The 144,179-nt window shown below is 44.9% G+C and overlaps 5 protein-coding genes, 1 long non-coding RNA gene, 1 other non-coding gene and 1 pseudogene across 7 annotated transcripts; 3 read left to right on the top strand and 5 right to left on the bottom strand.

The window, feature by feature from the left end:
- Nucleotides 1-31,741: 31,741 nt before the first annotated feature.
- LOC8038424 (spliceosome-associated protein CWC27 homolog) lies at nt 31,742-74,877 on the bottom strand. Its single transcript, XM_040222627.2, has 11 exons — nt 74,705-74,877; nt 68,358-68,567; nt 57,977-58,120; nt 53,890-53,988; nt 52,853-52,974; nt 51,846-51,915; nt 49,480-49,772; nt 37,046-37,134; nt 35,735-35,868; nt 34,650-34,756; nt 31,742-31,928 (listed from the first exon to the last, which is right to left on the bottom strand). Exons 1-11 carry the CDS (start codon nt 74,744-74,746, stop codon nt 31,763-31,765), a joined length of 1,476 nt encoding a protein of 491 aa, XP_040078561.2. The 5' UTR covers nt 74,747-74,877; the 3' UTR covers nt 31,742-31,762.
- Nucleotides 74,878-79,269: 4,392 nt separating this feature from the next.
- Nucleotides 79,270-80,850, bottom strand: LOC120850197 (5-demethoxyubiquinone hydroxylase, mitochondrial). The gene has a single exon (XM_040222636.3). It carries the CDS (start codon nt 80,755-80,757, stop codon nt 80,095-80,097), a length of 663 nt encoding a protein of 220 aa, XP_040078570.2. The 5' UTR covers nt 80,758-80,850; the 3' UTR covers nt 79,270-80,094.
- A 3,926-nt stretch (nt 80,851-84,776) lies between these two features.
- On the top strand, nt 84,777-86,522 carry LOC121837815 (zinc finger BED domain-containing protein 4-like). The gene has a single exon (XM_042293638.1). The coding sequence runs from the start codon at nt 84,777-84,779 to the stop codon at nt 86,520-86,522; it is 1,746 nt and encodes a 581-aa protein (XP_042149572.1).
- A 7,576-nt stretch (nt 86,523-94,098) lies between these two features.
- On the top strand, nt 94,099-97,207 carry LOC121832947 (zinc finger protein 90-like). Its single transcript, XM_042293637.1, has 2 exons — nt 94,099-94,222; nt 96,337-97,207. The coding sequence occupies exons 1-2, from the start codon at nt 94,099-94,101 to the stop codon at nt 96,873-96,875; spliced, it is 663 nt and encodes a 220-aa protein (XP_042149571.1). The 3' UTR covers nt 96,876-97,207.
- A 7,141-nt stretch (nt 97,208-104,348) lies between these two features.
- LOC120850200 lies at nt 104,349-117,785 on the bottom strand. The gene is made up of 3 exons (XR_006078202.1): nt 117,655-117,785; nt 111,021-111,075; nt 104,349-108,001 (listed from the first exon to the last, which is right to left on the bottom strand). It is a non-coding gene; the product is annotated as an uncharacterized LOC120850200 (transcript).
- On the top strand, nt 111,327-113,966 carry LOC120850196 (annotated as a pseudogene).
- Nucleotides 117,786-131,168: 13,383 nt separating the features above from the next.
- LOC121045562 lies at nt 131,169-134,549 on the bottom strand. Its single transcript, XR_006078205.1, has 2 exons — nt 133,189-134,549; nt 131,169-131,967 (listed from the first exon to the last, which is right to left on the bottom strand). It is a non-coding gene; the product is annotated as an uncharacterized LOC121045562 (long non-coding RNA).
- An 8,407-nt stretch (nt 134,550-142,956) lies between these two features.
- LOC120850184 (gastrula zinc finger protein XlCGF71.1-like) lies at nt 142,957-143,538 on the bottom strand (the record flags this gene model as incomplete). The annotated part of the gene is made up of 1 exon (XM_040222616.2): nt 142,957-143,538. A coding segment is annotated over one exon (582 nt), but the record flags the coding sequence as incomplete, so codon positions are not given.
- Between the last annotated feature and the right edge of the window lie 641 nt (nt 143,539-144,179).

Below are 144,179 nucleotides of genomic sequence, written 5' to 3'. Positions count from 1 at the left end.
GAAGCAAGTGATGTAGTGCCTTTCATTAGTGTCTTTTAATGTGAATCACGCATAATCCCTAAATTTTTGGAATTGAGCGGAGTTGTCTTTTAAGGAATGTAATTTTAGTTTGAATGTGCTTTTAAAATGTTGAAGATGTTGGAAATTTGCATATAAGTATGACCAACCGTGTCACGACTTCTGGTATTCTATTACGACATATATATTGCGGACTTCGTTGTCCATATCGATCCGTAGTAGCCGCTCATCGTAAGAGCTCCATAAGCGGTCATAACGCAGCTGGCGAGGCTAACATGCAAATGTATGGACCAGCCTTGAACCCGTGCTATGTGGCACGACTATGAGCCAGACACTCCCCTTGCCCTCCGAAGTGTGTGTATGATTTGCGAATAATAGCAAAGCTTACGAATTTCGGAAGTGTTTTTGTTTGAGAGAAAGTTGTTTTGATGGGCCTCGGGTGGGCTTGGGAAGTAATTCATTACTAGTAACGGATTACTTTTAATTTATTATTTTTCATTTCATTTCGAATTTGCTATATGCTGCCAAAATACTGCATTACATACCTTCCTGCGGTTGAACACTTATGGCCAAATTGACAGCGGCATACACAGCCGAGCTAGAGAACGGGACAAAAGCTACAGTTGCGCAGTGCCATACCTCCTTAATTAGGGGTCATTAAACCCCCCAAAATTTTCACATATCTTAGGGTCAGTTTCAAAGAACTCTCTTTCAATATATACTTACTTTTGCAGTTTGTTGACACAGCTTTTGAAATCAGATATCCTTGACTCCTGTGGCACGTTTTTTTTTTAATCCCTGCATGATCTTTGTGCGACATCATGGCAGTATGTTGTACAGTTGGGGCTAGTGAAGAGTTTTACGCGAGTTCCTGGTCAGCAGAAATTTAGTATTTGTGATCCCTCTTTTTTAAGATGTATGATGATCTCAGCTGGAGTGAAGCACACTGGCAATATTTGTGTCTGTTGTTTAGCGTGCCGGAATTCATTTCCTCATCTAGTGGATAGACATATTACTATGCTCATTTTCACCTCACGAAAAAAGAAAAGTTTTGCGCGTTGTTCATACGCCGCGCGAAATAGTTCTTACAAGATTTGATTGTCGGAAAAAGAAGAGAAGCTTTTGGCGTTCACAATTTTTACATCTTGATTAGGTAAATATATAATCTAAAATTCACCTACATATATCTTAATTCTCTTTGTAAAGGGGGAAATTAGTATTGCTCAGTGAGGGGCCAGACTTCTTGAGGTGAAAACGAGTATGGTCATCATATTTATTTTGCTCCTTGAACAAATTTGCCTTATCATGACATTACTAGGAAAATGTAGTTTTCTCCACTATTCACATAAAGCATCAACATTCCCACCTTGTTTTGGTAACTAACAAATGCTCCTAAGTTCATGAAATGTATACATTCTGGAATGTTCTTTCTTAAAAGCCAGGTACTGTGATGTTCAGTGCAGTCAGGGCAGTGCTTGTTATGCTTTAAGGTGTTCTGTGGGTTTCGTTTTTGTCAATAAATGTCAGACGAATGTAATTGATTCTTTGATTTCCTCGATATTTCTGTAAGGTTTCGTTGAATGCATATTTTGTGCAGGAATTGTCGTCGCCCTGCTGAGTTTCGTTATACAAGTGACCTGTTGCTGCTCATGACCTACCGTAAAATCCCGAGAAATGCCCCATCCCCGAAAGATAGCCCACTCCTAGTAATAGTAGCGTTGGGATCAATGATGGCCTCAGCGTAAATACGGCTAGTTAGCTGTGGCGGGATATAAGCAAACATTGCTGACTGGGAAGTAGTCATTTTTGCTTCGTTGCCCCTCGCCACCGTAACAAGCTTGGAAGGTACACAACCTAAAAATAGCAATTTTTTAAAAACTTTCCTTGATTGTACATTGAAAATAAAGGCCCGTTAAGGCCCGTTCACACTCTTGCAACCGAGTACGACCGAGAGAAACCAAGACTTGTTAAAACCTCTAAAAATTTCTTAGCACGAGAGAACACACTGGCATGCTGGCACCATCTATGCGGTGACCCTGGAACTGCATTTCACAAGAGCGAAGGTTTTGTGGGATTTCCGAGGTCAAATGTGCATAATACCTATAACAAAGGCTCGTTTATAACGTTGACAAAAGTTTTTCGAGCCAAGAAAGAAAGGATAATGCTCGAGAGAAATAGAAAATATGCTGAACCGTCAAGTTTACACTGCTAATCAATAGATGGCGCCAGTGTATCCTCTTGCAAGAGGTTTTAAGGAACCCAGTTTTAAGAGGTCACAAGAGTGTGAACGGGCCTTTAGCCCACCCCATATTTTCACCCGATTTGCTCTTGATATTAAGTGGGCTATCTCAGGATTTTATATTAGTTTTTTTTACTTTTCAAGAGCCTTGTTATTCAAAATGTGTAAATACAGCCTTGGCTTGAATACTGCTACACTGTGCACAGATACAGAGTCACAGTTTCCAAATCTTGTTTAGGCACATTGTCTACCATTTTCTCATTGGGGGTTGTGTCAGGCACCATGAGTTACCGCTCAAGCTGGTGCCTTGCATGTCCATGCTCCGTGTGAGTTGTCACACAAAAATTTGTGAGACAGCTCAATGTGGCACTTTAATATGGCGTCGGCTAAATCTGGTGTGTTTAGCCGACTATTTTTGCATTCTGCACGGCGTAACAAGGGGTGCAGACAGTTGCACGCATAGAACATTGTTTGCCAGTGAGACGTAATGAGAGATGTAACTGTTTGCGGTGGTGATCTGTTTTTCTACAGTACTACTATTTGTTGCGCATTCTGTGCCATAAGGCATCAAAATCGTCAAGCTCAGACGGGATACTCAACGACCCCTTAAGTTTTCAGAAGCATTTTTGACCAGGTAAAAATTGGGAAGTTGTTTTATAAAACCTAGCATAAGTGATGACAAAATTCTTAAAAGCTGCATTTGTATGTGGCAGAAGTGATGCAAAATAGAAATGCTGCTTCCATTTATTTTCAATCGCTATTTATTGCATTATAAGGGAACATTTGCAGTACATGGTTATTTGCTGACCCTCCACCAAATTAAAGTGGCTTTGTCTGTGTAATAATTATTTGAATGATATTAAACAATTGGCTCATTTTATTTACCTGCACCTCCAACACCAGCTGCGCTAGGCGCATGCTGTCATATTTGATGTATCAGTGCAGCCTATCTTAAAATACATACAGAAAGTGTGCTTTCCCGCATTTTTCTGCACCGGTGTAAGGCTGGCGCGGTTAAATTGAACGAGCCCAGTGACACTGACTCCTCATTTCACCCGTAAATTGCAAACTAACTTTAGTAAATCCTTTTATACGACTACTTTATCAAGTGATTCTAAATGACTATCTACCGTAATATCCCGAGTCATCGCCCATCCCAATTTTTGGACGAATATCGATTTAAAAAAAAGAAGACACAGAGTGATTACTTACACATACAAATGCCCGAACGCGGACTTCGCCATCTGCGAACATTCACCCTACCCGAAAGACGCGGCCACGGACCTTACGGTTGGAGGACGTCGGTGGCAAAGTAAAACGAAGGAGGGAAAGACACTTCTCTTTGTGTATGCATTTCCTTCCCGATTTCCCTGGCCCCGAAGTCGTAGTGGTTGTGTGCAAAAGGAAAACGATGGAGATAGCAAAATAAACTTTGTTTTGCTTAGAAAAGAAATTGTTCGGACAAAAAAAAACAACATTGGAAGGATAACACAAGCAATATTCAGCTTGTGTTAGAAAGAGCAAGCATTCAGGGATCGCGAGGTCAGTGAACGCCTCATATTCTGGAATGGTACTGCAGAGTGTAAGGTCAAAGTCCGTCTCCACCGAAGTAAGGACGCCGCGAACCACCCCAATGCAGCAACGCCGCCTCGACCCGCACTGATAGCATGCCGCGCGCAGAAGCACGCATGTATGGACCAAACAAGGAAAGTTTTGCCCCTGACCTGGGCCCCCCATAAAAGAAACAAGGAGAGAATTATCTTTTGGTCACGGGTCACCGAAATACGGGCGTAAGCCTTTAAAGTAGCAGAACAGGAATAGGCGCCGCTTCGGAACATGGTGCATCGATGGGAACCCAGTACCATTCTAACAGGATAACTGCACTTTGCTCCGGCTTCTCTTTAGATATCCCTTTTACAAATGCCTTGCTTGCCTTTCTTCTCATTTCTGCTAGAGAGAATTAGGTTTATGTGGAAACTTTTAGGATGAAGGCGACTTCGAACGCAGTTATAGAAAAAATGTTTTTATCATAATAAATCGAGGCATCATTGCTAAGTGTAAATCAGCCTAAAATTCTTTTTGTTTTAGTTTCTTCGCTTTTTTAATTGGTAAGTGAATGTTTGTGCAATCTTTATGAAACATGTTTCGGTTTCTTTGTTAGCACAGTGTGCCAAGCTCTAATAAACTGCCAATAAAAGTGAGTAACTTCCACGAAAACTGATTCGATTGTGTGAAACATGCCTTGTCCGATTTTGTTTCGCTTGTAAATTTGTTGTGGCTTTTTCATGGTTCTTAATTTGTTCATTGTGGCTCCAGTTGGATGGGGAAGCACGCTTGTGGAAAGGTCAGAAATTGAAGCTCCAAGTGCGAAAAGTTGTGAACACAGCCTTGCTCTCTCTTTCAGCTGCAGGCGTGCAGGTGCCAAGATGACTGCGTGGTTGCCACTGCATCGTCTTTGAGCACTTCCATTGCCGGTTTACTCGCAGAAGTGGCTGTCTCTGTCATTTGCCATATTTGTGACTTGATTGCAGTGATGTCATCTCTTAGTAATCATTGTCTTTCTCACCGTTGTCTCGTGGAAAATTCTGCAACTGCAACGGGTCATGTTGCAGTTGCAGAATTGCAGGTCAGACGAGTTAAAGAATTTTTCAAAGTTTTATTAATTTTTGAAATATATCGGGTTTTTCAGCCCAAATAAAAATGGCATGCAGAAAGCACGACGTAAGCCCTATTTAGATCAACACTCAAAAGAGTGACTAGATCATTCTCCTGAGTGTCAAACATTGCACGCAAAAAGCCCTGCTCACAATGATGCTCAGAAAAGTGACTACGTCTCTTTTGAGCGTCATTGTGGGCGAAGCTTCCAGAACGATTTTTGTATGTAATTTCGAAATCTGGCTTTAAAAGTGAAATTTTATTTAATACCTATAAAACTAATAATATTTTGTAAATTCTTCTAATTGGTCTGGGCTCTAAGAGCAATTGTCAATCCTGCAATTGCAACAAGACCCGCAAAACCAATATTTCAAAAGTTAATTCAGAGAGTTTAGCTAATTAGCACACTTACCGTGATAGTTACTCTCTCGGCTAATGTCCGTCGAACTCGAGAAACACCTAGGGAAGATGGCATTCAGCTAGCAGTTTGCACTACTTCTTGAAAAGTTTGTGTCCGTTAAAAAATATTGCCCTGTATATATAAAGTGAGTGTTTGTCTATGGCCTCCTTGGGATTGTTACGGTGTGCTTCATCTTTGTTTTGTTGTGTTATGTCCTATTGTGTGACTTTGCTATTACCTCGTACGAGTAAAATAATTTCCCTCTTTTTTTTTTTATGGGGCTTGTACAGTGATGCACCCTACTGTTGTGTCCCTAGCCTTTGATTTCTTTTGTCTCATTTCCTTGTTAAAGATGGGACGTTGCTCTCTACTTCAGATGTTTCGTCATTTTTGTCAAGCATTTCTGGGTAACAAAATATGAGGATAAAAAACAATCCACGTAGGCTAATTGTACATCGAGCAAACTCGTGAGACTGAGTATAGGCAAGATAACACGCACGTGCAACGGTCGCAAATCTAAGGCCCCATACTTTTCCTCAGCAGTGTCAGAGATGCTGCCTGCTGCAGCTGGCAAGAGCTTCCACCTCAAATGTAGCCGCGGCCTGGTCCCCCCTCTGGTGGTTACGGAAGGCAAGTTCGACTTTTGTATATTTTACGTGCCACACGTATTGTCTGCAGTCACACCCTGCTTATCTGGCACTTTTGGAATTAACTACATACAGCTAAAGTAGGATGCTCTGTTGCCAATTTAGCATATCTTTTCTGTAGTCTAGTTAAAGAAATTTTCATTTTGCAGGCGGCGGGAGTTTTGGTGCTTTTGAAGCCATGCTAGCATTTTTCTTTGGCGGTCTAAGTTGTTCTCGAGGTTAGAGTTATCATTCCTAAGTGTAGCTTAATTTCTGTGGTAAGTTAGAGTCATTGAGTCATCATCTTAGCTTACCCTCGGAAAAATTGTTGTCTGCTTGCGATGCCACCGAGATAATACAGTGGCAAACTTTGAAACATTCTAATTGGCCCAGTGAACTACTTTGGTTCGTCATCAAGCTCCAAGCTTTGGCCGTCACCCCGTGAAGGCGCGTCCGGCTCGTCGGGCCTACGAAGCTTCTTGGGGTGGTGCATAGTGCCCTCCTCGTCCACAAATTCAGAGTACACAGAGGCTATTAGATTTTAGACTCGGAGACTGGTTACTGGAAGTTCCAAGCAACATAAGAGGGGTCGCGTACCTCTACTGGAAAATGTTTTAGGAAGCATGCTAATGTGGTCACTGAAGCTTTGAACTGTCATCAAAAGTTTCACTAAAGATCTAAACAATGGAGAGGTATATTGGCAGGTACGGCAAGACAAAACATCTGCTAACAGTAAGCTTATATAGTGGACGTTGCCTGCGCATAGAAACAACAAACAAGCTCGATATGGCAAATCTCTTGACTTGTGCAAGGTTTGCCCTAAATTAATTCTCGAAAATGTGGATGTCGTTTGAGTATTTCTGTAAAGAGGCAAACCTGACTTCCAATGTTTTGTTGCAAACGCATAATACCAAATGAAACCTTTTTCTTGGTAGAGCGGTGTGGTTTGTTTCTTACACCAGAAAAAAAATACGTAGTCTATGAAAAAGCTGCAAGAGTGAGTAGCTTTAAACGGGCTTGTTATGCGGTAGCACTCGTGAGGTGAAGGTGTCACTCAAAACATCGTTCTAGTGCTTTTGGCATTGGCTTTGGTTGCCGAAGGGCTCAAACTTCCAACTCAAAATCTTTCTCATCCATTTGTGTCGAGTAAATGTATTTTTTTCATTGTTTACTTTTTTGTACAGTTATGTCCTGTTAATATGGATGCCTCACTACATGGACACCATTTCTGGAAACAAACTGAAAGAATACATGCGCTTTCGTCCAATTATTATGGACATCTCTCATTGTGGATGATTTTTTGAGGGAACAGATGTGTCCAAATTATTGAGCCATCACTGTATAACGCCCCTGGGCCCTCAAGGAAAAATAAATGATGATGGTCTTAAAGAATGCATCATCACCACAAGTTCCCCCTTCATTTGTAATTTTACATAATATCAGTCGTGCCAAGTCGCACACCCAATCAGGATCAGAGATATTATGAAGGTGGTTCCCACGGAAAGCAACCGCAGTATCTTCAGATGGCGAAAATGCCTCAATACTTCCGCTTTCGTTTTCCTTGGCCTAGAAGGGGTGTCTCCATTGTAAGCCTCCGCACGCGTCAAGAACTGTTAAAATTCACGACAGGTACAAGTTGCAGACTCTGAATGTAACTTGTACTAGAAGCAACAACCTTACTTACCGATTCCCAACAGATTGCCTTGGTGCACAGGAATTGCCGATGAATTATTCATTGAAAGGAATAGGAACACTAACGCACGGGTGCGACACTTTAAACACTTCAAAGTTAATACGTCCGACTACGTGTGGGAGCGGCCGGTTGCTAACCCCTGCCTTACTGATTTTAATTTTTTTGTGCAAGGCCATGGAAACAATGAGTTGTGATCATTAAATAACACACAGTAATCTCTTGTTATATCGAAATTGCTTTTTTCGAATTATCTCTTTTAACGAAGTTCAAAACGTGGTCCCGACCAAAATGTATGCTTTCTTAACCGGATTCATTAAAGTGTGTCGGCGGCCGACCACGCTTATTACGAAGGCCGAGGTGCTGAAAGCATGCAAGCCTCCACGGAGGCGCACCGAGACCCTTGCATTCCCTCCCCCTTCTCCACCGAGGCAAACGGCAAACAAGAAAACAGAGTAAACGGGTGACGGAGGATAGAGCGCGCAGAGTGCCACTTCCGATGCCGATGCTCAGAGGCGGGGAGCAGCGTCCACATCCTGACGCTACTCATGGTGCCTGCGGCCGACGCTGCTTGACTCGCGGTAGAGATCATCCCTTTGGGAGCCCCTGACACGCGCATCTGCGGCGTACTACGCACACACGCTTTGTATGGGAGATTGGGAGTGTTTACCGAAAGTTGCTTAGATCTGCGAGCGTGAAGAATGTGGCCGGCTTAAGTTTGAAATCATTAAAGAATTCTACATTCTGACATCGACTGTTTGACACTGTCCACCATTTTGCAGAACAAGCAAGGCATATTGGAGAGGTTCGTGATGCTTCTCATGCAAGAGAAAGCGTAACCCAAAGGTGAAAGATCGCCAACTGCTTTGTGCACGTCAGATTTTCTCTCGCAAGCACGCTTACCGAGCCGGCGCATAATTCCCAGAGCTTCAGCGATCTCTACAGGAGTGTGTGAAAACATGTTGGCAAAGCCATCGAGGATAACGTTGATTCATTCGCGCTTATCGATGCGGACCTTCCCGTTGTTGCTCCTGCCACGTATGCTGCGATCGACCTTGCGTGTGGCCAGGGTAAACATGAAGCGACATCGGAGAGGCACTTCGAGAAACACGACAACTGCGGAGACACGAAACACCTTTACAGTTACTTAGAAACAAAGTGCAGTGCAGCGGCGGCGACTGTCTTCTTGCGATGTCTGGAACAGTTCGAAAAGAACTGATGCATGGATGAAATTATGGGCAAACCCCAGTGAGGTCAAGGGGACAACAAAAAACTTTGATATAAGCAGTAATTTTATAAAAGCGAAGAGCCCCCAAAAAAACAAAAAACAGTGCCAGCAGCCTTGAAGGTGGACGGGAACACTGCGGAAAACTCCGACCGTACAATACCGAGTAAAAAAGTTATTAAAACGAGAGAACTGTATGTGCATATCAAAATTCATGAGTATTGAGTATGAGTATGAGTATGTATGCATGTATGTATGTATGTATGTATGTATGTATGCATGAGTATGAGTATTTATTATCATGCAACTCCATAGCTAGTACCAGCTGTACTCACGAAGTAACCTACATGAATATGAAATTTTTTAGGGGAAAAAAGAATATATATTTCGGCAAGAATTAACAGAAAACAAAGGTGAAGGTGTCTCAGCTTGCCTTCATTCTTTTTGTTCTTTTTTGGTTTATTCTTATAACATTAGCAGCACGCTCTAATTCGTTGAGTAAATCTGAGCGAATTCCACGTGATCATTCCACTCGCATTACAAATAGTAATTTGTTATGATGAAGTAGCTTTTTTCGAATTATCGCTTTTATTGAAGTCCAACGTGCTCCCGACCAAAATGCACGCATTTTGAACCGAATTATTCGGAGTGTATCGGTTGCCAACCATACTTATTACCGAGGCCAAGGCGTCGAAAGCTTGCAAACCTACACGGAGGTGCACAGAGACCCTAGCGTTCCCTCCCTTTCCTCGACTGAGGCAAACGGATGGCAAATGGGAAAACAGCAAACAAGAAAACGGAGCAAACGGGTGACCATGCAGAGCGCTGCTTCCAATGTCCCGCTGAGGCAGTCAGGAAGCAGCGTCCACGTTCCGACGACACGCAAGGAGGCCGCAGCAACGCGACCTGGCTGGCCCGGCTCTCTCCCAAATCGGGTCAAGAAGGTGAGGAGACTGGAGGAGATCATATTTTGAAAACCTGCAACGCTCGCTGCAGCGCACGATGGCCAGAGATGCAACATTCACTACATTAGTGTGTGCAAACATGTTGGTGACGCCACCGATGATAACTTCAATTCGTTCGCACTTGTCGACGCGGACATTCCCGTTGTTGCTCCTGCCGTGGATCCAGCCATCGTAGACCTTGTGTGCAGCCGAGGTAAACACAAAGTGACATCAGAGAGGCACCTCAGGAAATGCTGACTGCAGAGGGGCGGAACATCTTACGGCTGCTTCGGAACAAAGTGGAGTGCAGCGGCAGTGACAGTGTCCTTGCGATGCCTGAAGCACTTTGAGACGAACCGATGCCCAAATAAAATCATCGCCAAACTCCCCTTTATTATTTTTTTACTCCTCAGTAAAGCTGCCATGAGTTGTTGATAACCAACATTTGATTGATTAAATAAATAGTTTGAGTATTCTGCAGCATTGCCATCCACCTTCAAGGCTGCTGTCGCTGTTTTTTTGGCTCTCACTTTAATCAAATTACCGCATTTATCAAATTTTTTTTACCATCCTGGTAACGAATTTGTTATAACGAGGGACTGCTGTATTTAATATTTCTGGATTAGGCCTCATGTTTTTCTTTCACTCTTTTAACACACGAATTAAGAGTTGCTAAAAAGTCCTAAGCCTTGTCACTTCTGTCCTGCAGAACGGGTCGACGCAAGCCCAGATTCCAGGGGAGGCGGTGAAGGTCCCGACGAGGCAGCGAGCTTTGGGACCATTGGGTGGAGCTACTCTTTGCAAGACTGGGTCGACCAGTGCCAACGAACGACGGCGAACCAAGTCCGAAAAGAGAGCACCATGTGCCGCCCCATCACAAACCCCCAAGTTACGCCGCGCGGGCGGACACACGCGGGAGAGAAGCCCTTCAACTGCCGCCTCTGCGGGAAGACGTTTGCGCGGAAGGGTCACGTAAAGTTCCACGAGAGGATCCATGCGGGCGAGAAACCCTTTCAGTGCCGCCATTGTCTCAAGGCGTTCACGCAAAAGGGCAACTGCGATGCCCACGAAAGGATCCACGTGGGGGAGAGGCCCTATCGGTGCGCACTGTGCGGGAGAGCGTTCACCCAGCAGGGTACTCTGAGAAGGCACGAAAGAAGTCACAGTAGCAGGAAGCAGTATAGGCCTAGGGAAAACTGTGCCACATAGGTGTCTAAGAACTCTGATTGTATCGTAGGAATGGGTGTGAACAGCTGTCTATAGCTAGGGTTCCGAGTTTATTTTCCTTAAATCAGGGGAGTTTTTCGGAGTTCATTGTTCACCTCAAGGCGGGTTCACACACTTGATGTTGCTTGCAACCGAGTGCCTTAAGACCTCGTAAACCTTTTATGACTGAGTGCACACCGGCTCCACCTGTTGCATAGTCGTGGGACCTTTGGCATTTCCGTATATTTGTTTCTTTCTTTGTGCACCCCTCATTCTTTTTTTGCTCGGAAAACTTTTGACAATGTTCTAAACAACCATTTCTTATGGATAGTATGCGCATTTGACGTCGCAAATACTGCAAAACCTTTGCTCTAGTGAAATGCACTTGTAGGATTATGTCATAGATGGCGCTAGTGTGTTTCCTTGTCGTAAGCAAGCGCAAGTATGTGAACAGGCCTTCAGATTCAGGGTATTTTGAAGCTTCGTTCGTCGTCCACAATAAATCAGAGTTTTTGGATGTCTAGGAGGCTGGAGAAAGGTTAATGGCCATCTAAGAACAAGACTTGTCGAAGAGAAAGGTCTGAAGTTAAAAGGCTAAAATGCCAGATGTGTTTAGCTATTGTAGGAACATCACCCCCTTTGATGAGGGTTTGAAAGAGGATATTTTGCAACAGGAACAAGGGTGGAAGTAAGAAAAAGAAGTCTTGAAAGTTGTCTCATGGTTCGAGATAAAAGATAAAGGCCGGTCTGGGTTTGTACAAATGGCTTCCCCAAAGTAAGTAAAGTAAAGTAACTGAGTAAAGTAAGTAAGTAAAGTAAGTTCCGAGTAAATATGAATCCGAAAAAATTTTTACTGGTGAGTTTTTTTGTCTATATCCTATTGACATAGCTGTTCATAGGGTTACTTCGAGTATAACCAGTCCCATGACCCGTATTCAACACTTCTACAATACCCTCAGGGGAGCAGATATTGATGTTTTTAACCCAAATTTCGTAGCTTTTAAGACTTTTGTAACTAACCTGTGAACATTTTGTTGTGGATCATTACCAAGGCGTCAAGCTGTTCATATGCACAGAAAATAAACAAATGAATGCATGAAATGAATGAATGAATAACTTCCAACAGTACCACTTGCAACATCCCAAGCATTGCAAAGTGGGCAACATCTTTGCCTGCTACTTAGAGTGCTTAGCTAAGGGCAACTCCGCTTCATTTTTGGTTTTGAAAAAACAATGCAGTCCTCTTCAGTATCACCTAGGGAGACCACACGGGAAATGTTACGACGCAGTTCTGTCTAAATGTTTCTTAAACGGTCCGGCAAACTTTGCAACTTGCCAAGTTGCCAGAATCGGCTGACTTGAGCGGGCGAATTCAGGCGCAACCAACAGCGCAGTCAAGGCTACGGCATGGGTGGAGCCAAAATTGAGCTAAACGTCATTATCATGGCCCCCTTTTGCTTGTTTTCACTTCTCCGGACGAGCGTAGCGCATGACGTCAGCAACGTTGCCTCTCGGCGCTCAGCGGTGTCCACGTGATTGGTGTAACGCGCCTGCGCAGGGCGTTTCTTGGGAGTCGTCCGGCCGCCCGCCGTGGTCCCACCGTTACCGCCCTCTTCTGCGTCACAACCGCCATCGTCGTCTCACCGATTGTGATTATTGTCTCTCGGAGTTTCGTTTACACTACGGACACCACGTGCGCACACTTATGCCGCAGTTGTGCAGACGTCGAATGCCGTAGATACCAAAACGTGGCGAAGAGTGCGGTGCAGACGACACTCGCGCCTTCCACACGCCCGCCCCAATCCCACCCGTCGTTGGGCCGAGGATCATGTGACATCTCGTACCACATGATGGCCATGTACTTGGCGACCCGAGGCCAATGTTGCCGGGCGGAGCCAAGGTTTCGGTTTCCATTTCCGCTCGTGTTTAAAATTAAGATTTAAAAATATATATCCCATTTTTCGCAAAGCAAACCACATAGTGTGTTTTACTAGGGCTTTTTAATTCAAAATCAATCATTATCCCGAAATCTTCGGAATTGAGCGCAGTTGCCCTTTAGCTAGACCATGTCAGGGATATGAGGCTTCTGGAAGGAAACATGAATGTGAACACGGTATAGTCTACAATATGAATAGCATGGAGGTGTATATTGCAAGAAGTGTGAGCTTCCCATCTTATAAAAGTTTGATTTTTTTCTATCAAACAAAAATTGTGTCGTGGTGATGTCCTCCATGCAGTGGCTTAGTAGTCTGAAGGATGCTCCTTTCATTGTGGTTATAATATGTATTAACTTTTTTTGTTTTAAAAATAAAAAAGGAAGGTTTTCATTACCTGATTTTGTGGCCCAACAAGTTTGTCTTTCCACTGACCAGGAAATGTTGCTTTGCAACCAAGGCATAGTGCTGGTCACAACTATGGATTTCTATGGATTTCTGGCCTAAAAAGTTGCAGCTGTGGTGACAGATTAGTGTTCTGATTTTTCTTTCTCACTTTTGCTTGCTTGTTTACAACTGATGTTGCACTCTGTCTAAAGGATGCTAATGCATCTTTAGACCCATGCTTTTTGACCAAGTTTGTGGAGATGCCAGATCAGGTTGCTAGGTGCCAGCTCTACTTATGCGTCTTGCCGTAGCACTTCTACCCTACCTACAGTTGCATGCTCCCCTTATTAAAGTGTCCTGTCTTGTATTCTCAATTTTTTGCAGATTGAACTCTTTTGGTAGCAGTTTTGGCAGAAGCTCACAAGGCGATCCTCTGAGGGCTGCTGACCGTTGCTAGTTTTTTGCAGAGTGTTCACATTGTAGTGACAAGTGCTTAATTTGTACTCCAAACGAAAGCCGCTGTTATGTATCCGGTCGCTCAAAAAAGTTCCCCAAATGTAAGTTATATGCCGGTCATACTGATTGACCAATGAGCAACAAAGGTTCCCAGGGAACCCGCCCTACACTGTCATTGGTTGCTGTGTTCATCTACCATGTAGGTACACTGTTTTATTGGTGGTAGTAGGAGGATGTGTCCCGAAGTTTCTCCGAGTTACGAATGCAGAGAGAATTTGGCATAGATCTAGGAACTGTCGCATTTCTGTTTTTTCTCGCCATATTACTTTTGCAACCTACCGTAAAATACCTAACCATGTGCACATCTTCCAATAAACACCCACCACCCACTTTTGAAACATTTCAAATGCATATACCGTAAAATACCGAGCAAGCGCCCACCCAAAACTTGGGGATAAATCTAGTGATGGGCGCTTCTTAGGCCAACAATATATTATTTTTTTTTTTTTATTAATGTTACAAAATTGAGAGGTGGGCACTTATTGTGGAATGGGCGAACGCTCAATATTTCACGGTAGTCAAAGGACATGTCAAGCACCACCTCCAGCAAACTACTGAGCCGATTGAGATAACCGTGGTGCTTCTCCACGTCAGCTGCTTCGCCGAGAAGTCTGTGCAGCGCAGCGAAGCTTTACGTGCCTGCACTGGTGCAAAGCGGGCTCGGTAAGAGTGGCGCGACTGTTTTGAAAACTACTGGTTCTGCCGGGTCCCCGTACCGCTACTATACCATTTCATCGGATCATACAAGAGCCTGCCTACCATGTGCTTCTGCTTCTCTGCTGTGGGGCCTAACGAGCACCGATTCTAATTATTTTTTGCAATCGTCCCACCATTTGCGTGAGTGCTTGCTCGGCACTTTATGGTAAATGAAGAAAAGCGTATGTCTGACATTGTCTCTCTGCACTTGTGTGCACCATTGTTTTGGCATAGTCTATCTGGTTGTGATGCACGTCTCGTTTTACTGCGGACCACTTCCATGTGTGCTGCGGCTCATTTCGTATTATTGTTGTTGCGCGCTTATGGTTATTTCGCACTTGCTTTCGGACAGTGTGCTGGAAGATTGCTTTACACTTCATTTTAAATCGAGACTTTTCCACTCTTTTCTTGCACAGTGTCGGAAAGGACTGCCCCAACTTCAACATGCGAGCGTCTCCAGTCGGGGGACTGCGACAACCAATCCTCTCCTGTGCTGGTTAAGGAAGGCAAGCTATACCTTCTGCTACTGTCAATATTACTCAACTGGAATGGTTGGATGTAACCAGACGTGTTGGGTCTGCCCAACAGAAGCATGCGTAGCTTTCGGCACTTTACATATGATGTTCCAGGTATCGTAGATAGCTCTATTTATTAAGGCAAAAGCCTTTTATGTCTTATCGTTCAGTCCTTGAGGAAAAACACGTCGACGACACAAAAGGTACCAAAACCCATGGTTTGTCACTAGACCACGAGATGGCGTTACTTGTGCCTCCCCTCCCACTGGGTGTGCACGCGGCGCAAACCCAGTGGGAGGGGAGGACACTCTAGCTCGGGCAGCGGTGAAGAGCGGGCATGCGACATGCCATGAGGTTAACGGCGCCAAAAGTGCGTAGTCGAAGAGCACGCTGTCTTCGGGGGTTCGCTATCACCGGGATCGGCGTTGGGGCTTTTGCCTTCAAGTCATCTTAGTGATAACATAAGAGACCCTGTGAATTTTTTAATATATTTTTTATTTATAAAAATACCTACATGTCCCTTACTGTAGTCCGTTGCAACTCTAGAAGGTAAGGCGAGGGTAAGGATGGCTGTGGAGGAGGAAGCAGACAGAACACTAAAGAGAGAAGGAGGTTCCCCCTCTCTTCTCCAGCGTTCGGTCTGCTTCCTCCTCCCGAGCCATCCTTACCCTCGCCCTGGACCACCGTATTTACTCGCAGAATGAACGCACTTTTTTTTCCGAAAAATCGACGCAAAGTTGGGGGGTGCGTTCATTATGCGAAGTAAAAGTTTTGTGTCTGTATTTACTCGCATAATGAACGGACCTTTTATCCTGAAAAATCGAACTTCTTATCTCTTTGCGCGCGGCGCCCGACCCGTAACCTAAGCTGTGCAAAAAAGAAATCCTCTTTGTTTTCTTTTTCTCTTAGTTCCTTGGGTTTTTTTTTTTGTCCGCCTTTCGCAAGCTGTTTTGTTTGCTTAGGCGAGGGCTCTCCGCTTATCTTTCTTATCTCCTTGCTCGCGGCGCGCGACGCACGACCCCCGTAACCAAACTGCGCTGTGGAAAAAAGAAGAAAAAAAACTTTTTTTATTTTTTCTCAGTTCCGTGTTTTTTTGTTTTTTTTTTTTCTTTTTGCCGCCTTTCGCAATCTGTTTCGTTTGCTTAGAGGGCTTCTCCGCTCCTCTTTCTTACCTCATTGCGCGCGGCGCGCGACCCCCCGTAACCAAACTGCGCTGTGCCAAAAAAAAAAAAAAAAAAAGGAAACGTTCCTCTGGTTTTGTTTTCTCTTAGTTCCGTGTTTTCTTTTTGCCGCCTTTCGCAAGTTGTTTTGTTCGCTTAGAGCGCTTCTCCGCTTGTCTTTCTTACCTCCTGTCGCGCGGCGGCGCACGAACCCAAAATCCAAACAGCGCTGTGGAAAAAAAGAAAAAAAAAAGCTCCTCTCCATGTTTTTCTTTTTTGCTTCCGTTGGATCTTTGCGAATTTTTTTAACGCCTTTTGCAAGGCGTTTTGTTCGCCCACGCTGCCCATGCATTCGCGACCTCGCTGCACCAGGATAAAAAAGTCCGTTCATTTCGCGCGCGTGGGGGGGGGGGGGGGGGGGTCAAAATTTTGACGTCCGAGTTGGGGGTGCGTTTATTACGCGAGTGAAAAAAAAAGTCGAAATTTTGAGAGCCGACTTGGGGGGTGCGTTCATTACGCGAGTGCGTTCATTGTGCGAGTAAATACGGTATAGTGTGTTATTGTAGGGGGGGTAGACAGACTTTTTAACGAGATACAAAGTGCAAATAAGTGGAAAAAGATTTGATGATGCAATAGATTTTGTAATGAAAATGACGTCACAGCAACTTCGCAGTATAAGTAAACAGAGATAGATATGATCACAAAAATATTAAAGAGGTCAAACTGGCAAGCAATAGCTAGTTGAATAGTAGGCTTTGCAGTGTTGTAAAAAACGAAGGGGAAACAGACGCAATTTCATCTGGGAGGTTATTCCATTCATGGACTGTTCTGGGAAAAAGGGTGCGCTTTATGTGTTTATTCTGGACATGTATTCACAAACTTCAAGATTGTGGTCTGTATGGGGAGACACACAGGTTGGTTCTTTCATGTATTTTATCGATGTTATTTCTCTCATTAAATATCTCATAAAACAAGGACAGTCAATATTTCTGCCAGTTTGCTAGCAAGGGCCAACCTAACTTGGTGCATACTGTAACAACAGAGCTTTTAGAGAAATCATAGTTGCCCCGAGACAAACCTTGCAGCTCGTTTCTGTATGCGTTCAAGCTCATCTATACTTGATTTTGTATGAAGGTTTCGGGCAGTACAGGCGTATTCTAAGATCGGACGCACATTTGTCATATATAAGGTTTTTCTAAGCTGTATAGGTGCCTGCGTAAAATTATGTTTCAGAAAGTTTAAAGAGCGGCTAGCCTTAGTAGAGAAATATCTAATATGAACGTTCCAAGATAACTGCACACATGAATAGCACTCATTAAAGTCATCTTTCATGTTTGACACCAAAATGAGATAAAGTCAAGATCATTTTGCAAAACCTCACTCGTGCAGGCAAATTTTGCCTGCACGTTACACTAGCATTAATGAATGTGAAAGTTCAAGCCCTTCACGACGGTGAATGTCAAAAGAGGTAAAATATCCAGACTTGTTCCAAGGAACTTGGGAATCTGAAGATCTGATACAAAGCAATGGCCTTTCCCACTTTTTGACATTGGGGGCTTTCTAGCCCATTTGATTCCCAGTAAAGATAATAATTACAATGATAATCTTTATTTAAAGTGCCCAAAAGCAACCACAATAATCTTTTGGTTGGTGCACCCCATCAAGTACACTACGAATAAGAAATAAAAATATACATGATCCTGGTTGGGGGACGGATGTTGAGATCCATCCAGAGTGACGGCACTGTTGTAAAGCGACTGGATCCAAGAAAAGGGTGAAGTATCGCGTAGTGCAGGAATATCAAAAAAGATAAAGCGTCTGGGAGAGCAAATATTGACATGAAAATGGACTTTATGGAGGAGCTGGCCCAGGTCGATAGTGCTATTTGTAACCTGAGGGTAGAAAAGGAAAAAGATTCCAAAGATGTTTGGTGCCTTGGGACTCGAAATCGACTCGGAGCCACTCTAACTCTGGCCTAGTGTTCGACGAGGTTCTAGCTTTTTAACTTGTTGATTAGAGAGAATCGACTACAACTTCCAATTTTCCAATCTGCAGGGAGGACGGAATTTACGAACCTAAAACGTTCTGTGAATACTTGGCAACAGAAAGATTTTTCGCAACTGCGTTTCTGGACTCCCAGCACAACATGAGACGACGGGACCCGTCCTCGGCTTCGCAGCTACGTTGCGTTGCTCCGTGTAGCGATATTTTCATCGGGAACTAAAATGACACTGCTAATCTTGAAAAAAATCCAAAAGGGTGTAACAAAGAGCGTGGTTCCGTAACCTTCACTTACTGAAAGAGAATGCTTCTTTGTGAGTAGTATGCCTAATTCAGATTTCTGAAGCAAATGCTCCATTTTTTGTTTCACACAGATGGGTGCCACTTCAAAAGTTGGTCATCAGGCCATATTCTTATTCAGAACCTTGTCTAAAATATGTATGGTAATTCAGAAAGGTCCATCATGTGTATCTAAAGCTAGCAGAATGTCTATAAGGCTGGTTTATTTATTTTAAGCAAATCTACTTAATGGGGGGGAAAATTGATATACATAACCTCAGGTTATGGCTAATTTCTTTTTATTTATCGGTTTAGTATACAGTCCATTCATAGAGGGAAACGAGAATATGAGTTTTATTGAAATTCTTTGCTGAGAACAATTTCAAAACACCTCTTTGAAGCAACGGTACCTGATACAAATATGAAGCTGAGAAAATTGCACTTGAAGTTCTTCCTTTGCTTCCGATTGGGCTCTTGTCAGTAATCATTTAGTGTTTTTCTTAGTTTCTCGAGATTGAATTCACTATATACATATTTTTTGAAGAGGTACTCTGGACCGTAAGGCTTCACACTGTTGATTTTTAAAACTTCGACTTTTCTGCAGATTTTTGTGCCATTGTATGCCTCGTGTTGCACCTTACTTGGGGTTAGCAGTCAAAACAATGTCAAGTCTGGCTGGCACCTTCTTTCAGATAGCACCATTAAACCAATGTTGCAAAATCTGTAAAAATATTAGCATCTAATCTTTATTTTCCCAGCGCTTGCATACAAAATTGAAGGATAACCAACAGAACCAGTTGGTTATCTTGTAGAATGTGAATTCCTAATAATGTCTGGAATCTTTGAAACTCGAACCATCAGATACATGGGCGAATTCCGCATGCCAAATGCTAGGGGGTGACCATACTCGAAAACGCATCCTTTTTTAGCTAAAACTGGTATCAACAATCAATGCACTATACTCCGTGACAACTTTTCTTGGCAATGCAGTGGAAGGCACAGGCCCACGTCCCCTCTCCCATTTTGAGTGTGCGCGGGCTCTCCTCCTCTCCCCGGAAATGGGGAGAGGAGGAGAGCCTGCGTACACTCAAAATGGAAGAGGGAACGCAGGCCTGTACCTTCCACTGCATTGCCAAGAAAAGTTGTTGCGGAGTATAGGGACAATTCATTTAACCCTTTCAAACGCTATGTACACAAATGAGTACATCTAAGTTCTCGCTTTTTTTCTGGAATATATTGTATATCGAGTCATTTGAATAAGTTTAGCGGACTTCTATACTGTAATATCCCGAGTCATCGCCCATCCCACCTTTTTGGCGAATATCAATTTCCGAAAAAAAAAACACAATAAATCGTTCACACCTACAAATGACCCAACGCGGAATCAGCGATCCACAAACATTCATCCTACACAAATGGTGCAACCGCAGACCTTACAGTTGGAGGACATCCTTGACAAAGTAAAATGAAGGAGGGAAAGACACTTCTTTTTGTTTACGCAATTTCTCCCCAATCTCTGCGACCCAAACTACATGCGTACATGCGTGCGAAAGGAAGACATAAGGAATAACAGAATGAAACATGTTTTTTTTTTTTTTGCTTACAAAAAAGTTTGTTTGGACAAAAAGTAATCAAAAAGATAACTCAAGCAGTAACCCATTCAGGGACCGCGAGTTCAGCAAACCCCCCATATCCTTAAGTGTAACCACAGAGTGTAACATCAGTCCGTCTCCACCGAAGTAAGGTCACCGCGAACCCGCTCCTTCTCCCGAAACATAGCGACCACGGTCGATAAGGTTGTGCAATGTTTAAGACGAAGCCAATGGGTAAACAAAGATTTGTTGGAATACCACACACAACGTTTCTAAAGCGTCCCATCTCGAGCTTCGTGTTCGTGGTGCCGTCCACCCCGTGCAACGCCGCCGCCTCAACCCGCATTGATAGCACGCCGTGCACGGATGCACGCATGTGTGCAGCAAACAAGGAAGTTGAGCAAGAGCCTGCTTCTTGCGATTCCCAAAACGCCCGACTTGGCGCCAAACTATTTGCCAACGCGATCACCCGCCTTCCTGCTTCCCCGAGCATCGCTCTTCATCACTTCTTTCGTTCGCTCACTTGCTCGTTGCACTTCGTTGGTTTTTCTATTTTCTTGTTAATTTTTTTTTTTTTTTTTTTTTTTTATTGACGAGGGGAACATAGCGGTGTTAGAAACATGCTTTTACGGAACAAACGTTTGTGCTGTATGCCGATCGGCGATGTTCATCGTGCATATGCAAGCAACATACTTTGCGATAGTAAGACGTTCTTGCATGTGCATTTCTTGCATAAAACAATAAAACCGATTCAAGTTTAATGTTTGTCTAGTGCAGCTACGCTAGATACGTACAAAAGAATGTGTTTTTTTTGCTTTTTGTGCTTACCGCAGAGACATGGCCCACTTCTTTTTGTATTTTAGGCGGCAGTGGGATGGGCGATGACTCAGGATATTACGATACCCTAGGTCTGGCAACCAAAGTTTGTGAAGAGAATGTTTTTCCCCGATAAACGGCGAGCAGCGTTTGGAAGAGTGAAAGTGTCCCAGCTGTTTCCCAAACATAATTTAGTTTTACAGTGACAGAAAATTGCATGGTCGTACTCCGCGAATACTCCCAGTGACGTCATCAATCACATGATCGCTGCCAGCCGCCACCGAGTTTACCGTAGGAAAACAAAAATTTCCATCTATCGAGCGGGGTTCGAACCAGTGGCTGATTAGGAAAAAGATTACTGTAATCCTTATGGCCCATAAGGATTACAGTAATTTTTCTTCTAGTCAGCCACTCTACCAATTAAGCTATCGATGGGACAAATTTGAGTGAATTAAAGGCGGTGATCCTCGAGCGTGTACACAACACCAGAGCACAACAAAGGGTAGCAAGCGTATGCCCGAGTCTGAGCATTCAAAAGACACGCCCTGCCATTCTCTGTTGGCTGTAGTCGACATCCCTTTGCGCCAGTGCGTGTGCACGACCATTTGAGCAGACAAATTTGCACAATGTATGGCTGGACTTCGGAAAGTTTGTAGCAAATTTGAAGAAAGCGAATTTCAGTTACTGTGTACTGAGGAGGCTCGTCGTAGACAAAGCACTGATGAAATACGGGAGAGGAATTTACTGCGGATGCGAAAATGGCCTGAAAATCCTCAAAATCGTGCTCAGGGGGCGGCACAGAAACGACAATGGCACTACGATAATCGCGAATCACACAAGCGCTGAGCTGCTGTCGCTGCAACAAACATTAATCTAATTTTAGAGCGCATGCTCGTTTCCGGCTTGAGCGGTGTCGCTGTCGGCGTAACCGTGAGCCTCCCCCCCCCCCCAAAATTTCGGAAGGAACTCGGGTACCTTCGGTGACCTCGGGGAGGGGGGGATCACGTGACCCCCCCCCCCCCCTCAGTACCCTTCCCTCCTCCTCCTCCTCCTCAAGAGCTACGCTCTAATTCAACGTTACAGGGAGTTGTAAACGGCTTTTTATTAACAAAGATGTGCCACAGAGACAAGTTATGACTTTTCAAACATTCCGAGCTGAGGGCCAGGGGGGGAAGTCCTAATGAAACGGATTTTAAGTCACAAATAGTTCTCTTGATTGCTGGGCACTTAAGGGTTGTGTTTCCATAAATTTTCAGGTGCACAGAACGTTTCTCGTCCTAGGCGAAAAACTAACTTTTACAGCGAACATCTGCATACTCCTTCAGACCATGATCTTTGAGACAGGATATTTATGAAAGGGGACGTTTCTTCCTAACAGTGTGCATCGAGACAACCTCCAGCATAGAAGGCTGTGCTGACCCCAAGAGTGAGATGGTCTTTACAATGTGGCTGCATGACAGAGAGGAGAGAACCAATCAGGTCCGGGAAGGCGCGCACCGGTGCCGCTTTTGCCCCTACTCCAGCCGCAACAAGAGCGACGTCACCAAACACGAAAGGAAGCACACTGGGGAGAAGCCCTATGCTTGCGACCTCTGCAACAAGGCGTTTGCATGGAGGAACAGCATGGAAAAACACAAAAAGATCCACATGGGGAAGAGGCCGTTCAAGTGCGACCTGTGCGGCAAGGCGTTTACAAGGAGGAGCTATCTGAGGTTTCATAGAAGGGTGCATGGCAGGGAAAAACCTTCAAATGCGCCTTCTGCGGAAAATGTTGCGGAAGCGCCATCTACTGGCACATTTGATGGCTCAAAGCTCTAAATTCGTACCTTATGTTCGTCAGGTGTAGGTAGAAGTTCATGAAAGAGTGTCACTACTATATGTTAGTACAATTAGTTTTTGTTCAGTGTATAGAATAAAAATCCCTACCTCGTAACTTTCTAAAAATAATTTTACTAACTGCCTCTTAAAATGTTTTCATATAGTAGTAATATGTTGACACGTATTTGCCATTTTTTCATAATGTACATGCACTTGGCTGACCTCGAGAGTAATTTTTTTTTCTGCAAAGTATTGCAACATGCTTGGGACTGACCATTATGTTGGTGACATACAATATAAAGTATGTCCATGTTTCTCACGTTTTGAATGTGTCTAAATAAAATGTCGAGATTTTCTGTGGTAAATTTATGAACCAAACTCTACTACCGGAGATAACATGTGGCAAAAATTGTGGCTCGTATATTATCGGAATTAGTAGGGTCAAGTGACTTGTGAACAATTTTGTAAATGAGTGAAAGGAGATGGCTTTCTGCAGATATGCAAATTCATTATAATAGATAGTTGGTGCTTTCTACTAAAGAAGGAAATGGAGAGGCTTGTTTTAATGTGCTCAGAAGAGTGTGCCACAAAATGTACTCCATTGATATTTCACATTTAATTTTCAATAGAGATGCTTTAAAGGAGCTGTGCAACGATTTCAACGTTGAAAGAATTCTCATCTTCTACTTTTGACATTGTTTATCTTGTCACGAAGGACAGAAAACACACCTCCCTTCAAAATGTTGCGATTTCGCTGTGTAATCGCGAGGCGAAAATTAGAATATTCCCCGATTTGCAGACGCAAGCGGCGGCCATGAGAACCACGCGGCATGACGTCAATTGGGGACTTGTAGAAAGATAGCAAGCTGTGCGAATACCTGCTCGATAAAAGGTAACTTTTCTATAAATCTTGTCGTTCCAACATTAACATAAATGTGCCAAAAACCTCATATCATCGACAAAACTTCTATTATGCGGAGTTTTAGTGGCGCCATCTATCCTAGGTCCACAAAACCGTCAGCTCTATCTGTTACCGCGAACAGCTGCCAGAAGCCGGAGGGGGAGGGGGGCAGAGAGAGAGAGCCCTTGCTCGGGGGGCAGAGCCGGACAAGGATGGCCGGACCCGGATGAAACTTTCCTTTTTTCACCATATTGTTCGCACTGCGCCAGCATGTGGTCATGCGGTTGCAAGCGGATGAGTTCGTGCTGCTCACTGATGGCTCTAGAGAGAGAGCTTCACCGGAACCCTGCGCGACCCCCATTGACGTCACAGCGCACGCGACTCGGAAGATGGTGAAGGAGTTGAGAGGGGCCGAAAACCTCAATCTTTGTCCATTTTTAAAATAAAAACTAGGACATGCAGGCAAACGCGGTTTATTGTTTTTTACTTCAGAAAGGTCGAGACACCAACTCCCAAAATATTTAAGCAAAGCACTGAAATTGTTGCAATTTGCTAAAATATAAATATTTGCAAAAAATAGTCCACTACACGCTAGTCTATACACATCGAAAAGAACCCAAGGCTAGACAACAAAGGCAAGTAAAATTGGGGGTAACAGAAACACTGCTTCTTGCCATCACTCTTGTTCTGCGAAGTCTGTCGATGTTGCAAGCCACCATGGTGGGACGGTTCCGACATATTAGTAACTTAAATATGGCGCCCCCAAGTTACTTTATCTTTTATACTTTTAGGGGGAATTTCCTATCTTAGATACTTCTAAAGGATCTAGTACTCCAACTTAAATGCATTTTGTTCCGACATATTAGTAACTTAAATATGGCGCCCAAGTTACTTTCTCTTTTATACTTTTAGGGGGAATTTCATATCTTACAGATACTTCTAAAGGATCTAGTACTCCAACTTAAATGCATTTTGTTCCGACATATTAGTAACTTGAATACGGCGCCCCAAGTTACTTTATCTTTTATACTTTTGTGGGAATTTCATATCCTAAATACTTCTAAAGGATCTAGTACTCCAACTTAAATGCATTGTGTTCCGACATATTAGTAACTTAAATACGGCACCCAAGTTACTTTATCTCTTATACTTTTAGGGGGAATTTCATATCTTACAGATACTTCTAAAGGATCTAGTACTCCAACTTATATGCATTTTGTTCCGACATATTAGTAACTTGAATACGGCGCCCCAAGTTACTTTATCTTTTATACTTTTGTGGGAATTTCATATCCTAAATACTTCTAAAGGATCTAGTACTCCAACTTAAATGCATTGTGTTCCGACATATTAGTAACTTAAATACGGCACCCAAGTTACTTTATCTCATACTTTAAGGGGGAATTTCATATCTTACAGATACTTCTAAAGGATCTAGTACTCCAACTTAAATGCATTGTGTTCCGACATATTAGTAACTTAAATATGGCACCCAAGTTACTTTATCTCTTATACTTTTAGGGGGAATTTCATATCTTAGATACTTCTAAAGGATCTAGTACTCCAACTTAAATGCATTTTGTTCCGACATATTAGTAACTTAAATATGGCGCCCAAGTTACTTTCTCTTTTATACCTTTAGGGGGAATTTCATATCTTACAGATACTTCTAAAGGATCTAGTACTCCAACTTAAATGCATTTTGTTCCGACATATTAGTAAGTTGAATACGGCGCCCCAAGTTACTTTTTCTTTTATACTTTTGTGGGAATTTCATATCCTAAATACTTCTAAAGGATCTAGTACTCCAACTTAAATGCATTGTGTTCCGACATATTAGTAACTTAAATACGGCACCCAAGTTACTTTATCTCTTATACTTTTAGGGGGAATTTCATATCTTACAGATACTTCTAAAGGATCTAGTACTCCAACTTAAATGCATTGTGTTCCGACATATTAGTAACTTAAATATGGCACCCAAGCTACTTTATCTCTTATACTTTTAGGGGGAATTTCATATCTTACAGATACTTCTAAAGGATCTAGTACTCCAACTTAAATGCATTGTGTTCCGACATATTAGTAACTTAAATATGGCACCCAAGTTACTTTATCTCTTATACTTTTAGGGGGAATTTCATATCTTACAGATACTTCTAAAGGATCTAGTACTCCAACTTAAATGCATTGTGTTCCGACATATTAGTAACTTAAATATGGCACCCAAGTTACTTTATCTCTTATACTTTTAGGGGGAATTTCATATCTTACAGATACTTCTAAAGGATCTAGTACTCCAACTTAAATGCATTTTGTTCCGACATATTAGTAACTTAAATATGGCGCCCAAGTTACTTTCTCTTTTATACTTTTAGGGGGAATTTCATATCTTACAGATACTTCTAAAGGATCTAGTACTCCAACTTAAATGCATTTTGTTCCGACATATTAGTAACTTGAATACGGCGCCCCAAGTTACTTTATCTTTTATACTTTTGTGGGAATTTCATATCCTAAATACTTCTAAAGGATCTAGTACTCCAACTTAAATGCATTGTGTTCCGACATATTAGTAACTTAAATACGGCACCCAAGTTACTTTATCTCTTATACTTTTAGGGGGAATTTCATATCTTACAGATACTTCTAAAGGATCTAGTACTCCAACTTAAATGCATTGTGTTCCGACATATTAGTAACTTGAATACGGCGCCCCAAGTTACTTTATCTTTTATACTTTTGTGGGAATTTCATATCCTAAATACTTCTAAAGGATCTAGTACTCCAACTTAAATGCATTTTGTTCCGACATATTAGTAACTTAAATATGGCGCCCAAGTTACTTTCTCTTTTATACTTTTAGGGGGAATTTCATATCTTACAGATACTTCTAAAGGATCTAGTACTCCAACTTAAATGCATTTTGTTCCGACATATTAGTAACTTGAATACGGCGCCCCAAGTTACTTTATCTTTTATACTTTTGTGGGAATTTCATATCCTAAATACTTCTAAAGTATCTAGTACTCCAACTTAAATGCATTGTGTTCCGACATATTAGTAACTTAAATACGGCACCCAAGTTACTTTATCTCTTATACTTTTAGGGGGAATTTCATATCTTACAGATACTTCTAAAGGATCTAGTACTCCAACTTAAATGCATTGTGTTCCGACATATTAGTAACTTAAATACGGCACCCAAGTTACTTTATCTCTTATACTTTTAGGGGGAATTTCATATCTTACAGATACTTCTAAAGGATCTAGTACTCCAACTTAAATGCATTGTGTTCCGACATATTAGTAACTTAAATACGGCACCCAAGTTACTTTATCTCTTATACTTTTAGGGGGAATTTCATATCTTACAGATACTTCTAAAGAATCTAGTACTCCAACTTAAATGCATTGTGTTCCGACATATTAGTAACTTAAATACGGCACCCAAGTTACTTTATCTCTTATACTTTTAGGGGGAATTTCATATCTTACAGATACTTCTAAAGGATATAGTACTCCAACTTAAATGCATTTTGTTCCGACATATTAGTAACTTAAATACGGCGCCAAAGTTACTTTATCTCTTATACTTTTAGGGGGAATTTCATATCTTACAGATACTTCTAAAGGATCTAGTACTCCAACTTAAATGCATTTTGTTCTGACATATTAGTAACTTAAATACGGCACCCAAGTTACTTTATCTCTTATACTTTTAGGGGGAATTTCATATCTTACAGATACTTCTAAAGGATCTAGTACTCCAACTTAAATGCATTGTGTTCCGACATATTAGTAACTTAAATATGGCACCCAAGTTACTTTATCTCTTATACTTTTAGGGGGAATTTCATATCTTACAGATACTTCTAAAGTATCTAGTACTCCAACTTAAATGCATTGTGTTCCGACATATTAGTAACTTAAATACGGCACCCAAGTTACTTTATCTCTTATACTTTTAGGGGGAATTTCATATCTTACAGATACTTCTAAAGGATCTAGTACTCCAACTTAAATGCATTGTGTTCCGACATATTAGTAACTTAAATATGGCACCCAAGTTACTTTATCTCTTATACTTTTAGGGGGAATTTCTTATCTTACAGATACTTCTAAAGGATCTAGTACTCCAACTTAAATGCATTTTGTTCCGACATATTAGTAACTTGAATACGGCGCCCCAAGTTACTTTATCTTTTATACTTTTGTGGGAATTTCATATCCTAAATACTTCTAAAGGATCTAGTACTCCAACTTAAATGCATTGTGTTCCGACATATTAGTAACTTAAATACGGCACCCAAATTACTTTATCTCTTATACTTTTAGGGGGAATTTCATATCTTACAGATACTTCTAAAGGATCTAGTACTCCAACTTAAATGCATTGTGTTCCGACATATTAGTAACTTAAATACGGCACCCAAATTACTTTATCTCTTATACTTTTAGGGGGAATTTCATATCTTACAGATACTTCTAAAGGATCTAGTACTCCAACTTAAATGCATTGTGTTCCGACATATTAGTAACTTAAATACGGCACCCAAGTTACTTTATCTCTTATACTTTTAGGGGGAATTTCATATCTTACAGATACTTCTAAAGGATCTAGTACTCCAACTTAAATGCATTGTGTTCCGACATATTAGTAACTTAAATACGGCACCCAAGTTACTTTATCTCTTATACTTTTAGGGGGAATTTCATATCTTACAGATACTTCTAAAGGATATAGTACTCCAACTTAAATGCATTTTGTTCCGACATATTAGTAACTTAAATACGGCGCCAAAGTTACTTTATCTTTTATACTTTTAGGGGGAATTTCATATCTTACAGATACTTCTAAAGGATCTAGTACTCCAACTTAAATGCATTGTGTTCCGACATATTAGTAACTTAAATACGGCACCCAAGTTACTTTATCTCTTATACTTTTAGGGGGAATTTCATATCTTACAGATACTTCTAAAGGATCCAGTACTCCAACTTAAATGCATTGTGTTCCGACATATTAGTAACTTAAATACGGCACCCAAGTTACTTTATCTCTTATACTTTTAGGGGGAATTTCATATCTTACAGATACTTCTAAAGGATCTAGTACTCCAACTTAAATGCATTGTGTTCCGACATATTAGTAACTTGAATACGGCGCCCCAAGTTACTTTATCTTTTATACTTTTGTGGGAATTTCATATCCTAAATACTTCTAAAGGATCTAGTACTCCAACTTAAATGCATTTTGTTCCGACATATTAGTAACTTAAATATGGCGCCCAAGTTACTTTCTCTTTTATACTTTTAGGGGGAATTTCATATCTTACAGATACTTCTAAAGGATCTAGTACTCCAACTTAAATGCATTTTGTTCCGATCTATTAGTAACTTGAATACGGCGCCCCAAGTTACTTTATCTTTTATACTTTTGTGGGAATTTCATATCCTAAATACTTTTAAAGGATCTAGTACTCCAACTTAAATGCATTGTGTTCCGACATATTAGTAACTTAAATACGGCACCCAAGTTACTTTATCTCTTATACTTTTAGGGGGAATTTCATATCTTACAGATACTTCTAAAGGATCTAGTACTCAACTTAAATGCATTGTGTTCCGACATATTAGTAACTTAAATACGGCACCCAAGTTACTTTATCTCTTATACTTTTAGGGGGAATTTCATATCTTACAGATACTTCTAAAGGATCTAGTACTCCAACTTAAATGCATTGTGTTCCAACATATTAGTAACTTAAATACGGCACCCAAGTTACTTTATCTCTTATACTTTTAGGGGGAATTTCATATCTTACAGATACTTCTAAAGGATATAGTACTCCAACTTAAATGCATTTTGTTCCGACATATTAGTAACTTAAATACGGCGCCAAAGTTACTTTATCTTTTATACTTTTAGGGGGAAGTTCATATCTTACAGATATTTCTAAAGGATCTAGTACTCCAACTTAAATGCATTTTAAAAGTGCTGTATTTTCGGGTCTATAAGTTGCTGTATAAGTCCCATCTTTGCATGTTTGATGCGTTGCTGCGGCCACAGATCTATGCCTCCATGCTTCGGACTGCCAGAAGAGCCGGCCATCCGGGGGGTGGTCTGCCGTTCCTCTTTCGTTATAAATGTTGATACAGCCTTCATATTGCAAAGTCAAGGTCCATGCTTTAAAAAAAGATGCGCTTAAAGGGTTGCTGAGCCGAAAATCGAATTTTAGAAAACAATGCAGAATCAATACGCAGACACTACAAATTCGAAAACGTCGCTCATAAAACGGTATCTCCAACGGATCGTCATTTTTAAGGGCGGAAAAGACGTGACCTCGCGATTTTCATTTCCTCCTCTTTTCGCTTTGACTCCGCGAGGGCAGGAAGAGGAACGGGAGCGAGGCCATTTCTCCTCCTTCTCAACTCTTCTGCGATGACGCCAACATTCTCCTTCATTCGCTCCTTTATTTTCCAGAAATATGGCCATCCACTTGAGATATGGCTATGAGTGATTTTTCGTGGTTTATGGTGCCCTGTTGAACACTGTGAAGGCTACAGCCCCTGCGACCGAATAAGAGCGTCAGAGCGAGGCATGTGACCCAACATCGCGGGAGCATGTGTGTGTGTCGCTGCGCGAAATGCAAGGCTCGGAGGAACCGGCTGTCGTCTGCTGCAAAACCAACCAACTTCAGATGAACGTCCACCGCTGCAACATTGACGTCCACTAGAATAGCGAGCACTTCGTCAACAGTTCATGCGACAACCGTATGTTCAATTTACCCGCGCATTTGTGGCGGGTGCTAATGCCAGGGCGACGTTTTGAGCGGAAGCAATCGATTAAAGAGCTGCAATCGTTCAAAAATCCTTCAAAAGTCGCATTCTCAGAGAAGGGTTGGTCCGAATTAAATATCATGAAAAAGTAACATGTCTTTGTCTTTCTTCCAAGCCGTGTAGCCTAGTGTCGATAGACATGGAATCGCGCAAGTTCAAGTGCCGTCAAAAGAAAAAAGGAGCCTAGAACTACTTGCTGTAGTGGTAACGAGGTCTCTGTGGCCTCGAGCATGCAGTGGTCAAGTGCCTTGCTCCGACACCGCTATTGGGTCCCGGGGGTCGCAGTCTTCACAGCTCGCCAAGTTATAGCTCAATCCCAAGCACTTCTGCTAGCCCTCTGAAGTAGGTGTCATGGTTGCTCACCTTGAGGGGACACAGTTCAGGCTCAGCAGACACGACATCTACTACGGACATTGCCTCCACTGCTGGCAGCACTGAAGCAGCAGCATAGAAGCGCATCTCCTGGCAAGGAAAGACTTCTAGAAACAGGCTTTTTGTGGCAAGGTGCGGGAAAACTTGCGTGCTTCTCAACTTAATTCCAAAGCGAGAGGGCACATGAGTGAATATAGGGGGTAACTGCAAGCCAGGATAGATGAAGACATGTTCTGAATCCCGGAGAAAAGCTCACCTACTTTTGTGCAGGTCCGGAGAAAAGCTACCGGTCTTTAGATAAACAGCTGGAGAAAAGCTCACCTGGAATTTAATTTTTACGCAAGGTGGTCTTTATCCCTTCAATGTTGATTTCATGAAGTGAACAATTTTTTCTTGTATTCTTGGACTGGGTTGAAAATTTTAGGAGCAGTATTGGAACTAAATCTACAGGCGGTATACATTTCAAAGCAAGGTGCTTTGCCGCAGCCCTCCGTTCACCTTTATGTCGACCCTTTTCGCACGAGTGTTGTGATATTTAATTGTGACGTAGCCACAAGGTGTCGAACCAGAACTGGAACTGAACCGTTTGTCGTTCCCGAACCGGAACAGAACCCGAAATAAAATGGTTGCCGCCATCTTGGAGCTGAACCTGAACCGAAGCAAAATGAAGGAACCATTCCAAACCGGTTTGCGACAAGTCGCAATTCATAAACAAACAATGGGCAAGAAAGTGCTGGGCATGGGAATACTTAGCGCTGTGACCTATGTCACGGAAGCACAGCTAGAAAACTGACCACCAAATGCAATGTAAAGAGCACCAGGCAGCACAATAGATGAAAGGGACTTGCGCATCCAGCTACGTCGATAATCGGCCACCGACGGTTTGTATGGCGAGAGACGCGCGCATAGAGAGAATGAAAAGAGTAAGTTTAATGCCGCCGCTCAGAGTGGTGACTCTTTCGCTTGCGGTCCCTGCGCCTCTGGTTCATGGCGTTCCTTGGATCGCTGATGTCGTATGCTTCCTCGGGGTTGACGTTGGCCGCATCTCGGGCCAGCACCGGACCTTGCTCCTCAAAGTGCAACGCGTGTGCCAACCTGCGCAAATCCCAACGCCATCGAGCCTTTTGAACAAGTTTTCGTAGGAATGACAGACTAGGATATAATGGGGAACTTTGGAGCCACAACGTTTTTTCATAATTCTTAAAGGTGTCAAATTACTCACGGCTTCTGCGACATTATGAATGGACTGTTTTGAACTCGACCTTTATACATTCCGGTCTTTGTTTGAACTTAAGACGAGCTGGTGATCTAGAAGTCGACTTGTCGACTGGCAGAGGGCACCAGGGTGACTCCACAAACAAACAAATTGGAATAAGCTTGAGTTCATGCGGCCCAAATACATCCCAGATTGTACATACTGAGTCTGGTCATCGACGGAGCCACTCGTCATACTGCAGCGTCTCACCAACACCCAATACGACACCATTAACTAAGTGTCTGCATGTGAACAAATGGCATAGGTGGCGGACCCTATTCGTCAACATGTCTTATTGGAAGTGAAAAAGCTAGGCATGTGCGTATAGTGGATTTTGAATTCAAAGCGAGTTTAAAGCAAATAGTGGCTTGTAACGTAACGGTGCACCCCAAAAGACAACCACTCTAAGAACACAAGCACACAATAAAAAAAACCTCGCTCAACAATTTTTTTTTTTTTTTGTGGATTGCAGTTTTATGAAGTCCAATGGCTTAGATTAGGATGGCAAGTAAATGAGACATCAGCCCTAAAAATAAAGTTACTATAGAAGTGCCCAGATATACCTAGTCGAGGGAATGCATAGGTCTTGCTATTTGCAAATATCTTCTCCAAATTTGAGAGGATAAAAAGAATCATGAATTATGGTAATGCAATTAAATGCAACGGTGCAAGCTAGCTGGACAAGAATGACGAAAATAATCCCTGGAGAAGAGGAACAAGGGTAACAAGAAGAGTGGTTGTTTGGGCGAGTTGGTTTGACATCTTATACAATCTTGTGCGCAACTTGAGCACAATAACAACGTGCAAAAAAAGAATGGTGGCTTTCTTGACTTGCATTGCAGGACATGCGGGTGTACCCCACTGTTGGATGAATGCGTAAAAATTGGGAAATGCAAGTCAGCGGTAACACGCGAAATCATAGAAGCCGAGCACATTGATTATTTAGGAGACATGTGTGTTGCTATGCCGTCGATCGCATTATCGGAGAAGGAATTGTTTTTCCTGAGAACGAGATAGTGTTGTTTCCCAGTTATGCTCTGTCATGGTGTTTATTTTTCCTTTACTTTTGTCTTTTTTTGTTGTTGTCATTGTAACGATGGTTGAGACTATATATATACCGGAACACGTTTTCAATAAAATTCAGTTGAAAGTTGCGCCTTGTTGTGTCCTCTTCTCTCCTTTTGTCCTCGTCTTTGTTGCGCACAAGATTGTATAAGAAGGGTAACAAAGGACAAACACAAATCACCAAACACAGCTAGTTGACTGGTGCGCGACCCTGGTTCTATACCAGGACCAGGTGGATTTTTTCAGTTGCACACCAGTCGCCTTGTTGTGTTTGGAGATTTGCGTTTGTCCTTTGTCTCCTTTGTTCCCCTTCTTCAGGGATTATTTTCGTCATTCTTGTCCAGCTCGCTTGCCCCTTTGCATTAATTGCGTTTTCACCTTAAATTGCAGGCCATTCACCGTTGTTGGTGTTAGACTTGTGGCAGCTGATAAAACCTGTTTGCTCTACTGACGTCTGACTCCTAGTTAGCTCAGTTAGCAGGGCGCTCCACCGGAAATATAGAGGTCCCTGGTTCGATACCAGGACCAGGCAGATTTTTTTCAGTCGCACACCAGTCACCTAGCTGTGCTTGTAGATCTGTGTTTGTCCTTTGCCCCCTTGTACCCCTCTCCAGGAATTATTTTCGTCAATCACGAATGATAAATTAAGGTTGTCAGGACATCTCTGCCTAAAACATACTCTTGCATAATAACCACAGTTCAATCCTGAAAATTTTATTCTAGTGTAGATATCGAAATCCACACTAGTGTAAATACCGAAATCCACAAAGTTTCCGCTTCGAAAGTCTACTTTCCTCTCAAGTTGCTGACTGGCCCATATGTAGTCTTTGAGATGACGATCGCAGCGGGTTAGCCTCTTTGAGCGCACTTCCTACCGAGCGGCGGTGCACTGCGGAGAAGCAACACCCGTGAAAGCGAGATCCGCACGTGCGTCTTCTCTGCAGTGCAACGCTGCTTGGTAAGAAGCGTGCTCAAAGGGGCTAACCCTCCACAATCGACACTCGAAAAAATACGAGCATCACACTCAGTGCACGCATCACCCTCCTTATGCATAAACGAAGTAAGTACGTAACAGCCGCGTGTCGCCTGCTACGTTGGTTACAAGCCGAGCTGGGCACGCTTAAGTTTGTCGGGTTCGCTTGTCCTTGCCATCGCATTGAAGGCAGAGCACAAGGACAAAGCCACGGTAAAGGAACACGCGAGACGCACGCAAGCGTCTGTGTCTTTGTCCTTATGCGATAGTTCTTATTATGTCTACTATCTACCTGCTCATTATATAGCCACCAGCAGAGGGAAAACGGCAAGGCGTTTCTTCTGAACGCCCGACCTGTGGCACGCACTCCGTGCCTTCCGCCGCGCTTTGGCCGCGTGTGCGCACTCGGTGTGCACGAGACGTTGAAGCGTCGTCATAGGTAGGGAGCTCGTGCTGGAGGCGGGACGACTGAATCCCCTCCCAACCGTTCTCTCCTTCTTCAAATCGAATTGTGTCGGCTCACCACCGGTCGGAGCCCTCCTCCTCTTCCCCCTCCTTTTCCGGACTTGCAGGTTCCCGTTCCTGGACCTCCTTCAGCTTTGCTTGGAACTTGGCTAGGGCCGCCAACGTCTGCACGGAGACAAGCGAGCCGTGAACCCCCGGATCCAGAGTCCGGAACGGCAAACCATGTCGCTGAAAACTTTTCGCACCATTTCAATCCGTTCGACTGAACCGTCGTACGCAGGGTCGCGTTTTAGGCGAAATGTCGGCCGACGGTCAAGTTCGGCATCCGTCCCCCTGGCACGGACCGACACGTCTTTTCCGAAACGTCGCCTCGTCATCCTTTCGTGAGCGCGAAACCGAAACTAGCTTTTATTTCGAGACATCAAGTATGAAACAAAATTTTTAAAATTACTTTCGGTTAAAATGTATTTTTGAGTTTTCTACAAGGTGGATCTAAGAGGTGGTTCATGCAGCACCATTTTCTTACATTACAACGCTTATGAAGGCTTATGTTGAGATAGACAGCAAGTTGCCGGCACATCTGTGCTAGGTGTTTTGCATGCCAAGCTATTAACCGGTTGCGAAGCTTCGTACTAAGCACGGATGTTCTCATGCAAGCGTACGTGAGTTTCGTAACGCAAGACAACAGTGCTGCGTGAAGCAGCCTTTAATCTGTAGAAATGAGCTGGAAAAATCGGTGCGTGCACGCAGAAAGCACAACCTTTCACAGAAGGTGCATCGAGATGATCAATTTTACTTTGTGAAATGTCAAGGCATAGTTCTCCTTGGGTAAACGAGACCAACAAACTTGCCAAAGTCGATGCCGTTTATGTTCACAGACGACCGAAATAGCAATTAATGTAACTTGTGGTGCCATTTCCCAATAGGTGCAGTGAGCAGACAACGCAATTGTTGTCGGCTACCTGTGCCTAGCTTGAGCTTTCTATGTGCAAATGCCAACTTTCCTAACTCGCTTTTTTTTTTTTTTTTTTTTTTGAGCTTGGTGTTTTTTTTAATTTTGCGAGAAATCATTAGTCACCTGAAATACAGTCAGAAGCCGATGTGCGGTGTTTCGCGCAGTCCTCAAAAGAACAAATTGCTCACCTGCTGTTCCCTCTGCGATCCTTTCTTCAGCTGCGTTTTCTTCTTCTCCGTATAGAGCCGCTGCTCATCCCGATATGCCTTGAACAGCGCGTTCCTCCGCTCTTCCTCCGTCTCGCTGTTCTCGTCTTCTTGCCCTGCATGCACAGCCGAACTGCATTAGCGAGGGCAAAACTAGGAGAAGCCCTGCATCACTCGGTAACTGAAGGATAGCGAAACAATCATACTGCTGTATGGTCTCAAATTGCTGTGTGTGCTAGTCTGGGACTGTCACGTGCTATCTTCGACGTCAGTTTGCTCACTTCTTGACACTTAGAGACACACAGTCCTCCTGACATGCTCATCAAAAGACATGTTTTCCAAATAAAACGGGGTGAAAGACATATCAAATAAAACCATATAAACGGCATTTTGCTGCATCGCTTGCTGCTCTCTGTTCTATGCTGTAGTAAAATAAAAACAAGAAAATTAAATCCTTTCAAGCACTACACAGGCAAAGGCAGCAGTAATGCAGAATGTATGCTGCATTGCTCTGCAAGGACCCCAAAGCGGGGATGTTGCAAAGGAGAATTCGGTATGCGCATTTTACGCCTCGACGGTGTGCACATCGTCGCGTGTGGAGTCTCCGAAAGAAAGCTCCCTGCCAGCAGTCCACAAAGTGGAAAGCGTAGTTCGCATTCCATTTTGCAGTTGTCTGCAGTCACGCGCTTCAGCTTCGACCCTACTATTTCGTGTCTTCCCGTTTCTTCCAAAGCCCATGCTCTTGCCCCCTTCACTCCTGCACACGCCCTCATCGCATGTGGGCTTGCTGTCTTGTGATGACATTTCAAACTCGCATTTCCCGCACGTGCCGTTGAAGCAGTTGGTTTAGCATTGGATTTACAACCAGAGAAACCCTGGTTCAAAACTGAACGCTTCCACATTTTCTCCGGTGCTTTCCTTACACTGGTGGAGTACTGTACAATGCTCCAGCATCAAGGACTGGGTTACAGGACTGCATTACAGGAATGTGCATTACAGAAATATACATTACAGGAATGTGCATTAGAGGAATGTGCATTATAGAAATGTGCGTTACGCAAATCTCTGTTACAGGGCACTGCTACGAGCCAGCCCTATAACGCATTCCATGTTAAAACTAAAGAAAAACCATCCGAGGGGGACAGACAACACTGAGTATGTTGTCTGTTCTCTTTTTTTAGCATTTCAGTTGTAAGTGGATGCCAAAACTTTTTTTCCAAATGGTTTTAAACATTTCCCATTGCAAAGATAGCCAGTGCTCAAGTCTCCGAAGAGGTAGCGCCCCTCTCTCACCATCTCCTTCAGCAGCCTTTTCCTGGCGAGCCTCTTCCTGTGCCCGCATCTCCCGCTTGAGTTGCCGGAACTCCTTTCGAATCTCTCCGCTGAAACCAGACAGAAGGACTGTGAGGCCTCTGGTAATCATGGGTCTCATACTAGCCAGAGGGTAGCCTGCTAAACAGAAACAAGGCAAGGCCGCACAATGTGGCCAAGTATTCAATCGCGATCCACATAGACATACCCTTCCTACTCACCTCTGCGCAAACACAGCTGGAGTTAGGCTTTGGAGACAGTCGCTGTCATATCACAGAGTAATAACGAAAGAGTTTGCCTTTGCATGGAAGCACGCCACCTGTTTCGAAATACATACATTGCCTAGAGAAAAAAACTTAGGTTCCATTTTTCTACGCTAAAAAAATATGTATGGCATCCCAAATTGTGAAACACAATGCAAGATGTGCCAAGAGCCTGTAAATAATTTATCGGCACACAACGAAGCCTCCACCGCACTGCAGTATTTTCAGCAAATGCGACCACTGCCATAGTTGCACTCCCTTGTCCATGACCTCACACCAGCAATCGAACCCAAAATACTAAGCGGAACAAACGCAACGTTGAAGTATTTACCACAACTCGGCGTATTTCACATTGTATTCAAAAGATTAATTGTGCATCGTTCAATTTTCCCTAGAGTAAGTTTTACCAATCTCCTAATCGCCTCTTTGTGACTGTAATCCTTCTTTCTTCCGTCTTTCCATCCCCATCAGCAAAAGCCAGGGCTCCGGCCCAATCCATTGCCCTCTTAGGGAGGGCAGGCCAAAGCCCCGTGTACTTCACAACCAAGTGCTCTAGTGTCTCGCTTTCATTATGGCATGTGGCATATAATGTATCTGTCCCTTGAAATGTAGCCCTATGCATCCTCGTCCTCAAAACTCCCGTTCTTGCCTCAAACAGTAAAGAACTTCTGAGTGAATTGTCAAACACATTTTCTTTTCTTAAGTCCTGCTTTTGTAACCCATACATTGTTAGAGCTAATTTTTCCTGAGTTCTTCCCTCCCAGATTTTTCTTTCTGCCCCTTTCACCCCCTTTTCTGCTGAAGTAGTAGTCTGTTCAGCCCTATCACTAGTGTGTAGGTATTTAAATGTAAGCTTTCGGGTTCAGTTTGTCTACTTTGCATTTAAACTTTTCCATGTATAAATCCTTGAATACCTTCCGTGTCCACCACTTATCATCCATTTTGGTCCACCACTGTTTTTACCAATTGCCTCCCTACTCTCAAAAGACAACCAGCCCATGTCCCCCTATACTCCCTCATTTGGTGTTTTTCCATGTGCTCCCAGTGCCAATCTGCCTACGCTTCTTTGTCGAATTTCTAATCCTGATTGAACCTCTAATTTCATGGACAGTACTCTATTGCCAAAAGACAGTCCTGGTACCATCACTCCTTTCCATATACCTCTGACCACTTCATATCTATTATAGTTCCATAGTGCCCTGAGCTTGAAACATTGAAACTGCTCTCTTTCCGTCCACAACGATTGGGGGAAAACCATAGGAAAAAGCTGGTTTTCACAGCTTGACCAGTCCTTGGTACCCCTATAAAGCAAGCAACACATACTTAGGTGGAAAACAAGATATAAGAAAAAATCCATCAATAAATAAAACAAATAAGCACACAAATATATCCAATATGAGGTACTGTCGAGACCGGTTGCACTGAAGTTGGTTATAATGAAATAGCGGCTACAGTGAAGCGATCACCATTTCCAATTCCCTATTGCATTTTTTCAATGCATTTGTGTCTGTTTTTAACGAAGGAAATTGAGCGGCTCCTGCGGATATAGAAAAGAGAAATTTTGTGATAAGTTAAAAAAAGAATAAAATGCTGATCTAAGTTTCAGACTGCCGCACTTTGCTGCCGCAGCCGAAAAGCCACCCAGAACAGGAAGCAAAAGATGCTGGAAAGGCCGGCGGTGGCAGTCTCTGCAACGTCGTCTGCTCCCCGCTCCTTATCTGGGAAGCCGCTTTAGCGCATCGCAAGCGGAGAAGCTGTTGTGGCATGCCGATAGGGGCGTTCGGAGCGCTGGCAACAATGTACCGGCAGAGATGACAGACGAGCCAAGACTTGAGAGAGGGAGCACTAAGTATGCCTGCATTTGATTGTCGCGTGGCCAGTGTGGCGAGGAAACTGCGCGGGGAGGCGGACACATTTGCAGAAGGTGAACACTTTTGAGTTTTGACTCCTTGCATGTTGCAACTCATTTTGCAAACGCGGCCCACAAACCACAGGACCCCAATCCAGCAGTTGCCCCATCTACACCGACGACAGACAGGCTTGAGTGCAAACTCGGTGCCGTGCACACTTCTTTGTTTGCTTCCTGATCCGTGTCAACATATGGACGGTGAGGTCGCTCTTGCACAAAAGTCTACTTCACTCAAGCACCGATTCGGCGAATCATCGCCACTCAACGATAGAGAATCCCGGCACCGCCGGCACCTTGGCGGGAAAGACGAAGGCAATCTGCTCGAATTAAAAGCGTGCCATCCTTGACGGTGTGCGCATAAACGTAAAGAATGGCATCCATTACCGGCATCCTCCGCGGGGCCGTCGCAGCTGTCGACACGGTTTGTATGTATTAAGATCTCTTTTCGATCGGAGCCTCTCGCAGTTGGGGAGAAGCGGCTCAGATCTAGCAGAGGACGCGTGCAGGGAAACCTCGACCGCTTTCTGCAGGCTCGATAAACATGTGCCCGTGACAACCCGTGTTATCTTTGTTTTTTCATGTTTATTTGTACGAGTTCATATATAATGAAGAAGCGGATATAGCGAAGCGATTTCCGATTCCCGTTGACTTCGTTATAACCGGTCTCGACAGTATGTTTCAGTAGCAAATATTATACAATGTTAGGTATATTGTTTTTGCTCAATGACATAAAATCAATTTCTAGTGACGCGGCATGATTTAGTAGTTTGAGAAAGTATGTTTATTTCTTTGACGTCCAAAGTTTGTTCGTGATTGTGGCATATGCCATGGATGTATCTAATGAGTTTGACAAATTGAATTCAACAAATGAAGGTCAGCGGTGGTGAGAAATGTTTCAAACTTTCCTTTCATGGCAGACTGGAATATTAATATTAATTGTTGAGAATAAATTTTTGATACATCAAGTATGGAGTATTTATCAAAAAGAGGCAAGGATAGAAAGTTAAAAGGGTCGTTTGCTACGGCTCGCACAGCATTTTTTTTTTTTTTGCAATATCCAGAGTAGTTTAAATTTGCTATGCCAGTAGACCCCCATAGTAGATTCACATAGCATAAGATGGGATAGAATAGTGATTCAGAAAGTTGAATTTTGACACCTGTGGGTAAGATGTTTCTATATTTATTTATCAGACCAACTATTCAGGAAAGTTTAGTGCGAACATGTCTACTATGGTCGTTCCAAGACAAGTTATAAAAAATCGGTACACACAGAGTTTTTAGATTTTCAACATAATATATAATATCAGTGCCATATTTCAGAGAGGATGAGTTGAGCTCTTGAGTGCAGTTAAAATATTATAGCCTTGCTCTTGCTAGCATTTATATGACGGGAGTTATTTTCACAACAGATTTTTAACTTTTAAAGGACATTATTTGCTTTGCTAGTACGATGTTCCCTATCTGAATCGGAAATAATCATACTTGTGTCATCCCATAAATACTAAAATATACAGCAGACTCAATGGTGATAATATCATTTATATAAAAAAGAAATAAAAGGGGACCTAGGATGCTTTCTTGGGGAACACTGCAATTAATATATAAATGGAAAGGGCCTATGCTCGTTTATAGAAACATATTGGCAACGGTTTTCAAAATATGACTTTAACAAGGAAAATTAAACACCCCAAAAGCCATAAGAAAATAGCTTATCAAAAAGTATACCATGGTTGATGCAATCGAACGCTTTATTGAAGTCAAGGAAAGTACCAATCATTGATAACTGTTTTTTCTAAATTGTCTAAAATTTGCTTTTTAGTGCAAAAGTGCAAACGTAAATTTTCTAAATCCAAATTGAGATTCTAATATTAGATTATGGTGAACTGAGAAATCTGTAATCCTCGAGTGCATAAGCTTTTCTAGGGCTTTTGAAAAAATTGGAAGAATGGATGTTGGACGATCATTCCCCATACTATTTCTTCGGAATGACGCAGGACGGGAAGGACGTGTCCGCCTGCGCTCCGCAAAAAGACGTATGTGGCTCGTGCGAGGCTCGCTTCTACGCGAAGCAGCAGTTTCTTGTCTGCTCGGCAGGTTGCAATCGCCGTTTTCATTGTAAGTGCTTGAACGTCACCCATGAAGAGTACAATTTCTACATGAAGAGTGGCACGAGCGCTTTCAAGTGCTCGGGCTGCACCCGAAGGAGTAGTGCGTCACCGAGGAATGACGCCGCTGCTGGTATCGGAGGTGTGGTTCCCGCTCCTGTGGCGTTCGTCGAACCATCGAATGTGACGCTCGATGACGGCTCCGTTCCGCCCGCTCTGCTACGCCTCATCGAAAGCCTGTCAAGCAAATTGGACATCGTTACGGCAGAACTCAAGTGCCTTAGGGCGGACAACAACAGCCTTCGCTCCGAAGTGCTTCATCTCCGTAAAAGTGTCCATGAACGAATGCCTCTTCCGTCTTCTTCATCAACCATGTACGCGTCCGTCGCAGCGCTGCCGCCTGCTGCACCAACGTCAGTGTTGAGACCTCGAGCTGCAGATTCGCTTCTCAACACAGTTCCAGGGACGAATCTGGTTGGGGCTGGCTTGGAATCGAGTCCCTCAAAGGGTGCGAGAGCTGCGGGTGAGAAGGACGCTGTGGACGACGGCTACACAACGGTGGGGCCCCGGCGGCGAACCAAGCCGTCAGCTGGAACGGCTAAACCAAGTAAGGTGACCGCTGTCCCTCGGAAGAATCGTCGTTTGGCACTTTTTGTATCTAGGCTAGATCCGGATACGAGCGTGGACGATGTTCTTGCACTTATCGAACCTCTTGTAGCGGGGAGGCAGGTCCTGTGTTCAAAAATGTTTACACGATTTGACACATACTCTTCGTTCCACATCTCGGGTGACGAGTCAGTTTTTGACGCAATTAACAAAACCGAGGTGTGGCCTGAAGGTAGCATTTTTCATCAGTTCTTTGGTCGACTGGACAAGTCTCGTGTTCATACTGATGACGGAGTAGAAAACGTTCATGACGCACAAACTTAGCGTGTTTTACCAAAATGTACGAGGCCTGAGGTCTAAGGCCGACGAGTTTTTGTACAATTCAACTAATTCAAGTCATGATATTATATGTATTACTGAAACCTGGCTTTGTGATGGTATATCAGTCTCTAGTTACTTTAACCCCAGCTACACGGTCTATCGGAGGGATAGAGACTACTTGTGTACGGGGCAAACGATGGGAGTGGGCGTTTTAATTGCAACTAAAGTTTCCGTGGCATCGCATAGGCGGTTTGATCTTGAAACTTATTCAGAATGTGTGTGGATCGAGATTAAGGCAAGTGACGGATTTAATTACCTGATAGGAACGTACTATTTTCCCCCGTTATTTGATGAAACCACTTTTATTGAACATTTTGAATCTCTCGGAAAGCAGATCGATTTTGACAAGTTTCGTGTTCAGATATACGGAGATTTTAACCTTCCGGGTGTAGAGTGGTCATTGCAAGCTTTAAGCAATAATACGTTAACAGCTAGAAAGGCCTTTTCTTTGTTGTCTTTTATTAACTTGAGTGGTCTAGAACAATTAAATTCAATACCGAATTGCGCAGGTAATATCTTAGATCTCGTTCTTTCAAATGTCCACATTCTAAGCTTATGTCTGGCTTCCGATCCTTTGGTACAAGTTGATAAGTTTCATCCACCTTTAATAGTCCAGTTATCTCTTCCGTGGAAGTCGCGGATATCGTCAAAGCCATTAGCTTACAGTTTTTTAAAAGGAGATTACCTTGGCTTGTATAAATATATTGAAACTTTCGACTGGTCTAACGTTCTCGCCATGTCTGATGTCGATCGTGCTACCGAGACTCTAACGACAATTGTAAAAGATGCCATCGACACTTTTGTACCGAAGCGTTCAACAAAGCCATCCAAATATCCTGAATGGTTTTCCAGGGATTTAAAATGTTATTTGGTCAAGAAAGAACATTTCCACCGTCTTTATAAAAAATGCGGCTCTTCACTTATGTACACCAAATTCAGTTTATTTCGGGCCTTGGCGAAGAAACTGTTCAAGCGCGATAAACGCATGCATCTTGACAGCGTAGAAAATAGCTTGTTTCGCCGCCCGAAGACTTTCTGGAAGTTCACGAAGCAACATACACGTGACGTTAGTCCTATCATCTGCTTACGTGCCTGCTCAGATAACGCCCCGGGTTATGTTTCATCACCTCATGAAGTTGCAGATGTTTTTGCTGATTATTTTGCCAAATGTTTCTCTGACAATCAGCAATCCGTTCTACCGGAGGATAAGGAGCTGATTTGTCACGATTTTTTGAGTTCTATAAGAGTGGACTCTCTTGATATTGCCGAGGCGATAAGGAAGTTAAAACCGAAGTTTTCTTCTGGTGTAGATGGTGTACCAGGTTTTGTTATCAAAGGTTGCAGTCAGCTGTTCATTCCTATTTTGAAGCACATTTTTAATATGTCACTCAGTTCAGGCGTTTTCCCTTCGCTCTGGAAAAAAGCAGTTGTTGTTCCTATCTTAAAAGGCGGTGACGCATCTGTAGTTGCGAACTACCGTCCAGTTTCTCTGCTTTGTGCTTTTTCCAAGGTTTTTGAGATTGTTGTGCATAGCAGGATGACTTTTTATTTCCGTCAAAAAATAACGCCCTTGCAGCACGGTTTTTTAAAGGGTAGGTCTGTGGAAACAAATTTGTGTACCTTTTTAGATTACTGTGTGCCGTTTGTTTTAAACAGAGAACAAGTAGATGCAATATACTTTGATTTGTCAAAAGCCTTCGATAAAGTGAGTCACGTGTTGCTTTTGTCCAAGTTGCATCTGTATGGTGTCTGTACAGAATTGTGTAACTGGTTTAAGAGTTATTTGTCTTTTCGATCAAATAGTGTTCGGGTCGCTGACAGTTATTCCAAAGAGTTTTTTTCAATATCAGGCGTGCCCCAGGGTTCAATTTTGGGTTTTCTACTGTTTTCAATTTTTATAAATGATATAGCGTCATGTGTAAAGAACGTTGAACTGCTTTTGTTTGCTGACGATATCAAGTTGTTTAAGAGTGTTCACTGTCATTTAGATTGTGATCTGATACAACATGATGTGTCTAATATAGCACAGTGGTGTAAACAAAATCAGTTATTTCTTAATCCTTTAAAAACAAAAGTGATATCTTTGTGCAGACGCCGCGCGATCATAAATAACACTTATCATCTTGAGGGAAATCCGATTGAACGAGTGTCAATTGTAAGGGATCTTGGTGTGTTCATTGACTGCGGATTAACTTTTAAAAATCATGTCTCTTTTGTTGTCAGCTCTGCAATGAAAGTTCTAGGAGTTATATCGCGTTTGACCAAGCATTTTAAAAAGCCCCATTGTGCAATACATCTTTTTCAATCCTTAGTGGTTTCAAGGCTCGAGTTTGCTTCTGTGATTTGGAATTCAATTTCTGTAACACAGGCTTTGATCATAGAACGTGTGCAAAAAAGATTTGTTCGAATTGTTTATGATAGATGGATTGGACGACGCGTGTATTATGACTATGAATGCTTACTGAATAGATTTTCGCTGAAGCTTTTATCACACAGAAGAACAGTCCTTGACTTGGTATTCCTGCATAAGATCATTAATGGTGCCATTGATTCTTCATGGCTTATTAGTAAAATCCATTTCCATGTTCCTTTCCGTGCGACGAGACAGCTCACCTGTTTTGATATCTGCTCACCATGCCGTGTGTCACCTCTTTCTCGTTTACAGACATTGTATAACAGCATTGTGCCACCTCAAGTTGACATCACCACACCCCTGCCTACATTTCGCTGTCAGTTGGACGAACTTTTCGTCACTTCATAGCGCGTCAGTGTATATGCATATCTATTTCTTTTTAATGAGTAGGATTTTTGTTTAAGAGTTTTTATTGTACGAGTTGGTGTACCTAAGAGAAGGCCGCTCGGCCGTTTTAGGGCACCCGAAAAATAAAGATTATTATTATTATTATTATTATTTCTACCTCCTGCCTTGAAACAGTACTGTTACTTTTGCTGTTTTCATGCCTGCGGGAAACACACCCCACAAAACAGCAAGGTTATAAGTGTCTGTTAAGAAAAGCACAATAAGGTCGACAACGAATGTCACGGGTTTAATGTTTACACTATCAGCATCACAAATGTAATTGTTGCGTAAATTATTTATCGTCGAAAAAACTTCATATTCATTGGCAGAATAAAAATATACAGTTTCATAAACTCTGTGAATATTTTATGCTGCATCACTGCAGTAGGAACCAGACCCAACATTCACAAAATGACGATTAAAAGCATTTCCTACTCTAGAACCACACACTTCCATCCCATCCATAACTAATTTTTCTATTGTATCATTGTTAGTATTTGTGTCCAAGAGAGCATCAAGTCTTTTCCAAAGCAAGTCAGGATGTTTTATACATTCAGAATCAAAAAGTTGGTTATAATAGCTTCGCTTCACACGCCTCAATTTTGCGTTGAGGCGCGTTCTTAGCGACCTAAATTCTGCTAGTTTGACCAAGTTTCTTGTTCTTAAAAATGCTTTATACAAGCCAGCTTTAGCATGCATTAATTTCAAGTGATCTTTAGTAACCCAGGGTTTGTGGGCATGTTTATTGGTTCTAACCAATTTTAATAGAAATGAAGAGGTATAAATATCTTTAAATACCTGATAAGATGTACAATCCTACAATTAAAACGAAAAATAAAACGCCAAAGGAAAATTTAGGGCAAAAGCTAAAGAATCTTATCACACAAGCTAGAGCAGTGGTTCTCAACCATCAATGTTTCGCGGACCCCTTGTGGATGGGCGGAGATGATGGAGGACCCCGTTTGGGGTGAGGAGAGGGGGAAGGTATGTATAGGGCAAATATAATAATAATTGAATAAATAGATTTCAGTAAAGGCTAGTGTAAAGTAGACCTTTCTTATTGACATGCACACGAAGAAACTCGCCCAAAAACTAAAACATTTCTTCTCGACCTGGAAAAAACACTCCTATTGCCGGGCTTGACCGATGAACGCGGACCCCTAGAATGCCTTCGCGGACCCAGAAGGGTCTGCGGACCCCCATTTGAGAACCACTGAGCTAGAGAAAGCTATTGTGGTAATGCACTCTCACGGTTTTTGAAGGAATCCCCACAAAAACTTTGGCGCTTCTTTTTATCACCTAAGGAGGTGACTTTGCTAATTACAGTTAATAATAAAAGACCTTGCCAATTTTTCTTATCAGTCAGAAATGCTGGATCTTTTTCTGTCGGAGAGTGGTATATTTAACTTGTTTCTGAACAGAAACGGTAAAAAGGCATCTGGCCCAGACGATATTCCGAATGCATTTCTAAGACGATACGCAGAGTGGGTGTCCCGGTATTTTTTTGTAATTTTTCAAGCTTCTCTTCGGCAGGGCAAGTTACCGGCAGATTGGTTAAGTGGGAAAGTTGTGCCAATTCACAAGTCTCGGAACAGGATGGCAACTGAAAATTATTGTCTTATATCTTTAACAGCGACATGTTGTAAACTCCTAGAACGTATTATATCGAAACATATTATTAACTATTTGGAAGAAAATAACTTACTTTATAAGCATCAGCACGGGTTTAGGCAGGGTCTATCAACGGTCATGCAGCTACTTGAATGTGTGCATGAGTTTGCGTCTGTTATTAATGAACGTGGCCAAGTTGATGTGATATGCACGGATTTTTCAAAGGCCTTTGACCGCATTCCGCGTGATAAATTGCTTGAAAAGCTACGTAAATTAAGGCTTAATCAAAGTTTGTTAGTATGGATACGTTCATAATTAAGTGACAGAATGCAGTGTGTCAGTTATAACAATGTATGCTCTCCCCCATTGGCAGTTTATTCAGGAGTACCTCAAGGTTCAATTTTAGGTTAGGTTTTCATTTTTACTTTATTCTTTAGTTTATATTAATGACATAGCTTTGAATCTGCCACCTTCTGCACATGCTAAACTTTTCGCGGATAACTGTATGCTCTTTTCTAAAATTACTGCAGTTCGTGATCACGAGTTACTAAATGAGTCTTTGAGGGTAATCAATTTGTGGTGTACTACATGAGGCATGGCTATTAATTTTAACAAGACGGTGTTTTGTAGTATTACCACACGCGGCCCGCGGGCCGCATGTGGCCCGTGACTCGCTGGGAGGCAGCCCACAGACCAAGCGGCTACGAGTCCCGGCTCCCATATGTCTCGAGCGCTAGAAATGGCATGCGCCATAGTGAACTCATCGCGTCGCTTAATTTTCGTTCCAAAAGTAACCCTGCTCTTTTAACATATTCACATAGTTTATACTCATTTGTATTCACTTGACTTTTGTTTCGATTAAAATTTGACTTCCCAGCCTTTTTGTAATGTACAATAATTCCGCTACTAGGTTGCAAGCGCAAGATATTCATTGAAGGATGTATCTCAGCTGTAAAGCTACGAGCTCGGGAATCTCGCCTTCAAAACTATATTACCATCAAAACAGAATTATTTGTTCGAGTGTCGTAGTAAAAATCATCAGGATAGCAACAACTGTCGTATAAACATGTCAAATCTAAGTATATCACTGGCAAGGCTGCGAGTTTACAAAAAACATAAATCACAAAGTCTCTCCCTTCCCTCCCCATCTTACGTTGGCCCTCAACCTCTCCAATGTGGGATATCTGGCCCTCACACTCAAATGAGTTTGAGACCACTGCACTATAGGGAGCACAGAACTTGCGAAAGTAGATGAATTTAAGTATCTAGGTGTGATTTTTAGTAATACATTACACTGGAATAGTCACATGGACTACATACGTGCAAGGGCGTATCAAAAACTAGCGTTTCTTAGAAGTCACTTGAGACATGCAAATAAAGATGTTAGATTAACTGCATATAAAGCATATGTTCATCCGATATTGGAATACGCAAGTTGTGTATGGGACCCCTACAAGAAAAAACATGTCACACAAATAGAAAGAACTGAGAACCTTGCCCTATGATTTATTTTTTCAGAATATAGGCATACGTCGTCTGTTACTGCAATGAGAGCTGAGGCGCAGCTGAGTAGCCTGGAGTACAGAAGAAAAATTTGTAGATTGAAAGAATTATTCAAAATCGTTAAAGGACTGACAAAAGATGATTCCGAAAAAATATTTGTTGCATTCGACAGCCCGTTTTCAAAGAATGAGCAACACCAAAGCATTGGCATCGTATCAATACAAGAATGATGTGTTCAAATATTCATTTTTTGCAAGACAATTAATGATTGGAATGCTCTGCCAGAAGAACTTGTCAGTTGTTGCAGCCCTGAGCTGTTGCATGTAAAAAGTATGCGCAGGCACTTCGAATTGCCTGCACATGCTTTACCAGCACAGACTGCGTGAGTGTGTACCGTATTTATTATGCGTTTTTATGTTGCCTCTCCTGCGTAGACCGAAAGGTCTGCAGTTTTGCAAATAAATAAATTTATATCAATTATGCCTATTATACTGCTCCAGTTTACGCACTCAACGTTTCTTCTAAACGTATGCAACATTTTATCATTAATATTTTGAATATCTGAGGGGGGTTGAACTTCCCTGACCTTCATTCTAGATGTTGCGTATTGTTTATGAATCAGCATGAATATGGGCAAATGATCACTGAAATCTAAACACATCACTCCAGGAGTCATATCAGAGCTATCGTGATTTGTAATAAAAAAGTCGAGCAAAGAAGAACATGGCACTGTTATACGCACGAGGGATGAGATATTACATCCTGAAGATTATTTGCAGACAGTAATAATGATAATTTCGACTGATTATAAGATAAATCAGGAAAAACAATATTTAGGTCACCTCCAAGGATGAAATTGCATTCTATATCAGTCATAGTGCTAAAAAATTTTCTAGAAATTCGAAGAACGCATTTCTATTTCTTGGGCGGTACAGAAGACAAGACACTTCGAGCTCTTTACATATGCATGGTGCTTGGTATAATGATCTGTAATTGCTGACAATTCGCATACCTCATAATAGATTAATTTCTTTTCCCTTTTCTAATTATATCCTCCTCATGTTCCTCCAGATATTTCCTTCCCTCATTCAGCCAGACCTCCCAGATATTCGTATTTTCCTCCAAGAAACGGCGACCATCAATGTTGCCCGATGGAATTTCGAAAAAGGGTCTACTACTAGCACCCAAGAAGGAACTTAAAGGTGCATCAAACCGTGACATGAGAAGGCAAAACTTACATTTTCTTGGCAGACGCCTTCCGCCGCTCGTCCTCAAAATAGTTCCTCACTTCCTCTTCCTCGACCTCGTCGTCTTCCTTGGGTCGCTTCGGTTTGGACGTCACTGTGACGCCGTCCTTGAACTTTTGGCGCACCCTGGCGGCGGCCGCTGCGGTGGCGGCGGCGACAGCGCCAGTGGTGTCGTCGTCGTCGTCGGACGCCGCCGTGGAGTACTCGGGGTCCACGACCGGAACTGAACTCAGTCCCGGGTCGTCCGTCAGGTCATGACTGCTTTTGCTCTTGCCCTTCTGGTCCTGATACGGAATGGAACAAAAACAAGAAAACCACCTAGAGCGCTGGTTGGATGCCAGTTCTTAAAGAGGCAAGGACGCAAAACTTCAAAAGCTATGTTACTCTTGATGTGAAATGCTCAAAGATTACTTAGTAGACATGCCAAGTTCCACAATTTTGAGGGCTCTAGAAGAGCGGTTTTCTGATAAGGGCTCCTCAGGCTCTCCGAAGCCCACAACAGTCAATCGAGCCGAGCAATAAACCTTTTTTTTTGTCAGTGATGCTGGCTGTCCTACAAGGCTACATAAACCAAACTATGTGCACCGATTGAGTTGGGTTGAATATTCTTCATTTCAGAGCTTTAAAGCTAGTTTGCACCTTGACCAGTTCTGTCATCGTTGTAATCGTCCCCCCCTGCACAGGCGGACAAGGTCCCCTGCCCCCCATCACTTCTGCCAACCCAGAAAAGGTCTGCGAAACATCAATGCTTGTGGAACACTTCTTTGTAATTAAAAGTAGAAATTTTCTAATGTTGATCATTTAATAGATTTTCTAATGTTGATCATCAATAGAACGCCCTAATGTTCGAAGACTGGTAGCTCCGCTGCGTTTTTCATAGAAGTTAAGCCTTTTTCTTTTTTTACTTTTTTCCTCAGGTAAGTTCGCTCTTTGCAAATTTTATAGAAAAAATGCACCACCTGTGGGCAACGCTGTACAAAATCGTAGTGCGATAGGTTAAGAAACCGATTTTCGCGGTGGAGTTATTTGAGACACCCTGTATAATGGAGTACATCAGCCACGTGACTGATCGTATAGTTGAACGCCCTCTTGTTCTAGGCTCGCCCATGCTTGCCACGCTCGCACGCCACATGGCTACCCTTATTTTCTTGCCTCCTAGCCGGCTCCTTGCTTCCTAGACTAGCGAAACAAAAGATTCTGACAACGTGAGCAATGCTGTAGACTCTGTCGGCTTGAAGTGCGGGAGGGAAACAAGAAAGCCGAAGGCCAAAGCAGCCAGAGTGCTGAGAAAGTCAAATTTGTGAATGCATGCAAGAGACGGTTGGAACTGCGCCGCCGCGCCGCTAAGGAGGCTGGCAGATACGGATGAAGTATGTCACCCTTCGAACATGGCCGCCTTCTCGAATGGAGAGATGTGGGGGTTCGGCGATTCAATCGAATTTATCTAAGAAACTAAAGTGCTGACTACAAAATAAATTTAGCAAGAATATAGAGACAGCTAAAAGGTTCGAGCAATAGAGTTAGCTCAGATTTTATGTTTCACGTGTCCTAAACCCCTTTAAGAGGACACAACCCCTGGGGGGGTCAACTTCTGAACCCTTGGCTTAATATTAATGAAATTTACAGGGCAGGCTGGTGGTCATACTAGAGGGTGCATAACAACATTTGACATCTGTCGGTTAAGTGGGAAGGAAATTAGAGCAGCTTTTATCAGCAACACGCCTACATTGTTTAGTTAATCCATCATCGGAAACTATCACGATATTCAAGATTTTTATTCGCTAGATATGTAGAAGAATGCCTAGGGGGTGCGGCTATGAAAAGGTTTTTGTGAAAACTCAGTTATTTCTATAAAGTTTCTCTTCTGCGAAATTGGTAAACTTTTTTATCTTCCGTGTCTTCGACAAAATGTCAACATTTTTTATAAAAGACATTCGTAAAGTGACCAAAAAATTCTATAGCTGCATTCCTTATTAAATTTCAGTCAGAAAAAGTGAAGAATGAGCCTTCCCTGTATTGCCATTATCAAAGGATAGATTGACTAAAATGGAATTTATACCAAAAAGTGGAATGGAGAAAAATGTGTTCAAAGTGCTCCAACCCCTACCTTTTCTTTGGCTTCGGTGGACAGAAAATAATTTATAAAAAACTTAGCTATGCAGTGTAAACTAATGAAACTTTCTGGGAATACTCTCTGGATGTCGGTGGATGTAAATATGTCATTTTTCAAAATCAACATTTTTTGCAGCAATTTTTTTTTCTGGGTTGTGTCTCCCCTTAAGCACTGCGTGGCGTTCAGACACCGATAAAGGTCCAAAGAAACACCTTGAAAGGCAAGAACAGATTCCCGCGGCTACCTTGGAAGCGGCGTCCAGCTCCATCTCATCTTCTTCCGCCTCCTCGCCGAAAGAGAGCAGTTTGTAATTTCTGTAAGGAAGTAACGCACATGTACGACTGATGACGGGTGAAAAATTTAGCTACGAATTGGCTGTGCACCACAACAAGTTCCCCGTCACACGCGGAGCATCGGGACCGTGGTCAAGTAGAAAGAAAAATCTAAACCATTATGGTACAAGGTCACTTCACGTGCAGTCAACAGCTTTTCTTTTGTCTCAATACAGTGAAGTGCAGCGAGACACGCAGTGAGAAGTTGCTTTTTCAGTCCATCCAGTGCTGACACAAAACTTGCCAGAGACTGAAATGGAACATTTCTTCCAATTCTTCCAAGTGAATTTGTAATTAGAGATTCATTACTCTTGCCTGGAGCACCGAAGGGTCCTTTATGGTGCGATTTCCGAAGCTAGCTTCTAAAAACTCCCCCAGGACTGCCACAAGGGTAAGCACCCAAGCTGTATCATTAGCCCCGGCCCCCAAAAGCGCCATGCACAGAGGTGCGTTTGAGCACATCTGTCTGTGTTATGACAAGATATGAGTGCAAGTCACCAAAACATCCATACTTTGTATGTCAACTGCCAAGCTACTCCTCAAATTGATTGCCATGCTGCAAAGGAAACAGGGATGGCCGAGCAACTTGCAGTTTTAAATCAATGTAAATTCCTGTAATGCTGTCAAATGTAGCCAAACAACACTGTGCAAATAGGCCTGTAGACTAAAGCCTATATGAGTAACACATTACTGCTAACTATCAACTGTAGGCTCTGACCTATCTCCATTAGAGCCAGCATACCACTCCTAAGAGAAGCTGTAAGCTTCTGACCCTCAAGAAAGTCTCTCAAGGCAGTGAGTGTCTTCTCAATGTCTCTAACCACTTCCACGCCGTGTCGAATGACGGCTGTGGGAAGCCCGGCGTGTTTGAAGTTGAAGAAGCTCGAGCTTCAGTCGCCGCTAGATAAAACTGGCTCACTTTGCGGCAGCGGCGGCTGAAGCGTTTGACTTGAGTTTCTCTTTGGCGGCGCGCTCTTCGTCCGCCACGCGGACCCTCTCCTTTTCTCGAGCGACGAGGTCCTCAAACGGGTTGACCAGCACCTGCGTTGCGGCGGTGGCGAATAGAGGAGCAGACGCCGCATTATTTGAAACTCTATCTCACTATAGTTGCACGCAACGTTACCTAGAGTACAGGGATGAGTGCATAACCCAAACAGCTGGAGAGGAGGGGAAGAAGGAACTCCCCTCTTATTTATACCCTCTTTTTGTACCCCCCAGATGTCGCTCTTGTCCCCCGCAGAGATTAGCCTGCCATCCAAAATTAGTACAAAAGTGGCTCTCCTTTCTCTTTCACCCGTGGCATCCTCAGCAAAGCGCGCAACTTGTGAAATCTCAATATTAGCCCCTTTGTGGAAAACTGTAGTAGCCCAGAAGCAGCACCTTTAAAAAAATTTTCTTTTAACAAAGGATGTGTTTTATCAGCCGATTTTCATGGAGTTATGTAACGTTTGGCTGTAGCGGCAGGCTGTAACAGACGGCTGTGACGAAAAACCGACACCGAAAAGCGTTACGCCCATGGGCAACCATATAAAAAGACCAGTTCACTGGCACGATTTGAACTAAACACCTTGAGATTGTGAGCCGAGTGCTTCGCCGACCGAGCCATCCAGGGTCGGCGGTCGGAGCACGCAAAAGCAAACTCCTTTGCACGACACATTCTGTGCTCGTGAGTCTTTGTCAGCACGACCAAGCTTGTGCAATTTTCTTTTCTTTTTAATCAGGTACATCACATACCCAAGAATGTCCAGGAGTTCAGATAACGAAAAATTTCAGAGTAATTTACGACGGGGCCTAAGAACCCCGAAGCTTAGAAGTAGTCAGAAAATTATACTATCGAGATCAAATTCGTGCCTGGCGCTGTCTGCTGGGTGCCTCATTGTAACTTATATGAAAAGTATAAGTACGGAAAGTATGAGTCTGAAAAGAATAATCATACAGACAAAGCGGCGAACCCACCTCTGTGGAGATGATCTTGTGCGGGTGCAGGGGGCGATCGTTCGAGTCCACAAGGCCCTCCTCCAGCCGTAGCATGTTGTACAGGGTGTTACCAGCAACCTGGGAACGGAACAACCGACGAGACCACGACCCTTCGAAACGTTTCGTCCCGCATACGGTCGTAACAACTTACCCACCAAATCCCTCGAAGTCAAGCTGGTTTTAATCTACTACTACACTGAGATGAGCAAGACCCCGAAAGCACTCGTGACTACACTCAGTTTCACTAGAGTGCCTGGAATGCTTCTCCGGCCGGTCCGTTCACCGCATCCGAAAGGTGGCCACTCGAATTCCGCCCGACGACGTTGTAAAAGCGTCGTGCTGTCGCTGCCCGTGCCTCTATTGGTGTTGCCACAGCGATAATGGACGTGGCAGATGCCTGTTCTGCTGCAGATTGCTCTCCAGCTCGACAGTCCACGGACTGTCGAGCTGGAGAGCTTAACGGTCTGTGGACTGTCGAGCTCTTGCAGAACTTGGCAGCCGGGAGTTGGTATACCGCAACAACGGCGGCACTCGCGTTCGCTCGTGCTTTTTGCCGATACTTCTAGAGCCAATTGCGAGGATCGCGACATCAAACAGCGTGACACTTCGGCTTCTGCGATGTCATTCGTTGACACTTTGGGACCACTTTGGATGCATGGGCGGGATGGGACACGAAACTCGTCAGCCGGAGACGCAGTCCAGGCACAATTATTTCACCTAGGGTGTAAGATACCGTAAGATACTGGGAGAGAGCCCACCCCACTTTCAGTGGAAACAGGGTTAATCTAGACACGGGCGCTTGTCAGGTCAAATCGGGCACTTCACGTATAATTTGGAGAATTCCCAAGTTTCGGAAATGGAAATAGCAGGCACTTCAACGAAGGGGGTGCTTCCAGGGCAGTTCACGGTAGGCGGGTGGGGAGCGACCACTGAAAGCTTCCGCAGCGGCCTGGCGGCTTCTGCTTGGCAGGTACCTCTACCGTGCGAAAGATGGCGCGGCAGCATACGGAAGGCGATCAACTCGAGAGAATGCGCCGTGTCAGCAATGTTCTTTAATTTAAAGTGGAATATACTATATCCCGGAGAAATGAAATTACCGCATGATTATTAGGGGCGAAGCTCCTTAGGGTCTAAGCTTATCCGTCCGGCCGGCGACTGTGCTCACATAAAAAGAAAAAATGTTTGCGCAGTCGACAGGATTCGAACCTGTGCGAGGAGACCCTAATGGATTTCTAGTCCATCGCCTTAACCACTCCGCCACGACTGTGGGACGAGTAGGGGGCTCTGAGATGTGGTAGTAACTCAAGAGCTGGGGTTTCTGTCATGGATGAAACGTTGCATGTCGCCTCTCAACGTCTATACAGGAGAGGGCGCTGCGGTCAAATGCGTATATAAGTGCGTTAAACTTTGCATACATTGGCTCAACATTTATAGACGAGGGTGCTGTGGTCAAATGCTCAGTTGCGTATATAACCACGTTCCATTCCACACATTCTCTTTCTGACATGGACCGTTGACTTAAGTGAAGATGTGTTCCCACGGCTTCTAGCGAATCTAAGCTGATCCGCTAGAAGAACCACATGCTTTGCATTTCACCGACCATAAAGCAGTAATAATGAAGTCGAAACGCAACCCGGAACTCAGCACTACCTATGAGCAATAAAAAAATAGCACCATCAGCACTTCCTATGAACAATAAAATCAGTATCATCAGCACCACCAGAGCTTCGTTCCAATCAACATCATTCACCACGTGGAGATATGGTCATTTTTATCGACACTTTTTCTTAACATTGATGAATTTTCCAAACCGTGTGAGCGGCCGGCAACGTCTGCGAAACATCCGACGTGCTCTTTGCATTTCGTTTTGTTTGTTTATCTTCCGAACATGCTTCAAGCGGACAAATTCGGCGGTGGCAGACGAAATCGCCACGTTTTAGCGCCCAGGGATGGCCAAGATTCTCGAGGTATGGGCCGCTACCATTGTGTTCCAAACTGTCGGTCGGGTTACGGCCCAAAGGAAGAGAAAATGGCGACGTTTAGTGTGGGCAATGTTGAGTTCGGGCGACTCTGTCGGGCTGGGCACAGCACGACCACAGCGTGGTGCGACGACGAAAACCACTGGCTTCAAATCTCGTCCGCCTGAAACTCACCTCGCTTGCACGTAAACGTCGGAAAGTTACAATCTAGATCGCCGAACACATCTACGGGCGGGGTGAAATCAGCGTTGTCGACGTATTCACAGCACACGTTTGCCGACTTCTCGGCTTGCCTTCATTTTGTCGGGTAGCACGCCTCCTCGATTATCTAAACTTGTAACGTAAAACTATGGTCAAAATGGAACCTACATATTAAATGTATTACTAGTTTGCTCGATTTAACTTGCGTGGTTCGTGCACAGTTTAGGAAACAAGTTGCCAGTGGGTCGCGTCGCGTGCAAAATTAGCGAGGACATTTTGTTTTTCGTTTCTTCTTCGCGTAGCACCATCTATGTGAAGTGCCACCAACCTTCCCGAAGCGGGGACACGGTCGGGCCACCCAATCGGCCCTCGTTCCTCCCCGCCTACCTTGCACCACGGTTTCACCTTACGTCCGGCCGCAGCGGACGCTACAAGCCATCTCGGCCAACCCAGTTCTGTGAATGCAGCAAGAGATGCGGTCTCTGCCTGTCACTGTGCCCCTCTCCTAGAGCATATAACGCTCACATGGCCTTGGATTGGCTAGGGTTGTATCGCAGCACCCACTGCGGTTGGTCGCAAGTAGTGTTCCGTGCTTTCGGATAAATAAGAGAAAATTCGAAAAACACTTGCCAGTAGGCAGGGCTGGCCCTAGGGGTGGGTGATCTGGGCACTCACCCAGGCCGCAACAAAAAGAGGGTGATGCCACGCTCACCTGTTGTTTCCTTTTTTTTTAGCTTTTTAATTTATTTGAACATGGCGCCAGACAAGACGCTATATGCTCGATGGCCGTTCGTTTTTGGAATGCGGTTCTCGTCTCACAAAACTCTTGTGTTGGACCACTACTCACATGCTTATTGACGTGTCGGCGTATAAAAAGACGGCGGGGGGGGGGGGGGGGGGTTTGCTTAGGGCGCTTGATGGTGTAAGGCTGGCCCTGCTGGTAGGTTTTCCGTCAATTCGGATTTAAAAAAATAAACTGAATTTCGAGGACACAACGACAAAATAAAAACCAGAAAAGATGGTATTTTAAAAATAAACTTCGTTAGAGTACAAGTGTCAGTGGGCCTGAGAAGATGCAACTCCAGTTTCCTTTGAAACCTAGAACTGCTGACGTAAGGGGTTCGCCTTTTAACTCGTCAAAGCTCCTTGAGGACAATGAGTCATGATAGTCATATTTATTTTGTTTTTAAAATTTTTATAAACCAGGAAACAAAATAAACTCAAAATTTCCGAGAATTGAGAATCTATCAAAATAAACTGCGATAAACCCCTGACTTTGAGCGAAAAAAAAAACTCCGAAAAACACCCTCTAAATTTCACGAGAAATAAACTCCAACAACACGAAATCCTAATCATAAGGTGAAACACAGTATTGTTTCTTCTATCATAACATTGATTAATAAAGCGCCCTAAATAAGTGAAACTTTACAACATGCGTTTGTTGCAGTCAGAATGGTTGTCTCGTCTTTTATAACTAAAACTCTTGCAATGACGAAAAACTTTGCCTCGTCCTTTGGAGTTCAACTCAAAGCAAGTCTGCCCTCGTGCCAGTACCACTGGCACAACCTAAAAATACTTCATGCAAGCATACTGGACGTCTCCATGAACCACCTTAGTTGACCCCAGCCTTATGTCACTGGTGGAGTAGTACTACCAGTACTGGCAGTTTATAGTTATGCATCTATATGCATCTAATATCATGTCATCAGTTTCACTGGAAGAGTGAGGGATTACCAAGTAATAACGCCCTGCCAAATTTTTTATCGAGCGAATTCAGAAAGTATTATGGAAAGCTCAGCTGGAACGTATCAGTGCAGATGGCACCGAATTTGCTTGCTTGAAAGAATCGCTGCAGCGTTGACGCTTAAGCCAAAATGCAAGCTTACCTTCCCAAAGACGGTGTGCTTGTTCTGGAGGTCAGGCGTCGCACCAAGGGTAAAGAAGAACTGACTGCCGTTGTCATCTGCTCCCCCAGAAGCCATGGCCACCAGACCCCTTCGCACAAACCGCAGGCGCGTGTGGAACTCGTCCTGTGGAGGTCACATTTGAGGCAATGACTCGGCAAGATTTTGGGTGTATAACTCATTCTGTGAAGGTAACACATGAGGTAATCACCCAGTAAAATTTTGCATGTAAGACTCTACCTGTTAAGATAGCACATGAGACAATGACTCAGCAAGATCTTACCTATAAACCATTCCTATAAAGTAGTCATAATTGATCAATTTCCACTGATATTTTGAATACCTTGCGATATGTGCCGCAGATGATGTGTGTTCTATGTGTGTTTGTACACCACGGCGAGAAGTTTGAAGATGATATGCATTCTGCAGTGATGGAAGCGGCATTTGACCTTTTCTAGCAGGTTCTGTAGCAGGCAAAATATTGGCTTGGAGCAACCACTGATGCTTTTAGAGCAGATGGCAACATCTGTTAGCACATCACTTGAGAATAAAAAAGTGATTGCATTTCAGTGAGTTCATTTATGATGGTGATCAAGGGTTCCTTTTAATACTCGAGCATATTACTCATAACTTTCGTGATAAAAATAGATAGGGCATAAAAGGAACACAGTCTTCATGTATATAAGACTCTAGTCAGAGAAAATTTCATTTCCAGTGGGTATTAAAAATGGTTGGAAAGTGAATCATTATGCAACACTTCATTGGGATAAATCCTCTCTCCCCTCCCCATTTTACACTTGGTAGTTTGTTTAGCTTGCAAATAGAATTTCTGTAAAATTCCAGCAAGACCCAGAATATCCGCTAACGCATCTACTAATAAAAATGTGTCCCGTAAGTATAAAGGGGTCATGAAATGATACCGGTTTGGGATGATCATGACTTTGCAGATGCGTACCAGGCCTAGTCAGGCCCAAGTATACTTGCACGGTTCGCTGCTGATTGAGAGGCTTCTTTGTCGCGGTGAAATTGCGAGGATAAAAGGGGACTATTTCTCTGCCTTGCCTTTGCAAAGCTTGATGACGTAATTGTGGGATTGAAACCACCCGCATGACGACAGCAGAGCACGGTTCGTGGATTGGACACGAGAACTGCGTGAGACTTGGGCTCGTAAAAATCAATGCCTTGGCGGTCACTCGGGCAGTGGCTCGTGTCCAACCTCTGCAGTGATGAGAATAGCCAAACTCTAACAATGCCTGAAGCTTAGCATACTCTGCCAACCCCAGCGCGTGGCTATGATTAACGTTGGCAGCATAGGACAGACACCAGACCCTACTTGCTCTGGCTCCGAGTTGAGGGGATAAACGGTGCTCAGGTTCCTCAAATTTTCTGGGCGACTACCGTTGCCTAGAAAGAAAAACTAAGGCAAGTTTATGCAGTTATAAACATTAAAGAGTGATTCTAAGTAGTATTTAGCCGGAGTAGAAAATTCGTTTCATGGCCTCTTAAATGAACCTTCCAAGCTGAAGACTCTAATATCACAAACTGCAAAAACAACCACGCAAAAATATTGCAAAGCCCACACTCAGCTTTAAAGGTGAGACTGCTCTTTGGCGGCGTAGGAACCAGAGTTACGTCAGTTTGCTGCTCTTTTGATCGACAGCTGCACGGGCACTACCATGACTAGCGTATTTATCCAAATACAGCATATAAAATTTTGCTTTCTTCTCTCTTTCTCTGCTGCTTTTAGGGGCGAAGCTCCTTAGGGGCTAGCCATGTCCGTATGTCCGTCCGCCGTCGTGTGCACGTGCTCCTGCTCGTGAGCTCCCGCGCTCACGTGCTCCCGTGCTCGTGTAGAGAAAAAAAAAACATATCTGCACGTCGTGAATGATGTTGATTGGGGCAAAGCTCTGGTGGTGCTTGTCTGCGTAGATGGTGAGCCGCAGCATGCCGAGCCTTTCGTTCGTTTTCATCCATGTCAGAAAGAGAATGGTGGTATGGAACATGGTTATATTGTCACGGGTGGTGACCAAAGGAACACTAAATAAACAGAAAGAAAGAAACGTTTAATGTGGCGAACTTGTGCCAAAAACTAAAAGGGTACAAAGATAATAACACAGCGTCGCGGGCGTCGAAGTCGGCGTAGCAGCACAGTCGAACGCTGGGGCGAAAACTGGCTGCGGCTCGCCACGCGGAGCCCCTTATGTACATGCGTGGTCTTCTGGAATAATCGGCGAAGAAACTTCGACGCGTGGAACATTCGGGCCTGGAACAAGCAACATGATTCTCGAATTCTCCAGAACACTAAATTAGAGGAATAAACAAAAGACATGTCGCTCCAGGATTCGAACCCTAGCTTTTCGCGTGGGAGGCAGGCGCGATAACCATTAGGCCACGCGCGCGCTGCCTACTTGGCGAGCGCGCGCGGCATTACTCCCCCCTTTAAAAAGTGCATCGCCCCGATGCAGCACAAAACAAAAAGCAAACAAAAAGAACGGTAAACTAAAGAGTCATTTGGAATACGTAAGGTCCACTGTCCTATCGAGCGTAGTACGGCTTCATGCGCACGACGTGGACGACTTCTGGTCGTGGAGGGCGGCGTGATGAAGTCCGTGTTCCATCGGGCATCACCTCGTAGTTCAGATCACCGAGTCGACGAAGTACTTTGTAGGGTCCGAAGTAGCGCTTTAAAAGTTTCTCACTGAGACCACGGCGGCGGATCGGTGTCCACACCCACACCCTGTCTCCGGGCTGGAAGTGGACGTCCCGACGACGAAGGTTGTAGCGGCCAGCGTCGACACGTTGTTGGGCTTGAATACGGTGTCTGGCGAGCTGGCGGACTTCTTCTGCCCGTTGGGCAACCACCTGGGCGTCGTCGCTTCCGTCGAGAGCCGGTTCGTGGGGTAACATCGCGTCCAGCATTGTCGTTACCCTGCGCCCATGCACCAGTTGAAAGGGTGTCACTCCGGTGGTCTCTTGCATGGCAGTGTTGTAGGCAAAGGTGACGTACGGCAGCACCTCGTCCCATGTCTTGTGCTCCACGTCGACGTACATGGAAATCATGTCGGCGATGGTCTTGTTGAGTCTTTCCGTGAGTCCGTTGGTCTGCGGGTGGTACGCCGTGGTGCGACGATGGCTGGTGTGGCTGAGACGCAGGATTTCTTGGGTCAGCTGTGCCATGAACGATGACCCTCGGTCTGTGATCAGGACTTCGGGGGCGCCATGCCGGAGGACGATGGACTCGATGAAAAACTTGGCGACTTCCACAGCAGTCCCTGAAGGGAGGGCTTTCGTTTCGGCGTACCGTGTGAGATAATCTGTGGCGACGATTATCCAGCGGTTTCCCGATGTTGACGGCGGAAAGGGGCCAAGTAGGTCCATTCCGATCTGCTGGAACGGTGCGGTCGGGGGAGCAATCGGCTGCAGGAGACCGGCCGGTTTCGTTGGCGGTTTCTTACGTCGCTGGCACTCGTGGCACGATCGGGTGTAGAGGTGGACGGCTTTGGGGAGCTTTGGCCAGTAATACTTTTCACGAATACGGGCCAGTGTTCGGCTGTAACCGAGGTGTCCCGACGCCGGGTCGTCGTGACATGCATGAAAGATCTCCCGAAGGTCGGTCGGGATTACCAGCAACCACGGTGTGCTGTTGTCGCCGAAGTTCTCTTTGTAGAGTACACCTTGTCGAATGGCGAAGGTAGAATATACTCGTGAGAAGACACGTGGCACGGTACCCCCACCCCCTTCCAGGTGCTCGATTAATGCGCGCAGCTCAGGATCGTCCCGTTGACGTCGTGCCATGTCGTCGGCGTTTACAGCTCCTAGGAAGCTCTCGTCGTCATTGTCGTCGCTGCAGCCGGAAGGGGTTTCGACGGGGGCTCTGGACAAGCAGTCGGCGTCGCTGTGCTTCCGGCCGGCCTTGTAGACCACTGTCATGTTAAACTCTTGTAGTCGGAGGCTCCATCGAGCAAGACGTCCTGACGGGTCCTTCAGGTTAGCAAGCCAGCAGAGCGAATGGTGGTCCGTGACTACACGGAACGGGCTCCCGTACAAGTACGGGCGGAACTTCGTGATTGCCCAGACGACCGCAAGGCATTCTTTTTCAGTCGTGGAGTAATTTCGCTCCGCCTTGGACAATGTCTGACTTGCGTAGGCGATGACTCGCTCGGTGCCTTCTTGAACTTGAACCAGTACCGCGCCAAGTCCTGCGTTACTTGCGTCCGTGTGAATCTCGGTTTCCGCATCCTGGTCGAAATGTCCAAGAACAGGAGGCGTCTGCAGTCGTCGCTTCAGCTCGTCGAATGCCTGCTGCTGCTCCTCGGCCCATTCGAACTTCTCGGCGTCCTTCGTGAGGTTTGTGAACGGTGCGGAAATCCTTGCGAAATCTCGAACGAAGCGCCGATAGTAGGCACATAGCCCAAGGAACCTTCGCACGGCCTTCTTGTCTCTTGGCACTGGAAATGCTGCGACCACGCGAGTCTTCTCTGGGTCTGGACGAATGCCTTCGTTACTAACCACGTGACCTAAGAACTTCAGTTCGTCATAGGCGAACCGGCACTTTGACGGCTTGAGAGTGAGCCCGGCGGTCTGTATGGCATGGAGAACCGTGCGGAGTCGTCGCAAGTGCTCGTCGAAGTCAGCTGAAAATACTACGACGTCGTCCAGGTAGACGAGACAGCTCTGCCACTTCAGCCCTGCCAGTACGGTGTCCATGACACGCTGGAAAGTTGCTGGCGCCGTGCATAGTCCGAAGGGCATCACCTTGAACTCGTAGAGTCCATCCGGCGTGACGAAGGCTCTCTTCTCTCGGTCCCGTTCGTCGACCTCGATTTGCCAGTAGCCGCTCTTCAGGTCCATCGATGAAAAGTATCGAGAGTGGCGCAGGCGGTCTAGAGTGTCGTCGATGCGGGGCAGTGGGTAGACGTCTTTCTTCGTAACCGTGTTGAGCTGCCGGTAGTCCACGCAGAACCGAAGAGTTCCGTCCTTCTTCTTAACCAGCACGACTGGAGAGGCCCATGGACTGCTTGAAGGTTGGATTATGTCGTCATTCAGCATCTCTTGAACTTGCTGCTGGATCACCTCCCTTTCCTTCGCGGAGACTCTGTACGGTGACCGATGCACAGGGCGCGCGTCGTCCTGGGTAACGATGCGGTGCTTGGCAACCGCGGTCTGGCGCACCTTCGACGACGTCGCAAAGCAGTCGCGGTATTCGGCGAGGAGGTTAACCAGCTGACGTCGTTTAGGGTCCGGAAGCTTAGGGTCAATGTCGAGCTGCGCTGGCGACGTACCGTCTTGCTGGGACAGCGAGAATTCGTCAGTAATCGCGGTGATTTCGGCGGGGTTTCGGAGTTCCTCGACGTGGCCCACGGCTGCACCTTTCGTGAGGTGTTGCGTTTCGTTTCGGAAGTTCGTCACGAGGGCCACAGTCCGCCCATCCTGAAGTTCAGCTACTCCCCTTGCGACGCCTATGCCTCTTCCCAGGAGCAATTGGAGGTTTCCCTCGAGAAGAACTTCACCATAGAAAGCTTCATCGATCCCGACAAGTACGAAAACACTCGACCGCAATGGTAGGTTTACGTGGTTTGCGAGGACTCGGACCGTGGGTGACGTCGCTTGGGGTTCCTCCGATGGTGGAGCAGGTTTTCGTAGCGTCAGCCGGTTTGTTCCGAGGTCGATGACGGCGCCATACTCGCAGAGAAAGTCCATTCCGAGGATAACGTCCCTCGAACAGTCTTGTAGAATGACGAACCTGACAGGGCACGTTTCACCGTGGATCTCGACGCGAGCAGTGCATCTCCCGACTGGTGTAATGAGATGTCCTCCGGCGGTTCGTATTTGGGGTCCTTCCCACGGCGTCATGACTTTTCGAAGGCGGCGGGAGAGCCTCCCACTCAAGACTGAGTAGTCTGCTCCGGTGTCCACGAGTGCGGATGCGTCGTGGCCGTCAATGACGACGTTTAGGTTGTTGGACACCGTTGCAGGGGCGTCGTAGCGATGCGTGGCGTCGGGGGAGTGGGAGCGCTCCGTCGTTCTTGGAGGCTCTTTACGTCGGTCGTCTTCGGCAACTCCACCTCCAGGGGTTGCCGCGCCTAGTTTCCCCGGCGAGGAGCGAGGGGTGACAGGCTTTCACGTCGGGGTCGGTGCATCGGCGAAGCTGGACGTCGCGGCGATGGCGACCGGAACTCTCGGCGGGACGCAGGCTCGGGGGACTGGGGTCGTCGCAGGTACTCGTCGATCTCCCGAGGGCGTTCACCATACCGGGGGCGCGGGTCGTTTGGGTGGAACCCGCGCAGCCCGAGTCGTCGGTATGGGCATCGGCGGTACACATGGTCGGGTTCCCCGCAGTGGTAGCAGAGCGGGCGTCGGTCGGCCGTTCGCCACACGTCGGTCTTCCTCGACGAGGGTTGCTCCGGGCGGACGTCCTGGACTTGCCCTTCCTGGCGTCGAGGATACTGTGGCATCGGAGGGTCTCGTCGGGGTGGCGCCGTGGCCTGGCGGTTAGCTTGCGGCGGTCGTCGGGCCATGGCGGCGTAGCTCAAAGTCGGCTCCTCTGGTGTCGTCATGTTGATCGGAACCTCAGGTTGGAAGGTCCGATGAACTTCATCTCGCACGACCTCGGCGAGCGACAGGGAGGACGGGCGATCCATAGCGGGGAGCATCTTGCGGATTTCTTCCCGGACAACTTCACGGATGATGTCACGGATGCCTGGGAGGTCGGTACCAAGGTGGTATCCGGATGTCGCCTGAGTAGTCACGCCAGGGTGTCGCTCGTAGTGCCTGGCGCGTGCTAGTAGGGCACGTTCCATATTCGTCGCCTCCGTGACGAACCCGTCCACAGTTGTCGGGGGATTGCGAATGAGACCTCCGAATATCTCGCTTTTCACACCCCTCATCAGGTGTCGCAGCTTCTTCTCCTCTGTAGCCTGAGGATCGGCGCGGGCGCTCAGGCGAAGAACATCCTCGACGAAGCCGGTGACGCTCTCGTTGGGGCCCTGGGTTCTGGTTCGCAGTAGGTCCTCGGCTCTCTCTCGGCGGTGGTGGTTGCTGAACGTAGCCTTGAGATCGGTCTTGAACATGTCCCACGACGTCAAAGAGGACTCATGATTCTCGTACCAGTGCTTGGCGGTACCCTCAAGCGAAAAATAGACGTTGTTCAGGCGCTGCTCGTCGGTCCAGCAATTGTGGCGGGCAACGCGTTCATACTGGTCAATCCAGTCTTCGACGTTTTCGTATTGCTCGCCGTGGAATGGAGCAGCCGTCCGCGGTACGACGGGCAGGTAAACGACGGCTGGAGCGGCCGGGGTCTCCGACTGGTTGGCCATCGTCGTCCTCCTTGTTTGCCTGGTCCTGGGTGGCAAGGGTCCTAACTCCGGGGGTAGGCCAAGGTTCCGGCGACTTAATCGGATCTCGGTCTGGTCCTCGTTGGGTTCTTGGGGGCTTGTGTTCGGACTTGCACTCCGAGAACTCGGAGGGGAGCGCTGCACGGGCATGCGGTTACCCCGCACCTCTACCAAAACGTCACGGGTGGTGACCAAAGGAACACTAAATAAACAGAAAGAAAGAAACGTTTAATGTGGCGAACTTGTGCCAAAAACTAAAAGGGTACAAAGATAATAACAGAGCGTCGCGGGCGTCGAAGTCGGCGTAGCAGCACAGTCGAACGCTGGGGCGAAAACTGGCTGCGGCTCGCCACGCGGAGCCCCTTATGTACATGCGTGGTCTTCTGGAATAATCGGCGAAGAAACTTCGACGCGTGGAACATTCGGGCCTGGAACAAGCAACATGATTCTCGAATTCTCCAGAACACTAAATTAGAGGAATAAACAAAAGACATGTCGCTCCAGGATTCGAACCCTAGCTTTTCGCGTGGGAGGCAGGCGCGATAACCATTAGGCCACGCGCGCGCTGCCTACTTGGCGAGCGCGCGCGGCAATATACGCATTTGAGCATTTGACCGCAACGTGACATGGTTGAGAACGAACGAAAGGCTTCGCATGCTGCGGCTCAGCGTCTACGCAGACAAGCACCACCAGAGCTTCGCCCCAATCAACATCATTCACCACGTGGAGATGTTTCGGTTCCTTTCCCTTCTGAAATGTCTCAGCGTTCCTTTTTGTTCCCCATATCTTTTAATTCTATTTACTTACAAAGAACACTTGGATAAGGCTATCATACGAACGAGAGGAAAAAGGAAATGCTAGGTTAACACGCCACATATTTACATTGTTATAAGCCTGATTCCCATGGTGCAATTTTTTTCGCAGCTGCGTCGTTGAAGCCCCGCAGCCTCCACCACGCTTTTTTCTTATATATTAGAGATTAGCTTACAATTGGGACAAAGAAGGTCGATTTGTAATAGTCCTGAGCATAATTTGCGTGCCTAGCGCGCCAGGCGCTCCCCCAGTTCAGTCGCTGCTCCTAGCACTCCGGTGCAAAGCAGTGAAGATGCGCGCACGCTGGTGAGAGGCAGTGAAGGTTGAAGCGAGCAACCTAAGTGCCACGGTCTTCTGCGGCCACGAAACAAAGGCGTCTGGCAGACACGATAATCGAGTGACCTGATCAGGAGTACAAGACCCTGGTTCTGCTTTATCACAGTAGCCGCAATCAGCAATCGCACTATTTTGATAATGTTTCTCGGGACCCTCAGTTCTGGACATCGACGACATCGTCGGGAAATTTAGACGACGTCGGCGATCAACCAGCCAGCTCGTCAACCGGCCAGAGCGGTTGATGCCCAGCATCAGCGGCTCTGGCCGGTTGATTTGTGGCATCAAAGCGCGAAGTCGTGGCATTTGTCATCTCCTTGTACGTGTTCTTTCATTGGCTAAGCCAATCAAGTGCAGCGAATGTCCCGTGACTTGCCATTTTAGTATGAGTGTTTCTGGTTGTATGTGTTCGAGTGTTCGACTGCGCTCTGACCAAAGACTGAACAAACTATACGGTGAGTAGAGAGGCTGTGGAATTCATATTTGTACAATTTTTCTTTACTTCTGCTTCTCCAAATATTAGAGTCAACCTATAATAAAACATTAATTTTTTTTCTTTAAACCCATCTCGGCGCCGGTGTGGCGCAATTCCTAGCAAAAATGGCATTTCGGCGCAGGATGTAGCAGACTTTCGTTCATGGTGCGATTTGGCACAAATGGCGCAGCACTTCCATCACTGGTTCTAAAATGTATGTTCATAAGTCACGGCGAAACAGTATAAAAGATGGTTAGTTGAAAATTATCTTTATTGGTACGAAAACACCAACTCTTGTTTTCTTCTGAAAAATAACTGCCGTCTCAGGCTATGATTTACGGTTTTCTTGTCACCTTTAATTTAATTGAAATGCCAGTAGCAGAAAACTCTACAGAAGTAAATCTTGTTAGATTAGCGTCCATACTTTGTAGAGTGTTTCGCGATATGCCCTTACAAAGTTCTAACGTTTTAATTCAAGTATCGTATGCTAGTGACTCAGAGTAGCTGAGCCGGGTTTATCACAAAAGCTAGGCTGGGGATAAGCAACAATGAGCTCGAGAAAAGAAAATAAGATAATCTTCGAAGATGGCAATTCAACCTATGACATGCGCTTCCTGAATCATTTCACTGGACACTTCGCCTACCATGCGAGAGGTACCTTCGGTAGGTATACATCAAACAGTAAGAAAACAGCAGATTCCTCCCGCATTGGAGGTGAAATGTCTAATGGAATGTGTCTTACATTATGTGAAATTGGTGTGTTTATTTTAGTTGCGACGTCTTTCGGCTTCTGGAGTATTTTGCAGTGATGGACCAATCGAGCTCTGTCAACGTCAAAACTACATGATGCTGCTGCGCGTTTTCATAGAAGCAGTTGCTAGTCAGCATTTGTCTTGTGTCTTCTCGTCTCTCTGTCCTTGTCCTAGACGTGCTGTATCTCATCATGAAGTGTATGTAATTTAATTAAGTGTTGCATGTTTGGCTCAATAGAGTGCCCTTTTTCTGTCAAACAGCAACACAAACGAGCAAACAATCCAAGGTAAGTGGAGCAACAAGGGTGGTGCTATCATCCGCCGGAGAGTGCGCTAAGCAAGCGTCAAAACCGAAACACGAGTCACACTCGGGGGCGGGCTTTGTGGGCCCTAAAGGGTGACACGAGTGACACGCGCTAATAGTAGGCAAGGGGTTAACTACAGGTGGTGACAAGCTAAGACTGGAGTAGAAATTCTGCCTCCAACATGCACACATTGCCTTCTGGTGGGCTTTGGCTGTGCGTGCGCCGAAGTGTTGTCACAGGCAGGATGCTTGCACTGGAGGCGGGCATCTACTCCATTCTTAACCTGCCACTGACTATAGGAAGCACTGCGTTGTGTGCTGCTAGAAATGTACACAAGAGTAGCCACAGTACCTTGAAAGGGGCTCCATAGATAGACTCTCCGCCCTCGCCGGTGCCTGTGGGGTCCCCACCTTGGGCGATGAACCCCTTGACCACTCTGTGAAAGATGGTGCCATTGTAGTAGCCGTCGAGGCACAGCTGGACGAAGTTGCGGCACGCTTTGGGCGTCTCCTTCGACCACAGCTCCACGTCGATGTCGCCCACTGTGGTCTTGAGTAGCACCTAAGAATAAATAAAACAAAAATCCTTATGTGGCAAGCGAAATCGTCTGCTTCTTGCGCCGCGAGTACAGTAACGTCGCAGCACTGAGCTGTGATTCCAAGTATAGTGAGCAGACAGAGATGCTAGCTGCTTTGGTCTCTTTTCACTTTATCTGTCCAATCAGAGTGAGCAACGTCGTTGCCTGCTCCTTGCACAGAGGGGACAGGTGCATTAGGGTCAGCGTTCGGCCGGCGTCGCCTGCTAGTCCTAGCAACGGCCGTCTTACCTTCTCGACAGCTTTCTGAAATCAACCAATTCATTACAAACGAGGACTTAGTCTCCAAGAAAGGAGGGAGGAAATATCTCGAAGGCACATTGTTTTTTGTTGACAAAGAAGCACTGGATGCGCTCGAACGAACAAGTAAATCACAGGCCAAATGTCGTCTATTCTCTACCACCACCTATCGCAGGAAAGCAAAGAACAAATGCGGGAATAGAGCTTTGTCGGGTTCGTTGCACACATGATCACTCCCTGTCCCATGAGCGAAGAGACACATACCATATAGTGTAGAGGTTACAGATCAGGAACAGTGAGAGTTCTGCATGGCACCATTAGTCGATGGTTGGAGTAGATGAAATCCGAGAAGAGGAGGTGTCATGGTTCACACAAAGAAGGGTGAGAAGATTGATCAGCCGGCAGCACTGCAAAGCTAAAGCATGGCAACGTTGCGGTTGGCAACACTGTCAAGCCTGTGCTGGTGAATATGTGAAGCTAAGCTGACTAGGCAGAGTCGGCGGTAGCAAAAGAGAGCAAATGCTTCACTGGCTATCAGGAAGTCACTGTACCATGGTCCCCAATACAAAAGGAAAGGCCAAAATCTAACCAATCCAGAGGACCGAATCTCCTTATTTTTTTAGATCTTGGTTTCGGCCGTCGAGCTTTTTTAGCCCAGAGAACATGGAGTGGGGCCACCTTACAGCGCCTTGTTGTGACGTAGAAAAAAGTATCATATGACTGCTTCTGCGCATGAAGGTTGGGGTGTGTTGCTCACGATTCACATATTTAATTTGCTATTTTGAACGCGAGTTTAGTGTTATGACGTAATCTTTTTGCTGTACTTCTCATCAAAATTAAACACAAGCAGCACGACAACAGCAGCATCACGGCCTACGCAACAAAACCTAACAACCCAGCTATCTTCGTGTTATCGTACTGACCCCGACCAAGTCGATTGTAGTGTCTTCGGAGGCTTGTCATGTGACAAAACAGATAGATTCTGGGATGGCATTGTTTTTGAGGAAAGTTTTCTATTTCTTTTCCAGTCTTACGGAAACAGATACTGCAAACAGAAAGCAATAGTGAGGACTACTGCGCAGGCGTCTAACTTGGCATTCCGATTGCAGTTTTTTTTTTTATTTTTCCAGTTTTCTCACGCGGTTTTGAGGCTGCTGTGGCTTGTGAAAGCTCATTGAGTATAGAATGATCTGGCACGTGCGGCATCACCATTGCACTACCTTCTGCAGCAACTTTTCCATTCTCAATGCTGACGTGAGTTTGGCGAAAGAGGTGTTGGTCCGGTGCCGCGTAACTAGAGTAACTACCGACTCCCGAGACATGTTGTAACCTAATCCGTGTTGATGTTTGTACCGTAACCTCAAAATAAAAGGAACATACTGTCAACAACTTATTTTTCACAGGCTCAATATTTCGCAATTTAGGTCAAAGCTGAAGTTTTGGAATAATTCGCAGGTTCTAATTTTTGCGACGCGGTGGGATCTCAATATAGATTCCATTGTGTTTGCAGCTTACCGGTATTGTTTGCGGGACCTATTTTTCGTGAATTGTAGGCGATTTGCGAAATTTGCGAAAATTAGGTCCTCACAATAATTAAGTTGCTTACAGTGAGTACTTGAAAAATTATGTGTGTGTACCACAAGATGCGAGGGTAATCCATACCGTGTTTATTTGAGCTGTACATCAAGAAAACCAGCACATAGAATTGACGAGGGTGTCACTGCAACGAGAGTGTTGGACGCTATCGATAGCACAGCACTTCGAAAAGAGTAAAGCTATACGCACTACGTTGTGCATCTCGACCGGAAAAAGCTATACACACGACGCGAAACTTGTTGGGTCTCGTATAAAACGAATAGTTCAAACTAGTTTGTGAAGTGGTGGCATAATGTAATGCAATGAAGAAAGAAAAAAAAGTGCCGTAGCGTAGTGGAAAAGTTTCTGCTTTATACGCAGCGGACCCTGATTCAGTCCGCAGCGTAAGCTTTTTTTTTTTTTTTTTTTTTTCAAACTTTTTTTTTACAATTATTTGGCGATATTGACATTTCTTTTTCACAATTATCAGTGTAAAAAAAAAACCACATGATGTCGACGAAACCTCACTAAACTATGTGGTATGTGACTCCCTTTCCAGAGGTGCAAAAGGGGATAGCGGGCTTGGGTTGCCGGCTGGACGGCGGTGTACGGAGGGCTTAATAGGTTTGTAATTAGCAGCCGCAGACTGTCGCCACAAAGCGGCGTGAACACAGGAGGAGGGGAGGATTAAGGTGCTCCCCAGTCATACACACGCTGTCTGAAGAGGGTGACCCAAATGGCACGAGCTCAACGCGTCGGGCGTATAGCCATTTCCGGTCGAGATGCACGACGTAGTGCGCATAGATTTACTCCTTCGAAAATTACAAGAGGACAACAAAAAGATAAGATTCACCTTCTAACCGGAAAATCTAAGCCAAGGTTGAAACTCGGAAGGGGTTCACTTTAAGAAAATAAGATAAGAAAGGGTCACACGAACATCTCCCATTCAATAAAGCAGCCGGTCGTGGGCAGCGATCGTGACCAATGCCTTGCTGGTACGGCTACGGCCGCTGAAGTCGCTGGGGTTGCTACAATACCTCCTAGAAATAAGGCCGTAGCACTTCGAGTGGTACGTCACAATGTCGGACAAGGAAGGCCATGGTGCAACTACGTGAAAAAATATCTGGTACAGACGCGAAAAAAATGCTTTTGTCAAGCGGCACGGTGGTGTTCGTGCACGTTTATACAACATTAATATATGTTTTAAAAGCACAGTTTTGTAAAATTTATTATATATATAATATAAACGTAATGTACAACGCGTTACCAAGGTTGAAAGTACCAAATTTATATCTATGATTATCCCCGTAACCGCGGGACTACGTGCAGTCCCGCAGCAACCCCACACTTTTTGAATGAACCAGCTCCGGTCTCCGAATCTACTCTTTCTTCCCTCATACGGGCTGCGATTCTGGTAAATTTATGTTGCGTGTGAGCTGCTGACTGTGTGAAAAGGGAAGCTGAGACATTTCAGAAGGGAAGGGAACCGAAAAAAAATCCAGTCATCGCCGCAAGGAGCGCACCTGAGCAAGAGATGGGTCGACAACATTAAGCCTTTCGCCCTGCTGCCGATGCTCTCATGGGTGGTTCTTTTCAGACTTGTTACCATCCCGTCGTGTTTCTGTCGTCATTGCAGTCTCCGGTAGTTTTTTTGTGTTCGCTTAATATAACGGCATTTACGTTGATTCGCGGAACAGGTCCTGCTACGGTTTGAGTGACGTGCGTGGCAAGTTGCAACTAGTCAACGATGACGCTGGTCGATGACCTCCATCTCGACAGAGAGAGACTTCTTGAAGTTTGTGTTCAAATGTTTTCGTGGTGGATATTGTGGGACGTATGGATACGATCGACAGGTGAGAAACAACTTATTTATGGGCTTTCTTGGTCATGTAAGATGCAAATAAAGTGCTGCAGTCATTTTTTTTTTTTAAATTTTGTGATAGAATGGAATTTTGTTTTTCGTCATTATCCTTGTGCTATTGCGTCGACATTTGTAAATATGCGTGGTAATATTCTAGTTTTTACTGGAAGGTAAATAACATGTTTGTGTGATTATTGAAAGTGTGCTGTTTGTGCTTATGCATTTATTTACACTAATGTTATTTTACTGCTTTACCACGTTTATACTAGAGTCTTAACTGTATTAAGGTAATCCCAGCTGAAAATTCCCTTTAAATCCAATTGGAATTCCAACTGGTTTTAACTGGAACCAATTGGTTTTAGCGGGTTCCAGCTGGAACCGCACTGGCCAATGGGTCTCACCAATTGGAATTATTTTTCCAGTTGGAACCTGAATGGGTTCCCAATGGTTCTCATTGGTTCCCGTTGGTTCCCATTGGCAGTGACCAATTGGTTGTCCAAAAACCCAATTGGTACCAATAAGTCACCAATTGGTACCAATAAGAAAATTCCAATTGGAACTTAATGGGAATTTTCAACTGGGATAGTATTATTGTATACAAAATAGGTTATATTTTGTTCTTAGACAGCTCGAGCCCATGGGGAGAAGTAAATTAGTTGACTATAAATAGGAAGTTTGGTACCCCTGCCACACAGAAAAGTTAATATATTTTCATGAAATGATAGGGGATTGAATCAGCTTGCTGTCTTGAGCAATTATACGAGCATCGCAAGCTGATTTGTTGACCCCATATTATCATTTGATTGAAATTACATTAATTTTAATTCAGTGACTGCACGCGGTAACATCGCTTACATGATCGTAATTAAGTGACACTTGTCGAGCCGTGTCCGCGTTACGTCGACCTGATTTTTAACTGTGTCTAATCACAGCGTGTCTCGCCATTTTGTCGAAGTATTTCTGTATAAGATATGCATTCCTACAGCAATAATTGTGTGACTCAATGTTTTCGACTTAAAACAATCACATTTTTCTTTAGACGTCTTCTACGCATACCCCCTCATAGGAGTGAACTACGGGGGGGCATCGGGGCTCGTGCCCCCCCAGGTGAGATCTGGGGGGGGTGCAGAGCCCCCCCGGGCCATGATCCTTACCGAGACGCCGTTTACGTGCCATGTAACGAGCTGCTAGTAGTGGCATGTAAACAAAATAACGCCCCTGACAAAATACATGGGAAATGGATTCAGAGCGTGCTTTTGCTAGCTTCAATCTCCAGCTCTGTCAAGAAGGTAACGCAACATCAATCACTTCTACGTCTGCTTGGTCTGCTTCCACAGCAGCCTGCCATTTTGCAATGTCCCACCAGAAAAATAAAAAAAAATAAAATAAATAAAGTAATTGGAAGTTCATATAGAGGGCACCTACTCCGTCCGGAGCTGTTTCAAAAGTCTGTTTAGTAGCGACTCTGACGGAGTTACCCGAACCGGAGTCGTGGAGTCACAATTTAACGCGTTCAATGAAGCGATAGATGATGCAGTCATCCGCGAAGAGCTGCATGCAAAGCCATGGATGTGACATGGCTAAGCTTGCACGGTGATTGACATTGACACACAGCGACGGACACATGGCTATATACATGCGCTGTAAAATGTACCCCCAAAAATAAACTACTGATAATCGCCGGTGTAAAAAAAATTGCACCGAAAGACCACCCCCCCCCCCCCCCCCCCCGAAAACTTCTCAGCCTGCTGCCCCTCCCCCCTCCCCCTCTTCTTCTTCTCCCCCCCGCCGGGAAAATGGAAAGTATACGCCGCTGTACCTCGTGCCATTTCGTACCGATTATTTAGCGGTGTAATGTTTTTCCCGTGTAATAAAATGTTTTCTAGACCCATTGCTATGTGCAGCTTTCATTTTAGCTAACGACGGTCGATCCACGCGCGTTGCCTTCGCTTCGACGCGCGCCCCCAATGGCCTTCCTTTGCGACGTCACGCGAAGAGCGCTACGGCCTTATTTCTAGGAGCTGTTGGTTGTCGTCGCTTCCGGAATCAGTTGATCGAGCGACCTTCACTGGGCATTGTAGTTTTGAGTATGTGTTTCTTTTCTTTTGCTGCTTTGACTCACAAACTTTCCTGACATCTTCCCGGACTAATTTCGGTGCTCGTAAAGGACAGCATGGTAGTCGTTTGGTCGCGACGTTCGCTTATGCGAGCGACAAACAGAAACTGACATCGACAGGCTTCGATCACAGGCAGCGTGGCGTGCACGCGAAGGTATCTGACAGGCTTCTGAGTGACAGGCTTCTGAGTGATTGCAAGCCTGCCAAAGATACCCTCGCGTGCATGCTGCAAGTGTTTTAGGTTAATCGGTATCGGTTGTTTCTGTTAGTCGCTCTAGTGGCCAGGGACGGGGGTGCTTTAAGGCCTTACCTTTCCGCTCGTTGGCGGTTCTTGAATGTAAATGTTGCTCATGACTTGCGGTTACTGATGAAAGCAGCAAGACGATGCTAGATCAGCGCATTTCCGTACGCGAACCACGTCCTGCAGCCGGTATTCATGTCTCGAGGTTTGTTGCACATGGTTTGTAAACAAACCATTTATATCTGAGTGGACAGTACTGACTATGCTCTTTTGTATGGATAAAGAGATTTGACTAGTTATTGAATTGGTCGATGCTTTGTGCCACCTCTTGTTCAAAAATTGAAATAACGATCGCTTTTTTTTTTTTTTTTTTTGTTCTACGTTGGAGTGTCGCGGATTTTTGTAGAACCTGAGCTTCTACAAAAGCACGAAACAAATGCTCGGCATAGTTCACCTCGACTGCCTTCCCCTGATGTCACGGCACTGAAAAGCGCGGGTATATTTGATTGTTGGTTTTGGCATCATTTTCACTTGCCGACACAAACAAAACGAGAAGGGCACAGAAGCAAATCCTGAAAAGGGGCCAAACTGTTAAGAACGGGGAAACAAACGAAAGTGAGAGAAGAGGTTGACTTCAGTGATTCCCCCCCCCCCCCCCCCCCCCCCGTTTTTCTGGAGGCCCACTTAATTCGCAACGACTCAATGCCCTCCCCCCCTAATTTCAACTGGGGAAAACCCTGGTTGAGTTCACATGAAAATTAAGAAAAACAGAAGAAAAAAAAAGTATATACATTGTAACCCTGTAGCAAGGGAACAAAAAAAAAAAAAAATAAAGCACGGACAGACCCGAAACGACGAAACTATGAACGCAGCCAAAGATTTAGTTTTCATAGCACTTCCTTAACCCCTTGCCTACTCATTTTTTTTCTTTAAAGATCGTACAGAAAGCTTTATTTAAATCAAGCAATTTGCGTCAAAATAAAGAAAAACGTTTCCTTGGCTTTCAGGCGTAGTCTTGTGCTCTACACCAGGACTTCTGGTCGTCTCCTCTTCTTCAGTAGTTCTTCACAGTATGATAGAAATCGAGAGATTAGCAGAAACCTCACATAGGACATCGTTTTGCCGAAAATCGGGGTCTCCACTACGGACCTTTTGGACCAGTTCATTTTGACTGTGTTTTTTCACTTGCGTCATAATGATGCACAAGGCAAAGTATGCCTTTATCTCATCTGGAGTGGTGTCAAACCATTGCTCCTCATAGCATTTCTTGGGATGATCCTCGTCGCCCATCTCTTGTTCGGCGTAGTGATTTGTCTCAGCAGAGACAGACGCCCAAAAATCATGACTTGCAAACATGGAAAAGGTCGACAAGGCGCTTGTCTTCTCACCAAGACTGCGTTGAACCCTTGCTGACACACCTGGGGTTTCTACAAAGGTGAACTGAGCAGGCTGGTTGTCCCTCTTCTCCCAGTTCCACTGACGTGCAGACGCCGAAGTCGATGAAATGCTTCCAGGATTCGCATAGTTTTCAACACTTTCCTCACTATCCGTTGAACTCTCATTGGATTCCGAGTAATCGGAAAGGCAGCAGGATTCGTCGTCGGAAATACTGGCGCATTCATCACTTTCAAAAAGAAGTCTTTGTATATCTTCGTCCGCCAAAGCAGACCTCCGCGCCGAAGACATGTTTTTGGCGCGCTTGCTTACAATAGCGCGCTTATTTTTTGTCAATGGAGCGCCCTCTCTCTGTCAAAAGGCAAAGCAAACAAGAACCCAAGGTAAACAGGAGCAACACAACAGGGGTAGTGCTGCCATCTGCCGCAGAGCTCACAAAACAAGCTCTGAAACCGAAACACGAGTCACACTCGTGGTCGGGTTTTATGGTTCGTAAATGGCGGCACAAGTGACACTCGTTATTAGTAGGCAAGGGGTTAATAGGCCCACAAAAAGACACATGTTGCCAAGGTCACACAACCGTGGCAGAAAAGAACAAGGAAGATAAGAACGAAAGACCCCGGCGAACGACATGAGGACACTAGTTTCTAGGAACATACCCAAAAGAACCAACGCACACTCTACCAGAGGTAAGCAACCAACACAATGGAAGCAACAAGCTCTTCAACCACTCAACCACACCCCTTCCCACTAGAGTCACTAAATAAAGTTACTAAACAAAAGCGTAGCTTATTTAGTGACTCTACTTCCCACCAACTTGCGGTCGACCTGATGACTAATCCAAAAAGAAAAAAAATAATAACAATTATGATTATAATTAAGTGTCAAGAAACATTTTAATAGGTTTGGGAAGTGCAACGGACATATTGCTAAAACATACACTATTCCTTGAAATCAACAACTTCTTTACAAGCCGTTTGTAAACGTCTTTCCAAAAAAAAAAAAAAAGATTTGATTGTGTGTTTACACAACTTAAAACTTGGTCTGCCTCCAAAGGCGACGAGTCTCCCAGCTGTAGATGAGCAATTTAGCCAGTGCAGTACAACCGCTAGCCAGGGGGGCTATGTTGACAAATGTTTCGTTTCTTCTAAAAAGAAACGGAAGTGATGATATCGCTTCTGATTGGTTAGAGGCTCAAATGACGAAAAAGGGAACTTTCGTCATTTATGCCTCTAACCAATCAGAAGCGATATCGTCACTTCCGTTTCTTTTATAGAAACGAAACATTTGTCGAACATAGCCCCCCTGGGGTCTTTTATGTGCACCATGCAGTAGTGATACACAACCTTCTGCGATAGTTTAAAAAAATAAATAAATAAATAAAATTTAGAAAGTTTACTAAGTCACAGGCCTCCGCACTTTGCTGCAGTGGCCAAGAAGCCGCCCAGAACAGGCTGCAGAAGATGCTGGAAAGGCCTTTGGCAGCAGCCTCTACAACGTCGTCCGCTCCTTGCTCCTTATCTGGAAAGTGGTTTTACCGCATCGTATTACCGCCTCCAGTGACAACGTACCGGCAGAGATGACGGACGAGCCTAGACTTGAGAGAGGGAGCAGCAAGTACGCATGCATTTCATTGTCACGTGGCCAGTGTGGCGAGAAAACTGGGCGGAGAGGCGAACATGTTTGCAGAAGGTGAACGCTTTCGAGCTTTGACTCCTTGCATGCTGCAGCTCGGTTTGCAAACACAGCCCACAAAGCACGTGACCCCCGATCGAGCAGTTGCCCCCATCTCCTAAACCTAAGCTCTCCACTATACCGACGTCAGACAAGCTTGAGTGCGAACTCGGTGCCGTACGCGCTTCTTTGTTTGCTTTGCAATCTATGTCGGCGTCTGGTCAGTGAGGTCGCTCTTGCGCAGAAGTCTACTTCGCTCAAGCACCGACTTGGCAAATCATCGCCACTCAACTATGGAGAGTCCCGGCACCGCCGGCACCTCGACAGGGAAGAGAAGGGCAATCTCCTTAAATCAAGAGCATGCCATCCTCAATGGAGTGCGCATAAACGTAAAGAACGCCGTCCACCACCGGTGTCCTCCGCAGGGCCATCGCAGCTGTCGACACGGTACTTACGTAGCAAGATGTCTTTCCAATCGGAGCTTCTCGCAGTTGGCGAGAAGCTGCTCTTATCTAGCAGAGGATGCGTGAGGAAAGCCTCGATCGCTTTCTGCAGGCTCGATAAACATATGCCCGTGACAACTAATGCTATCTTTTTTTTTTAATGGTATTTGTATGAGTTCATATATAACGAAGAAGCAGATATAGCTAAACGATTTCCGATTCTCGTTAGCTTCGTTATAACCAGTATTGACAGTAATGCAATCAATGCAAGGTGCACGCGAGCTGGACAAGAACGACAACAATAATCCCTGGAGAAGGGGAACAAAGGGGACAAAGGACAAACACAGCTAAGTGACTGGTGCGCAACCCAAAAGGTCCGCCTGGTTCGAGTATCGAACCCGGGACCTCTCCATTTCCAGTGGAGTGCTCTACCAACTGAGCTAACCAGGGGCTAGATGTCAGTAGAGCAAACTGGTTTTATGAGCTGCCACCAGTCTAACACCAACAAGGATGAACGGTCTGCATTTTAAGATTGATAATAATGCAGTTAATGCAAAGGTGCAAGCGAGCTGAACAAAAATTAAAATAATACCCTAAAATACCGGGCAAGCGCCCACTCAAAATTTAGAGATAATCACGAAAAAATGGTGGATGGGCATTTGTCCGGTCATCAATTTTACAAATCGATGTACTGTGCATATTTTCTCAGATCTTACAACAAATTCGGGAATGGGCACTGTGGAATGGGCAGATGCGCAGTATTCTACGGTAATCCATAAAGAACGGGAACAAAGGACAAACAAATTTCCAAGCACAGCTAGGTGACCGCATTTTAAAACGTTCGACGAGTGCAGTGGAGACAAAGACAGCTAGCTAGCTTTAGGTCTGCCCAATAATCATTCGAACGAGAGCTCAGCATTCCGACCTTCTTGCACGCTCTCGTCTCCTTCTCTTCCTCCTGCCCCCCCCCCCCCCCCCCCCCCCCCAGCTCCTCTGCACGTTTTATTCAAATTTGATTTTATTCCAATTAATATTTCACTATTTGCACAAAAATAAAAAACAAATTACTTGCAGTAACAAAAAATGTTGGAGCACGTAAAATGAACCTTCGACAGGGCAGAATCTGATTCACCGTTCCATTTATTGCATAAATCATTTCCATTTCTTTAGCCACATGTTAAGTCTCTCAAATTTCCAAAAGGCACATGTTTTTGAGATGGCATGGCACCATTGCCTAACCAGAGCCGTATATTGGGAGAGTCTGGCCAGTGGATGTGGCAACGAAGGCAGTGGAGATGAGAAAAGTGAAGGGGGGGAGAGAGAGAGAGAGCACCAAAGGAGCGAGAGAGGAAGGAGAGAGCAAAGAGGAAATGCCTGCCATTTTGACGCAGTACACTTTTGGCGCGGAGCACTGTTGAGGCTATGCGTCGTCTGCTACGGGCTGACTTCTTTTTCACCTGAATAAAAGTTTGCGGTTAAACGGCGAAAAAACTTTATTCGTTAGCTTTTTAACCCACCAAGGACTGACACTATATAATTTTCTTGCCAGAGCCAGCGAAATAAAGGGAAAGAGGCGAAATTTGGATGTCAGTCCCATGCATTCCACTGGGCGAATGAACGTAAATGGCTGCCCTCCCCATACACCTGGAAGCAGCAGGGAGTTCATGCGCGTGCATTCGCGCCTCTCATTCTGCGCCACAAGCTGCTGGCTCGTTCGGGAGGGGGTCGTTACGGCGGCAAGATCTTTAACTGGCCATACTCTCCCAATGTACGGCTCCGAGTCTAACCAGTCTCACTATGGACTAACCGAGGCAACACTTAAGCAGCAATCGACAAATGAAGAGAGAGCTTAAACAAACAGAAGAAATTCAGGTTAACTTTTCTAAATGTCTCACACATCTGAAGGCACACCAGTGCTTGTGCCTGCAGCAAGGGCCAGGAAAGTGATCAGATCCTCTCAGCCACCCATATGGCCGTTCTACAGCCAGCCCCGATGACACTCGTCATGAGCTGGTAAAAGGGAGCTTCGGCCGCCTCGTTCGCGAGCCCAACATCGTGGTGGTCCTGCTCGTCATCGCGGCACTTGCTGATCACGTCTAGCAGCTCCTTGTGGCGCTGGGTGTCCCCCTGATCAGCGAGCAGTTCCCTGATCTGGCTCGTGTAGTGCTCCGTGATGACAGACTCGACGGCCACCGTGCAAGCCATGGCGCTACGCTTGCCCAGCAACGCCGTCGCTGCCCCGAGCGCGAAGCCGGCGACGTTCCACAGGGGCAGCAGCGCCGTGGGTCTGGCCCTGTTGCGCGACAGGAGGTCCTCGAAGGCCTTCAGGTGTTCCTTCTCCTGCTCCCACATGTGGCGGACCAGCGCGCCGGCCTCAGACTTGGATCCCAGCACCGCGAGCTGACCGGCGTAGATGCGGTCGGCGCCGAACTCACCGGCGTGGTTGACCCGTAAGATGCGGTCGTACAGCTGTCGTCGCCGTCTTCTTTCGGCACTGTCCGACACGGTCGACGCACTCCTCGTTCCGGTGCGCAGGGGTGGTGCCGTCGCGCGTGGCGACAGTGCCGTCCTACTCGCAAGCATCCCTCTTCTGAACGCGCTCGAGGTCATGCTCGGGGTACTCGAGGTCAGAGCTCATGGTACCGCTGAGTAGTAAGTAATCAATCCGCTCAGCTGCTCTGCTACTGGGGTGCTTGGGTTGCTGCGTTGGGCTGTCCCTATTCGCACCTAGAGCACTATATAGCTCCTTCGGAGAGAGTAGCGCAATCTAGAACGCCGTCTCTCGGCGACTAGCGGCGAACGCCCGGAGGTTCCAACTGCGGTCAGAAATGCATGGAGAACGTGAGAAAATCGTTGTTCCTTCAGTTTTGTGGGGATGTACGGAATGGCAATCATTTTTGACATAATAATGAAACATTTTAGAATAATTTGCGATAAGTTTTGTGCCATGCAAGGACGTAACTTTTTTTAAAAAATTGCCTGAGCGGCATCATGCAGCAGACGACACGGCGACGTCACACCATTCACGTGACCCGCTCCGGCCAACCCGAAAAGCCCATCTCCGCTGCGAGCAAACATCGTCTGCTTCAAACGCCATTGCCCTGGAAATTGCCTTCTCAAAATTTGCACACGCATCCGATATTATTCAAACTTTGATAAAGTGTTCAGCGCTTTACTAACTTCACGACAGGCTAGTTTTGAAAAATGTGAACTTGCTGTTATTTTTTTAATCAGCCGTGTTATGTCGATCTCCATGTATTCTCCCATAGGGCGGGCCGCCTCTTGGAACCCTGAGTACCACGTGACTTGCGCCGAGCTGCTCTGTCGGCCATGTTGTCGGCAAAACACGGGGTTCAAAGGATTGCGCTACTCTGCTCCGTAGGAGCTATATAGTGCTCTATTCGCACCCCGAGTGCGGATAGTGGTGGATTCTAGTGATGGGACGAATCTTTATCCGAATCGAGATTCGGAGCCGAATCTGAAGATTCGGAAACATTCGGAAGAGTAGCCGAATCTCGAGAGATTCGGAAAAGTTCGAAAAAATTCGGAGCGTTGCCATGATTGCCAGATTACGTTGACGAGTGTTTAACTTTTCGTGATATTAAATTCACTAAATTCTACAAAGTGCACAAAATAATGTTGCAATATATTAGTATAGTAATAAATAAAATGTTCCGCTTCGTTTATAATATTTTGGATGTTTGTCGAGAATGGTAGCCAGACATCGCGGGAAAATTGGTTTCGGTTCTTGGTGCACGTATGGTGCAGGTGGAAATGCAAGCGCATGTCCGCATGTTTTCATCGCCGCAAGAGATCGATGCCGTACGTGCTGTTCGGTACGGACAGATTTCGTGCCCATAATTACGGTCATAGTGGCACACACCACGCAAGTGATTATGTTCGATTCGATTATCTCCATCGTGTGTCCACTGAGGTACTGTTATCGGAACACGGGAAACAATCTGAAACTCCTTGCGCTGTAGTGTTGGAGCCTCCTGTACTGCATTTGTACCTTTCTGGTTAATGACATCCGATTTAGTTAGTGTTTGTTTCCGAACAATAAAGTTGCGTTGGACACCCCTGTGTTGTGTTTCTCTTTCATCAAATAAAGTTCACGCATAGAAAACCATCGAAGTGCGCCCCCCCCCCCCCCCCTCCTCCTCCTCCTCCTCCCCTTCCCAAAGCTCTGACTGCTCCGACTTCGGCGGGTATTACGGTTTCGCACTTCAAGGATGGAGCCAATGGAGCTACACGATTCTTCGGGACGTTCGGCAGACAGGGAATCCCCCATTTTACTGTAAGTATATGAGCTTTCATTTTTTATTTGAGCATAACTGGTACGTGAACAGGTGTGCAGCATTAAACGTGCATTTTAATGTGGGAAAATTGTCGTATTGAAGTTTAAGTACGCACAAAATAACATGTGCACACAATTGAAACTAAACAAAAATGCGGTCGTTTTCACCTCAAATTACATTAATGCAATGTATTTTTATTGCCAGAACTACATCGATCGTAGCTGCTTGGTAGCTTGTCTATAAATAAATAAGTGAATTAATTAATAATATAAACGTTAAATACCTTAACCTGACAAGGGTGGTTCAACTTACCTCCTGTACAACATGCTCGCAAAGCACTATATTCGGAAGCTAAATAGAGCAACAAGTACCCAAGACTGAGGTGGGCGGCATTGGGTGTACCTATTAATGTAAATTTTAATACCTTCCAGACAAAGAATGTACTAAGTCTTATATTTATTCAGCTAAATTCAATCAAATTTGGCATTGAGATTACATGAATATATTTCAGAAGAGGAAAAGATATGCAGCATGGGTAATTATTCCTCATGCATTTAAGTGGAATGCAGTGTAGGTTTGGGGTTTACATGCAAAACCAACTAAGGGCATCTGGCACGCCCAGGCGGTGGGCTGAGGATTACTTGAACTATCTGGAGATATTTTGATGTGCAACCCTAACCTGAATTACATGGCACCTTTCTGCAACAGGCCTCAGTCATATTCCGGGCACATTTAAGTGGAATGTCTAAATACCCTGCTATTCCGAACTCTCTCTGTCTGGACACTGTAATGGTGCAACAATGTTTCTCATGTTGCAATGCATGTTGCAGAATAACCTGTGATGTGCCACCCCAAAGTATGTTTCGGTTGTTTTAAAATGTGACTGATGTGGCACATAGGCATTGTGTAAACAACTTATACTAAAATAATAAAAAAAAAACTTTTTTAATTCTGAAAGGGAAATTCCTGACAAAGCCACGGAGAGTGACAAAGCAACGGGGCCTCCTGAAACTCCTGAACCTGCACAAGAGACCAGTTCCAACCAAGGTTCTGTGTATGTCTTAAGAGGAATAGAAGGACTGGAGGGCTTCGAGATTGCAATAATTCAAGGTATTATATATTTAGCATACATCTAGCTGCTAGAATAAAGTCTATACTTGGGGACAACTTTCTTGGCGGTGTAGTCAAAGCTACGGGCACTTGTGAGCTCGCACACCCAGGGTGGTGGTCAAGGCTACACAAATGTCCTCTTTAATACTGATATGCCAAAAAACTCATAACAATATTAAAGCTGTATTACCAAAAGTAACCAAGTCAAATTATATTTCATCAGATCTCATTTTTAGATGTACGCTGCCAATCGACACAACTGCTTAGGGCGTAAATTCAGCACACAAGATATTACCGCCTGATATCAGCGTAACCTCTTTTTTAGAATGGCAACTGATTCTTGCTCATAATTATTCTTAGTCAGCCTTTGCTTCTCTAGACTGCAATTTTTTCTGCGCTTTAAGGGCTTGACTAGTGAGCAAACACGGTAGGCAGAAGTGCATCGTCGCTGCATCTAACTGATGAGTTCGCCTTATGCCAGGAGCCCAGTTTTGTGTACAGATAGCGTTTTTCAATAAACAATACAGTTGTAAGTAGTGCTCAATGTCGTCTTGGTTTTCTGTTCTTGTCTTTGAGGAGCTTATTCACTATGTAAAATATGGAACTGCAGGCACTCAAATAATGGAAGTTTCATAACTACATCATGCACACCAGCGTTACTCTATGCAAAAATTGTGTAGATCCAATTGCAGTGATCCAAAAAAACAGTAGCTATGAGGTACATGGTAATCACCTACATAACTATTTGTTACTCTTTTTAAACTTTAATTATCAGATCCAGCGCTGACACCTCCAGTGGACGCTCAAGTGTACCAAACACTGAGTTCCAGCAGCAGAGCGCCACAGAGTGGACCCAGTCCAGATATCCACGAGGACCGGAACCTGCCCCCACCCGCCAAGCGTGCAAAAGAATCATCAATATGGGTCCATTTCGAGAGAACAGGCCAGTATCAGGCAGTATGTAAACAATGCCGCAAGACTGTACGGCTTGGAAAAGAAGGTGGATGCCAAAAGATTGGAACAACTGCACTTCATAATCATATGAAGCGAAACCATCCCCACTTGTTAAAGAGGACTCCTGCTGCGCCAACAGCAACGTCTGCATCAACACCAGCAGCATCATTCGTAACATCCTGTGTTGCAAAATCACCCCAGACCCAGCTGACCTTACTAGAGGCCATGAATCGCAAGCAGTGCTGGACTTCGACGCACCCATTGGCAATGGCGCACAACAAGCAACTGGCAGAATACATAGCAAAGTCAATGAAGCCATTCTCCATGGTTAAAGACCCTGCATTCATAGATTTTATGCGGTTCTGTGTTCCGAAATGGAACATTCCGAGCAGGGGCTATTTTGCAAACTCGGCCATCCCAGCGCTGGAGACTGTCATTGCAGAGGCTTTAAAGGTACAACTTAAAGAGTGCGTGGGGGAAGTCCACCTGACAACCGACATTTGGTCGAGCCGCCAAGTCAATGACTTTATGTCTGTGACGGCACACTGGATAGCTCCAGACTCCAAAGGATCCCTGACCAGAAACAATGCCGTCCTCGACATGTCCGGGTTTGGACAGCAGCATACGGCGTACAACATCGGCAAGAAGCTCGAGGATGTCATAGAGACATGGCTAGTCCCTTTGGGGGTGAAAGTGGGCATTGTAACAAGCGACAATGCACAAAATGTGGTGAAAGCACTGAACGACAGAGGGATGAAGCGCGCACCATGCATGGCCCACTGCCTTAACTTGGTAGTAAAAGCATCGCTGACCAAGTCTGGTGCAGAGCTGGAGGAGACTCTCAAGGCAGCACGTGCCATTGTTGGCCATTTCCGACACTCTGCGAGTGCCCAGAGGCAACTGGAAGCTATCCAACTTCGTCACGGGCTGCCAGTTCACAAACTTCTGCAAGATGTTCCCACCAGATGGAACAGCACATTCTACATGGTTGAGAGACTCTCTGAGCAGCGGAGAGCTGTCAGCGAGTTCTTCGAAGACAGCACGAAGCACTACCTTGCGCCACGGCAATGGGCTCTGCTCAAGGCCATGGCAACCGTTTTGAAGCCGTTTGAGGAGGCAACACGCCTCCTCTGCATGGACACGTCGACGCTGGGACAAGTGTTGCCCCTTCTCACATTCATCGAGAGAACAGTCACCCACACTATGACAGGTGCAGAGCTGGACACCCCGGCCTTCTGCCTTGCGTCATGTCTGCTCAATGAACTGAGCCTCAGTCGACATTTGAATGCTGTGAAGACAGATGTTCAGTACTGGGCTGCTACCCTACTGGATCCTCGTTTCAGGGACACACTTTCCACTCACACAAGCGAAGAGGTTTCTGCATCCCCAAAATTGGAAATTGTGCGAAGCTACCTGCAGCAGAGACTCCAGGATGTCCATAGCCAGGCATGCAAGGACAAGAGTGTGGCTGAATCATCACCCCAGAGCGCCCCCAGCACCTCCTCAGGCAGCTCACCACCCAGTGATTTTCATTCATGGTATAAGACATCGAGCACAACAACTCCCAGGCCACGACAGGAAAGGCGGCAAACCATAACGGTCGTCAAGGCGCAACTTGATGCCTTCCTGGAAGACGAGGAAGTGGAATGCTACAACTCGCACAGCAATCCCACCGTCTACTGGGAGAAAAAGCGGTACCTGTGGCCTGACCTGTACACCGTAGCTGTTGGATACCTTGCCTGCCCTCCAACCAGTGTGTACTCCGAGAGGGTATTCAGCTCTGCAGGAGCCATCGTGACCGACAGAAGGAACCGTCTCACACCGAAGAATGTGGCCACCCTCAGTTTCATTCGGATGAACAGGGAATGGATCCCCAACATTCTGCCTGCAAGAGTAGCCAACAGCCTCAGCAGTGCAGCAGAGACAGCACAGGCCAGCGCAGCTGAGGAGGAACTGTCTGAACCGGAAGAGCCTTTTCTGGAAAAGATGATCTTTGAGAGTGGCGACTGCTAAAGTGTCCTTGCATCACTCCCAATAGCCTATAACATACTGTTTCAAGTTGTTAATTTTCCTGCAAACGATAAGCGGCAACTGCAGTAAAACTAAGCACACTACTCAAGGGCCACGACGGAAGAGACAAACCACAACGGTCATCAGTGCACAAGCTGATGCTTACCTGGAAGACGAGGAAGTGGAATGCTTAATTAACTTGCGAAGCAATCTCATCATCTATACTGGAAGAAAAAAAACTACAGGTATAGTCACACTTAGCTACAACAAGCAGTCCGTGGTTTATCCGTCCTCTAATCGCCGACATAGCAGGTGTGCTTACAAATACGCCACATGCGTATTTGTAAGCACACCTGCTTACAAATACTGTAAGCAGGTGTGCTTACAAATACGAATACAGTTATTTGTAAGCACACCTGCTTACAAACACAAATACAGTGAACTTGTTCTTCCAAACTGCGCAACGTTTTGGAGTGCACTTTCTATGTGGGTGCTGGGAGGACAGGAGAACCACGGACTGCTTGTTGTAGCTAAGTGTGATTAGGGGTGTACCTGTACCCTGACCTGTACACCTTAGCCACTGGATATCTTGCCTGCCTGCCAATCAGTGTGTGTACACAGGGGGCGTATCTACCCTGCAAGGGCCGTCAAGATCGTCAGAAGGAACCGCCTCACACTGCAGAATGTGGCCACCATCAGCTTCATTCACATGAGCAGGGCATGGAGGCATAGGCAAGCACAGCTGGAACAGTCTGAACCGCAAGAAACATTCCTGGAAAAGCTGACCTTCGAGTGGCGATTGTTTAAGTGTTAATGAACCACTCCTAGTCCTTTTAACTTTTACTGTTTCGACGTGTTCATTTTTCTGCAAGAGAAGCAGCGAGTGCAATAAAACTATTATTTATTTCTGACAACACTTGCTTGGACAGGTAGTTCCAGGAGCATTGAGTATGGTTAAGCTCCTGCGAGAAATGCAGATTGGTATTCGAGGTAGTTCGTCTTGCAAACCACGAACGGCGCACCTGAAATGGACTAAGCCCTTTGTCCGTTTCTTCTAGTATCTGTTGTGTTGCTTCCGAAGATGTGCAACGCATAACCTTTCACGGCCGACTTGCTGCCGAGAGCGGAGAACAAGTGCGAATTAGCGAGGTTTTCCTTTGCCACCGGTGCCGGAACCGTGCGTGCCGGTACGCGGTCGAAGTTGAGACGAGCAACATTCATCTCGCTCTCGCGCCTTACAGGTAGACACACGCAGCTCTAAAGAAGGAGGCGAATCATTTCCTTACCTGAATATATTTATTGTGCGCTGCGCCACATTATGAATAGAGTAATGCTATATGCACTACAGAGTGCAGCTCGGCCGGAAATTGCTATATGCACTACGTTTGTCTCGTAAAAAATTAATGATCACAACGAGCTTTCCCGCCGGTGGCATAGCGTAGGGGATAGCGTGTCCGCTTCATACGCAAGTGGAGGCAGGTTGGAATCGCGGTGATCGTACCTTTTTTTTTTCCTTTTTCTTTTTTGCTTGAACGTTGTTTTGACGAGGCATTTGGCGATATTTATATTTCTTTTTTGCGATGAACACTAATAAAAAAAAAAAAAAAAAACACCGAATGTTGTCGACGAAACTTCGCAGATCGGGGGCAGCGGGGCTTGGGTTGCCGGCTGGACGCCGCGAAGCGGCGTGTACTGGTTAACTTTTCTAATTGGCAGCCGCATACTGTCGCCGCGAAGCGGCGTGAACGCAGGCGGGGGGCTGGGTTAACGAGCTCCCCAGTGATACACGCGCAGTTCGAAAAAGGGTGGCCCGAGCGGCATGAGCTCTCAGCGTAGTGCGTATAGCAATTTCCGTCCAAAGTGCACTACGTAGTGCATATAGCATCGCTCTTATGAATAATACACTGCCTTTCGCTACATTTTGCCGATCACCGCGAAATCGCACAGAAACCGAGACCGTGCATTGGTTAGGCCTACGTCAACCACACCGATCAGCTCAGCTGGACCGGTCGCGTGCCAGGGTTTAATTTAACAGTGCAGCGCATAATATACGTTGAAATAAACAAGACGAAATCTGGTAATATGCAGTAACAATACCTAAAAAGAAAACACAACTGACCGTATTCGCGAGGTTTACGACAAGTTTCACGCTGTCGACTGCAACCAGCGACGAACCTGACGAATCTCCGAATCTGCCGAATATTCGTCGCGGGAAGTTCGGAAATTTCCGAATCTGTCCGAATCCGAATCTCCGGTGATTCGTCCCATCACTAGTGGATTCTTATCCGCACTCCGAGTGCGAATAATTTTGGATTCTTATCCGCACTCCGAGTGCGGATTATGTTGGCTTCTTATCCGCACTCTGAGCCTCCAAGCATACTCCAAGTGCGTGAGTGCGGGTTGCGTGCGGAGGTGGCGGATGCGCGGACTGGCGCGGACGCTGTACCGGGGGCACCGGGCAGCCGCAGCACCGGGGCGGGGGTGGCGGGGGTACGAAGACGTTGGCACGAAGCCGTTGGATTTTCTTTACCTGCACTCCGCGTGTGGCGCGAATATGTCGCGGGAAACTATGAACACAGTGGTTTAGAAGTTCTCAACTTTGTGTTGATTCATTGGCGTGTTGGCAGCCTCGACGAGCGTATGGAAATATTGGCGGTTCCGGTTTCAGAATTAAAATAATTTCAAGAAAATGTATTTTGTTTTATAAAAAAAAAAAAGAAAAATTAACATTGGGTGGTGCGCTTCAGATTAAACGGTACTCACGCCTTGAAGATCGGATAGAGGCGATCAAGTGCGTGTGCGTGTGTGCGTGCGTGTGTGTGTGCGTGTTTGTGTTCCCAAACACATCAGCTTTACAATCCCCCCCCCCACCCCCCCAAAAACAAAAAAAGTTCTGGCGATATTTTTTTTTGGACGGTTAAATATTTTTATTGACAAAAGAAAAAAGAAAGAAACTAGAGCAGTGTGCAATTTGTGACGTGTATTGTCTTGTGCTTAGATGATGGGGGCAGTGGCTTAGGAAAAAAAGGGGGGGGGGGGGGGGGGGAGGGGGTAAGGAAAATCAGTCATTTCCAGTAAACAATATTATTAAGAAATGAAGTCCCCCCCCCCCCCCCCCCCCCCCCCGGCTCAATCTTCTGAACACTTTCAACACTACTAGGTGAGGGAATGCCTGATAAGTCCCCGGCCTTTTGTTACTGTAGTAGACGACGATAAATGTGATGGCAGTTAAAAGATGTTTTTGTGTGGTTGTGTGATCGAAGATGTTAAACATATATGCCGAGGGTGCGGAACACGAACACTGTTAAACAAGATATAATAATATCTTGTTTAACAAAAAAAAAAAAAAAAAAAAAAGGATACTGAAGGAACAATAGGATTGCTTACGTCCTGTGTTCATGCTCTTTTTCAAGCCCCCGAGGCGCGAGTACAGTTCAGTCTCTACCCAAATACACCATCTAGCGCTAATCAATTTCGAAAAAAAAAAAAAAAGCGATTATGCATTTGCAGTGATGTTTGGAGGTGAGCTAGTCGGTGGTGCATAGTGAACATATAATCAAAACAGCGAAAACGAACACAAGGACAAGTAGAAGAAGGGACACAAACACAGCGCTGACTTGCGTCTTCTTATGTTGATGTGTTTTAAGAAGACAAAAAAGAGAGTAAATCGCGAGTCAGCGCTGCGGCTGTGCCTCTTTTTCTACTTGTCCTTGTGTTCGTTCGCGCTGTTTTAATTATATGTTTACGATTATGCATTTGTTTGAAATTGAATTCATTCTGAAACACAGGTCTCCTCCCAATCAAACACCGCACAACCACTAATATTTCTATGAAATCGGTGCTGCCAACATGCCAATGTCACACCACGAACATCGTAAGTCACTATGTTCAAAGTTTCCCGCGTCCAAGTCGCGCCACGCCACACGCCAAGTTCTTCGCCCCACGCACTCGGAGTGCGGATAAGAATCCAACGCAATCCGCACTCGGAGTGCGGTTAAGAATCCAAAATTATCCGCACTTGGAGTGCGAATAGGGACAGCCGCTGCGGCGCCACTGATCACCCTGGTGCTCTGCCCTGGTGGGACGGTGGCACGAAATGAATTCTGGGTACCAGTTGGGCCACTTAGTTTTGGTTTCAGTTTCAGATTTTGTCATGATCATCGTGTTGTGACGAGACACGCTGCTTGCATTTCCATTGCTGCGACTTCCTACAAGTGCGCAATACTGTAGGCGGTGCCGAGAGATACCGAAAGAAATATTAAAAGAGACTTGGCACTGTTTTTGTGGCTCCCGATGTGCTGGAGTTTGGGCAAAGCAGGCAAATGTAGAACGATGGATTGCAACATCCCTGCTGGTGCCCCTGTCGTGCAAGCGCGTTCGCATGCGCGTGAAGAAAAGTTATGCAGGCTTGGACGATCACGTGCTTGGCTGCAGGAGTACAGACAGCGGCTGTCTGATGAAACGGATGAAACAAAAACCATGCTACCCTGTTCCGCGACTCCTAGCGTGCAATGCGCGAAGTGTTGCATGGAGGGAGTCTTGAAAGTGGCTTGTCTTGTGAGCATGCTTGTGAGACCTAGGCCGCCTAGGCGACCTAGGCGTCTAGGCTAGGTGACGCAGGCTACCAGGCTACCGCCTGTTATAAAGGGTAACGGGTAACGTCATATACGGCTCTGGGTAACGTAACGTCCATCCGTCCATCTGATCCAGTCTTCCAATTGTTGGCAAACAAATGTGTGCGGAGCTTGCGGTCGGTGCGGTGGTCCCTGGCCTCCTTCGATTCTGGCCGCACTGATGAATTGAAGTCACGATGTGCCGTCAGCGATCGCCTGTTTTTCCGGGGTATCACGGAGATGCATGCAGCTTTCGTGAACTTCCGACAAAGCACGCCGTTGATGCCTTTCCTCCGTGCGGATGTGTCGGAGCTGCTTCGACAGCGTAAAGTTTGTTTTCGAATACTTTAGCTTGATCTTCTGCATTTTGTTTTTATACAGTTTTCCCACTTGGCCTGGCGTACACCCTCATACTTTGCATGTGCAACGTGAGCTGTAACCTACGTTGAATATACTCTTATAAGAGTGTGCGTTTGTCGAACGTGGACTCTCGCCTGATGCGGATCCCTATTTGAGAAGGGTGGCTAATATGCTTCTCCTAGTGCAACCTTTTGGGTGGATACGTGTAAAGCGTTGTGTTGCAACAAAATCAGTAAATATGCTACTCTGCTAAGACAGGTTTCCTGTGTTTCAGGTGATGGTTCTGCCTGACCTGCAGTGTTTTGACTTCCTATTACAAATAACTGCAGTGGAACAAATTCATTGTATTGTGCTGTGAATCTGACATCCCATTACTTTCATGTAAAGAGAAAAGGCACAAGCTTGTTCCATGTCTCACTTCACAAATTGTTTGAACTTACATGTAGTACTTGTTTATCATGTCATGACCTATGTTCACTAATAGCGACATGCACATCCAAAAGCGTGCTTCGGTTGACCTTTCATGGTTGGCTAAACCACATGGTATAAGAGCATTGTCAGACTGTCACCTTTGATGGTGTTGCGATGTCTCCTATCTTCCACCATGCTTTTTAAACACTCCATTGATCCAGTCGTTGCAACTGTTGAGAAGTAGCAAGGGTTACAACTTGTGACATCACGGACAGGCGAATCCTAGTCAGGACGTCATGGATGAAAAACATAAAGGCGGCACCGGAACATCTTGGTGTGTGTATTGTTACTTTTGCATATGGATAGTTAATTATGAACTTCATAACTTACAGATACACATTGTTTCAAAAGTTCCATGCAGTGTTTGTGAAAAAAAGATGTAAACGTTTAACTAAAGTGTTTTCTTGCGCAAGTTCTTTTAAGTTAAAGCAAGGGTGCGTGCGAGCTGGATGAATATAGACATTTTAACCCTGGAGAGTGTGAATAAGGAGGACAAACACGACACAGATCTCCAAAACATTTATTTCATGCTTCACGACCTTTTATAGGTATGTGCAGGAAGAAGGAAGCCGAAAGACCAGAAGGTAACATGAAGACCTGGACACGCAAAGCAAAACAACCTTGAACTCTGGTGAGGGGGTGACACTCGAACAATCGCAATCGGAACAGATTCATACTTCAACCTGGCAAAAAACCAACCTCACCAAAAAAAAAAAAAATCCTTTTAGTGTGAAAGTTTACGCAATGGGCAGAGATAGGTGAGCTAAAAAACGGAGGTGACCAGACATTGATAACATAGACGCTGTCGAGTAGCTGCTGTTTGCTTTGGCGTATGCTTTGGCGGCCCCATCCTTGCGTGCAACTGAGGGAATGGGTGACCGAAGGCGAAAACGAGCATGTGGCGAGGAGCGTACGCATAATCGACCCCTGCCGCGATCCCAATTGGCCAAACGCACTGCTCCTCAACAGCGACTATTGTCAGTGAAAGGGTGAGGGCATCTCTGCTCTACTCTCCCGGCGCCGAAGCCACCTGCAAAAAACGCGCTCAAGAAAAGAAAAAAGAATGCTTGAAATTAGTGCTTGAAAAGTACATACTATATCAACGTTTTAGCTACTTTTTTTGCAAAGCTTGCTTATAATCGCTGTGCTGGCAAAGATTACAGTTTGAGGAATCACTAGCCTTTACTGAAGACCTTGCCTGCTGTCTTTTGAAGAAGTAATCGTGCCAGTAAAATGACAAGGCAGTAGTTTTAGTATTCCCCTTGCTATTCAGATAACTGAATGTGGCTTAGGATGTCTGTTCTTGCCGTGTGACACTTGGGAGTGGTTTGCTAAATTTGTGCATGTGTTGCCATGTTTCATGCTCACCATCTTTCATGAATACAGGTTGAACTCTGTCATCCATCATCGAGGAACAATCAGGAGTGCTTTTGGAAGGAGCTACCAAGGAGCTATGTGCCCAATCATCGCCTGCTGTTTCTGTTCAGAGCAGCTGTTTAGTTTGTGAACCAAACAAAAGCAACGTAGTGGTAGCATTGGTTCTCGATTAACATCTTTTCTTCTTGTGGAGGTGGTGCTCGTTTACACTGCACGCCAGAATTTGTGGCAACAACTCATGAAGGCTTTGTCACATTTTAGTCAGGCAATGTTAATTTTGTATACCTAATTTTACAATCTTACTTGATGCCACATTTTGCACATTCTGTTGTAGTAATTTTTTTGGTGTTGCCTTTTCAAGTGTGAGATAAATGGGGGGGAAAAATCGGAAATGCTTGCTTGGGCTCCTTTTGTCACAATTTGCAGTTTGTCTGGTTTCTTTCGTTGATAACACTAGAAAAGCAAATCGGTTAGCCATTCTTTTGAGCTGTCAGCATTGAGTAAACGGGACAAATCCACGTCGTAAACGATGTAGCAAACTTCGAGTTGTTAATTTTCTTCGGCATTTATAAATTTATGAACATGTTTTATTCGACCTTGTTCCACTGTTGATACAGCAAAGTTTATGCCTGCCCTTGTTACCCTTGATTTATTAGCAGTTATGTGTGCAGCATCTTATAAAATAGTTTGTCTAGATATATTCCATTATGCAGTTTTTCTTGTTGACTGGAACCCTTTTTTGTATAATGTAATTCGACATGCTGTTCTGCTTCTTTTCAGACGAAGTGTGGGAAGTACTGTTCAAGAAGAATTTCAGCAATCCAGCAGCCAATCAAGTCCAACCAGAGGAATGTGACAACCAGTCCTGTCCAATAAAGAAAGGTGAGGTTGTCATTCCACATCCCTGTTGTGGAAGTATGCCACTGAAATAGTACTTGGAGTGGTGAGCTAAGTGAGAACAATTAGGTTGGATGTCGTGCGAGTAATGCACCAGCGTTCATGCATGCTTGACATGTACGTATGCATGCTTGCGAGTAATGGAAAACATATAGTAGGCTGAGGCTCCCCTACTTGTTTAGATCGTTATGGTAGGCTTGCTCAAATTTTCAGAACTTTTGATTATTGCCGAAAATAACACACTGTATGATTTAACCTCTCTGTCGAACACTGACAGTACTCTAAATTTTCGAAAAATCAAGTCATGTTCGCAGTCTGCTCTGGCGGGTAAGTTAGCTTTGTCGAGTGTGCTTCTTACCGCCTCCTTGTGTAATGCAGTGAAACAGCCACAAAGTAAGCTCCGCGATTTTGCTTACCTTGCCTGAATATACTTTGTATTTGTGCTAAAACCATTTGTACTGAAAAAATGGCTTTGAGAGGAAAGCACTCCCCCAAAGTGGGATATGTTAAAATCACAGGCCTCGGGTACATTATAAATAAAAGGGAGATAACTTGGCGAGCATTAATGTAACAACTCTACTTTGCACTATTGCAGTTTTATTCTATTTTTACTTTGCAGTAAAAATTTTTTTATAGAACTGCTGCTGTTATTTATGAGAGACTGCAATGTTCTGGATATATATATTTCAGATTCTATAGCTAGCAAGGGTACTTGTAAGGAAATTTATATGAACTTCTCTGTAGGTTTATTCTTAATTTGAACTATCTTGTTTAGTTACCATCTTTATATAGGTATTACGAGTTTGAGATACAGTCAATAAAGTGAATTAAAACTAAATTAGATGAAGCAGTGGAAGGAGTCTTGGGACTATGCTTAACCAGTTTGGCTGGATTGTTTTCAAATAGTATATTATGATTCATATGTTGATTTTTGTTATCATAGAGTTCTACATATAAAGCGTAATTTCATAATCCAATAAAAAAAGTTTTTTTTTTATTTAACAGGTTAAGTTTTATTACAACATTTAGAACTCTATAAGACATCAACTTTTGTGCTCAAGATTACACTGGTCCAAAATTATTTCAAAGGAATATACTATTTGGTTTACATTTTATTTTATACCACTACAATAACTATACACAGCAGTTTATAGTGTTTTTGTGTGCAACAAAACAGCCATTTTTGTGTTTGAGGGAATCAAGCCTGCCGTACAGTAGATGCTAACAAGAGGTTGCAAAGAAGTGAAAAGGTAAAGTAGTCATTGTCTTTTAGTTAGTTTAGTTAAGGTTCTCCAAAATGACTTGGGCCATAACATCCCTGCAATAGTAACAAAAAAAAAAAAAAAAAACTTTAGCTAAAGTAGAAAGATGCAGTTTTGTGTGCATTCTTATAAAAGGCTAACAGTCTTTTCTTGTCTACAAGTTGCACCCCCTATAAATGGTTTTCTCAAAATGTTGTTTCAGAAGTTGCGCTTATCTATATGGACGGCCAGCATGGCAAAACTGCATTGATAGGCCCATCACGAGATAATGTCACGCGTCTGGTACGCTTCGCTTGGGAAGGCTACGGCTATGCGCTGCTGGGCCGGCTAGTCTCACTTGAAACTGAGGGTAAGAAATCACTGCCAAAACCAGCGTACGAGCTGAGCGGGACTCAAGCTGCGTCTCACGATATAAACTGTAATTAGAAATTCCGAGTGTGATATAACTGGGCTTGACTGTAGCAAGTCTTCGTTAACTAATTTCCTAATGATCACAGCCCATTCAGTTGCTGCAGCCGACAGATCCACCAGCAGGCAAAAACTGCCTACCTCATCTGCTCTTTTGATGAAGAATTCATTGCTTGCCATGGGGGTGATTCTGAAGAGCAATGCAACATCATAAACAGATGTAGTGTCACGGACAGATGTGACATGACAGACTGAGCATGCATCCCTTTCCTGCTAAATATATGAGGCACTGTTTTTTCATTGGAGCCTCATTTAGGCCTAAAGCTCAGCGAAGCCATTCACAGAAGTTTGATGGGAATCTAAGCATTTTTTAACAAGTGCCGTTATTTAAAAACAAAGTCTTTGATGTGGTGGTGTTTTTCCCAACAGAGCAAGAGGAGACAGCCTCCAACACCAAAGGAGAGCAGTTCAACTTTGGCGGTAGCTGGAGCACTCTTCCCTCTTGGCCAGTAGGAGCCAGTCATGGAGGAGTCAGCCAATCGCAGAGGGGCAAGCACCGATGCAGCTTCTGTACGTACTCGAGCGACCTCATCAGCGACATCACCAAGCACGAGAGGAAGCAGACTGGGGAGAAGCCCTATGTCTGCCGCATCTGCCACAAGGCTTTTGTCCGTAGCGACAGCTTGGCGGATCACTTGAGGATCCACACTGGTGGCAGGCGCTTCCGCTGCCAGCTCTGCCAGAAAGCATTTGCTCGCTCCTGGTCCCTAGCAATCCACCAGGAGGTTCACATGGAGCACAAGCACCTCGGCTGCCGCTTTTGTTCCAAGGCGTTTGCACTCGAGGTCAGCCTAAGGGATCACGAAAAAATGCACCTAAGGGGGAAGCCCTTCGAGTGTCAGACGTGCAAGAAGTCAATCCCACACAGGTCTAACTTGGTGCTCCATGAAAAGACACACTGGGGATGAGTTATTCAACAAACCTTGAAAAGTTTTTAAGATTTATATAACTTATTTTGAAGTTAGAAATGGCCTACTTTCTCGTTGTACCCCAAGAATGTGCACATTTAGTATTTGGCTATGCTGATACGAAGTTACATAGCGAGGCGGTCCAGTACAGGCATGTCTTGAAAGGTTTTTTTAGAACTTGAACCCTTATAATCTTTTTAAGAGATCTAATCCTTAAAATCCAGTGCAAGACTAACAGCCAATTATGGCAGTAATGCGCCATTTTGCATTAAATGTGTTTGCCACATCTCGCACCAAAATGCCGTTTTTGCTAAGAATTGTGCCACACTTGCACGGAGATAGGCTCACACAAATGAAAGAAAACATTCTAATGTTAATTGACCCTAATATTAAAAAAAGTGTAAAAGAAGAAAAACGGTACAGATATTTATTTCAAAGCATCTTTACTCACTGTATGCTTTGTTTAATTTTAGGTCGAAGCACGGCCAAATGCTCAAATGCTTATAACCCAAACGCAAATACTAAAAGCGCAAGTCACGGGGCGCTCCCTGCGCTTCGTTGATTTTACCAATGAAAGAACACTGAGAAAGACGACAAATGCCACAATATTGCGCTTTTGACACTGTTTTATTGGTCCCAGCAGCTCGTAGTGTCAGCTGCTCATTGACTTGCACCCGTCGCGTCATTGTCTGAAATCCCATGTGATGTTGGCAATGTCAAGAGCTAATTGTCACCAGAGTGATTTTTGAAATAGGATGGTGACTGCTGTGATAAGAGTGAACTAGGGTCTTCTGCTCTTCATGACATCACTCGATAATCATGTCTGCCAATGCCCCCCTGCCGTGACCACAGTGTACCGTGGCACTAGCGCCGCACATGTCAACCTTCACCGCATTGCACTGTTGTGTGAGGAGCAACAGCTAAGATGGAGGAGTGCCTGTCTTAGCATGGTGAGCTCGAAAATTGTGCGCAATACTATTACAGGTCGACATTATTTGGTCTTGATTATAGGTTGACCTCTGAAAAGCTGTACCAGGAAAGTGCAAAAAAAAAAAAAGAAAAGAAATGTGGATTTAAATTTGAATGAATTCTAATCAATGTAGTTCCAGCAGTCAATCCAAAGGGCAGTGAACTCTGACTCAACTCTGGCTCCAACAGGGCTGAAGCACAGTGTCACATTTAAAGCACTTCTGCAGACTGGGTTTTCATGATATTTGCGAGGGGTTGTTTTTATAGTTTATATTAGAATTTTGACTGATGGGCTCATAAAACTTGGGGGACATATTTTCGTTGGTCAAAGTTGCAGCATTAATTAATGCAAAGTTTTAGAGGATATGCTGTTTTTGCCAGCATTTTAAAGAAATTATATTTACAGGCTAAAGCAGCTTCGTGCGTAAAAGAGAGAGAAGAGAGAGAGGTTTTATGTCAACTGAAGCGTTGCGCTACGGTTCATTTTTCAACAATTTTTTTTAAATGCCCATTGTAAACAGAACTTACTCTGACCTGAGCCTTATTTCTAGAAAAGATGCTGTGTGTTCCTTTTGCATTCTATGTATTCTTTTTACAGAAGGTAACAAGTAATACGCTTCGGTATGAAAGAGGAACCCTCAGTCATTTTCAAAAATAAACTCGTTTATTAATGCAACTTTTTTTTTTTTCAAGCTATCTGTTAGCAGATTTTGACATCTGCTCAAAAAGCATTGTTGGCTGTTCCAAATCAAAGCTTTGCCTACTACAAAACCTGCTACAGAAAGTCAAATGCGGCATCCATCACTGAGCACCTGAAAGTGTGTACTAAATGATTTTCTAATAATAATAATAATAATTAAAGGACGACAACCAACAAAATCCTAAAACTAGGGACTCCATCTTTTGAGGCCTACTCGGCTCTTCAGGGTGACTTTGGCGAGGGTGGCACTCACTTGGTCGAACAACGTTTTAGCAAACGCCGACTTTTCATCGAAAGACACTTTAGCAAATAATCGATTGCTGCGAAGCGGCGTTTTTGGGTGGACCACATGAATTTACATTTTTGTAATGAGCCGCCGCAGACTGTCGCTGTGAAGCGATGTGAATGCTGTGCGGGGGGTGGGTTAACGTGCGTCCCCGTTATTCGCTAAAATGTTGATTCGCTCAAATAACACTGTTCGCTGAAACGTCATTCGCTCATGTGATATGAACCCCTATAGCGATGACTGTTGAGGAGCAGTATTTTTCTATCTTCTTACTTTTATATGATTTCCTAATTGGCAATGTCTTTAATGTTTTATTTCTTTCTAAACAGGGGGACCCGTTTTTCTTTAAACCATGCTAAAATTAGCTAAAGACTTTTGCTGCACCCTCTACTCTTTACAGAACACGTAGACATGCTTTTCTTTTTTATTGTTTGTGATGATTGTTAAATGTTGGGCAGAAAGATTTGCAATGAAAATTGAGTTGGGTTTTTGTTGAAAATTGGAAAAGATAGGACCAGTTCAGGTATTTTTGTGTTCCTTGCCCAAACTTCCAGTATGTAGGGGGAATTCAACTTATATGGGATAACCACATTCAAGACCGCTGAGAGCTCACTGTCTTTTAAAGTAGGGAGACCAGACATCCCGTTTTGTCTGACACAGTACCGTTTTAGGGGTGCATTTCTACCGTACCATAATTTTTTTCTTTCAGTGAAGCCTCGTCTCGTTTTTGTGGGAATGTGTGTGCATACTCGCGAAATTAGTGCCAAGCAAGTGGAAGAAATAAAAAAAAATACATGATACATTATATACAAATTAACATTAAAATGTTACCTCCCATAGAGTAAATTTGTAGCTCTTTCCGTGGTTCCACCGTCGATATGTTCTGTTTGCAGAGATGTTAGTTTGAATCACTTTTCTATACTATTTGGCCTGCCTCGGTTTGGTTTAAAAATGAATAATGAAGAAAAGAGCTTGTGTACTCACTTAAACGAAGAATTTCAGGAAAGTGTCCATTTATACAGTAGAGTAAATAGTAGCAGAGCTTGCTTTTTCTTCCAATCCCTCTCCCCGCTCCTGCTTTGCTTGCACCCCCCCCCCCCCCCCTCACCACCACAATGTCCCGCCCTCCACGATGCCCCGTTTTCTATGCTGTAGATTATGGTTACCCTACCTCAAAGGCATATAAACTCCCGAAAAACACAATTTCAGCCAATAGTATACCAAATATGCCCCCCGCCCCCCCCCAAAAAAAAAGTTAACGTATGCTATGACACGAAATTTAGACAGCCATTGCTGCAGTATTTTAGGAACCCTCCTCTCTATTTGTTTCTTCTGTACCTTTTTTCCTCTCTGCACTCAGCAGGTGAAGGTGGAGGAGAGAGCCATCCTGTGGGGGGCTCACAAAATGACTTCTATTTCATCATCATTGTGAGGTGATAAAAGTCATTTTTGAGCCGGCGTGCACAGGCAGACAAAATTGCTGACACAGCAAAAATTGGTGTGCAGTGATGTATTAATATTCCAGAGTGCGCAGGGTATTTACAAGAAAAGCAAACTGTGTTTTTGCATGTCATAAAGGATCTTTGCATTATGGATAATTTCGTGCTGCTCTCGATTTTAACGGTGGCATCAAAAGGCTAACAAAACTCCGATTCAGGTCTTTTTCAGATAAAAGGGAGAAGTTCTTTCTAGATGCTTGTCAGTGAGAAGATACTGTCTGGTATTGGTAGCAAGTGCTATCTGAATAAAGCCGTTAAAGTGATCGCTTAAATCGGCTCAATATTGTATCACGCTACAAGTTGCCACAGATGCCTGAAGGTGGTGGAAGCATCATATGAAAATTTCATAGAACAAACCTATGTGAGTAAGAAGTGAAAAAACTGATTTTCCCTACCTACGGCACCTATCTGCTATCCATGACTGGTGCAACGACCGACAGATAACGGCAGCGGCCCTGGCACAGGCTTACCACCCGGTCGCACCAGAAGCAGACATGTAGCTGAAATTACTCGACAAGCCATCGGTTTTGTTTGTTTTATTGAGCGCGTGTCGTTTAGGTTCAGAAACATTGTCTGCTTTTGACGCAGCTGGGCAGTAAGCTTGTGCCGAGGACGCTGCCGCCATTTGTCGGTTGTTGTGCCAGTCGGAAGGTGCGTGGGTAGTAGATGGGTGCCATAGGTATGGAAGTCAGTTATCGTCACAAGGCTGTCGATGGAACGAATGCGGGAAGCCTTTCGATGAAACAAACTGTTGATGAAATGTCGCATGTCGACGAAACAATCTGTCAATGAAACGTCGTTCGACGAACTGATTGCCATTGATAAAAACACCCCCTAATTCTAAGAAAAATTAACCCTGGAAACACACGCTTTGTAGGAACGACTGTGTTGTGTGACTGCTCCTGACTGCTTAGGATGAGACTATTAATTACTATGGCAATCGAGGTGTGTGTAACACGTAGTGGAATGCGAGGAGACGTAATGCAACTGGTCATACTCCAGCACAAGTGCCAGTAAAAGCTTGAAGAGTGCCAAAGTTCATGGAGGGGAGGCTCAATTCACCCGAATGTGGTAAATTGGATTCATGAGGTCATTCTTTGATATTGCTTCATCTAAGCATAATTTACAACTTGTAATGGAATTAGCGAAGCTCTTGTCGTTTTGTAGAGTTGTATAATTGGATTGTTATTTATAGTGTGCTCCAACATAAGGTCTACAGGAAAACTTTCATCCTGTTGCCTTTCGCCATGCTTTGGCTCTCTTATTGAGCAAATAAACTCTAATAAATGCTGGTGTTGCACTTTAGCTCTGTATCTTATCACACAAATATTCTTCCTTTGCAAGTTGAACCCCTGTTAACCTGAAAAAAATTGCACTTTGAAAAAAATTTTACATTGATGAATTGGAGTTAGAACTGTTCGCCTTGACACAGGGCTGCTCACCGCCGATGATCAGTTGTCTTTTAGAGTGTGATCTTATTGTGACTTTCTAACTGCGTTCCAAGTGAAGATGACCAATATGCAGTGCTGTTGCCTATATATGTGACTTAGCCCTATGGCTGTCTTTTGGTTCTACTCACAATTTGTCATTCATCTATTGATACTGGACAAAAAGTGTTGATAATGATGAGACGGTTATTCTGGTTGCCTATTTTACAGCTCAAACCAGAGTTCAACTCTGAGTTGAGCTCTCGCACTGAAATAATTGTTTTTGACTTGTTTTAGGTAGGGTGATCCACCAAAGCATGTGCCCACCAGACCGATTAACCCACACTGCTAGTGCTTATGTGCAAGGTTTTTCATGAAGTCGTCTCATCATGACTGTACGACGTGTCTCATTGTGTGCCATTTATTCGTGGACCTGAACTGTTTGGTTGAATCATGGCACCCCCAAATGGACATGAAACAAGCACAGCACCGTCTTTCTTGTTGAACTTTTTTGTACAACACGGTAAGAAACCTAGCATGGTATTCAGTGTGGCAGCTTTGTGCTATGGAAGAGAAAGGTGCTCCTGCTTTTACCAGTTTAGCAATACTGACAGCAGCCAGACAGAAGAGTAAAAGTATTTTTTTAATGCGAAAGCATTAACTGTCTCAAGGAGCGAGCCGACGTCATCAGCCTTGAAACCATGCCAAACGGCTTTTCTTACACTGCTTCAATCCCATTGGCTAGTGCGCGTCCACAGCCAACGGCGTCGTTTACACCACTGCAATCCCATTGGCTAGTGCACGTCGACCAGGCTTCCATTCACCGGACACGCAGCGCCATGGGGTGGCCGGTCGTTAAAACTGACGCTGCGCGTCAGTTTCAACAATTGGCCACTTTATGGCGCTGCGTGTCCGTCAGCACCAGGTCAGCACAAGTCAGCGCGCTACGTAGAGCAAGATTGATGTACATGCTCTGCTGGTTTCGCGGTGAGCTTTTCTCCGGTGAGCTTATCTCCGGTGAGCTTATCTCCGGTGAGCTTTTCTCCGATGAGCTTTTCTCCGCCGCCCGAGTTAAACCTGTAATAGAATTGGCTTAAAATAAACTAATTTCAAGTTCTTTTTTTTTTTTAATTTTGGATAAGAGGCACAATGCAGTTACAATTTGTGCAAAAGAAGGAAAAAGTTATGATTATTTAGACGGACCAAATAGCTAGAGAGGCCGAGGCAAACTGGCTCATGCCGAAAATTCAATCTAATAAACAAATGTCTCATGGAAAAAAAGGTCCAAAATTGAATTTAAATAAGTTCCACAGATCTCCCATGTTTCCTGCGTGTTTGTTTTCTTTTGAGATTTTTTTTTTCTTCAATCTTTCAAAGGTCGGACGTCTCCAAATCATTGCATGGTCTCGGAAGCAATCTCACGATAAGGCAGGGAAGCAGTGCAACAAAGCATAAACTCCGGACGGTACCCTCTGCTCATTCAGCATGCCCTTTTTCTGCAAGCACCTAGTATATGTGTTTTTATCACAAAAAGAACCCACAATTTGACCTTTTAAGGTGTCGGAAATGAATTGCAGTCTGACAATCTAAGAGTCAGAGGCATCACGTTTACTAGCATATCCGTTTGCTTACATGCTGGCTTTATGTGTTGCTAGTAGAAAAGCCCACCTACATAGCAAGTTGTGCTGCTAAAATTGCTCATTTCGTTTTATAGACGCTTTACACATGTGCCCGATTACAGCCGCCGTTGCCGACCTTCTCGTCTTACCAAGATGTTGAGCCACTGAAGCAGGCGTTGACAAGCCTCCACAAAGGCCTATGCTGGTGAGGACACAGTAGCACCTAAAGTGGCAATAGCCTGTCCTGCTGTGGCAATGATGAAGTGAAGTAAACGGAAAAAGAGGAAACAAAAACTGAAGGTTGGCTATGGCGCCGCCCATGCACAGCTGCTGGAAATCGTCTAGTATTTTCAAAATAAAATTTTTAAATGTTGCCCTTTTGGTGCAAGTGATGTGCGTCATCTGTAATCTGCTGTGAAATTTCTTGTCGGAGCCAATACAACTAATTGCAACATGAACGTGGGTAGTACTTTTTTCATGCAGACTCCATGACTCCCGACAGTCATTCTGAAATGTCTTTTGACAGGGCAGGCATGCGAGACTATGCTATATTACTTTCAAAGATAGAGGGTAATGTTTTTCACATTTATGACTGAGAAAGCAGAATATATGAAGATTAATATTAGTCTCTATTTATAAGCATACACGATAAACTATAGTTGGTTTTGTAATGGGGCAATCAAAGTGCGAGTTCCATGCTATTAAAAGGATTGTTGCTACAATTTTTTAACGTTACATTAATGTTATAAATGTACATGAACAGCTCAATTTAGTATTAATATGTTTTGCATCTTTGGGTCCAAATATTTGTTGTATTTGTGATGTGTGATGTATCTGCACATATTAGTAACTTTCTTTGCATTATATTGGTGACAAATCAAGATCCACCATTTAAGGCCCCATTCCCCAGACCAGAGCTGCATTGCTGTGCACAATATCACTGATGGGGCTAGCTCCAGTCACACAACACAGGTTTTAACTCCAAACATTTTATTTGGATATGCATATCTCGTCACCTACAGTTGCCCTCCGCAAGAAGTTACACATTATTTTACACACAAAAATTTACTGATTGCACGAAAGAATGGCTGCAAAAACACTAGACATAAGGCTTTTCTCGGAACAGTACACTTCGGCTTTGCAAGGTATGCGGACTACTAAACTGACATTTAAAGCGTATAGGTTCACTCGGCTCATTCTTTGTTTGACGAAGAGTTAAACCACTGCTTCGTGCAAACGCTGTTTGTTGGACATTACAGCTGCACGACCCTCATCTGCTCTGCATGAATTTTTTTGTGATACGCCAAGCTGTTCACGTGAGCAAACGCTCGGTGGCAGATGGGGCACTGGAAGGGTTTCTCGCCCGTGTGCGTTCTCTCATGACACACCAGCTGACCCTTCTGCCTGAACGATTTAGGGCAGAAGCGGCAGCCAAACGGCTTCTCCCCCGTGTGAGTCCTTTCGTGCATGACAATGTTGCTCTTGCAGTTGCGCGAGTACGAGCAGAAACGGCACTTGTGCCGACCCTTCTTCGGGTGCGCCTTCCTCCCGGATCGCGGCCTGTACCACCCTTCCTGGGAAGAGAAGCGGTTGCTATCGTCGTCGTAGTCAAAGTCTTGCCAGTCATCGTCCGAGGCTATCTTGATGGGCCCTGTAGGGGAGGCACGTGAAATAGGCATACTTTTAGTTCCCTTCGATTTTTTTAACATTGAACACTGCAGGTTCACACAGTTTGTGACACTTCTACAGTTGGGAGCTATAGCAGAGATGGGAAATGCATCATGTGCAAAGGAAATCGGTTGCACATGCAGAGACAACATACGCAGTACACTGACAATATACACAACTGGAACACACAGAAAGTTTTGGAATAAAACACTAAGTAATACATAATTTGGCAGAAGGTGACATCCAGTCTGACCCCTTAACAAAATGACAATACTTTTGATTAGACATATTGATGGCTGTCCACTGAAAGCTATTGCAGGGTTGGGTACAACATGTCATACAAAGAAAATTAGACATGGACAGAGAAGTTTGTTTCCAGTGATCCACCACATGAAACAAATCACACAAAAGTGTACTACTGCCATTACTCAACCAATAGAAAAACTTTATTAACAATACAAAAAAAAAACTTCAGACATAAGAAATTAAAGGTAACCCAAGGAAATCCTTTCATATAGTGTCAACCACAACTACACCATACATAGATTTTATGTACATCTCCAAGGCACTTTCATTTTGTAAACAGTAAAAACTGTTCTCAGAAATCTATTGGCGAGCTCCTCTCGCCTCTTTCCACCTTAACAGAGCGGATGCTGAAGAGATTGCCTCCTCTCGTGTTTGCTCTGCTAAAGTAAAAGGGGGAGGGAGGAGTTTTCCCTGAACGCTTAAGCTGTCACTGACCAATGGTGTACCTATATATAAAAAACAAAGTTCCCAAGTTAGAAACAAGTATGCTTTGTTACTACTACGAATTGCACGACTGCAAACACTTCTGGAGCTGCAGGGGCAGTAACTAATGTTTATAATTGAAAAAAAAAAAAAAAAAATTAACAATCGTTAAATTTACTTTATACCAATAGTGTGCACAGTGCAGCTGCAACAACAAGTTTCGGGGTTTTACATGCCAAACCAAAGAAGGGCGTCTAATATGTCCCAGCAGAGGGCAGGATTAATCTTGATCGCCTGGGGATCTCTCGATGTGCAACCGAAATCTCGGTTACATGGCACCTTCTCCGCAATATGCCTTCGTCATATCACAGGCACCCCGGCCAGGGTTTAAACCCGCCACCTAGGAATCCGTAAGCTGGTGCTCTGCCTCAAAGGCACCGAGGTGGCTATATATTGCAGTTACAGCTTCCTGTAACACCAGCACAGTTTTTATATGCAAAATTTCAAAAGAGCTTCCGAGAATTAATTTTTTTTTATTTACTCAACACAAGATAATGGGCAACAGAAGATTGTGGGCAAGCACTGCAAATATTTAATCCTACGCAGCAACCACCATTCATGAAATTTTAACCACCAGGGCTCATTAGCAGCAATTAAACGCACCAGGGAGCTGCTGATGACTTTTCTGAGAAAACATCCTATACAAACGTCATGCGATAGTAGCTTTTAGATGTCTACACTTCTGGTGCTCATTTAAATGTCTTGTAACTGGTTTTCCACTGGGCTAATACTTGTGTGGCTGCTCTTCCATGCAAATTGTCTGGTGATACAAAAAGTTGTACAGAGCAAAGATGTCTTTTACATGTCCACACTAATTTATTTTTTCTGTACGAACATTTCAATGGCATAGCAAGCTGGAGGTTTGTGCAAACTCTTTGGTGAACCTAGCACTGCAATGGCCTTTCACCCTTGTGGAATCTATGTCATTTTCTGTACCGTCATCTCAGAAACAATGTGGCTGGAGTAAGGGCAGAAGCAACACTGGCATTTCTTTCTACATTTGCAGCTGGATCTTTCTTCGTCACCCGTCCGACCCGTCCTTGCTGAGAGGGGGCTGTCCCTTTCGCCATCCGAGGCTCTCTTGGCACGAAATCATGGAATCAAAGCAGTTATGTTTTCTAACTGAAAGTAGCTTGTCAAGGCTGTAAAACGCAGTATAGGCTGCACAAAGATGAAAGGCATCACTGCTCACCCATGACATCAGTGCTGATCAGCACTGGTGTCATAGGTGAACATACCATTGATGTCATCGGGCCATGACATTAATGGTGCGAGACAGCCATTAAAAAATTTACGGTTTCACAAAAAAACATTTATCGTAAAATCCCAGGGGGGCGCCTACCTTACTTTTACTGAAAACTGGGTTATTCTAGGCATGGACACTTGCCCAGTCAAATCGGGCACTTAACGTACCATTTGCAGAATTCCCAAGTTGAGTAAATGTTAATAGAGGGCGCTCGAATGAAGTGGCGCTTTTGCCCAGTATCTTACGGCATATATACCAATTTATCTGTTGTTACCAAAAAACACACACGTTCTCTTAAACTAAAACACTGTTGAAGTGTCGTCTGCTCTCAAATCAAGAGATGCCACTCCGAATTATATAAATCTATTGGTGCATTTCTATCTTAGATCCATGTTTAACAGGTTGTCAGCTTGCACACTAATGCCACATGCAACCATTGGTGAGCTCCATTTTGGTCTCCACATGGTGCGACGAAGTGTGCCACTGGAGCAACTACAGCAGCTCTGCCAGCTGCAGTAATGCCACGTGGATACCGTTGCACTCAGTGGCATGGGTGTAGTGAAAGCTCCGTCTTCACTCTGTGACAAGTTTAAAAAATAAAAACAAGTTAAAACAAAAAGCACAAGCTCGAGTGGGAGAATTTGCTAGCATCCGAAAGGATAAAGGCATAGACACTGGATCACATTCTCCATTTACATGAATGGCACTGAATAAGACTCAGTGGGTTTAGTAAAATAGGGTTGCAGTATGTCAAAACCAAGCCACAGCAATTTGATTCTAAACTGCCTCTCCATTCAGATCAATGATACACTACAAAAAGGTCTCGTGGTTCCAAAAGTTGACTATGCTGGTGGGTCGCCGCTTTCCCGAGGAAGTGATGCATGATTCACAGCGTTTTCTTCTGAGAGATTGCCCAAAATGACCTGCAATGTTTAGAAGAAAATGAATATATGAAAGGCATTCACTCCTGCAATCGAAGCCTCAAGTATAACATGCTAATATCCACCCTAAAGGCTAATCCCAGCAAACAAAATTTCTTGTGGAGCACGCAAAGACAAATATTATAAATACAATTACAGTTCTAACGCAACTACAATTGCCTCTAATATGCCCATTTTTTTTTGTCCTCGGCCTTAGCAATGGGCATCGGATAAACCGGATCATGACACTATCTCAACGACCTATACAGACAACCTTCCTGCATCAGTAAATTTTTTATTTGGCTTCAACATTACTGGATAGCACATGAATTATTATAGCATCCACTTCGGCCCAATGCAAGCTAATTTCTACTCACATTTATTCCATACAAACAAAAATACAACCCATTTTCAAATTTTCTCTCTCGCAGATCAAGCGTCTAAATTGCGTCGCAGCAAATCAGTCAGTGAAATGCTTCTTTCCACAAAGTTTCACAACCTTACAGTCGTCGCACAGAAGGCACTTCCGTAGTAGTATTTTGTGAAAATGGCATCCGTGTCCGACATGTCAGACACAGACTCATCTGTCGGGTAGCAGTGAAACACTTGCGCTTTCCGGGTATTTCCCACTTTTTTCGCGTGGCATTCTTTACTAGCTTGAAAACTTTGGACAATGTTATAAACAACCATTTCTCGTACACAATACGTATGTTTGATCTCGCAAATAAAGCAAAACCTTCGCTTTACTGAAACGCAGTTCCAGAGCCGCCCCATAGATGGTGCCACCGTGCCACTGCAATATCTCGTTGTTAAGAGATCACAAGAACCCGTTCGTAAGCAAACGCATGTGTGTGGACGAGCCTCGACGGTTCTTTAAAGTTCTAAAAAAGAAAGTGCGAGCACATTCGGGGCACATATTTACGTTCCCACCATTCTCCTACATGCTCGGGTAATTTGGCAAAAGGCCTACCGAATTCTTAGTGGCACAGAAATAAACTGTGGAAAACATTCACAACTGTTTGTGCGCTGTGTACGGAGGTAATGCAACCGATGGGAGCACGCTGGACGCTTGGTCCAGAGAATAGGCCCTTTTCAAAAGTGTACGCCATCCAGTAGCTGCTCCGCCAATTATCCGAGTTAGCCGTTCTTTGGGCACGCATCCTAAGCGTGTATTAAACACGAAGGCTACGTCAACATTTGGCACAAACTCTGCTGAACTCGTACCGAAAACGGGTGCTGCGTCGGAGTTCGGCGGGGACTCTGATCGAATCGTGATGCTTTCTGCCCAAGAAATGGCGACCGCCAATGTTGCTTGACAGGATTTAGAAAAGGGTCTATTAAGAAGGATGTCGAACCGGAACTCTTTCCAGTTTGGTTCAGGTTACGGTTCAAATATTTCGGTTCGGTTCAGGTTCAGCTCCGAAGCGAAAAAAATAACAGATCGGATCAGTTTAAACAGGTTCATACAATGGTTCGAGGAAAAGAGAAAAATTCAACCGAATATTAACACAACTCTAATACCATGAAGTGGATTAGTATGGTATAAAATAAGTGCTTAATTATTTGCTTTTGCGTAATCCGTCTGTCTACTGAAATTATATCGACTGCAAAAATGGACGACTGCATCTCAAAAATTGTTACATGTACAGGCAGAACAGTACTGATGTGTACGCTCTCCCTTGGCTGTGTGAAACGACCGGAGGAAAAGGACGCCATCTAGTGTGTTCGGGCTCAGTCGCTTTACCCCGAGAAGGACTTTTCCACGCTAACTTGCGTGGCCGGCACTGGAAGGGCAACGACAGCGAGTGAATATGATTCAAAGTGCCGGGACTTCTCCTTTTTACAAAGTTCCATGACATTTCTGCCCTCGCTAATTCAGGGCATTTTTCCGAACATCGAAGATTGGTCGCTAAATGCTTTCAGGCAGCCGCCTTCTTTTTACATAAAGAATGCTTCGAGGTCGTCATCAGGGCAAGTGGAACTCCCCATTGTGCACGGTGCTTGAGGTTGCTGTGGCAGGACGTCTTCTTAAGTGGCGAAGCTTCTTCCACGCCAGCAGCAGATGTTGCTTTGTTCTGGACCTCTCCTCACTTATTAACATGACATGGCATTGTGGATACAAAAATATAGCCGTACAGAATATCTGGCTTCCAGGCAACACCTTCTCTTGCCTTTTCATGGCAGCGGCCAGCTGATTCGCGACCGGGGTGTCAATTTTTAAAGTCTCAATTCAACACGTGAGCCGTGCTCCGCAGAAGTCCTGCAAAGTCCCTTTCTCCCTTTGAAGCTGCACTGTTGCTTCCTCGGCCAGCCCCAGGGAGGCAACTGCGTTCCTTATTGATTGCCAGTCTTCTTGAGGAAGGCGGTGTTCAATATTGCCTGCGATAAACTCGCAGCAAAACTGTTTCAGCTTCGGCGATCGTCGCATCATGGTCCCGGTCAAAATTCACCTCATTCCGGATTTCAAGATGGGCTTCTTCAGATTGACCTTCCGAAGCCAGGGGCAGCAGCACGGTCCACAACCTCATTGTCTTCACAACTTTTCGGGCCTTCTGTACTATGTCGCTAGCAACTGTAGGCTTGAGAGCATACTGTACAGCGAGCTGCAGCGTGTGCGCAGCACACCTTAAATGCAACATCAACACTGTAAAATTAGAGAAAAGAGAACGGGCAAAGGTAGAATCAGCAAAAAATGTATGCTTAAAGTATCGGTACCTCATTCCCCAATTATCCTGTGGACATTGTCCACAGGATGATTGGGGAATGAGGCTGCACGGCGACCGTTATGATTTAAAAATGCAACTTCCTGAACTTTAGATAAGGTGACAGAAAACTCGGGCGATATTATTTTTCTCTGTCGTGGACTGTTTTGACATTTCTGAAGGACGGAAAAGCATTTCCTCCGATTTCAGATATGGCTTCAGTTAACTGGTCACCACGATTTTAAGCGCCAAGATGGCTCAAGTGTCAATACTCTGAAACTTTGCTTATTTGTTGGAAATGAGATCGGTGGCTCACTCACCAGATGATGAAGCGATTGGTGCCTCCAGTGTCACGTCTCTTGTGGTTTCTTGATGCTGCAAGGCAAATGTCATGCACCGCAACTATTAGGGAATTAAATGGATGTCTGTTTTTTATGTTCCAGTGTGAGATTAGGAGCATTAGGAAATAACAATTTAAACATTTTTTTTACAGGATCAGTAGATGCTACAAGCACATACTGACTGCTCTGGGATGAACCTCTGGGCAACTTATTTGCCTATTGTAAGTATGTTACGAGAACATTCAGAAGTAGCAAACAACATTCTGTTTAAATTTGTTGTAATCAAATGGTTGACAATCGCCATTCTGGCATTGGTAATATGTGAGCTACGGAGGCCTATCTCTCAGATTTCCCTCAGACGTGACCATAATGACACAAGGCCCAAACGTGTGCGTAACCGACTCGGAACAAGGCAGTTACCGTGTGCTGCAGAAGAGGCACAGTATATGGTGAGCATGTTAATTTGCTCCTCGCGCAAAGGGTTTCGCACCGACATGGAATGTTTTTGCTCATGTGTCTTCCAGCTTCAGGTGCTGACCTCGACATGTAACATGGGACGCAACATCAGGCCAGGCAGAGACTGCAGTCGACACCAGGGAGGGCTGCCCAGGTATCAGGCCGCTGTATACCATCCGTATGGCCTACAGCGGAAATTCCGGCACAATTTCCTAATTTTTTCGTGAACGTTGACTGGCAACAACTGCAAACGTCAGATAACCATAAGCACAAAAAGGGGTGGCAGCGCGGCACCTCCCCTGGGTTCAGTGCCGACATGGAACGTTTTTGCTCATGTATCTTCCTGCTTCAGGTTCGTTCTCTGCAACACAATGTCACGGGACCATTTTCTTATGTCAATGCCGTGCCCCACACCTTTGAAGTGTCTTTTTGATGCCTTGTACACTTGGCAAAACACAACTCGTAAGGTTGTCGGAGCAGTAATTAGGGGGCATCTTTTGACGTCCGGAGATGTCGAATTGAATCCGGGACCCTTTACTGCCGCACAGGAGCTCCAGGTTCTTGAACCCTTGACATCTTTTCCTAAACTTGTAGAGGGCCAGGTCACGCATCTTAGTGAACTAAAAACTGTTAAAGGGGCCCTGCAATGACTTTTTGACTGGTTTTATTTTGCACCAAACCTCAGCGCGCTGAACCTAGTAACTTAATCAAACTTTTCTTTTCTCAAATTTCGCATTATTTTAAAACTTTAGGCGAATTAGAATTACAAAAACAAGCAAAAAATAACCTCCTTCATGACGTAGTAGGTCCTGGCTTGAGTGGCCATGAACTAGAGGAGGGGTAGTGAGCCCATCGAGCGTTCATGGTTGCCGCACTCCGGGTCAACGGCTCGAGAGGGCGCCACTAAAGCATATGTTGGATAGGCTCTATGAAGCGGGCGGCCGGGGCGGCTCGGCATTGCATTTGCTGCGCGATTAAAGACTATTTCGACATAACACTTCATTGGCCACAAACGACAGCAAACACGGGGTAAAGATCAGTTCAGAACGGGAGCCACTTCGCGCTGCTATGCCGCCAAATGGCCAAATCGCCAGCAGGGCCCGCGCCGAAGGCCTTCGGAACGCTCGGAACCGGTCGGATCGTTGAGCCGGTATACGACCGCAGCGCCGCCGCGTACATCCGGGGCTTCTCTACGCTGGCCGTTCGTCGTAGCCTCATCCCACTAGTTATTTCTAGTATGCGCCGTTTTTTCCGCCGCTTGGTGGCGGGTATGTCAAAGGGTCTTTTCTTGTTTTTGTACTTTATAAACTGCATTTGTTTCTTTTCTGATCTAAAATACTGAACAAAAACTTCTTTTATAAATAATTGAAACGGGTCGCGCCAGTTCTATTTTGTATTTCGACTACGAAAAAGCTTTTAGCGGCTCTGACCAGTAGTAAGCCTAGGACCAAACACGTCACATTTCGCGCGCTTTCGGTACCGCGGGTCGCCCTCGTCGGTGGAGGTGGTTTCCGCGTCGTCCGGTTAAAATATGACGCACTGATATTTAGTTACTCTCTCCGTGCCCGCTGGCTTGCCCGGACCCCAAGAGACGTGGAAACCGCAAAAAAGGTAGACGCTTAAATATGATTGCAGGGCCCCTTTAAGGAATCACTAGAAAATAAACTATAAATGCTTTGTCATCTTGAGCTAGCGAACTCGAGACCGATTTTGCCCAATTGAAGCAAGTGCAATGTGACATACAAAATGCAAACGCCATCACAGCTAACCTCACAGCTCATGTACAGTGGATAGCAATACAGCAGGATAATCTGGAAAATCAGTCGCCACGGAACAATAACTTTTTTGTATTTGAGGCCAAAATGAAACGTGGACACAATCGGAGGAACGAGTGATATCAACATGTCGAGATAAACTTGGTTGCCCTCTGAAATCAGCTGACAGAACGCTGGCATTGTCTTCGGTGATTCAATCTGAGAGCAAAACAAACTATTATTGAAAACCTCAGTGTTTTCAAAATAAAACAAATGGCCTGATGACAGCACGTAAGCTGAAAGGCAGTGGGTTTTTTATCGGCGAGGGTTTTTCTGTGCGAGTGTGTACTGAATGGAAGCATCTGTTAGAGTATGCAAGGAATGGGAATGAGAGGTTTCAATTAAAATATAATGCGCTGATTATCAGGAACAAGACCTTTGTGTATGATCATGGAGACCAATGTGTCAAGGAATGTGGCATATAGCAATTACGAAAATCCTGTCGTGTCACAAGCAGACGAGACATTGTAACTCTTGTCGTAGCGTCAAAAATAAACCATATGATTTTGCCGCGCTGATCTCCGTAATAAAGTCATCTATACCGCAATTCTTGTGGAGGAGGAGTGTCTCTTTTTGTGCATGAAAATCTCGTAAGTCGTCCAATCGCTATGTAGGGGCTTTCGTGAGGCAGCGTCGGGCAAAATTTCTTTACAAAATGGCCAGCGTTTTTTTTTTTTTTTTTTTTTTATAGACTGCCAAACAGTAATGTTGATCCTATTCTCGAAATAAACAACTTCATGGGCACAGTAATTGTGTGGATTATGTTCTTTTGGAGGGAGATTTTAATCTTCCAGATATTGAATGGCGCAGTAGTTACCAGGTGATGAGTAGCTCATACAGCATTTACACTGCCTTTCTAGACATTATTAACGATTTTTAGCTACACCAGTTTGTTGACAACCCTAGAAGAAAGACAGAACTGTTCTAGCGTGTTAGACTTGGCACTATGCAATAAAGTAAATGCCGTTAAATCTATGTCAATTATGCCTGGAGTAAGCGACCATGACGCCGTGGTAACTACAACGTCATGTTCCTGTAATGATAACTCGATACCCCATACAAGAGAAGTGCACACCTAAGAAAGAGGAGAGGGCATGGTCCAGAAAATATGCTAATCAGTCCCTCTCACTTTTATTTTTCTTCATCCTCCTTTCCCAAGCTGGAAGACACATTTTGGTTGGCTCGCTGTTCGCATCGCTTCGACTTCGTTGCCAACGTGGCCGATGTGGCCCGCTGTAGGCAAAGTTTCGGTTTTGCGACCGTATCCGAGACTGACTGTCCCAAAAATATTTTTAACTTTTCAGGAGAGAAATGATGTAGAGCTGCTCAGTAGCATTTCTAAAGCAAGAAATTGCCCAATATCCAATTCTTTCTTTTTTGTGTGGTTTTAATTGAGGAAGCGTTCACAACTCGATGCAAGCCGATGCGATCAACCGCCCCACGTAAATCAGATGCTATAGCTTTCACAGTAAAATCAAATCCGCAAGTTCTCGTATAACCTGGAAGCCATCCTAAACCGCCAGAGCCATACTGGCTACTATCATTCCACCAGGACGAAACTGTATCGCTGGCTCTAGCGTTTTGTCTGCACCAGGGGTCCCCAAACCTCGGCTTACGGGCCAGATTTGGCCGACAGCTGGCTATGGTCCTTGGAGTGATGACTGGTACGCGGCCTACTTTCAGCTGGCCCGCCGCTACCAGGCAAAAGTAGGCGCGTGTAAAGAAACGCCCCCGCAAGGCTCACCAACCACTTCATATCTGTATCAGATCTTGTACCGCCGATAGCTGCGCATCACATTTATTGTCCGCTGTCATAACCGGCATCTCCATTCTTAGTTTCCTTTTTCATGTTCGTGTAACTACGTTAAATTTATTTTGCGTTGTCATGTATATTGTGCTTAGGATCCTGTGTCGTGAATATGACATAATATCATCCTCGGTGTTGCCATCCTCATTAGTGTTTTGCCGGGCGAATATGCCAACATTCCTATGCAGTCTGATTCATGCCCAGTGAGTTTCTCACTGGGCATGAATCATTAATCACTGGGCATGAATTAATTATTGTATAATGATTTTAGTGAATGTAAATTTGCTAAATGTTCAAATATGCTATATATAGTGTCCCAAGCAAACCTTCCCCCGTAAAACAAGCCAAAAAAAAAAAAATAGGTGTCTGCATATTCACGTTTGCAAGCACGACCTCAGAGTGCTGCCATCTTGCACGGCTGGGATATGCTTGGACGCAGCCATAATCCAATTACGACGCCTAAGTAATCGGATTATGGCCACGCATAAGCGCACCCCACGTGAGCAAGATGGTGGCACCCTGAGGGCGTACTTGCAGATGTGTATAGAAGGCTCGAACATTGACTGAATGTGCACTGAGCAGGTCAGTCTTACTCTGTGAAATGTCAAGGCATAGGTATTTTTCCGTAAAAATGAAAGCAAAATAAAAAAAAGTGAAAGCCGTTTACAACTACCTGTAATGTCGAATTAGAGCACAGCTTTTGAGGAGGAGGAGGGAAGGGTACCGGGGGGGGGGGGTCACGTGACCTTGGGGGGTCATGTGACGATGACAATGCCGATGATGTCATCAGTGACGTCACTCATGACGTCATCAGTGACGATGACGATACCGATGACGTCACTGATGACGTCATCAGTGATGATGACGATGCGGATGTCGGTGACGTCATCAGTGATGATGACGATGCGGATGTCGGTGACGTCATCAGTGACGTCACTGATTACGTCATCAGTGATGATGACGATGTGGATGCCGGTGACGTCATTAGTGACGTCATCAGTGATGATGATATGATGATGATGCGGATGCCGGTGACGTCATCAGTGACGACGATGTCATCAGGGGGGTCACGTGACCTCGGGGAGGGGGCCACGTGACTTCGGGGAGGAAGGGGTCAAGTGACCTCAGGAAGGGGGGGGGGGGGGGGGGGTTACGTGCCCCCCCCCCCCTGAGGTCACGTGACCCGGGGGGGGGGGGGGGGGGGCTCGTACGGTGCATTATACGACATTTCCCATAATGCACCGCGCGGTTACGCCGACGCCGATGCCGCTCAAGACGGAAACGGGCGCCTATGAGCTGCGCTCTAAGATGAAAGCCGTTTACAACTCCCTGTAACACCGAGCTAGAGTGCAGCTCTTGAGGAGGAGGAGGGAAGGGTACTGAGGGGAGGGCATACCCCTCGTCCCTCCTCCTCATCCTGCCTGCTACTCCCCCCGAGCGCATCGGTGTCGGCGTAACCGTGAGGTCACATGATCCTTGTGACGTCGCGTGACCCTCATGACCTCACGGGATCACGTGGGGTCCTAGGACCCCCTGAGGTCACGTGACCCCGCAAAGATGTTTCGGCACAGTGCCGAAACGTTGCCGCGGTTACGTTGGTGGCAACGGCGACGCTGCTCAAGCCGGAAACGGGCGCCTAAGAGCTGTGCTCTAAAACTTGTCAATGCCTATGTTAGGCCCAATCCCAGACGACCAAGTTATGGATGTTATTAACTTGTGGCGCCATCTCCCGACAGGCGTAGCAAGCAAACAGAGTGCGTCATCTGCTTGCTGCGCCTATCGGGAGTTGCGCTAGAAGTTAATAGCACTGGTAACTCAGTCGCCTGCGAACAGGCCTAACTGTAAACTTTGGCAAGATTTTTGCTCTAATTTTTTTACTAAAAGGTACCTATGCCTTGAGATTTTTCACAGTGACCAGCTCAGTGCACATTTGGTTCAAGTTTGAGCATTCTATGTGATTTTTCCGGCTCGCTTCACAGTGGAAGGTCCGTTCGAAACACCCGAAATTCAACTGTTTCACTCGCAAGTCGTGTTGTTCAAATGTAGGTTTTTTTTATGAATACACCTTGGATTCCTTTTTAATTTTACTCCACTTTGAACTTTTGCTCATCAGTGATTATTGATTTATTTTATTTATATTTTTGGCCGTCGAGACTACGACAGACACCTAATCTGGCCCCTTAGCCATAAAGCTCCAACGCCCCTGGTCTAGACGCAACGCTAACCTTGCTCGGACACTTTTTTTTTATTTATTTTTTTTTTATCAATTTTGTTTTGTTTAAACGGCAATGAGACTCGTAGCTGGTTAGTCATGAGATTTCACACGCTGAAATCATAACAAATGTTAGCCGATAATCACGAAGTCAAAGCATGAATGCTGTTGAAGCTAGCATAAATCGTTTGAAAACAACCAAAGCCTGATGGGCGCTGTCAAACCAAAAATGCACCTGTCAAACACTCGAAGAAACCACGTTACTGGATTCATGCGATCCATTAAATACAAGGCGCGACGCTGAATACGTGGGGAAACACTTACCGCAAGCTTTAGAAGAATATTCTACTACTTGATATTGGCGAAACAAAAAGTTATATGTTCAATGATAGCCGCATAAACGAAGAGACGGGTTCGGGCATAGTCGGGGTCAACGTTTCGATATGTAGCCAGTCAAGTGGATTGGATCGGATAAAAACAGCTGCTGCCTTGAACTTTGTTATTTCGATTTTGTCGGTGTTAACGAAACAAATTTAGAAATTGTTTAGGTACCAAAAATAATCATAGCAATAAATATAGAATTTTTTTTTTTGTCGAGAATGTAGCCAGTTTATGTTGGCCAGTATAGTGGATTGCATCGGATAAGAACGGCTGTCGCTTCAACTTGTTCCGTTTTCGGTTTTGGGGTAACCGCAGCAGACGATAAAAGCGGACAGTTGAATCCGCCTTTTTTCCTTCCCTCCTCTGGCTTTTTTTCCTTTGCTAATCTTGACCCCCCCCCCCCTTTTTTTTTTTAATAACTTTCTTGGCTGCGATATTTATCATAAAAAAATATATCGTAAGGGTGCAGGCGAGCTGGTGAATATTAACCATGTTGGATTAGCCTGAGACTGGGGTAGATGGGAAACATTAAAACGTCGGAGAGACACAAAATAGACAGAACTCGTTTATTTAGTCCACTCCTTATACAATCTCAATATTTACGCCCAAACGCGGCCTGTGTCGGGTGCACAGTCCGTTAAACTCTGAATTAGCGCAATGGCGCTACAAGAAAACGCGTGTGCACGATGGGAATTAACGATTATGATGCACATATACTACATATCTCGGCGTACATGCGGTCCTATATAGCTACTGCGTGATGCACGCTAAAGACCCAGGTCTTTATTATTTCTATAGTATACGTTTCCCTTCTTAGCTTAGCTGCAATGAGTCTTAGATTGAATGTGTGAACTGATGCTTAACGTTCTAAATATCGAGCAAAAAAGTGCAAACAATCGACTAACACATGAAGCACAAGCGAATTATGCCTCAAAGTTTCTCTGTAATATTTTGTCGGACTTTGAGCTTAAAATTATTTTGTTCAGATTCCACGCTGCCCGCAGTCGAGGGACAAAAAGCAGATAGGACGCGAAAAAGACAGGAGCGCAAATATAGAACGAAGCTAATTGTTCTCAACTATCATACGAGGGCAACAAGAGTTCGGTATGTGGCATGCACTGACTAGAAAGTAATTGTGTGATGTGTGTATGTTTAGACAGCGGGAATTAGTCAGCATGTGGTGCACGTCTTCGCGTCCTCGACCTGTCAATGAGAAATTTAGAAAGTGCAGTACGACTAAGTAGTGACACACAATCGAAAACACAACGTACGGTCGTGTGTCACTCCCAGATCGAAACGGGGATACGATCTACGGTACTTGCAGGAGATATATACGCTTCGAACGACAGCGCATTCTGCTTCTGTAGCGGCACGGACGTTGTGCGTTGATGCCGGTGAATGGAAAACGCTTACTGTTTAGGTAGGCAGCAAAATGTCTTCCCTGCAGCTTGGGAATCATTGTGGGGAACCCACCTCAGGGGGTTGTAAACTGGAACTAGCGAACGCTAAAGAAAAAATACCTTGCAAAAGTGAATGCTTAGTGAGATATGATAACAGTAGAAGATTTTATTTTAGTTAATTGATTTTCTTCTGTAAGCCGCTGAACTTTTTTTTTTTTTTTTTTTTTTTTTTGGGGGGGGGGGGGGGGGGGGGGGGAGAGAGAGAGAGAAAGTGTTTACCGCGTCCAAAAAAGTGGTTCCTCGATTTCCGCCTAACGACGTCATAAAAGTGTCATGTTGACGCTTGTTCTGCTGCTGGTTGCCCGCAGGCGCTCTCCAGTGTGGGGGAGTCCGCGGAAGCCTCCACAGTCAGAAGTTGGGACGTCGTGGCGACAGGGGCGCCAGGGGCACTCCCTTTCGATTGTGTTACTCCATAGAGATCATACATACTGTTACTCGCAGCTTTTCGTTAGCATTTCTATGACCAACCGCCAGGATCGCGACATGCAACAACATGACGCTACATGACGCTTCTGCCACTTCTGCTTCTGTAACGTCATTTGTTGTCACTCCGCGGCCTTTCGGCAGTAGACCGTGCTAGAACGTAGAACAACCTAGAACGCTAGAACTTTTGGATATAAGAACTGAAAGACTTCGTTGTTCTAGCAGTTCTAGTCATTCACCAGCTCGCTCATTAGCAGCACCCACGACACCGTGAGCTGCATGCCGTCAGCAACGCGGAAAATGCGCAACGAGAACAACAGATGGGGAGTCTTGGTTCTGAATTTCTTGGCTTTGGAAAGGGTTTTGTTAGAAAACTTTAGCACGCCTATGGTGAAATTGCAGGATCGATGTCACGGTGTAGAAGCATTCTTCACCAAGAAGCGCGGCACGCGATCGACGATTTGTTCTCAAATCGCTTTCTCAAACAACTCGGCCGTTCCTTCTTCGACTATGTCAGACTGATTTGTCTTGTTTTCACGTCTTTCAAACCGGTGTAATAGATATTCGAATCGGCTCATGGATAAGCGAGTCTAAAGATTACTGTGGCGGGTTTTTCTTCTCTTTGGTACCCAGGGATCCTGGGACCCCCGCCTGTCGCAGCTGTTCCGATATCCACGCCAAGTGGCAGGGAGGATCGAGCTTCATTTCCGCCTTCGACGCGAGCTCGCACCTCGAGTGCGCGTGAGCGTAGCCAGCCTAACAGATCGCTATGAGAAGCGACCGCCGAAATGGAAAAGGTGGAGTTATGGTGGCTATAGTGGAGTGGCAGACAACGGATGAGAGGAGAGCCACGTGACTGGCGCCCCGCTGCGGCGAGACGCCGGAACACACTTCTCCCGAGCGAACAAGTGTGTTTCAGGTCCTCGTTGTTACAAATGCTGTGCACTGACATCCAGGTTCACTGAGAAATGGCTCTTTGATGCTCTCTGCTAGCAGATCCCCGTGCTCCAAATATGCTACCGAGCACTCGTCGTCGAACTGCCAGGCTTTGTGAGTATATGAAGATGCTATGGCATAGCTAATGCACGGCGAAGCAACCGATCCAGTAACGTTGCGGCGGAAGTGCGTTCGATAGACACACCCTGCTGTTCTCATTCCCCAAGCTAGCAGTGGAACTGCACTGTCTAAAATTCTCATCTACAGCGTGGAGACACGCTGTAAACCTCCCCGCTATCGAAGGAGACAACACAATTCTTTTAGAGCGCAGCTCTTAGGGGCCCGTTTCCAGCCTGGTCGGCGTCAGCGTCAACGTAACCGGGGGGGGGGGGGGGGTCACGTGACACCCCCCCCCCCCCCCCCCCCCGAGGTCACGTGACCCCCCTCCCCCGACATCACATGACTACCCGCAGGTGACGTGGCCCCCCTCAGTACCCTTCTTTACTCCTCCTCAAGAGCTGCGCTCCAATTCGGCGTTACAGGGATTTGTAAACGGCTTTCATTTTTTGTTTTCTTCACCCTTGATCTTTGCTGCGCCTCGTCCAGTAGTAAGCTAGCGGGCAATGTGCCACTCCTCTGTCTGACCTGACATTTTCCTCTTCATGTTTGGGTCAACTGAATGCAGACTTAATGCTGCGTAGGCGAAGCCCGGATCCGGGGTTCGAATCGGTGGTGACATGGTGCAATACTGTTTTCTTTTTATTGTCACTGTTTTTAATGGCTGTTGGAAGTCTTGTTGAAGGTGTGAGTGCACATTCCTTTCCTTTATTTGTCAGTAGACCAGCTCAACTCTTACGTTTCGTCGCGGAAGTGCGCCTCGGGCGCACTTTCGGTTTGGAAGTGTGAGCAGAAGTCGCCATTCGGAACGGGCATTCCTCTGTTGTTTTGGAAAAATCCAGCCTAGAACCTGCCTTCTCATCAAAACGCCACGGCTGGGGATGTGTCAAAAGAACCGGGAAGGTATGAAGATCTGTTTTCATGTGTTCTCTGCCTAATTGGTTTGCTCGAGAATGTGGATTGGTTCCGTGTAAAAGGAAAAAAAAAACAGACACTGTTCAACCACGATGCTTGTGCGGGAAGCACTTTGGGTTCAACAAAAGGATACTTGGAATCCTGACAATTTATTTGTTTTCTTACAACATGAACGTGAGAAAACCGTAAAGTTGTCCGGGCCACTCCCGGACCACGTTCAGTGTGTCTTCACGTTCAAACTGTTGTCTGCTCTTTCAAATTCGTCTACTTTGTTTTCAAACTGTCGTCTGCTCTTTCAAACAACAGTGGCCCGTAGCCCAAATAGTGTCTCGGTAATTACGATAAAAAGTAAGTGCGAGCCTCAAAAGACCAAGTATGAAGGTGTCCAAGTAGACTCCAGTGTAAGGAGATGTGTATGTTTATCATTGTTAACAGTGGTCATTGCCTACTTGTTATGCCTGATTCACTTTGTTCAACCCTGCTTGCGATTATTAGTATTGATCGACGTTGAGCATCGCAGCTACTGTCCACGCTTTTGCAGCCCAGGCAACGTCGAGACTGAAAATACCGAGCAGAATTATGTAAATCAGGCTTTAGCATCCATTCTGCGGCGTTCATGCGGAATTAATCGCCACACATCACATTATTTACATAATGTTTTGCTGTGTAACGATGCTCGGCCCACTAAAGTATTAGAACATTGCTAGGAAGACGTAGGATCAACACTTCCAATGCAAAAAAGAGCCTGTGGGCTCACACCGGCGCTGGCAACATCACATTCCAATGGTTTGTCGATGCGGGATGCCGTGCTTCTTGCCCACACCACATTTGCCACACCACATTACGCGGCGATGGTGGCGGGCCGCTAAGGGTGCTCCGGTTTGTTTGTAAATGTGAGTTGGCGTATGCTACTAGCAAGATTCTAGGGCGGGTTGGCGCTGTGGAGTGAAAGCTTGCGCTGTAGAACCCAGAGATCCTGAACTCGATCCCTCCCCACCCTTCGCCGTTTCGATCTGGATGAGCATCATACCGGCATGCGGTCGTGTATCACTGCTGCGTGGTGCACGTTCAAGACCCCAGGCTAGTGGTTGTACTGCACTGGCTAAATTTCTCATCGATAGCTTAGACACCAAATGCCCATCGAGGCTGACTAACCTCCGGCTGTATAAACATACAACACCATTATTATTTAACATTTTATGTAAGCGCCAGAACAGGAAATACAGCATGTCAGGAAAACAATTACTGTGTTTCTTTCATTGCAAAAATAAACTGTGCATTGCCGTACGCTCATTCTCCGGCCAAATGTAGCGCTAGCAATCTGATCACAGGCGCCAAAGTTTCTGAACTAACCGTTATCTCGATAAAAAGTTATGCGACTTTTAGAAAATTTTAACGGAAAGACGGGGCTTGTGTTTGCCCGTTTTCAGCAACTTGTGCCATTCAGCTTCATGTATATCAGAGGTACGTTGGCCACCATTTACCCAAACAAAATTTAAGGAAATTACGTATACATTTTGAATAAGATAACAATTAGTAGTTCTCAAACTTTGGCATCTGGTTAGAACCGCTAGAACTACACCTGGGTGGAGGATGAGCATTTCGAGATGTCTAGTTTTTTGGGGTTTTTTGCGATAAAAAACTAGCAAACCTGTAAATATTTTTTTTTCATCTGTACATACAACAAAAATAAATAAACTAAACAAATGATAATAGTGCAATGCAGGCAACTACTCAACAAAAAAGTGCTTAAGTAGTGCTTCGTCAAAACATAGTTATTCTGATCGGTTTGCACTTTTAGGCAGTTTGTTCCATTCGCTTATCGTGTTCGGGAAGAAAGATGACAAAAGGTCTACACTGGTTTAATAATTGTTAGATTGTGTTAGTTTCTTGTAGTCCTAGCTCTGTTAATTGCTGAGCAATGGTTCTTTCGGACACGGTTCCAAATTATTGTGAACTATATTTTCTTTTTCTTACCTTGCATTCATGGGAGCCTTGCAGGGAGGTAGTGCCGGTCCCACTACAGCGAAACACAACAGAGGGTACAATAGACCAATCTTGCCAATCAGTTTAGCTACGCCACCACAATGCATCGAGGGAACTTCAGTCTTTCCGCACGTGCGACAAGCTCGCTGGAGCTCTGTGCTTAGAGCGCAAGACAGCACGAGCCCTCTTGTGCACTTGTGCGAGCGTTCAGTGAGATCGGTCTATTGACGACGTTTAATGGATCCCACTATCGTCACTGCCAGGATTAAAACAGCAGAAAAGTCTCTTAGTTATCCCACCTCCCACGCGAGCTTCGTACCCTTGGTAACGCTTAAAGTCAAAATATGATGAAAGGCAACAAACGCTGCCAAGCATCTGAGAGAGGTGCCCCGTCGTTTTCATTTCGTTGGTGACTCCATGTTTGTTTATGCTTGGGCATCATCAACCAGCCAGAAAATAACTTACGTTTGTGGACAGCTGCTATTCTGTGTACGATTCCCTGAGGCGAGTTTGTTTTGTTGGCAGACATTTGTTGGTGTCTGCCACTCCAGTTTGATCGGGCCTCGAGAGAGTGCGTCTTTTTATCTTTTTATCTTTTTCCCCACACTACCAGACGCTCATGGCAGCGTCTCTGGGGTGGTTGTGCTGGAGGGGCGTCAATGTCCATGGCATGGAGGTTTGGCGTTGGATGGTCAGGCTGCCATGTGGCAGCAAGAGCAATCCTGGTGGAGCAGTCGGGTGGAGGAGGTGCCATGGCAGGAGACGGTCGTAGGGTCCGCAAACCAGCGTAGACCCTGCCGGCAGTGAGGCAGAGACGACAACCAACTTTCTACTTTTTGTTTTAGTGGAGCGTGGACAAACATCAGTCGGGGAGCGAGCGAGAGGGAGTTCTGACTCGGGCAGCTACCCAAGCCCCTTTCCTTACCATGGGAAAACTGCCCATTTTTGAGAAGACCAGTGTTCTTTTTTTTTTTATTTTTTCAACATATGCTTTTAAAATTTGTTGCAGTACATCAAAATGTAGCACAATAAATGCTCTTTGATATAAGCATAAAAGAAGAATCTAACAAATTATGCAAATTGTGATTTCTGGAAACCAAAATTATTGTGGCAAACACAACGAAGATGTGCAGATATCTCAGCCAAAATATGGCGGCTAAAGATGTTCAAAGTTTGCCAAATTTTATTAGCGAAAAAGCCGAAAATTGCAGTGCTCTAGATAAAAGCACACATCAAGTTCTACCACAAAGTCTCAACCATCGTGGTGCACGTGTCATTCTGTGAAGCAGTCTCTGGGCGTGGTAAAACATAGGTAAATGTAGCAAATACTGCAGAAGACAATTGTCTTGTGCCCAACTTTGCACTCCTTGTAACACATCTGCCAGTTACGCCGCATCTCCCTTTTTTCAAGAGGCTTGTGACGCGGTTGTTCAGTATCTACGGTGCTCATCATGTGTATTATGCGCCGGTCTTTCTGTTGTAGATATAATGCATTTTGATCCTGTAGCCCTCGACTCAGATGGGAATCCCCCACAATATTTTCGTGTAGAAGGCAAAGCACTTTCTCTTCGGAGGGAGCACTATATTGTGTTCATGATAAATTGCCATCTCTCAGGGAAAAAAAAAAAAAAAAAAACTACACAGAAACTGAAACTAGAGTGTCTAATCTAACCACCATTGGCAACAAGCACAAACTGCCCGGACTTTCATACAAGGTCAACAAGGGACAGTAACACCAAAACTGAAGCCAAAACAACCCTTACTGATGCGCAGTTGTCAATGTTCCGGGCGTCTTTGACAAATCATTGCTGTTGAAACTAGAATCTGATGATTGGACATCTGACTCACTTGTGCTAGTATCACCAACAAAAAATCAACCACAGACACCCTAAAATCGCAAGACTTCAAACGCCTTCGAGGAGGCGCGCCGCGCAGAAAGCGATCTTCCTCGATTGCGCGTTTGACTACGATAAGTCACCATCCAATGGAAAGTAAAAATAAACTATACAGAGACTGAAACTAAGGTGTCTAATCTAGCCAACAGATGCTTTGACAACAAGCACAAACTGCCGGTATTTTCACGCGAGACAAGCAAAGAACATACTACAAACCAAAACAGGTCTTATCAACACGCGGTTGTCAATGTTCCGGACTTATAAATCTGATGATCTGACATCATCTTGCAACTCAGCCCTTGTAGAATCAACAACAACGGCGGAACAAAATTGAATGACACCAATATCTGCAAGGCGAATGGTTGCCGTGCCTCCAGCACAACCTTGCCTTTTTCAATAACTGGGCATCGAAAAGAGAAATCTGCTTGTTCTCGTCCTGTAACCGTGCATGCTGGAACTTCCATTCATCAGCGAGGGCCTGTGGACGGCGTGTGATGCCGACTTAGTAAAAGGTCTTTGCATGCATCTTTTAAAACATTTACTAGTAATTCACTTCATTCAGACAGAGAGCGGGAAGTGCCGAGCACACACGTAAAAAGCCACTGTGGTTTAAATGATCTTTTCGAGTTGGCGACAAGTATAATTGGTGTGACTGTCCCAAGTTGCACGTAGTATGCATTGGTTGCGCTCGGTATTCTGATTACAAAGGCAGCATAACATTCGAATCGGTGAATAGATAGGTTTTTCTCGTCGTGTACAACAAATTCTGTTTCAGTGTGGTGTCACCAGGCCCAGAACGAATCTGGTTTTTGTCGCAAGGTGCTTTTCTCGGCCTGTCCACTGCTGTCCACGCTGAGGGATGTGAGAACACTGGAGAGGAATCGCGTTGAGTGGACTCTGCATAAGCAACATTTTGTAGAACTCAATTGCACCTTCGGAGAAAATTTATTAGACGCTTGCGATTTCCGAGCCTATTGCACTAACCCAGACGCTCCCCCATATGTAAGCCACTGCCCCTAGCGCTCCGGTGCCAAGCGGTGAAACTCGACGCACATGAGCTGGTGAGAGGCTGTGGAGGTTGATGCAGATGGCACAGGTGCCACAATACACTGTAGCCACCACACAGTGCCACGTGGCAGACATGATATCTCATTAGGAGTGAAAGGCCCCAATTGTCACAGTAACCGCCATCTCACTATTTTGCAAATCTTTAGCACGATTTTTAGTTCCTGACAATGCAGACGATGTTGGGGCCAGCACGGTTGACTAATTCGTTTCATTTTGAGTTGAAGCGCATTCGACGCCACGGGCCGATGGAACAAACCCAACGGCGTCAAAAGAGCGACATCGTAGCATTTGTCATCCTTCTGTACATGTTATTTCATCGGCTAAATCGATCAAGCGCAGTGAACTTGCGCTTTTAGTACGCGTGTTCGTGGACGTACAAGTCCGAACCTTCGACTGTGCTCCGACCAACGTTACTAGAACAACTCGGTTGAGAAACTGCCGTAGAGCCTGCTTTGAAAAAGTGGCTTCGATCGGAACTCGAGAACCGAACTAATAGCGATCGCAATGCCACCATTTCTCCCGCAGCGGCTACTCCGGAAACTGCACGTATCGGTTCAGGTCGAGTCGCGCAAGGGCCAGTGGCGCCATCGCAGTGCCATCTCACACGTAGCGAATAGTCATGTTTTGACTAGTCGCTAGGGGGTGGCGCTATTATTGTATTTAGTTTGGTCTCGGTGGACGTGAGCGGTCCGGGTTTAAAGGGCGAGATTCCCAACTGAGTGTTTTAGTAACAAAGGCTCTGACCTAAGATGAAACCAACTATATGGTGAGTAGAGAGACTGTGGAATGTGTATTTGTACATATTTCCTACCACAAAATTTTGTTCCTACTAAAAAAAAAAAAAGAATTTACAAGGTTGTGTTTACTATAAAAAAAAAGAAAAACATTGTTGAACGCTTTTTTTTATACCCAAATGCAGCGCTAGCGGTTTGAACCAGATACCAAAGTTTCAGAACTAACGGTTTTAGTCTGAAAAAAGATTGGATTGATTTTCTGAACCTTTCAATAGGAAATTGGCAGCCGACAGATCCCTGTACAAGTAGCTGAAGGGCACCAGTTATCAGGAACAGGCCCCATTTTTCCACTTTCACCGCAAAAAGAAACGATGCAACGCATTGCATTTTTTATTTTAGAAAAAAAAAACTGAATTCTTTTGAGGGGATAGGTTGCACTTTGAGCATTAGGGTGAACCAATAATAAAAGTTATTTTTTGCTTTGCTTATTAAAGGGGCTGTGAAATGAATTTAGATTGAGATTTTACTAATCGCATATCGTTGAGTGGGCCAAAAGAAAGAAGGGTAAAAGTCAAAAGCCTGCTTTTCAGTACGAAAATTTGAAAACAGCAGATTATTTCGTACTTCCTTTCCTTCGAAAGCTCTCTTTTTCACTGCGATACATCCGCGGTACCCAAAGTGCGTCGATCGGCCCCAGCTCGCACATTGGACATGAGCACTGCGTCACTACACTAACTCACTCAGTCCGTTCACCCCCAAGCTGACAGTGCGGCGGGAACTACGCGTTTGCCGAACCAATCAGCCGCCTCCCTCTCATCACCCAATCCCATTTAGTGCGCAAGGGAGCGTGATCACCTGGCAAAACATCAAAGCGTGACGCCCAACAAGCATGTAGCTTCCACAGCACTATCAGCTTGGGGGTGAAGGGAGGATAGTTGCGCGCAGTACTGAGGAAGCCACGGGCTGGAAAAAGGGAAAAGCAACTTTTGTCCGAAATTCGAGCAACGGGCTAATCTTCTAGGGGAGAATGGCGATGTCCGGGTACACAAAAGAGGATCCAAACAAGAAGGGAGTTCCTCCCTTCCCTTCAACTGTTAGCGGTATACTCTTGCCCCCGAACCTTCGGCAACGCTGCACGATTTGTGAGTCGAGAAGAAAAGCTAAGAAGGAAGGAGTTAATTTCATGGCTCTTTTAAGTCCATCTGGAGCAGAGGTTGCACAATTCTTAGCCAAAAAGCAGACTTTTGTTCATGGCGCAAATGGCGCACTTTCATCGCTGTGTATATTCACAAAGCTGAGAAGCGTACACAGTCGTTGAACGGCACTCAGCTCCTATAGAAGCGAAAAGCCTGACAAGTCAAATGACAGCTTTTAGAAAATCAAAATGTGCACCTCAAAATAAAGCAGCCAAAAAAAAAAACAAAAAAAAAACAACATAACTATGAAGATTGATAAAACTCTTTGTCCCGGACACTCCCGGGCTTTTATTGAATGTCACTTCTATTAATGTACATAAAATTGTTGAATAAGGCACAACAGACTCGTATTTTAATAGCGAGACTAGTGACAAGAGCGTTTCCACCGCCACGTAAAAGGACAGGAGCTCCCAGTGACTCGCCACAACTCCGTCTCAAGAGTGTAAACTCAAGGACGGACACAAAACGATGGAGACAAGGTCGAGATCTCGCATCCATTATTCTGCGTCGGCGTCCCCATCCCTAAATCTTTGGTTTCGAGCTTGAGGTTGCACCAAACGAGCCTATTCGAGCAACGAGGGAGGAAAACGAACTGCGCCGTAAATAATTTGCTCTCTTCATGGTTTCATGCGACTTGACAAAGGTGCAGAAGACACAGTGCTCAGTCCCTGGCTTTGAAAGTCTCGAGCCGTGGTCACGCCGCTTGAATGTGCTCGAGGCACGTCCACAGACAATTCTGCCATTGTGTCTGCAGCGAGTGTCACGTACAGGCAGAGTGTCACTGCAGCGTCGTAAGTGGCAAACCAAAATATGTCCCAAAACAGTACTTGTTCCGTAAAATCAAGCCAAAGGGCCAGCACTTCCGGAAAGGGCGAGCCGAGATTGGCGCACCATACGGAAAAATTTAGAGGCTCGTCTCGCTTCCCGTAAAACGACTAGCAGAAACGTTTGGTGTACAGCGTCTTGGTGTTTATCAAAAACCCAAAACAACTATGCTAAAAAAAAAAAAAAAAAAAAAAGCTCAGTATTTTTTTTAGCTGAATGCAAGCAAGGAGCTAGGAACTTCGAGAATGAAATGAACCACTAAGTTGAGATATGCCATATTGCCGCGCGCGCAGCTGGCCAAGGAGGCAGCGCGCGCGTGGCCTAACGGTTTATTGTGCCTGCCTCCCACGCGAAAAGCCAGAGTTCGATTCCTGGGAGCGACTCATCTTCTGTTATTCCTGCAATTTAGTTTTCTGGTAAATTCCAGAATCCTGTTGCGTGTTCGAGGTCCGAATATTCTACGCGTCGAACATTCTACGCCGATTATTCCAGAAGCTTACGCATGTACATAAGGGGCTCCGCGTGGCGAACCGCAGTCAGTCTCGCCCCAGCGTCCAACTCTGCTGTTACGCCGACTTCAACGCCCGTGACGATCAGTTATTATCTTTTGTACCCTTTTATTTTTGGCACAAGTTCGCCACATTAAATGTTTATTTCTGTATATTTATTGTTTTTTCGGTCACCACCCGTGACATTATTATAAACCTTATATGACGATGCGCAGGTAGGAAATGTTTGAAACATAAAATGTGTAAACAATTTTGGAGAATTTTCACCCAAACAATAGATGCAACTAACCCTCTTAGCCGCGACACAAATTTTTTTTTTTTTTTTTTATGCGTTTAGTTTTGCGGTTGCGTCGAACCAGTTGTATTTGCATCAACTGCTTGTTGGATGATTCCGTATTTCCCTATTTTTGGGCTATCTGTCAACAGCTGAGCATGTTCCACAACCTGGAGAACTTTTCTGGAGTTGGGGCACATAGCAAGGCCTTGACTAGACCTAAAGTGGGAAACATGCGTGTAAGAATTGTTACGTCATGCAGCACAGCGGCATAACCATAGCAACTGTCATTGATGCCACGATGTGGCAGTAGGGCATTCGGCACATCGACCGCATCATCAGGAGAGGTTACCGTGGTTACGCCGCTCGGCAACGCAATGCGATTTTCGTTAACACGTGTTTCACACTTAATTCTCAAGGCACCTACCGCAGCTGAGAAACAAAGGCTGCAAGTAGGAGGTACTCTATAGATACTTCGTTTGCTCGTAACATGGCAAAGAGCAAATGCTACAGCCCCCTAGAGCCATTCATAGCGACAGAGGCAAAGCACATGACAGCCTATAACAAAAGAATGGGGGCAAGAGTGTAACCCAGGGGTCTTCAAACCCTAGCCCGCTGCTGGCTGCGGTCGTTGCAGCGACCCCAGGCCCGCAGCCCATTTCCAGTAGGCCTCCTGCTGCTGGCGCAAAAAATATGTTTGTGTAAAGAAACGCGATGTCATCACGGTTATCAAACACTATGTATCTGTGCTGATTCTTATCCCGCTGACAGTGGTTTGCTATATTTATTGTCAAACCAGCATCTCCATTCTCAGTCGTTTTATGTCTGCGTAACTGCAATAAAGTGTTTTGTGTTCTCACGCAGATCGTGCTTAGTGCCTCGTGTCGCACACATTGCGTATTGTCATCACCAGTCTCATGTGAATGACAATGTTCATATTCGCTTTGATATATGCCCAATGAATTTTTGTGGGCCTCTATTATTGCATGCAAGTCTCGCTATTTCCATCTAGGTTTTTCGATTTTTTCTACTTTTAACTTCACTTTAAATATCTGTATTAAAATGCTTATATATGTCTATTCATTGAGGTGTTTTTCTTTTTATTCAAATTTAAATTTATTTATTTGTTGACCTTTGAGGCCGTGACAAGCATCTAATCAGGCCCTTCAGCCATAAAGTTTAGGGAACCCTGGTATAACCTAAGCAGTTGAAGAGGCGGGGAAGGAGGAACTTGCCTCTTACCCTACTTCATAGAAAAGTGGCTTTTCTCTCTCCTGTCCGTGACCTCTACGGCACTGTGCACAATTAGGGAGATCAATAATAGCCTTGTGCCTTCCTCCGACGCTGTGATTGGCTCACAGGGACCGTAGCCTTGGCCGTCTGCCCAGTTACAGTGATTCAGAGTATGACTGGTTTTGGAAAGGTCAGCCCCGACGGCAAGCAGACCTCCCGCTTTGCTCGCGCAACTAAACCTCGTGACGGTGGCACATACGAACGTGCCTCACCAGGTCGTCCTTGCGCGTGTACGCTCTGCCACAGTGCTGGCAGACATGGCGATCGCCACCGAGGTGAGTCTTCTTGTGGCGCCTCCAGTGTGAAGAGTCCGTGAATGTCTTGCTGCAGACATCGCACTTGAAGGGGCGCTCGCCCGTGTGGATGCGCTGATGGGTCACCAGGTGGTCTTTGTTCGTAAAGGCCTTCTCGCACACTTGACAGCTGAAAGGTCTCCCTCCCTTGTGCATTCTTTCGTGGTTAAGGAGCCGAGCCCAGCTGTCGCTTGAGTACGTGCAGAGGCGGCACTGGCGGTGCTTTCCGTCGTCCTGCGGGTAGTCGTCTGCTTCGCTCCACGAAAAGAGGCCGCTGCTGTCTTCGCAGTGGAAGATCCTTCCCGCTGCGGCACGGGCTCGATCTTCCCGATCTGCAGGAAAGGTGTAATCGTGTCTAGGTGCAAGTCCCTATAGGTCAATCCCGACGTGCATCTTGAAAGGATGTGAATTCAAAGCCGACGTATGAATGCCGGCCAGGCAGGAAACTGTCTTAGCCTTCCCCATTCACAAACAGCAAGGACGACAAAGAATGGGAAGGAAACAAAAAAGCGGGGAATGTAAACATTCGTATTTGTCGCAAGTACACTTCTGGTCCTATCGCAGCTCATAGTTAGGGTGAACCATGGACTTCGTACGAAAGCAACCCCTGTAAGCTTCTTTGCAAGTGCCAGTTCCTAACTGTTGCTTTTCGAACACGGGGGCAATAAAACTGGAACTCATTTCTAAAGGCTGGTTCGCGCATTTGTGTTCTCTCGCGGTCGAGTCCTCTCGCGGTAGAGTCCTCTCACAACCGCCGAACGCATCGGCGCACTGGTGCCGTCTGCCGGGCAGTCCTGAAACGATTCCGACATGCGTATTATTGAACTGAAGATTTTGGCAGTATTTGCAAGATAAAATATATGCACTATTAGAAATAGTTGCTTACAATGAGCAGTAATATACTGGCTAATTTTTGACCTATTGGAGTCCCCAATGATGCCTAGTTTGAAGCCTCTACAACCAGTAATATTCTATATGGTGAATTTTTGGCCTATCATATAGTCCCCAAAGACATATAAAGCATGCACAAAAAATTTTTCATTCAACACATTTCTGACTAGTATCTAACGATACAACACTTAACAGTCAAACGGGCTACTCAATCCCACCTACAGGACATTAAGAATGTTTAACTAGAATATAAAACCATCTAATTAGAGCATAGAACCAAGTGAAGCAAAACACAGAAAAAAGTTAAGTGTATACCAGTTTTACATGCAAAAATGTTTCTGACATGTAACATTACATTTTATTTGTAGAGGTCCATAATGACACACTTTTTTCAGTAAAAATACTGATAGATAAAGCATTCATATTCTTGGTCACTTCAACACTGAGAAATGCGTGCTGTCAAAGAAAGCAAAAGAAGAAAATGAAAGAATAAATCGGGTTTTGATAGAAATTAGTAACCGCCTCTACACAAACCAGAAAGCAAGACCATGATATATACTATCTCGCCATGGCACACAAAGGAGCCTGAAAGAAAATAGTGTCCATGTCCTCCACCAGACTCCTACACATTGTGTGGGAAAGTAGGCACCAGGTTTCCTCACTGAGAGGATGACATTCGGGCGATCACAGTATCCTGTCGGGGGTTGTGTGTGTCCTCCTCTCATCGGCCGTTATCACCCTTCCGCTGCAGTAACGATGGAAGCTCTCCATCAGAGTTGTTGCTTCCCAGCCTATTGAGAAAGATGTGGAAACGTTGAGTTCTTTCGCTCCGATCAACATTTGACAGGCATTCTTATCTGAACAGAACAACAGCACACAGAGTAACTTCGAGCTTTTCGCTTCGGGGTCGGTCTCCATGCGATGGGTTTTGTCATTTTAAACTGTTCATTGCCTTAATTTCTCATGTTGCATGTTGCAAGAGAGTTCCGACAGAGAAATGTCATTGAATATGGTGTCCCACTCCGCATAATCTGCGCGGCCTATTATCTGCAGCACAGACGTAGAAGAAAAAAGTTACATGGGCATTTTCCTGTCGGAACTTTTGCCACATTTACGCGAAAGAAAGTAGTCACTGCCGTGCTTCACAATAGTGGCCACCTCAAAAGAGCCTACCTGGTGAGAGAAAAGGAATGTTCTGTAAAAACAACATCCGCCTGTGGTGCAAAACAAAAATTGTAATGATAAAAAGCTTTAAAAAATCCTGCATCTTTCTCCAGACATGTTCATTTAGTGGTGTCAAATAAGTGTCTAGGGTGACCAGACTTCCCATCTTGGCCGGGACAGTCTTGTTTTACAGGTTCAGACATGTTGTCCAATCATTTTGTGTGAATAAAATCAAATGTCCCATTTTCTTTGTGTGAATAAAATCAAATGTCCCATTTTCTTTGTGTGAATAAAACCAAAAGTCCCATTTTCATGGAACTTCCCCATGAAATCAGTACCAAACAAATGAAGAAAACAAGAACAACTTGTGATAGTGTATTAGAATAAACATAAAAAGATACATGTTATCTTAGGGGGCTATTTTTTATATTACTAAATTTGGCATGCTTAGTTTTTGCGGAATGGGTAAGAAAGGTGCTTGTCCACTCAACTACTCAACGAAAAGAAAATTGTTTTCATGGTTAACTGAATAGTAGCAAGCTTTCTCTTTTTGTCTCACTTTGTACCCACATCCCCCTTCACTTTCCGTTGTGTCCCGCTTTCTACTTAGACAAGTATAATCACCTTAATTAGGTTTCTATTTAGGCATTGGAACTTCGATTTAAAAAGGTTACAATAAACAAAGCAGACATGCTGCTCATGGTATAGAACTGCTATATTCATAGCTATTAGGCGTGCAAGTAGGAAAACAAAAACAAGGCTATGAAAATGTTGCTTCCGCACCAGTTGCAAAATCCAGCAGATTCCAGGTTCCGTGTTTTCGGATTTAATTTTTGGTCAAATTCGGAGGGTGTTTTCTGTAGGTCATTTTTTTACAAAAGATTCCGAGTTTATTGGAGTTTATTTTTGTTAGGCTCTCAATTCTCCGAAATTCGGGGTTTCATTTTGCAGTGTTTTCTATTTTTCACAAATGAACTATAAATAACATTAGGGTATAAAAGTGTACTAGATTAAAAGTATTAAAAGCTTGTATCACAATTCAGCTGGATTTGGCGCTCGCGCCCTTGTTGCCACAGGCAATAAATACTCTGTCCCGCGACGAAACTTGCAAACAATTGTTGCTTCGATAGACGTCGATACCATAAAATCACTAAACTCCTGGAAGTAGTTACTGGAAAGTTAATTTTTATCTCATCCTATTTCATTACTCTATCCCGCGGTTGTGTAGGGGTGAACTACTAAACGGTGTAGTATAGAAGCTTTAACTGCGTCCCCTTTGCCCTTCCAAAAAATCTCTATGGTTCATAGCTTTCACTGTTACCAAAAAATCCTGAAAACCGCAACGGTGGCTTCGTGACCTGTACAGCGGCTGTGGTTCTGAATGAACCTTGACGAGAAACAACAAGACCTCTTATTTCTGTGATGCAAGATTTGGAAGGAAACTGGGGTAGAATTTTTGCAGGACCCATGGACTTTGTGCTCTAACCAAATGTAATTTCTAATTTTTTTTTTATTTTTTTAAGAGGGGGGTGGGGGGGGGGGAGTAAATTCCCTCTTCCTCCCCCCCCCCCCCCCCCCCCCCCTCTTCCTTCCCTCGGCATGGCAAGTGCATTGAAAAAACTTCCTGGGTACACGAGCTTTGCAAAATATGGATTTGTTCCTGCACCCGGCTGCGACCAATCCTTATCCTTCAAGATACAAGTATGTCCCACTCGGCTTAACGCTCCTTTTCTGTCGTTTTTAGCGCGCCAGCTTGTTATGTTCTACCCTGTTATACAAGATGAGCAGCAGGCAAACGCTGGCAGCAGGGCACGTTCGTCACGTCAGTTTTTGGTGTGGAGGAGGGGAGGGGGAGCTGGTATTATCACTCCAAATAAACATGCATGCATTCCTATGCTAACGAAGACGATCAACCAAGATCTCGCAGTTTGATAAACCTACGGCGGAAGGAAAAAAACAAAAACACTCGCCGGTGATTAGAAGTAACATCAAAAGGCTGCACACGGTTTCACTGGCGATCTGCCAGGGTAGATGTGAAAGACCACACCGACATCAAACCTGGGCTTGAAAAGCGCCGCTCGAAGCACTCGAGGATACCGCTGGCACGTGTCCCACAGTATACCAAAACGTATAGTGAGAAACTGTGAGACACATAAGCCCTGCTTCGATATTATATTCGCTAAACTTAAAACCAGCCTACAACGCCTACAACCACAAAAGTAACCTGGAACAAAACCGCAACCCGATAGTCTGCTCGTACGCAGCCGCCATGTTGTCGTCATTGTCGTCTGCTTCACCGCGCCGCCACTTGGGAACCGCTGCAATCTGCCTCTTGAACTTTAAGTAAAAGTAATACTTTTAAAATTGTAATTGCACCAACAGACCTTTTTTAGTAATACCATGCTATAATCTATCAGAGTTTTGAAATACCTGACTGTTTTTTTTTATTATTAATTAGCGCGGCGTCGCAGGAAGTTTTTGGCAACTTGGTTTTCTGCTTCGTCGCGGCCATGGTCGCGGCTCTCCTCAGCTCAAATAAATATTAAGATTATTTCATGCTTTCTGCTTCACCCGTGTGCATCTCTCGCAAACCCGAGTTTCAATGTCGCTTTTAAACAAGCCTTTTTTTTAGATATATATATTCTCTTGCCTCAGAACATTTCAGTGCTTCTCTTGCCTCAGAACATTTCCGCTGTCGTTGTGTTTTTCGCTGTAAATAAATTAATAAAAAAAAAAAAAAAAAAAAAAAAAACCCGAACGAAAATTGGAATTTAGTTGGCTTCCTCGCAGCGATGCCTTGACTGCACCGCGCACCGCCGCAGACAGGGCTATTGCTTTCCCGCACGTCACCGCTGAGCAGAGGAGAAACCACCCTCCACGAGTGACCGTGCGGGTGTCTGACAATAATATTAAAAAAAAAAAAAGCTGTAGCTGTACCCTGCGCTGTTTCTTTCAGTCAGACAAAAATGCTTTAAAGTTGCTTGGTTTTGTCTCAAATTATTGCTTTATGTACACCCCCCCCCCCCTTTTTCTTCTTTATATATTGCCCAGGAAGGTCTTTAGGATAAATAAATAAATAAAGTATTCTTAATAATACGATCATTTTATTCTAATAGAATTAAAATCACTTCAACCAATGCAATCACCAAAATTGCCATTTCTCATGTCGCCAAAGAAAGGTTCACGGGGTTCTAGAAAGAAAAAAGGCTATTGAACTGCAAGTTAGGTGATAGCTTCTGCTTTTTGATATTATTATGAAGGTATTGTGCATTTCAAATGCAGCCAAATATCAGGCAAAAAAAACAACAACAAAAAAAAAACTTGAGGGCAGAGTCTGTAGTTCATTTTTGTTATATTTTTACTTAAGAATGAACTACACACTGTATTACAATAATGCAGGTTTTGTACTGTATTACAATAATGCAGGTTTGGTACTGTATTACAATAATGCAGGCTTGGTACTGTATTACAATAATGCAGGAAGGCCATCCAAGATAAAAAAACACACCTTATCTAGGAGAACCAGAACACAGCATGCGATATGACCAATCGCTGGCGTCTCATTCGCAAGGAGTTAAAATGCTGCTCTTGCAAACATTACAAAAAACATTAAATATAGAAAAAAAATGAAAGCACCCCACTAGGAAACATACGTCACAAAATAAAGTGTTCCTTTACAAAAGGAATTTTAAGCGCAATATTTATGTTGCGAGACTAATCTTGAGTTAGGAGCAAATGCTAAAACATGCTCCTATATCAAGGTCAATGTCTCAAAATAGAAGCATGGTTAGGAATCACTCAAGACATGCTTTGCAGTGTAAACATTGCACAAAGTAATTTTTTCGGTGAAAGTTTGTTTAGTGGTGTGTTGTATTTAAATACGAGCAAATACTACATGGTGTACATCTCCTACCCAAACACAAAGAAAAAAAATTTACGGGAGAGTCTAGTGACTGTTTAACTGCACCAGAGTGTGTCTAGGCATAGCAGAAACTCATGCAGAAAACTGCGGCTGTTTAGACACCAACCTGTAGAATTAAAAACATTGGCAAGAACGAAACTGAACTTGAGGGCGATTGTTTTGCATAATTAACACAATTTGTCAGAATGCTCATTGTGAATGAAGCATGGGCACTCAATCAAACTGGACAGTCTAGAAGAAAAAAAAAATTGTTTGAATAAGTTAAAATGGTAGGAGTGAAGAAATCCAGGGATATGATGTAATATTTGTAACATTTAAAGTTTGCAACAACTAAAAAAGAATGCAATGTTAAAAAACAAAAATGTTACTTGGGTAATAAGTGACAACTTTTTCTTCCCTCGGATAAAACAATTTTTGAAAATTTCCTTACAACATACTTGGCAAAAAAAAGTCAATATTTTAACTGAACACAAGCAGCGATAAACATGTAATCTGACTGACAGACATGAACGAACAGACAGATTGTAACTACAAGCCTACACATATACCAAAAAAAGTTTTTTTGGAAGGTACCCAAACAAAATACAATTTATGCAGACCTAATTTCTATGAACGGAAAAAGATCACAAAATATCATGACTGTGTTCGTTAACACGAAAGGCTGAATGACCAACCACGTCCTTATCACAAGATATTTTTCCCGCAAACTTTTGGGCAAGTTAAAAAAAAAAAAGAAATGTTAAGATGCAAACATGTACAGGCATCGTACACCAGATTTTCTGTAATGAAAAAACAGTCAAAGTGCAGGTAAGATGGCTGTTCATCGTGTTCATCATGATAGTAAGACCCAAGACTAGGGTGGAAAAAAAAACAAAGGAACGCACACAAAGTGGAAGTGATGGGTTTGTTTTGTTGTGTGCTCAAGTTTTGATTGGAGAACTTCCCTGGTGTATGAAAGTGTCCTTCCAGATACAAACTGTGCATGGTCAAATGGCCTTTTATTTTTCGTCAGTTTGTGTTAGGACGGTTGTCAGAGTTTAATGTTCTAAAAGTGAGCAGGTTGCTAAGGTCAGGGTGTCGAACTGGAACTCATTTTGGTTACAGTTCGTGTTACGGTTCAGACATTTAAGTTCGGTTCACGTTCAGCTCCGGAACAGAAAAGAAAAATGGTTCAAACAGGTTTGAACCGGTTCATAGTAATTCATCTAGAAGCCAACTGCTTAATGTAGATTCAGTTATTAATCTTTAAAGTGCTGAAGAATAGGATCGAAAACAGAATTGTTACGAAGTCCCCCCCTCACCCCTGCCTTTACTGACATCAGGGAGTTTAACGTAAATCAACCATCAAAACAACTACGGATCATTTAACATTGGAGGGAAATGGGCGAGTTTCAAGCAGCGCTTATGCCTAAGCACTCCACTTCGCGTAAACCTGCCCTTTTATTTTTTGCAGTAGTTGCAGAATATAAGGTAAACACAAACTAATTCACAGCCCAACCTTTTAGGCTTTCTGGAATGCAGTTAGAGTCACAACCACTCTTTGGATTTCTCTCCTTTCTTATCACAAAATTATGTCTTTTTACTGGGATAACAACTCCGTAAGATGCGAGACCTCATTTTGAAGCAGACTAGACGTTTTTTTTTCGGAAACACGCCATATTTAAGTTATAAAGATCTCAGTTTCTCCGACAGCGTTCATGCATCGAGCTCATTTTGCTCTATTGTTCGCATTAAACGACTAAAAAAAGAGGACGTCATCAGCATGTCTGGGTTCAAAAGGTTTGTTGACAATATAAAATGTACTTCAACCTTGAATAGGGGCGCTCTCCAACTGACTTGGGTGAAAGGTACCGCAGGAGCGATGACAGGAAGTGAATGCAGGTTGGGAAGCTGCTATGTCTCGTTCTGCCAAAAATGGTAGAATATCTGTATCTTTGCTTATTTGAGGCACACGCTGAAAGCTGTCCGGAAGGCTCTGAATTTCCTGAAACTTTGGCGAAAAATTGCTGAACGCCCTCCAGTTCCTTGACGAGAGCCTCAAGGTAGTTGCCAGCAGAGGGATGCTTTTCGGAAGTTCCCAACGGTTCAGACAGCTCTGGCTGGGCACCATCATTTCCATGCAAGTAGCAAATGCTGCTTCGCTCTGCATCTTTCTTTGCCCATCAGGGCTACATGGTAGCGAAGGTCCAAGAGGGCAGCACAAAATGCGTTGTTCCCGAGCCCCCCCCCCAAGAGCTTTTCTCGCCACTTCATTAACCGTAGCAAGTAGGCCCACGAGGTGGGTATCAATCTTGGTGCTTTCGATTCGACACGTCAGCCACGCTCAGTAGAAGTCTCCCTGGATACCAGCCGCTTTCTCGACTGGATGCAGGGAGCTAACTACGTTGCTTACTGACACTTAGTCATGTTCGTTGCAGAATTGTTGCAGAATTCCTTTTGTTTGAGCAGTCATCGTATCACAGCCACAGTCGACGTCCAACTCGTAGTGCAATCAAGGATGTTTTTTTTGTTTTTTTTTCAGTTTGAGTTTTTGAAACATTGAGAGTGCGGTCTGCAACTATATTTTTCGGACTGCATTTCACACCTTTTCTTACAACCGATCGTCAGCTGCCTCGGACTTTGGTGCGTCGTGAACGACAAGCTGCAATGCGCGTTTAGCACAGAGCATGCTTTGAAGCAGAGGCCCACCGTCTGAGAAGGCAACGACTCCTTTGAACTCACCAAGGTGGGAGGCATCTGTTGAAAAGCCACTGGGCGCGTCGATGCCTCAAATCGGACTGATCCAATTTTATAGCGGTGGGAATTCCAGGTTCCGCTAGAAATGTATGCCTTAACCATGTTCGCTCCGTTGTCCATCGTTATGCTGTAAATTTGCCCCGTGTTAATTTAGCACCTTGAAAGTACCTCAAGAACTTTACTCTTCAAGTTCTCCACAGTATGTCGGTCAAACATTTCACTAATAACGAGTGTTTCCAAGTTAAGTTTGGCCTGCTAAGCCTACTGGAAAATAACGCCGAGAACTGAGCGTGCCAAATGCGTAGCAGTCATTCTTCAGTGACAGCAGCTGCATCTTTAAACATTGAGACCTTCTTCCTAGCAATCTTGGCCTTTTTTGCTGTGAGACGCTACTTGAGGCCGTTCAACGTGGGATCAATGATTTTTCGAAACCCAAAATCATCCATCAAGTGGAACGGAAGTCCGTTTGTAGTGACAAGCTCCACGCATGCATCATAATTGCAATCCCCGTTACGTCTACATTTATACTTGCGCTACGGTGAACGACAGTATTGTCGCGGTGCCATATTTTTACATTTTAGTTGTATTGATTTTTGTTGTGTTTGTAGGTTGTGACTCTCCTGCTTAGACCCTTTCAGGGTTTTCAATACTTGTAAATAAGCAAAAGATAAAAATAAAAAAATGACCCATTGCAAATTGTTTTGGAACGGTTTTTTCGTTTTAGTTTTGCTCCGGTTCGAGAAAAACAAGCGGTTCAGTTTTGGTTCCGGTTCTGGTACAACACCCTGGTTAGGGCAGCAAAGTTGAAACAATGGTTGACCCACATTTTTGCAATTCCTGTTTCCCTTTGCAAGGCTCTAAAAAAACGAGTATAAGCACCTTTCCATTTACGTTTACGACGACTTTTGAGAAAAACATATACAAGCCTGGGCGTCCGGAGAACTTTTTTCAAGGGGGGGGAGAGCAGACCGCATTTCTCCAGGAAGGGAGAGCCATGATTGACCAAACGGGCACTATAACATACAATGTTTTCGTAGGATCAAATCCATTTTGTCGCATTATTCCGCTTCTATCGACACAAATGAGACTAACACAGACTGCCAACTTTGACGGTGTTGATCTCATGAAGGGCTTCAAGCTTCTGCCGCACTCGTTACGCATACCAACGAGCTTGTCGTTCACTCTCCATAATCCTAATCGTGCCATCTTGACTAGAAACCATAGAGCCGTAGTCACACTGTTCATACGTCACGCAGAGAACACGGTATTTGCTGCACACACACAATGACGCAAACATCTGCAGACACGTTTCGAGCGTTTTCAAAGCATGTTTGTTCTATACACACACGCATGGTTCGCCTGCAGACAGTTTTTGTGCGACCAATGTGGCAGGACTGTCCTACAACAAAACACACACGCCTCACACAGTGTCTGCGGACTGAATTTTGAATGATGCACTGTCAGTGTGACTGCGGCCTAAAAGTATGTTACCGAAACATCTCGTTGCGGAATCCCAAGGGGGACCTCCCTCTGCACCGAACGCCCATGTACACAAGTAGAAGAAATAAACCTTGTGGTCAAATTCAAGATGTCTCTCCCCTTTTTTTTTTCCATCTCTTCACCATATACTTCGTTCTCCACCCCAAAGTCGGGCCTTACTATCACGACGAGCTCTTCAGCGTTCTTACGCTTCCTACGAGCCGAGCACCATTGTCTATGGCACTCGTTCGTCAAGCTTCTTAGACTAGGCGCACAGAGACAAGAAAAAAGTTCAGTTTCACCACGATCTGCCTCACGACGAGTGTCCGCTGCTGTTGCCACAGACTCAGAATGACACTGAAATACTATGTGCGGCGAATGGCAAACAGCAAACGTACGATCATCGTCCACACGCATAGTAATGAACACGTTCACGAAACTCTTGCCGTACACCACGTGGCCGAAATGTTGTGAGGCATGCGGCAGGGCCTCGAAGGTTATCCGGCACGATTAAGCTTGGGCGCACTCGCCGGAAGAAGGGCCAACGTTGAACACGCACTCACCACCCATATGCCTCGTTGCCGACACGTTCACGAGGCTCTAGCCACGTGCCTCGCAGCCAAGCAGTTGCGAGGCGTGCGGCAGGGCCCCGAGGGTCGTCTGGCACCACAAAGCTTGAGCACAGTCGCCGGACGTGAAGTCACCACCAAACACACAGTCATCACCCACATGCCTCGTCGTCGACCCATTTGAGAAGTTCTCGCCGTGTGCCTCGCAGCCGAAATGGAGCGAAACATGCTACAGGGACTTGAAGATCATTCAGCATTACAAAGCTTGGGCGCAGTCGCCAGAAGGGCCACTTCCAAACACACAATCATCACCCACATGCCTCGTTGTCAACACGTTCACGAAGCTCTCGCCGTGCTCCTCGAGGTTCAACACTTGCGGGGCCTGCGACAGGGTCTCGAGGGTCACGTGTTATTGGTAGCCGGGAGAAGGGCCACCGCCTAACGCACAATTGTCACGCACGTGCCTCGTTGCCAACGGGTTCACGAAGCTCTAGCCGTTCGCCCCGTAGCCAAATGGCCGCGAGGCATGCGTCTTGAGGGTCGTCAGGCTTGAGAACGGCTTACACGGGCGGCTTGTTGTTGTCGTGGAGCTTCAGGTGGCTCTTGAGGCTCATTCGGTGCGCAAACGCCCGCCCGCACGTCCCACACTCAAACGGCTTCTCTCCCGTGTGGACCCTCTGGTGTACCCGCACCTCGTACGACTGCGAGAACCGTCTGTCGCACACGTCGCAGCGGAAGGGCTTCTCGGCCGTGTGCGTCTTCTGGTGGCGGACCATGTCGCTCTTTTTGGCAAACGCCCGGTCGCAGCCGCCGCACGGGTATGGGCGCTCCCCGGTGTGCGTCCGCTGGTGGGCCGACAGGGCCGAGGACTGCGCAAACGCCCGCTCGCACAGCCGGCACTGGAAGGGCCGCTCGCCCGTGTGCACGCGTTCGTGGCGCACGACGTCAAACTTGTTGTTGCTCGTGTAGGGGCAGTAGCTGCACTCGAACTTGCCCTTCTTGGAGTCGTGCGCGTCCCTCAGGTGGAGGCTCAGCAGCTCCCCGGTCGGGAACAGCAGGCCGCACTCGTCGCAAAAGGGGAACTCAGTTCCCACGTCTGGGGTGATCTCTTCGTAGGCTGTCGGGGGAAGGAGGACGGGAGTTTAGGGCGATTAGCTTCGACATGCGTGGCGGCGGGACTCTTACAAGGAGTCCTAAACCGACGAAAAGGGACAGACAGACAGGCTAGAAGACTCAATCTGTTTTCCTGAGACTTTCACGGATGGAGAGACGACCTAGCATTCTCGAGACAATCTTCTTAAAGGGGCACTAAAGTGTTCCCTATTAAAAACGTGATTAAAGACTGCGACGTGCCTGTTTTCCTGCGATTTGATGCAGAAACCACGGAAAGCCGTCAGACGTGCCACACCCAATCGCGAGCAATCGCTTCCCACGCGGCAAGGGGGCCGACTTCAAATATATGGGATTTGTTAATGGGAACCAATCACTCACGATTGACTGTCGCACGTCTGCTTACACCTTCTGGTTTCTGCGCCAAATCTCTATCTTGGGCTATTTATAATGTTTAGAGCCTGTAGATTGCATTATAACCATAAATAGACGACTCCACAAACCACTTTAGTGGTTTATGAAGTTGTGAAGCTTACGAACAACCAGAAGTCGAGAACATTCTGCCTCGCATGCTGCATTTGAAGAGACTTCAATGTTCTTTTTTTTATGTCTTGGGTCTGCATCGCAAATTTCTACCAACTCGCGTACATGTCCGATCTCTGATTAAATGTTT

The sequence above is a fragment of the Ixodes scapularis genome, unplaced genomic scaffold (assembly GCF_016920785.2).
Source record: "Ixodes scapularis isolate PalLabHiFi unplaced genomic scaffold, ASM1692078v2 PGA_scaffold4__175_contigs__length_147842914, whole genome shotgun sequence".
NCBI lineage: Eukaryota > Metazoa > Arthropoda > Arachnida > Ixodida > Ixodidae > Ixodes > Ixodes scapularis.
This window is presented reverse-complemented; position numbering and strand designations above follow the sequence as displayed.

Bases quoted from the DNA above. Each gene is read 5' to 3' on its own strand.
- LOC8038424 (XM_040222627.2), bottom strand. From the start codon at position 74,746: ATGAGCAACATTTACATTCAAGAACCGCCAACGAGCGGAAAG. The intron at 51,916-52,852 runs GTGAGCCAGTTT...ACTTCCTTACAG, and splicing joins TCAGCCGCCGCTGCCGCAAA to AAATTACAAACTGCTCTCTT. The intron at 49,773-51,845 runs GTAGCCGCGGGA...ATTCCGTATCAG, and splicing joins AGCTGGACGCCGCTTCCAAG to GACCAGAAGGGCAAGAGCAA.
- LOC120850197 (XM_040222636.3), bottom strand. From the start codon at position 80,757: ATGACCTCGAGCGCGTTCAGAAGAGGGATGCTTGCGAGTAGGACGGCA.
- LOC121832947 (XM_042293637.1), top strand. From the start codon at position 94,099: ATGCTGTTCTGCTTCTTTTCAGACGAAGTGTGGGAAGTACTGTTCAAG. The intron at 94,223-96,336 runs GTGAGGTTGTCA...TTTTCCCAACAG, and splicing joins GTCCTGTCCAATAAAGAAAG to AGCAAGAGGAGACAGCCTCC.
- LOC121837815 (XM_042293638.1), top strand. From the start codon at position 84,777: ATGGCGCACAACAAGCAACTGGCAGAATACATAGCAAAGTCAATGAAG.